This window comes from Amblyraja radiata, chromosome 1, assembly GCF_010909765.2.
Source record: "Amblyraja radiata isolate CabotCenter1 chromosome 1, sAmbRad1.1.pri, whole genome shotgun sequence".
Lineage (NCBI taxonomy): Eukaryota > Metazoa > Chordata > Chondrichthyes > Rajiformes > Rajidae > Amblyraja > Amblyraja radiata.
The window spans coordinates 48259096-48378028 of NC_045956.1; the positions used below are offsets into that span (position 1 = coordinate 48259096).

Here is a 118933-nt window from a genome sequence, read left to right on the forward strand (position 1 = left end):
GTTTAAATGGGGAAGGAATTTAAGTGGATTCAGGAAAGTTTCCCTGGGCAATATTAAGGGAGAGGAAAAAGTTAGGGAACTGGGCAAGGCACGTGATTGAAGTGTCAGTGGTTGGGGCTTTTGGACCCAGTGAACACACTTTCAGTATATTAGGTTTAAATTAGTTATGGGTATGGACAGACTGATCTGCAAGTTAAAGTTCTAAACAGAGGCAAGGCCAACTTTGGTATTGGGTGGAAGCTTGCAAAAGGTGATTGGAGTAGCTTGTTTGCAGGCAAAGGGACATCTGGCAAGTGGGATGTTTAAGTGTGATAGTTAGAGCTAAGAACAATGCAGGTAGGAGTAAAGTGCCCTGGTGATGAGAGAAAATGAGGCTAGAGGACTGTTTAAAAGATAAAACATTAACTTTTTTGACGCAGGTGGTGGAGAGAAGGAATAAGATGCATATGAAATAGTGGAGGGAGGAACAATAACATTTAAAATACATTTGGGCAGGTGCATGGATAGGAAAGGTTTAGAGAGCTATGGGCCTGGTGTGGATAAATGGGACTAGTCTGGATGGGACATCTTAGTTGGCATAGACAAGTTGGGCTGAACTTGCGGGTTGGAGCCTGAGTCTTGTGTGTCGATGAGCCTTGCAAGTCAGCGGAGCCCGTGGCTGAAGGAGCCTGGGTCAGTGGCGCGGTGGCATCAGGAGGGGACACGGTGGCGATAGTGGAGGAGGTTGGTGTGGTGATCGAAGAGGGCGCCGGCGGTCAAGGACATGCCACATGGGAGTCAGAGAATGTGCCACTGGGAACAAAGGAAGACCTGGTGAGGGAGGAGGGGGCAGAAGAATAAAGGAAGACCTGGCGAGGGGGAATGGCCAGGAGGCGGGGAGAACAAAGGAGGGCATGGTTGGGGAACTGCTGTGTGGGGGGGGGGGGGGATTTAATGATGCACTGCTGTAATCTGCATGAGATCTAGCAGAGTGTAGTGACAAATTTGTTAGAAATCGGTCAACACACTTGATACATATTTGGATTCAAATGTGCAAAAGTTTGAAGTTTCCTGATATTTATGCATTTAAATGTTGGGAGATTATTGAATTGCTAATATTGTTCAGCAGGCACTTGGCCTTTGGGAACCAAAAAAAGTTCAATGTTATCTGGAGCGTTGACTCCATTCTGACCAATCATTTGATTTACAGTAAACTGCTTAACCCGATCACCCCTCATAAGGTGGATGAGATCAATTGGAATATTTACGTGCTTCTTTGACACAAAGCAATTCAACACAGGATATCCTACGTTATCAAACATATCTATTTTCATCTCCGCAACATATTCTTTCATCTCCGCAACATCGCCAAACTCAGACCCTCTCTCACACCGCCTGCTGCTGAAAGACTCATCCATGCCTTCATCTCCTCCCGACTGGACTATTGCAACTCACTTCTCCTTGGCATCAGCTCCACCTACATCAACCGACTCCAACTGGTCCAGAACGCAGCCGCCCGACTCATCACCCACACCAAATCCTGGCATCACATCACTCCAGTCCTCAAAAAACTTCACTGGCTTCCCATCTCCCACCGGATCACCTACAAAATCCTGGTCCTCACCTACAAAGCCCTCCACCATCTGGCCCCCCCATATCTCACTGACCTCCTCTCCCCCTACCAACCCTCACGGTCCCTCAGATCCACATCAGCCGGTCTCCTCTCCATCCACAAGTCCAACCTCCGCAGTTTTGGGGACAGAGCCTTCTCCAGGGCAGCTCCCAGGCTCTGGAACTCCCTCCCCCAACTGATCCGCAATTCCGTGTCCCTCACCATCTTCCAGTCCCCCCTCAAGACCCATCTCTTCACCTCTGCCTATCCTTAGCCCCACGTCCCCGTCCCTTTTCATCTGTGCATTAATTGCCTCATACTGTGTTTTGTATTGAATTCTGTCTTTACTTTGTGTACTAGTCATGTCTCTACTATTTATTTCATTCCCCTTACATGTTTTTCCTCTACATGCTCAATTTTTGTAAGGTGTCCTTGAGACCCTTGAAAGGCGCCCATAAATAAAATGTATTATTATTATTATTTTCGCAGAGCATTGACTGAAGGCAGCTTAATCCCAGTGGTTTCTGGTAAATGCTAAGTGAAACTATTTGTAGGCATTACTTTCTCCTCACTTCTAATTCAATTTTCTGGTTTGTCTTAAAGAGTTATTATGCTTGTTAAGCCAGCAATCAGAGAATTAACTCTGCTTCCTACAGTTGTATGCTCTGTGGTATTAATGATAAAACATGAACATTAACACAAACTCTTGCTAGATTTTTATTTACAATATATCGAACTGTACATTTCTTTTCAACATATGTAGCATTCAAAGATACTTTGTGGAAAGACTCACTGTATCTTACAGTTCACTTAAATTTTCCTGAAGATGTAATTCAGTTTTGGTTTATGGTATATACATAATTTATATAAGCAGCTTATAGATTGCCAGCTACACAATGGGGTCAAAACGGAGAACATTGTGACAACTCATATACATAATGAACCATGTAATGATTCAAATATTTTTGACACAGAAATACAGGTTTCCCTGATGGATTATGTCCTGAAATACTGCAAGTCAAAATACAAAAAGATAAATAAATATAATACTATATTATGCAAAGCTTTAAATTTTGCATTATGTGGCTTTTCTTTCCATTTGCAGAATCAAGTAAAAAATAAACTGGATGGTAAACAGGAACTTGTTATTAAACTAAATAAGCGTAATTATGGAGAGCCCATAGTCAATATAATTAAGTAATTAGTAACAGGTTTGCAAATAACAAAGTGGTATCAGAGGTGCATTATTATAAAATAGCTAGTATTTTTGAGTTCAGGGTGAGCAATAATATTGCATTTGTACAATCATGGGTTCACTTTGGATAGCTGATGCGTCCGTCCATCAAGCGATCCCAGATCATTTGGAGAAACCACTGTTTTAATTTGCCCAAACTGAACACCACTATGCTAAAGGATCAATTAAAGCATTCAATTTCTTATGCCAAACAGGTTTATAGCACCTTAAATTGCCCGAATAGCAAATATAAATGACCTGGTGCACCATGAACCTATGCTCATTTAAACATTCAGCATGTCCAAACTTAAGACCACCATGCATAGACTTGTTAGTCTGATAGCAAATTTCAAAGAAGGCAGTGTGCTAATCCACAGTGCCTTCCAGTTCAGTCTATTCATACATCCAAATTTACAAATTGGAGGACTGGGGCTATTACATCCATAGTGTTGGTAGGTTACAAAACAAACAGCAGAACGTTAATAAATTATGCATTCAAGCTCAATTCATGCAAATGAATAGTCAATGCTGGAAAGTCATGCTGCAGATCATGCAATCACGTCACTGGAAACAAAGAACAAAAAGATATTAATAAAGGAAAAGGAAACTAAATCATTTAGAAATAAAATCTAAAAAAATGTAAACTGGAAGGTTCTACTGTAACCGAGTTTGCTAAACACTGTTATTAGGCATTGCTACAAAATGTCAAATAGTTAACACAATGCTGACAATAACTAAGTTATTGCAGTGCACACTATCTAGCTCATGCTTGTTATTTCATTCTTTGGTATTAATATGCTGTCTAAATAGTCATCACTATTAGTTCAAAAATTAATTGGTTCAATTAGTTGATATGAAAACTATTACTGACATTTATCAGTAATTAACATCAGTAACTTACAGAAGATAACTTTGTTTGAATTATGCATCCATTGAAGAGCATAAACATATTTTCATAATGTAAATGTTAATACATTTCAAGTTAATATTTTCTGCTAACTGAAATTAAGTAATATTGTAATACATAATTAAAAAGTATATTTGTAAAATAAAGTAATGATTTAACACAAAGCTTGAAACTTAAAATATCTTAACCGTTAAATTCTGTAAGAAAAAACAGGAAATCTTTCTACATTTAAATAGGAGTTCTTACTTGTTTACTTAAAACTAGAAAATATTTATTTGACATGGTGTCTTTTTGAACATGTCATTACATTCAAGAAACCTAAAGTTGAATTATGCAAATCTTAAATTACATATTTAACGGTCAATTTATTTTATGACAGTCAAGGATGTAATTTAAGTTTTATAATCTTAGAACATATAAAATCATTGTATGCTTGACTGACAAAATAAATTATTGAAGTCAAATATGTAGTTAAGTTTGGAATTTATATAATTCATACAAGTGATGAATTTATGCAGTTCTTGCATAATTAAACTAGGTTTCATGAAAGTAAGGTCAAATTCAAAAACAGATGAAATCAAAGAAATATTTGTAGTTTGTTTTAAGTGAGCAAGTAGGATTTGGAACACTTCACTCATGCTATGTTATGAGGCAGAAAGAATAGCTGTAAAGGAGCTGAATAGCTTCTCCTATTTACATTTTGAAAATTATTTTGCATATTTGTTTTGGATTAAGTTTACTGTTAAGTATGAAAACCCCCCTACTATCTAATGCTATTGAAATCTCTCAGACTATAATGATTTTATTTGAACATGTAATTAAAGTAGGCTTGAAGATAATCTGTATGCCTATAATTTAATTCTCTGAAACTATCAGATGAACCTTTTTGAAGATGCTACAAATTTAGCTGAAATATTTGACAAATAATTTATTTCATTTTGTGGGACCGCCTAAGATGGGGTAGAGTTCTTACTGATCCTGCACTTTTCAAACTCCATGATAGAACAAGGTTCTAGGAAGAAACTGTCCAGAAAGGAAGAGTATTGAAAGAGGTATGACATCAGATTGAGGGAAGGTGCAAGGTATAGAATTAGAGACTTGTAAATTCATCCATAAAATCAGATTACATAATAATTTGTTATGGCAATGAGTAAAAGCGATGAAAACATTACTCAAAATTTGCAAATTACCTTGTTGCAAATGTATTAGTATGAAATAACAGAAAATTAATTAACAAAAGGTTTTTCAAAATGTATCTAAGACTAATGAGTGGTATGTCAGTTCAATCTACAGATGTGACCAAACATTTAAAAGATAGATTCAAGATTATTTTGGAAGATATAAAGGTTTATAACATGCTGGTGGAATGACAATTTACACTATGGTTAAGCATGTGCAAATCACCAATGATGCTGAAAATCTGAAATCTTGTTCTCATGAAAGGATATCGACTGATATATCAATTGTATTTCTCTTTACCGATGGGCCTTGACTTGCTGAGGTCTTCAAAACAATTTCTGTCTGTGTATTTAAATTACATTAATAATCAGCAGCACAACACACAAAAAGGATGTGCTTGTGTTGGAAAGGTGCAGATGCAGGAGATAGAGGTCACATAGTATTCAAAATGGGAAACAGTGCTGAAAGGTACATTCACATTTTCACTCAGTGAACATAATACTTAGTAAATAGGTGTAGCCCCCATGTCCCTTCAAGCTTATCCAAACTAATTATTTTGCCCAGGATCAAAGCAGGAATAGTTCATGTGTAAAATGAATTGTCACAAAGAAGTGTCCACAGAGAAAAAAAGTAGATGAATACAAATGATTTTAATAGGTACAAGTAGAAGTTCTTTTAAATAATGCTAATATTCAGAACAACCAGGCATGGTAGAACATCAAAAAATGTTGCTTGTTTCAAACAGAACTGTAATGGGCCATGTAATAGATTTGATTGCTGCTGTTCCAAAGATCTTTTCTCATGATAGAAACCACAGATGATAGAAAATGCAAAAGAAAATGGTATTCAAGGGTTGATTAAAATGAGAGAGATATTTTAAACTGTAAACTTTTCCAGGAATTAGTTATCAATTGTTTGACAAAGAATCCTTTCAATGTTTAGAGCTGAACAGTAATTCGTGATCCCTGCCAACACTACATTACATTCAGGATACTTGAAATACAGATCTCTGCAAAAACATTGTTCTGATTTGATCAATTGAAAACATCAGATCAAAGATTGAAAGATTCTAACGAAAAGGCAGAGGTGAAAGGCAAGATATGGAGATGAACTGACTAAATGGCAGAACATCTTCTGGAACCAGATGGTTTATTCTGAAGTGCTGCAATGGTTTCATAATTTTTTGACAGACTGAGAATGTTATCACACCTAAAGGAAAGGCTAAATGGTGCTGTACAGCACAATAAGAAACAATTTCAATGTGGTAATTTTCACACATTGTTTATCATGAAAGTTGAGTCTGGTTTTCAATTATTCTTTTCAATAAATTAACTTTGAATAATCCATGGTTGATTAATATTATAATGAGCTAATAGATGCATCATAAATGTTAATCCTTCAGTAGAAGCATGGATTTGCTATTTAGAGCAACTTTGCCCTTCTCTGCTTCCTGGCACTTGTCATAGGTTCAAAATGGGAAAGTGATCATTGATATTTAACAAGTTAAAAATGTTAAAGACTACAGACCTTCCCATGAGGTACCAGAAAGGTACCATGACTAATTATGTGTACTTTAACATTGTCAATTTAAAAACAAGAACAATTGAACTAATACTTTAAATCTGTTAAGTCAATATCAATGCAAAATACATCAATGTTGAGAAGTATCAATAGTCTTCAGTTTTAATAAATAATAAAGTTGTTCATTTTACTCTGGAAAGGATATTTTGTCTGATAACATCCTTAGACTAGTGGAAATGTAACTATTTCCCACCCCAGCTCTTCTCAATCACACTGATGAGAACATCAGTTTACTGATGAATTGTAGGTGTGCTGATCTGTTAACACAACGTAAAAGAGCTGGGTCAAGTATGACTAACGTTTTCATTTTGGGAAGACATGGAGTCTAGAGTTGGAACGGACAACTTGCTAACCATATGAGCTAGTTAGTTATTGCATTCATTTATTGTTAAAAAATGTATTATTTGCTTCATCTCTACATAATAGGCTTACCACAACATAAACATGACAAAGTTGTAAGAATGAGAAAAGGCCATTTAATCAGTCATGCTAATAACAAGTAAAGGGTATGTATGATTCCATCACAGATCATATGTTCCCTGTCTTGACCATCCTACTTTATTTTGAATTCCTACCTTACAGAACAACAAAGTTAACAGTCTCTTCATTTTAAGGTAAATATTTCAAATGTCAATAAAAGGATGAACATTTATACTGACAAAGTCAGGTTACAAATGTGGAAATAAAGTTAAACAGAAAAGTATTCTCAATCATTTCTGAATAAATTATCCTTATGAGAACATGAAACATTCACATTATTCCATTGATCATTTTATATTACAATTGTGGCATAAAATATCACATGGATAAAATAAACAAATTTAGTACAAATATTAGCTCAAAAGTTTTATAAACTGAAAGTGAACAGAAGTTTAGAAGTAGCTGAAGATGTTGGGTTAAATGGTGCGGCATATGATTTGTGCATAAGCCATTGGTTTTACCTTCTACCTTGCTGTAGCTGGTTGAACATGTCCAGGGTATGGTCGCCGTGCGCTTGTTGCCTGTCTCTGTCTAGCTAGGAAGGACTGTCCTGAACCAGTGCTTGTAAGTCTTTCTTCTGCTGCTTTCTTGTGAAGTGCCATACCCTATTAACAAATACAAATCAACAAACTGTAAATGAAAAACAGAAAATGCTGGAAATAGTCAGCAGGTCATGCAGCATCTTTGGAAAGAGAAAGAGTTAATGTTTCACTTTCTGAGTCACTGACTGGGCTCAGGCTGTTCAGTGACTAAGCTCTGACAAAAAGACTTCAACCTGAAAAGTTAACTCTTTCCCTTTACGAAAATGCTACCTGATCTGCTGGGTGTTTCCAACATTTTATGTGAAAGGTACTGGTAGAGCTACACTGTGGAATGATGGTCCATGCACTTGAGAAAAAATAAACATGGCAGGCAAAAGATTTGAAAATTGAGGATGGAAGCATGAAATGGAATGCAATGTAAGATAGTCGTGGTTAAATTTAAGGGAAAATTAGATAAATATTTGAGAATGTAAGCAAATGAAATGCATTGGTTTTTAAGGAGCACAAAAGGGCTGCAGCTTTCTGCTTTTTCACTTTATGCTCCCTCTATCTCCCAAGATGAGAATTCATCATTCAATATATCTTTTTTTCCATTGTCTATTGTCAAAACATGTTCCATTTTGGTATTCTTACCATGTTATACCAAGCACTGACAATTAACTTCTCTTCATGTTCTCTCTGAATCTTTGTCTTCTCATATTCTTTCTAAAAACAAAATGATTTGAAAGATGATAGCATTTAGTTCAAATACACATATTTGACTCATTCTAAATGGCAAAATACTTGATTTAAAGCACTGATAAGTCACAAGCAAAGGTAAATGAGGTACCTTAACTGAAAGAATTCTGCATACAATCCGCTAGATCATTGAAAACATTAGTTTTCTAACTGAATACAATGTTAGGACACATTTAGTGAAAGGGAGGAAAGAAAGATAGAACTATTTATTTAGGTATGCCTCAAATTATGAATTGTTCTTCAAATACAATATATATATATATACAAAAATGTAGATACCATTCTGCAAAAAAGTAATACAAACAATAGTAGACAAAGGTGAACAAAACAAATAATCAAATGGCGTCCTCAGCCTCCTTCTTTACTCCTTGTACACCCACGACTGTGCAGCCAAGTACAAATCTAATTCAATTTTCAAATTCGCAGACGACACCGCCATTGTGGGCCGGATATCAAATAATGATGAGAAGGAGTATAGGAAGGAGATCAAGAACCTTGTGTCCTGGTGTCGAGAAAACAACCTCTCTCATTGTCAGCAAGACAAAGGAGATAGTGATCGACTTCAGGAAGCAAAATGGTAACATACTCCAGTTTGCATTGACAGTGCCGAAGTAGAGGCTGTTGAAAACTTCAACTTCCTAGGAGTCGGAGTCATTATCACCAACAACTTCTCCTGGACCACCCATTTTGAAGCAGCGATCAAGAAAGCACACCAACCCTTCCACTTCCTTAGACGGCTTAGGAAGTTCGGCATGTCCCCTGCAACTCTCACCAATTTCTACAGATGGACCATAAATAGCATTTTATCAGAATGCATCACGGATTGGTTTGGGAACAGTTCCATCCAAGACCGCAAGAAATCAGAGAATTGTGGACGCAGCCCAGACCATCACACAATCCAACCTCCCTCCATTTATACCTCATGCTGCCTCAGCAAGGCCAGCAGCATAGTCAAGGACGTCGCACTCTGGCCACTCCCTATTCTCCCCTACTCCATCAGGCAAAAGGTATAGAAATGTGAAAACACACACCTCCAGATTCAGGGACAGTTTCTTCCCAGTGGTTAACAGGCAACTGAATCATCCTACCACAATCAGAGAACAGTGCTGAACTACTATCGACCTCTTCGGTGACCTTTGGACTATCCTTGATCAGACTTTGCTGGCTTTACCTTGCACTAAATGTTATTCCCTTATCATGTATCTATATAATGTAAATGGCTCGATTGTAATCATCAACAAAAGCTTTTCATTGTACCCCGGTACACGAGACAATAAAATAATCAACTAGGTACACAAAAATGCTGGAGAAACTCAGCGGGTGTCGCAGCATCTATGGAGCAAAGGAAATAGGCAACGTTTCGGCCCGAAACGTTGCCTATTTCCTTCGCTCCATAGATGCTGCTGCACCCGCTGAGTTTCTCCAGCATATTTGTGTTCCTTCGATTTTCCAGCATCTGCAGTTCCTTCTTAAAAACTAATCAATTAGTTTGTTTTTGGTAGTGTTTGTAATATTTCTGAACAGAAGTCAAGTCAAATCAAGATTGAGTTTTTACATATGCACAGGTGCAGTGAGGTACAAGTACAATTAAAATCTTTCTTGCAACAGCATCTCAGTAACAGACTCAACCAACATGCAAAAAAAATTGTAATAAATGACATTATTTCTACAAAACAGTGAAAAGATAAAAAAATCTGCAAAGAGAACAGCACAATTGTGCAACAAATACATAATGAGAAAGCAAGTCCATGGAAGTGCAAGAGGTAGTCTGCAGTGCACTGCTGCTGCCGGATACGAAAATGGAAATACACTTACTGTTCAGTTAATTGATAGCATTTAGGAGAAAGTAAAGTAGCATACCGATAAGGAATGTAACATTCTTTCCTTTTCTTGCAGCTGATTTTTCAAAGACTGAACTTCCGGGGCTGCTCCTTGGTTCTGCTTAGGGTCCAACGTTCTGATAACCTAAAAAAGAGAGAATAATTTTATTAAAACATTTTCTGTTTCCTGGCGACATTAGTTCAGCGAAAGGATTTCATTTCAATGGTAAAGAAGCACCTTACTCAAGCAGAACTAGGCTAACCACAGAGGAAGCAAGTTAACGATACACATGACTATGCAAGCCAATATGTGATATTACAGTTTCTGCCACTTGCCAGTTCCTTCTGCTTATCTCATTGACCAGTGTCACAATTTTCCCTCCACATGATACTGTTCTAGCTCAACGCCTTTTAATTCTTCTCACTCAATCACATTATCATCTGCAAGTGACCAAAGGCAAGTTAATGATCACTTGCTCTCCTGATTTTAAGATTGAGAAACTTATGCCCCTGTCCCACTTAGGAAACCTGAACGGAAACCTCTGGAGACTTTGCGTGCGGTTCCCGGAGGCTGCAGGTGGTTGCCAGAGGTTGCCACAGGTAGTGGAAGCAGGTAGGGAGACTGAAAAAAACCTCCGGGAACCGCACGGAAACCTTGGGTGGGGCACAAAGTCTCCAGAGGTTTCCGTTCAGGTTTCCTAAGTGGGACAGGGGCATAAGTCTGCTGCATCAATATAACTGAAACCTGGTTATGTATTTTACAGCCGGATAATCTTATTTTATAATCCCATTAAAACAAACATTCAGAGAACAATCAAAACTGCATTAACAATCCTCTTAAATGAATAAATATTCTTTTTTAGGATTGCATATTACTTCAGGTAAATGTAGAAATGTTGCACTTACACTCTTTGCTTTTTCTAGGTACTTTTTATATCTGTCCTCCATTTGTTTCATATCTTCATCCTTCTTTCTTAGGGCTTCCTGAAGTTCTTCAATCTTTTGAGCTATACACAGCAGGGGAGTACAAACCATTAACTGAATAAATTGATTTTTAAGTCATCGCAAAATTGCAACATTTTAAAACTAAATTACTCATCAATGTCTAGAGTAGGCAGGAAATCATATCTAGCTCGCCAGTGCTGAAAGAGTACAGAGGCAACTTTAAGATTAATATGGCATACGAGAGATGGATGATGCAACAACATGTCTGGCGTTTATCTTGAGGAAGATCGTGCTTTAATAATGTTAGTATGGTCATATTTTTTTAAAGAGCAGTTTTATTTACATCTTTTAAAACTTACAGCTGTTATTGTATTTTGGTTCCAAGTCATCAATATAGGCTCGTTTCTTCTGAAGCTCCGTATGAGCTTCATGTAGCTTCTCCCTGAAACAGCCAACATATTAATTCAATACTCATACATTACACAACAAAGGTGTTGAAAAACAGACTTTTAAAATATATAAATAGACTGTGAATAGGCTTGACAATGTATTTGAAAGCGAAGCAACCACTAGGAGCTTGTACACCAGAAAAAAAACACATCTTGCACAAGTGAAAATATTACCAACAACCATTAATGTGTTTTTCATCATTTCGGTGTAAGATTTTCTTCTTCCTTGACACTGACCTTCCAGTGTCCATCTAGTCTATATTGCAAGAGTATTGCAAGAGTATTGCAATATCCAAATTGCAATTTCCCAAATTTTCAGTCACATTGGTGAGGACATCCGGTGGCGCTGTCATGGCTGCCTCCGCCTTCAGTCCGGTATCTTTTTTGTTTTTTGTTATGTTTGAAGTGCGTTTTTTTGGGGGGTTTTTTGTCTTTTATGTGGGGGGAAGAGGGTACGGTAAGGGGGATACCGTCCTTCAGTCGCTCCCTGGAGAGGATGCGACTATTGTTCGCTCCCCCCCGCCGCGGCCTACCTACTGGATTGGCGCGGCCTTTCCTGCCGGGACCGACCAGAGCTCCTGCAGCGGCGGCGCAGCGCTGGATACATCGCGGGGCGGGCGATGCCTTACCGGGGGTCGCCGTTTGGAGCTCCGGAGTGTTGGGCCTGCTGCATCGATATCGCGGAGCTGTTGATCGCGGAGCTCCCAACGCGGGCGGCGCCGACCAACATCGCGGAGACCTGCGACCCTTTGTCGGGGGTCGCCAGCGTGGGTCTCCGCCCGGCTCGGCCTGTGGACTTCGGGAGCCGCGGACTCCAGTGGGAGGTGGCTGATTTGGAGGTCCGGGCTGCTGAGGATGTTCTCCGTCGGGGTTCAATCATTCCCGGCGAGGGAGCCTGAACATCGGGCCACCCGTGGCGGCGACTACGGGGTGCTCGGGAGCCCCCGACCACGGGTGAACATCTGGGAAGATCAGCGAGGTGGCTGACTCGACTTTGGTTCCTTCCCTAACTTTGGTGCTGCTGTGGGGATGTTGTGTCATGGGCTTCTGTGTTTGTGGGGGTTTTTTATGACTGTAAGGAAAATCCATTTCGTTGTCTCTTATGAGACAATGACAATAAATTGAATCCAATCCAATCCAATATTGTTCCAAATAATATCATGTAATGTTCATTCACTGACTAGAGGTACAAACTGAATGATTTTATGTTAAACGGTATAAACCTGAATTTACAGGGATGGCTATTTATCACTCTATGTTAAAAGTTTAAAGGGGCTGTCCCACTAACGTGACATTTCAGCGACTGTCTTCAACATTCAAGCTCGAGGGCACATGCCTGAAAAACCTTGAGCTGGATCGACCGTCAGCGATGAAACCGCGAGCCAGATCGACCGTCTGCACACACACACAAACACATCGCAAAGGCGGGGGCCAGGGAAAGCGGGTGAGTGCTGCCTGAAATTCACACCCGTGATGAACACGAAGGTAAAAGACGGCTGGCACAGTAACGGTAAGTCCTTTAGAGAACGTGGAGAGGGGGTGGGGGAGGAGAGGGGGAGAGAAGGGAGAGAAGGGAGAGAAGAAGGAGTGGAGACACTTTTAAGAAGCCAGACAACTTTTAATAAAGTTTAGTGGGCATTTAACATTACCAGTCAGTTTATTTACCTTTCTTTTCTCAATGACCTTTACCTTTGATTACCTTTGATTACCTTTGATTAGCTTTGATTGCCTTTGATTACCTACAATAGCATTATGCCCTACTGTCACCTAGGTCGACTAAACCTACGAGAAAAAATCATCGATTTTTTCCATGAAGTCCTTTTTTTACTCGCGGGCATTTTCAGCATGTTGAAAAAAAACGCCGCAACCTAGCTGAGGTCTCGAGTACGCGGGGACTACACTCGAGCATGAAGGAGAGTTGCAAAGACCTCCTAGGGCCTTGTGTCGACCATACTGCGAATATGAGTTGAGGGCAAACTCTTCTAAACTCGCGAATTAGATCGCCGCAGTGGGACAGGCCCTTAACTCTGCATACTGCTCAAATTGAACAACAATCCTTCCTTGCATCTTTAAACACCATTACTGCTACCAAAACGACCTTCAATGCGCAATGATCCAGCACTCTTCTGCAGGGGTGACATACGCATGTAAAAATGATTCCTAGGCATACCAAATACCCACTGAGTCTGACTTTCAACTTCGCTGGTTCCATTTCAGAAAGCCTTTGATAAGGTCCCACATAGGAGATTAGTGGGCAAAATTAGGGCACATGGTATTGGGGGTAGAGTGCTGACATGGATAGAAAATTGGTTGGCAGACAGGAAACAAAGAGGAGGGATTAATGGGTCCCTTTCAGAATGGCAGGCAGTGACTAGTTGGGTACCGCAAGGCTCGGTGCTGGGACCGCAGCTATTTACAATATGCATCAATGATTTAGATGAAGAGATTCAAAGTAACATTAGCAAATTTGCAGATGACACAAAGCTGGGTGGCAGTGTGAACTGTGAGGAGGATGCTATGAGAATGCAGGGTGATTTGGACAGGTTGGGTGAGTGGGCAGATGCATGGCAGATGCAGTTTAATGTGGATAAATGTGAGGTTATCCACTTTGGTAGCAAAAACACGAAGGCAGATTATTATCTAAATGGCGTCAAGTTGGGAAAAGAGGAAGTACAACAGGATCTGGGGGGGTCCTTGTTCATCAGTCACTGAAAGTAAGCATGCAGGTACAGCAGGCAGTGAAGAAAGCGAATGGCATGTTGGCCTTCATAACAAGAGGAGTTGAGTATAGGAGCAAAGGGGTTCTCCTGCAGTTGTACAGGGCCCTAGTGAGACCACACCTGAAGTATTGTGTGCAGTTTTGGTCTCCAAATTTGAGGAAGTACATTCTTGCTATTGAGGGAGTGCAGCGTAGGTGCACAAGGTTAATTCCCGGGATGGCGGGACTGTCATATGCTGAGAATGGAGCGACTGGGCTTGTATACTTTGGAATTTATAAGGATGAGAGGGGATTTTATTGACACATATAAGATTATTAAGGATTTGGATACCCTAGAGGCAGGAAATATGTTCCCGATGTTGGGGTAGTCCAGAACCAGGGGCCACAGTTTAAGAATAAGGGGTAAGCGAATTAGAACGGAGATGAGGGAACACATTTTCACGCAGAAAGTTGTGAGTCTGTGGAATTTTCTGCCTCAGAGGGCGGTGGAGGCAGGTTCTCTGGATACCTTCAAGGGAGAGGTAGACAGGGCTCTTCAAGATAGCGGTCAGGGGATATGGGGAGAAGGCAGGAACGGGGTACTGATTGTGATCAGCCATGATCACATTGAATGGTGGTGCTGGCTCGAAGAGCGGAATGGCCTACTCCTGCACCTGTTGTCTATTGTCATATCCATTATCAATGCCACTTATTGCTGCTATATTTGTTACAATAGATTCCACTTCTACTCGCCAGGTGTATGCACCAAAGATTATAGAGCAGAGCAAGGTAGACCACTCCTCCGAAATCCAATGGACTGACGTGTAATACGTAACGGAACGTCACGGCCGCCATTTGTTTATGCCAAACGCGACATCTTTGGTAGCGGGGACGGACTCCACAGTTATACAATCTGCTCTTACATCAGGTCGCAGGGAAAAGAAAAGATACTAGAGGCTCCTCTAGTATCTTTGGGGGAAGAGGATGTTTCCTCCACTCCTGAGTTGATCCAGGACTGATTATCGGTCCCCCCGATACCAGATGAAGGCGGCCGGCGGGAGAGCTTCAAGCGTCTGCCCGTGGTCGGCGCTCCCGAGGCAGCGGGCAATGCTCCTCTAGTATCTTTGGTGTAATCCGTTCCAAAGATTGATCCGCTCTATCATCTTTGGTGTAATCAGTGTTGTAGGAAACAGTGTATTATGTAGCATCGATCACTTCACATATTTAGTTAATATTATTGTACATTTTATTAATATTATTGTAAATTGCAGCTCAATAAAATGGCGTCATGTCATACTACGCTTTTTTCGCAGAGTGGCGCTTCTTGCTCTGCTGTATAATCTTTGGTATGCACTGCAGGCATCCAGAGTTTACACTCATTTTCTTCTCAACCATTTCAGCTCAAAAGGTTTAATCATAATCAAAGGTTTAATTAATAAAATGAATATAACAGGGTTTGGTTCTAGGAGGCATTGAGGACTGGTGAGCCTCCATCTTCGCTTGTCCAACAATGCGCTGGGAGGGAGAGAGAGAGAGAGAGAGAGACAGAGAGAGAGACAGAGAGAAAGACAGAGAGAGAGAGAGACAGACAGAGACAGACAGAGAGAGAGAGAGACAGACAGAGAGAGAGAGAGACAGACAGAGAGAGAGAGAGACAGACAGAGAGAGAGAGAGAGAGACAGAGAGAGACAGAGAGAGACAGAGAGAGACAGAGAGAGAGAGGGGGGGAGAGAGAGGGAGGGAGAGAGGGAGAGGGGGAGAGGGACACCGTGGCTGGCTGGCGGGCCGGCAGAAGGCGCCGAGGTGGCAGCCTGAACCACTGTCCGGTCCCGGTGGCCGTTCGCAGCCACCCGAGCTACTGAGTAAGATATTATTTTTATATTTTCAGGATCTGGACATTATTGGCAAGGCCAGCATTAGTTCACCTCTGGAATTCAGCTTGTTGGTCCATTTTGAACCAAAGCTGTGATAAGGTCCATAGGCAAGTGGACCCAGTAAAACCTAAAGTGGGAATTGGTGAGCAGGTTATCGGCGAGTACGCAGCTTTATCCACAACACGTACCATCACTTTGTTGCTCATTCAGAGGATACTGATTGGACAGTGATTAACCAGATTAAATTTGTCTTGCCTTTTCTGAACATAAAGTACCTTTGGAAATATCTACATTGTTGGATAGATAGCAGCTTTGCAACTGTCCTGGAACAACATGGCTCCAGGCACAGCTAGTTTTGGAGCTTCACTGCTACAGTTGGGGTATTTTGTATGATCTGAGACACTTTCCAGTGTTCCCAGCCAGTTCCCATGTTTGAGCTACACAACTACTCTTTGGCTCCCAGATGTCCTGCCAAGGATAGAGTAAACTGTCACTAGAGACAGTATTGACAAACCAAGATTTTGTACTTTGATAGTTGAACGTGATAAAAATGATTAACAAAGAATGTTTCCACACCCCATTAAACGCATAGACAGGACAATCCAAAGACTTAAAAAAATAGCTAATAACAGTAAAATGTGTGATGCCTTATATATCCACAATAGAATACCTAGAGTCATAGAGTGATACTTCAGCCCAACTTGCCACACAGGCCAACATGTCCCAGCTACACTAGTCCTACCTGCCTGTGCTTGGGCCATATCCCTCCAAACCTGTCCTATCCATGTACCGGTCTAACTATTTCTTAAATGTTGGGATAGTTCCAGCCTCAACTACCTCCTCTGGCAGCTTGTTCCACACACCCGCCACCCTTTGAGTGAAAAAGTCACCCCTCAAATTCCTATTAAATCTTTTCCCCTTCACCTTGAATCTATGTCCTCAATTCCCCTACACAGGGCAAGATACCCTGTGCATCTACCCGATCTATTTCTCTCATGATTTTGACACCTCTAAGATCAAGACCTATTCAAAACAAATTTCTTTTTTAAAGTACTTACAAATGTTCTTCCAGTTTCTTTTTCAGAAGAATTGACTGAAAAAAAATATAAATATAAATGATAAAAAGGAAACACTAAGTTCCAAATGCAACACAGTGAACAAAGTATTTAAATACAATCTTAATTAGTGCAACGGCATATTTACTGCAAATTCAGCATTTCAATTTGATATTAGTAAATGCTGGCAGTTTGCAAGGTAAAATGTTATTTAAAAGAAGGCATACTCACAATAGCCTACAGCAGATGGCCATGGCAAGAAACAGAGATAATATGTTAGTATGAAGCAAAAACATCCAGCCAGCAGAAGAAACTCTTCAGTAACAGATGAACGAGAAAAAGTTTAAGCCTCTTAATTTGTAGCACATGAATGATTTGTCTGTCTTCGCAGCTGATATCAGTAGCAGCTCCATCATCTCTCCTGATCTGGAGAACTTTATTCATACATATCTCTTAATATCCACATTGTTTTCAAGCAAATGAGTGGCTTCCAGTTTCCACACTAAAACACAAATGATATTTACAGAAATGAAACAAATGTACAGGCTGCCATTTTTGATTATTATGTGGAGCAGCATCTGAGTTTCTGACTAAAGCTGAAACAAATGGAACACAAAGGAAAATCTAAAGGGAACGTTTTCTAATGTTGCTTCAAGATTTAACATTTCTATCAAACCATTATAGAAACTTATTTCCCTGTTTTAATTTCATAAAGCTGTTTAAGAATGCAGAAATTACTTAGTAATACCCTTTTGTTAAACTCATAAATATTTTCAAGGTGATAAGAAGGCAAATCAATTTTTTACTTCAAAGTTTTAAATTGAGAGACAAGCTCCCTCGAACGGATTATTATTGTCAGAGGAACACAAGGAGGCGGCCAGCTGGAACTAACTCACGTTTAGCCAAGGACTACAGTGATGATGCTGTAAGCATTTCTCTCAACCTGATTCCACTGCTCCCTCCAAAGTTCTGGAACCTTCTGCAAACAGTTCCCATCTTACAGAAATATTTAATAGATCAGATATTTAATACATCAGAAAATATTCTTTCTTCGAAAAGTTGTTCTTGTTTTAAAAAATGTCAGTACTCTGTACCTTTAACTATATTGTGCCCCATTTCCATTTTGCACCATTTGTTTGACATTTCCTAAAATTGACACATATAGCATTCATAATGATAGGTTACCAATGCTGCCCAATCATCATGTACTTAAAAGCAACCCAAGTTCATTACTAATTTTATAGAATTAAAACAAATGTTCCTCCTTTTCGTCAAGGGCACACAGTCATCATTCTTTATTCAGTGGTTTTTATCAATGATGTAAATAAAGCTCTATGCAAATATTTCAATTATTTTTGCTTGAATTTAAATGCAAAACTGAAAGTATAATGAATATATCTAGTTTGATAGCAAAGAGCAAGTAGAATATCAAAAATTCTACTGTACGTCACAGGTTAGTGAATAATAGTATTACTTTGCCATCATTAAGCTATCTCCTTTTACAGCAGTCAGATAGTTGTATGGAAATTTCCCTGCTTCAAACTTCAGCTCCCAGGTACACAAGTCTAATTCAAATATTTAAATGGAAGTAAATGTTTTTCTTACTCCAATGTTACCAAGCCATTCTTATAACCTATTACTAGAAAGGCAAAATGAGCAGCAAAATAAAAGGGTGATGCTGCTTTATCAACCGACATGCTGCAATGACATTGGATTCTGAAAAAGCGGAGAAAATAAACTGGAGACACAAACAAAATGGCAAAGGCAAACGTTTTTGAGCAATTTGAAAATAATTCTGTTAACTGGTTATTTAAAAAATAATTTATGCAGCTTGAGCATGATATTACACTAAGAATGTTATCAAATGTACTTTTGAACCGAGTAGGTAACTCACATCCTCAGCCCTCGAGCCCTGATCTTGTAATGCCTTCTGAAGTTCTTCAACCTGTGACTGTATTTCCAATATCCTCTGGTTGGCTAGCCTTGTAACCAAAAAGAAATTAAAGACATCAGTTACCTTTACACAGAGATGCAATTGCTTCCCTCATTCAAGGCACTATCCTTACTTACCTTTGGTGATCTTTCAGGAACCTCACGGGTTTGTGGGTAGAATTGCAGGGTGAATGAAATTAGTGTAGATATTCACAGTGCTTTGCAGCCAATTAACTATTTTTGACTTACCATTAGTTGAAATATGTATGGAAAATCTACAGTGTGCTCCTAAAAAAACTGCAGAAATATTAGCAATAATGTCTCTGCAAAATCCTTTAAATCAATTGACTTGATAAACAAAGTCAGCATCCCAATCACCGAGGTTCTAATTTCACACAAACCACTTCAATGGACAGGCTACAACTTCTATTGACCTTCACTGGACTCTTGAAGTGAGCAGTGTACGTTGAATTACTACACAGGAAGAGAGTTACAGGAAGAGTCAGAGAAACAACTTTAAGGATGTTCGCAAACTAGCACATCAGAATCTTCGGCAGCCCTAGTCTCAGCAACAGGAACACGTAGAGGTCATTTGACATCCCAAGCTACCCATCCAATGCTCCATCAAACACCACTGACCCCACCTGTGGCAGAGTATGTAGATCCTGCATGATTTGTTTCAGCCACCTCCACATCCACAGAGCTGCAATAGGAGCAAGTCATCCTTGGTCCTGAGGGACTGTCCAAGGAGTAGAAGGACAGACTTGCTGTTTGTTGAGGCATAATAGATCAGAAGTCTAACCAACATAGTAAATGTAGTTCTCTGCTCCTGTAAACTTGCCCATAACTTCCTCCCATTAACCAAACAGGCCAGAATGCTGAAGGATTTTCTAGCATGTTCATGATATTATGAACATCTGCATCTCCATTCCAAGGTATGTTGCAAGTCACATAAATAATTCTCAACAAACACATTCCAAAAGTGCTTAATGTCCTAATTATTTCCTCATAGTACATGATTAAAAATACAACATTTTAATTATTATTACAAAGTGCATGGAGAGAACTTGGCTACCATCAAAAACTAGATTTTAGAAGCTTTGCTTTATTTTCAATAAACTCTCCCCATTGCACTGCTTGCTGCTGGTTTTGCATGTGGCCTTTCCAGACCACTAGCATTCACAAGTCATTCTTCAATAACGTATGACCAGTAATTTTCTAACAGTTACAACTTATTGCTTATTTCCTTTTGAAATTGTAATTTCTAGAAAACAAAACGTATCCTTTAGAAGAAGTGAAATACCTGAATCAAACTGGAGAAAAATGTCAAACCAATAAAGCATACATTATCAATTTTTCTCATTGAACAACTCTCATTCATACATGACATCTTTTGGCTTCATTACTTTGTGCTCTATGTACAATGTCCCATTCAACTATCACCATATGATACAGTTCAATGAAATTAGCATTAATACAACTTACCTTGTATTCATTTGCTCATGCACCATGGGTTTTTGTTCACTAGGAGCAACTATACAGCTCCATCCTTATTTACTGGATTGTTATGAATAAGTTACTTTTGAGGCATGTGTCACAATAATATATTAAATCAAAGTATTCATTGTTGGATTGTGTCTCACCTGTTCTCTGTCTCTAGTTCGCTCTCCCTTCTATTGGCATCCTCCAGTAAACTTTGCAGTAAAGCTATTTTTTCATTATCTGATCCCTCTTGATTCAACTTCAGGATTTTGTTTTCATGTTGCAATCGGATAAGTTTTTCCCTACAACATGGATAGAGATTTAAGAAAATGACAAACTGAAGATTCATTTTTAAGGCAGTTATATTCTCATAAGCTATTTCCTTCTACATTATCAGCTATGCTTTTTGCACATTTTCTTTTGGTTCTTTTCATTTCCTCAATGCATTCTCTATTTTCCTCATGGTTTATCTTTGGTATTGTTAATCATAGCTCTATTATAGATCTCCACTCTGAATTTCCATTTAGTTTTCATCTATTTATTTATCCATGGAAATCTGTACTTTGATACCTACCCTTTTACTTGATATTTATCTTGTACTCGTATTATTTTGTGCAACATGTTTTTAAAGATTCTATGTAAACTTATCTAAGCTCAAAACACCTGACCTCAAGAATTCATCCAATAGACTTTCGTATAAAACCTCATCTGAGAGGGCTTAAATAGGATGCACACATCATTAATACCTTCACATCTTCAGTGACTTTTGTAAAGAGGCTGGGTAGAACAGAAGAAACTCATATCCACTTACCACAGGTTTTTGTATAAGCAGTTTTGTATACATGATTACAACTCACAAGCATGCTCATTATACAAAGAAATCTTTAGTAATCATATAATTCAAGCAATCCATGAGCCATTGTTACAAACAGGGCAAAAATGCCAAAATGGAACATAAAAGTGATTTGGAAAAGAAGATGGAGATGAAAGATTCTGAAATAAACATTACTGAACTGCTATAAGAATGATTGAAACAGCAATGCAGCAATCCTGACAGGCAGCCCAAATATAATCAAAATATTTGCCTTTGCAATAAGTTATCCTCATTATTGAAAAATTCGATAAATCTTTTAAACTTACTTGATTTCAGGGGTTATTATTTCTGCTGCTAAACTATCTGATGCCTCTTGACTGTTCATTGGAATAAGTCCTTTGGGAAACATTAAGATTATCAATGTTATAATATCAGGATTTTATTATGTATTAAATACATTAGTAACTTTGCAACCAATACAAAGCAAAATGCAAATAAAACTTTTATTACAGACCTGCAGTGAGTTGGCCTTGATGTACTTGAACACATCGCAGTTCTTCAATTGTCTCCTTTAAAGAATCTCTCTCTGTTCTTAATCTCTAGAAATATTTGTTATACAAATATTACAGAATATATTTTAGATTCAAAATATTACAATACTTTGCTACCATGTAAAGATTAAAATACATTCATATTCCCCAGATCTGAGTACTTTTCATTTTTGGAAATATGCCAAGCATGTTGATAAGTAATTTTTCAGAAATTGTTTGTTACAATTCCAGAGAGTTAGGTTAGAAAGAGAAAAACGTGCATAAAAATAATTGCAAAACTAACGTGAAGCCTGTAAAAAATCTGGTTTATCACAAATGGATTTTAGTTCCAAATATAATACAAAGGTCAGAATTTATTAGTGAAATCTCAAACAAAATGATAAAAAGAAACAAACCTCTTTTTCTTTCTGTTGGGTATCCACTTTCTCTTTCAATCTTTTATATTCAAACTCCATTTTGTCTGCTTTTTTTGACTCTTCACACAACCTACTTTGAAGCTCCACAACCTACATTAATGAAATGTTGTACAATTTGGAAATTTTATTATATTCACTGTTTTTGAAATCCAACAAATGACAATGCAAAACTGGCACAGTGATTTTATTTTGTTTGTTGTACAAATATTTGGTAAAGTCAAAAGTAAGCCAAAATACTGCACTGTCAAAATCCAAAATCCAAAATCCAAAATAAAATCACGAAACTACAGCATATACTATCAACCACTGTCGTCATCATCATCGTCATTAACAAGGTCATTACTAAGATACAAAGGATAGGAAAAGTACTCTATTTTCTCCATTTTATACACAAACTGATTCGCCACATCAGCATGGTTTATTGATGGGTAAATCTTGCTTGCTTACCAGATTTTGAGGGATACAATTAACAGGGCTGATAATGGGGAATTAGAATGTGGATTTTCACACGGCATTTCAGAAGATGACACACAAAAATAAAATGGATACAATTTGAATTGCCTTCGAGTTGCGGGTAACAGGGATAAAGAATTGCTTAAAGGACAATTTAAAAAAAGGAAATACCAGGTCATTTTCAGGTTGGAAAGGCTGTTATTGGTGACCTGACTTAAGGATTTGTAATGGGCCCTCACAATATTTGACCATAAATTACTTTCGTAAAAGTCATAAATGACTTGCATGAAAATACAGAATGCAACATATCATACGTGCTGATGATATGAAGCTGCCTGGGAAAGTGAACTGTGAAAAGGATACAAAGTCTCTGCAAAGGAACATGGAAAGATTATGCCAGTTGGAATGAAGCTGCAAAAGGGGGAACAATCGGAAAATGTGACGTTGACCACTCTGCCAGGGAGAACAAAAAAGTTGAATATTATTAATTCATAAGAAACTAGTAAAGGTTTCGGTTCAAACGAATCCAGGTGCACTGGTTCAGAGGAAGCAGAGGATAAACAAGAAGGGACAGCGAACAGTCAAGAATCAAAGTGGCACGGTGACCTTCTTCATGGGATGGAGTTCTAAATTAAGGAAATCTTGCTGACAACATGTTTGGAGTACAGATTCCTGTGGAAAGATATTCTGCCAATGGAGTAGGTGCACTGTAGTCACAGAGTCATAGAGTGATACAGTGTGGAAATGGGCCCTTTGGCTAACTTGCCCACACTGGCCAACATGTCCCAGCTACACTAGTCCCACCTGCCTGCGCTTGGTCCATATCCCTCCAAACCTGTCCAATCCAAGTACCTATCTGTTTCTTAAATGATCAGATAGTCCCAGCATCAAGTACCTCCTCTGGCAGCTTGTTCCATACACCCTCCACCCTTTGTGTGAAAAAGTTACCCCTCGGATTCTTATTAAATCTTTTCCCCTTCACCTTGAACTTATGTCCTTTGGCCCTCGATTCCCCTACTCCGGGCAACTCTATGCATCTACCCGATCTATTCCTCTCATGATCTTGTACACCTCCATAAGATCACCCCTCATCCTCCTGCGCTCCAAGGAATAGCGACCCAGCCTACTCAACCTCTCCCTATAGCTCACACCATCTAGTTTTGGCAACATCCTCGTAAATCTTTTCTGAACCTTTTCAAGCTTGACAATATCTTCCCTATAACATGGTGCCCACAAACAGAACACAATATTGTAAATGGGGTCTCACCAGTGTCTTATATAACTGGAACATGACCTCCCAAACTGCAACGTGACCTCCCAAAATGCAGATTTGTAAGTATGATTTAGAGATTAAGGGATATTCCATAAAGAGTCACTGAGGAAGCTTGAGCCATATTCACAGTAGTTTAAAAGAACACAAGGTTCTGGAATAGATGGACAGTGCCATGGTGGCAGTATACTCTTGGTGATTAGCTCAAATCTAGAAAAAAGGCCTATTTAGGAACATTTTCATTGACATTGATTTCCAGCTAAGAAAGATTTGAATGCTTTTTGTTAAACATATGCAAGTGGTTCGGGAGATATGATCATCATTTGGCAAAATACAGTGCCCTCCATAATGTTTGGGACAAAGACCCATCATTTATTTATTTGCCTCTGTACTCCACAATTTGAGATTTGTAAAATAAAAAAATCACATGTGGTTAAAGTGCACACTGTCAGATTTTAATAAAGGCCATTTTTGTACATTTTGGTTTCACCATGTAGAAATTACAGCAATGTTTATACATAGTGTGTCCCCCCCATTTCAGGGCACCATAATGTTTGGGACACAGTAATGTCATGTAAACGAAAGTAGTCATGTTTAGTATTTTGTTCCATATCCTTTATATGCAATGACTGCTTGAAATCTGCGATTCATGGACATCACCAGTTGCTGGGTGTCTTCACTGGTGATGCTCTGCCAGGCCTGTATTGCAGCCATCTTCAGCTTATGCTTGTTTTGGGGGCTAGTCCCCCTCAGGTATGCTCAATTGGGTTCAGATCGGGTGATTGACTTGACCACTCAAGAATTGATCATTTTATAGCTTTGAAAAACTCCTTTTTTGCTTCAGCAGTATGTTTGGGATCATTGTCTTGCTGTAGAATGAACCGCCGGCCAATGTGTTTTGAGGCATTTGGTTGAACTTGAGCAAATAGGATGTGTCTATACAGTTCATAATTCATTATGCTACTACCATCAGCAGTTGTATCATCAATGAAGATAAGTGAGCCAGTACCTTCAGCAGCCATACATGCCCAGGCCATAACACCCCCACCACTGTGTTTCACAGGTGAGTTGGTATGCTTTGGATTTTGGGCAGTTCCTTCTCTCCTCCATACTTTACTCTTGCCATCACTCTGATATAAGTAAATCTTCATCTCATCTGTCCACAAGACCTTTTTCCAGAACTGTGGTTGCTCTTTTTAGTACTTCTTGGCAAACTGTAACCCGGCCATTCTATTTTTGCAGTTAACCAGCGGTTTGCATCTTGCAGTGTAGCCTCTGTATTTCTGTTCATGAAGTCTTCTGCTGACAGTGGTCATTGACAAATCCACACCCGACTCCTGAAGAGTGTTTCTGATCTGTCGGACAGGTGCTTGGCTTTTTTTCTTTATTATAGAGTGAATTCTTCTGTCATGAGCTGTGGAGGTCTTCTTTGGCCTGTCATTCCCTTTGCATTTAGTAAGCTCACCAGTGCTCTCTTTCTTCTTAATGATGTTCCAAACAGTTGATTTTGGTAAGCCTAAGGTTTTCACTGATGTCTCTGACAGTTTTATTCTTGTTTCTCAGTCTCATAATGGCTTCTTTAACTTTCATTGGCACAACTTTGTTCCTCATGTTGATAAACAGCAATACAAGTTTCCAAAGGTGATGGAAAGACTGGAGGCAAAACTAGATGCAGAGAGCTCTCTTATACCTGCATTAAAGAGGCAATTACAAACGTCTGTGAAGCCATGTCCCAAACATTATGCTGCCCTGAAATGGTGAAACCAAAATGTATAAAAATACCCTTTAATAAAATCTGATACTTTAACCACATGTGATTTTTTAACCTTAACCACATGCGATTATTAACCACTTTAACCACATGTGATTTTTTCTATTACAAATCTCAAATTGTGAAGAACAGAGGCAAATAAATAAATGATAGGTCTTTGTCCCAAACATTATGGAGGGCACTGTAGATGAGGCACTGAATCAGCTATGATCTTACTGAAAACAGTGCAAGCTCAAAGGAAAATATGATCGATTCCTGCTTCTCATTCATATTTTCAACATTATTTGCAATTTCACACCTGTCTCTTGTATGTTTCCAGTTGAGCTCGTGCAGCATTTGCTTTCCGTAGCTCCTCCTCCAGACTGACTGTGTTCTGCATGTACATAGTATTCTTCTCTTCAAGGAGCTTCACCTGCCGGCGCAAGTCACCCAGATCTTCTAGCTTCTTTTTATATGATTCCACCATGCCTTCCAATTTACCCACTTTATCAGAAGAATGCCTGGAACAAAAAGTGGTTTTATTTAAATAGCACACTTTCTTGGCCTCAAAGTATACCAGGCTGCAATTAATTTTGTTGCATTGTCTAATGCATTGCCAATAGTTTCTTGGAACAATGAAATGGCAAATTGTTGTTCAAGCAGCTTGAAAATGTCTAAAAATTATGAAATCTTTGGATATATGATGCAGGTTAAGAATGACCTTCCAAAGTCAGGTATTATAATTATGCTTCCATGAACTACATCAGACGGAAACATTAATCGTATGTTTGTTGATACTCAGTTGATAAACATCTGGTGGCGTTGGTAACTATTTAGGTCTATAAAGGAATGGAGTATTATAATGTGTTAATTGGGATTTCAACTTTATAGATTGAATGAACAGCTCTGGTGTTCTTTCTAGTGTAAGCTCAATTAACAACTCTGATGTTCCATTGTGTTCAGCAACTGACCAGAGGATTCTGCTGATCACACAAGTGTATCCATCATTGTACTGCGCATAGACATAAACTACTGGAGTAACTCAGCGGGACAGGCAGCATCTCTGGATAGAAGGAATGATTGATGTTTCGGGTCGAAACCGTTCTTCAGACTGAAAGTCAGGGGAGAGGGAGACACAGAGATATGGAAAGGAAAGGTGCAAGAACAAGATATCAAAGGGGACAAAGTTCCAAAGAAAATGTTGAATAGATCATTATTAGCTAGGGGAAGGTGACAACAAAGCATACAAATATAAAATTAAATCAGGATGGGGGAGGGATGGAGAGAAAGGGAAAGTTATTTAAGGGTTACTTAAAGTTATAGGTCGATATTTGTACCACTGGGTTGTAAGCTGCCCAAGCGAAACATGAGGTGCTGTTCCTCTAATTTGCATTAGGCCTCACTCTGACAGTGGAAGAGGCCCAGGACAGAAAGGCCAGTATGGGAATGGGAGGGGGAATTAAAGTGTTTAATGACTGGAAGATCATGTAGGTTTAGGCGGATTAAGCGGAGGTGTTCAGCGAAACGATCGCTGAGCCTGCACTTGGTCCTGCCAATATATAGGAGTCCACACCTGAAACAGTGGATAGAGTAGATGAAGTTGGAAGAGGTACAGGTGCAGATTTGTTTCGCTGAACACCTCCGCTCAGTCCGCAAGTCATATCAGCTTCAAAGTAGTCTTGTTGAGTCTTATTGTTTGTTGTCGTTCTCACTTAACACACACCTAATAATGGCCTGTTTGCTGAGAACTTTGTTTAGCCAGAGGGGTGAATCTGTGGAATCAATTGCCACAGACAGCTGTGGAGCCCAAGACATTGGGTATTTTAAAAGTGGAGATTGATAGGTTCTTGATTAGGAAGGGCGTAAAAGGTTACAAGGAGAAGGCAGGGAAATGGGGTTGAGAGGAAAAAATAATCAGCCATGAATGAATGGCAGAGTAGACTCGATGGGCAGAATGTACTAATTCTACTCCTATGTCTTCCGGTCTTATGGAAAGAGAAAGGTGGATAGACAATTTTAAAAAAATGAGAATACCTCAGGACATCCATTTCATCCTTTAAAGATTGGGCTTCCTCTGCAAGGCTCGTAAGTTCTTCATTCTGCTGTCGTAGTTCTAGAAGTTCTTTCTCCAGTTCCTCACATCGAATCCTATAATCATCTTTTGCAGCTTCCAGCCTGAAATAATCATATAAATTGAACGTTAACCTTTACATCTGCACTTTAGTCTGTTTGAACTGTTTTGACTATTTTACTGTTGTAATGTTCTTTTTACAAACCATGTTCTTGGGGTATCTAAATCTAAATTTTATTAGTTATTTAAGTTATGACATCGGATGGAAGCTGCATACCAAATCTCATTGCGCTTATGTGCAATGACAATAAAAGATATTATTATTATTATTATTATTAAATATTTTAGTTAATCTTGAAGACTGCAACAAATTGACCCGATTACAAATTATGGATTAAAATTCTATATATTCAGCAATAATAAAGATTTAGTCAATAACAATAAAAATGAGTAAAAACAGTGCTGGAGGAACAGCGGGTCAGGGATCATCTGTGGAGGGATGGCGGGTTCGAGAACAGCTTTTTCCCAGCAACCATCAGGCTTTTGAATACTGCACAATGTTAACATCAGCAACTATGAGCTTCTATGGACTGTATTTTTGATCACACTTGGTTTTGCATTATTTGGTGACCTTGTATTACAGTCATTGATTTATTGATGATTCTGTATTTATTTATGTGTTATTGCGTTTACAGGCCTGTTAAGCTGCAGCAAGTAAAAATTGTTGCACAGTTGGTACATACGACAATTAAACACTCTTGACTTCAAGTTCCTCCAGCAGTTTGTATTAGTTCAAGATTCCAGCATCTGCAATCATTCATATCTCAAAGATTATGGGTTCTTGGTTCTCCAACAATAAACATATTTCCTTCAGAGTTTTCTCTCTGCTTATTAAGCTAAACTGTAATATCAAGTTTGAAGAATGGGGAAAAACACAAAGTGCTAGAGGAACTCAGCATCTATAGAAGGAAAGGACAGAGTTAGCCATTTCTGCTCCCCAGCAACAGAACCAGATATGGAGCCTATTTAAGTCTCTCTTCCAATTACTTTTTGAATATTTTTATCTGGTAATGGTCGTAAACCTCAAACTGCCCACACTCTATAGTATTAGAGTACGGGATTGCATTATTAGTGTAGGAGTCAGCAATCTTCACCTCCTCCAAGGCTGGGTAAGTGGCTGATGCGTCTGTGGGGGAACATTTATGGGACCAGTCTGCATAATTCTATTGGTTTCCAGATAGTTATGGAAAAGGATAGGAGTCATCCTCAATCTACAGCCTCAAAAAAAGGCTACTTTTTATGGCATTATGCAGGAACATACAAAGGTTAATTAGGCGAGGATATTAACAGGTAAAGGGATGTCTGGCATGTGGAAGGCTTTTAAAAGTGAGATTACAAGATTTCAGAGCCAGCATATTCCTGTTAGAGTGAAGGACAAGGCTGGTGGGGTGTGAGTGATGAGGGATTTTGTGGCTCCCTTATGGAAAAAGAAAGAGGCATATGCCAAGTATTGGCAGTTAGGATCAGGCAAATCCATGGAATATGATGGATGTAGGAGTACATACAAGAAAATTAGCAGATTGGTGCTGGGTCCTTTATTGTCCATCAAATATATTAAAAATTTGGAAGAGAATGTAGGTTGTGGCATGATTACTAAGTTTGCAAATTACACCAAACTTGATGATATAGTGGACAATTAAGGTAATGTTCTAAGGTTACATTAGTATCTAGATCAACTGGGACAGGGGGAAAGGGAGTGACTAATGGAATTTAATTCAGACAGGTATGAAGTGTTGCATTTTGTAAATTTAAGGGCCTATCCCACTTTGCCGTCATTTGCGCGCCATTTATGCGACCTCGTCATCGCGTTGAGACGCACGGGTAGCTTGTGGGCCGCGCGGGACAGTCGCATGGAGAAGTGCCGAGGGGTATGGAGTTGCACACGGTATCGTGCGGCGCTCCAGGATTTTGTAGGGCACAAAATCTTCACGCGCCTCCGGCGTGACGTATCGCGTACGCATTGCAGTCGCACGCAGGCGTCCTGACCTCGTACGTGTAGCGCGTGGTGACGCGCGCCGCCCATACGCAGTCAGCCACAATGAGAAAATAATTACACCGTAAGCATCAATGCTTTCAGAATAATGCCTTCAGAGTAACACCTTAATAAGTATTTTTGAAACATCCTTAGTTAAGGATGTTTCAAAAGTTAACATCCAGGTAAGGATTGCAGATTTTATATCCTAAAAGAACACTAGTAACCAAATTAGTTTTTTTTTAAATAACCACCAACAATTTTACTAACAATTTTAAAAAAAATTTGCAGACTAATTCTTAAGCTGGGTTCAAACCCTCAAACTGCTATAATGGAATACAATTTTGTGTTTGTTGGGAGTAATTCAGAAAGTTTAAAAGTAAATGAATTTTTCCAGCTTTGACAATAATTTTATCAATGTTTCACTTAACAAATGATGTCAATACGTTGACTAATTCTACTGGCAGAGCAGGTAAAATATTTGAAGGCGCATGATGACGGGTGACGACGCGCGCGACCGTTGTGCGTCAGTCACTGCCGGCCTGTCGCGTAATTGACGGCCGTCAAGTATTAAAATCAGGCCCCTAAACCACACACAGAGAATAGCTGGGCCCTGGGGAGTGTTATTTAATGGCAAGCCCTTGGGATACAAGTACATAGTTCCCTCTGAAAGTGCCAAAACAGTGTAGTTAGTAATGAAGAAATCCCATAGTCACTCCATATTGCAATGCAACCCTCTTAAAGCATCAAACTAAATCTATTTGATTTATCCATTCAATAATTCTGTAAACAAGCAGAATCATTTGCTGCATCAGTATTGTCTGTGCCAGACTCAACTAAAATCACCTTATTACAACAATTTCTTGCATTTTACTTTGTGGAATATTGTACCGTCAGAGGTGTGACTGAAAATCTGCTGACCCAATTCAATCATTACCTGCAAAATCCAATCATGTGACGAATCGGTGTTATAGAAACAATAGAATAGTTTTAAATCTCAGTTTTGCACCCAAATTCATCTTTGCGGACCCCTTTGCAAAAACAAAATCCAAAGAACTCACTGGGTAATCGTGTCAATGTGAAAAGAATCTCTAAATAAATTTTTGTGAATGCCTTTTGGTTTCAAGTGTCGGCTCCAACACTGTTTGCTGGGCAATTTGGCAATGTTCTCCCTAACACTAAAGATGCTGTTGTGAACTACAATGTTGACATTTTCTGGTAATGGGGATTATAGCAAGTGAAGATCAGCATGTTTCACCACTGTCGCTAAACATGCATGGGAAATAACAGGAAGTTCAATAACTCCCTCAACCCTGATCTACAGACCCATTTGTCCTTCTGGTAGATCCTGACATTTGAAAGCCTTTACACTATTTCCAAACGTCTCTGATGTTTTGAAAGTCAGAATAACTAAATACAAGAATACCAAAATGAACTTTTTAAAAACAAATTTAAAAAAAACCCACCAAGTATTAAAAACATAAATATCCATAATAATAAAGAAATGAATTTAAAAATCCTGTGCAATGCAGGTTAAATGAATAGGGCCATGCTATATGTAACATCTACTGGAACAACACTGGTGGAGCAGGAACAAATTGTAACAAGTCATTTAGTTCATCAATTTATCAATCTAGCTGAACTCAATGATGTGTCCAGAAATGGGCCAGAGATCTGCTGTACATGCATCTGACCTCCAATACATACTCAATTTCTGTGCTGTGGTGTACGGTACGAAAGTCCAGAGTACGCGGTTGCATGTTGCGGCTAGTTGGAGATTCTCTAGGGACAGACTAGCTAGCTTTAAGACCAACAACATTTTTTGACATGTACCTGAAAGTCTCTTCCTGAAGTTGTTCCAACTGCGATTGCAGTTGGAGGTGTCTACGTCCTGCTGGGCTGTTGGGATCTTCAATAGAATCAGACTGATTGAGTCGCTCCATAAGGGTCTGATTTTCTACTAATAAACTACCTTTTTCTTCTTGCAGAGCTGCAACCTGCATAAATTGACAGAAATAAATATAATTTTTTTTTGATCGTCTACAGAAATGTAAATTACGCAATATATTTTAAACAATTTATTTTTTCTTAAAATAGCAAAAACTTCACTTTGGAAAATCGCCCAAGACTTTTCATCAGTGTGACGAGACAAAAACTGAAATATTATGATGTTCCAAGACGGTGGTTGAGGATCTGATTTAAAGCCATGCCTTAATGGAAAAAAAGTTGAGAGATTGAAACACGTGAATGCTTAGGGAAGGAAGTTTAGAGTCTATGCTTGGAGATACACCAACTAATTGATAATACTAAAGTATTTTAATGTAAATTGCGTCTACATTCCCATTATATTTTTAATTGACAGAGTCAACTATAAATGACCTCCTCAATAGGAATTTCCAGTTTAGACTCACACCAACTTGATATTTAATAATTTTAAAGTGATGGATTTGAGTTTGCTTGCTCTACCATACTACCTGATTCATCAGCAATTCTGCTACCTAAAGTGTCCATAAGAGCTATTTTGTTAAAAAAAAAAAGGGCATGAATGTTTGTATATTTCATTTCTTTTGTGGGCTAAGAAAGGTTTTTTTTTTAAATTTAATTTTAATGTTTTAAATAGGCAATTGCCAAACCAAATTAATCTTGCAGTACATCCAAATCATACTCTCCCACAAGCCTTTTACCCTTGATAATTAAATTCCTGTTTTATCTGTCAACAGCTTTATCTGCATTGGGAGGAATGGAAAACCATGGCTCCCAGGGTAAACCCACACTGTCAAAATGTCTTTGTCTTTGCAATGTGGGAGGAAAGGTGGAACCACTGTGGTCATGGTGGTGCAGCGGTAGAGTTGCTGCCTTAGAGCAAATGCAGCGCCGGAGACCCGGGTTCGATGCCGACTACGGGTGTTGTCTGTACGGAGTTTGTACGTTCTCTCCGTGACCTGCATGAGTTTTCTCCGATATCTTCGGTTTACTCCCACATTCCAAAAATGTACAGGTTTGTAGGTTAATTGGCTTGGTAAATGTAAAAATTCACCCTAGTGGGTGTAGGATAGTGTTAATGTGCGGGGATCACTGGTCGGCGCGGAACCGGTGGGCCGAAGGGCCTGTTTATGCGCTGTATCTCTAAACTAAACTCTGCACTAGCTTTTTGAGAGGAAAGATAGAAGCACTTCAGTAATTCTATTCTACACACTGTGAATTGTCCCTGGTGTGCAGGATATGGGTGATTGCTGGTCGGCACGTACTCAATGTTTCCACACTGAATCTCTAAACTAAACTAAGTTAAAATGGTTCAAAAACATAATTTGCTCCATGCACCTAGTGGTCATTCCGTGAAACAACAAACTCGGTCTACAACAGATTCAGTTCGTTATAACCGAATTCCGGTATAAAGAGTTCTGTTAAAACAAGAGTTTATTGTGTTTGGTAACCCAGGGTAAATTAGATGTTCTTGGAACTACTTGCCTTATAATGTTCAACCACTAATGTGTACTATCTAATCTGGAAGTCCTTATAATCTAGTTCACAGGTAAGTATATACATATTATTAGTAAGTGTGCGTCACTCTCTACACACTTACTAAGCCGGTTTTCATCAACTTCAGGATAGTTTTGCAAAACTAACCATTCGTTTTGCTCTTGCTGAAGTATACCTTGATTCTCCCCATCTCCACATCCTCAACCTTGCAAAATTGCGTATCCCCAAATCCGACTTCTTGTACCTCTTTTGAGCTGCCATTGATGGCTTTGCTTTAGGGTAAATCCTAAACTGTGGAATAAAATTTCGAGAGTTCTCTACATCTCCGTTATAAAGATGCACTTGGAATACCAATTGGCACCCATTTTTCCACCTGAATGTGCTCCTATGAAACACATGGAGATACTGTACGTCACCATGTTAAAAATGCTGTGTAAATGTGAAATTCAGTTTCCTCATGCTCAGCCAGATTCCCTGTGACTCTAACCCAGTTTTAGTAAGATCTTTAAAATAATGTCAGTGACAGAAAATGATCTTTTGCCTAACTGCAGATTTTGCATTTCTCTAAAGTTTCACAGGTTTTATTCTAGATGGAGATCTGTGATCATCAGTGCTCCCAGGGATCTGCTAGGCTCTGTTGTTTGTGAAATGGTTAAACGACCTGGATGTAAATATGGATGGGTTGATTATTAAGTGTCTACATGACACTAAAATCAGTAGAGTTACGGACAGTGAGGGAGGCTGCTGACGGATACAGCGGGATATAAATCAGTTATAGATATGGGTGGAGAAATGGTGGATGGTATTTATTCTGAGCAAATTCGGATACGATAGAACTTTATTATCCCAGGAGGGTAATTGATCTGTCAACAGTCATAAAACACATATTACATGAAATTAAAGTGACGAGTGGAAAGCATTGGGTATGTGCATAGATTGGGAGGGGGGGCGGGGAAGGGGGAGGGGAGTTAGTCTATCCCACGACAGAAGCAGGAGGAGTTGTACAGTTTGATAGCCACAGGGAAGAAGGATCTCCTGTGGCGTTCTGTACTGCATGTCGGTCGAACCAGTCTGTTGCTGAAGGTACTCCTTGGGTTGACCAGTGTTTCATGGAGGGGACAAGCTCTCTTGTCCAAGATGCTCCACAGTTTGAGGAGCATCCTCCCCTCCAAGACCACCTCCCATGAATCCAACTATAGCCCCAGGACGGAGCCTGCATTCCTGATGAATTTGTCAAACCTATTGGCGTCAGCGGGCTTCGCCCTGCTGCCCCAGCATACGACAGCGAAGAAGATGGCACTGGCTACCACCGATTGGTAGAATGCAAGGTGTTATACTTTGGAAGGTCAAATGTAAGGGGAAAGTATACGATAATGGCAAGACCCTTAACAGCGCTGATGTGCAAGGAACTTGAGGTCCAAGTCCATAGCTCCCTTTGGACAGAGTTCAGAAGCTCACCAGAAGGCTGCCTGGATTAGATTCATTCCCAGGCTAGAAGGCATAGCTTTAAGGTTGGAGGAGAAAGTTTAAAAGAAATGTGCTGAAAACGTTATTTAAAATATATATATTTACAGAGTGGTGGGTACATGAAACACGCCGCCATGGATAGCAGTGGTGGAAGCAGATATGATAGTTGCATTTATAGAAGCTTTTAGATAGGCACATAGATATGCAAAGAATGGAAGGATATGGTTCACATGCAGACACAAGTGTAGATTAACGACATCATGTTTGGCACAGACATTGTAGGCCAAAGCGTCTGTTCCTATGCTATACTTTTTTTCTATAATATTCTATTGCATCTCCACCTCATCTCACATTTCTCTCCCATGAACTATTATTTTAATCAAATCGATCAATATAAAGTTAGAAACACTGTTCCCATTACATGTGGGTGGAATTGCTTGACCTAGAAACTCAGTTAAAAAGGCCACCTCAAATGAACTAGTCATGTGTATTAGCAAGGAAATGTGTGCTAAATGCAAGGTGACTCACAGAAACAAGCTATTGAAAGGTTATCACATCTTTTCCTTCCCCTCTCTCACAATTTTTTTCTTCTATTGTACCTCCTGTCTTTTTTTTAAATAATTGTTCAAATACTGGTCAGTGTTTTTTTTAAATCTACAAATAGGACAGAAACATGATCTGCAGAGGTGAACAATCTTTGCTGAGTTTGTTTCAGAAAGAGGCCACCTATATTTTACTACTTCTAAGTTCCCGCTACAACAATGGAATGCCTGTTCTTGTTTTTATCTATACAAAAGCAAACAAATATTGTACTGAAAGCATTAAGATGAATTATTCATACTCCTGCCCAACCAAAGAATCTTGATGTTATTTACTGATGCTTTAGATAAATGAGAAGAGTGCTGTCTTAATATCACAGGCACTGAATTTGAAAAATGGACCACTGTGTGGCGAGCAGAGAAGGCTCAATGGTCTAGAATGCTACCCTCTAGAATCAACAGTTCATCAATTCGACAAGCTGTCAGATGAGGGGGGAAAACAGTAAGAATAAAATCCTAATGTTACATCTGGCAGGACCTCTGAATCCAACCTCCGCACTATCCTGCGCTCCTTCTGTCTCCTTACATTATCAAGGTGTATTGTTAAATGCAGCTGGTTTTCTTTTGAGCTACAGCCATTATTAAAAGCAACATCCAATAAGTTTTCAGAAAGATAAAATGCAAACACCACAGGCAACCAAAGCATTATTAGTTAGCGATCTCATAAGAATGGTGTGAATACATTGCTTCAGCTGCATGCTACAATTTGAAAATATAAAGAATAGATTTACCCTTTCTTCTAGTTCAATGCACTCTAATCTCAGTCTAGTAATCACATCTTGAGAAAGGCATGCCTTCAAAGTAAGGCAAATGTGAAAGAGATTAAAATGTATTATCAAACAGGAGACAGCAGAGAGGAAAATGAGCAGTACAAGTAAAACCATACAGTGCCCTCCATAATGTTTGGGACAAAGACCCATAATTTATTTATTTGCCTCTGTTCTCCACAATTTGAGATTTGCAATAGAAAAAAAATCACATGTGGCTAAAGTGCACATTGTCAAATTTTATTAAAGGGTATTTTTATACATTTTGGTTTCACCATGTAGAAATTACATCTGTGTTTATACACAGTCCCCCCATTTCAGGGCATCATAATGTTTGGGACACATGGCTTCACAGGTGTTTGGAATTGCTCAGGTATGTTTAATGCCTCCTTCATGCAAGTATAAGAGAGCTCTTAGCACCTAGTCTTTCCTCCAGTCTTTGCATCACATTTGGAAACTTTTATTGCTGTTTCTGAACATGAGGACCTAAGTTGTGCCAATGAAAGTCAAAGAAGCCATTATGAGACTGAGAAACAAGAATAAAACTGTTAGAGACATCAGCCAAACTTTAGGCTTACCAAAATCAACTGTTTGGAACATCATTAAGAAGAAAGAGAGCACTGGTGAGCTTACTAATCGCAAAGGAACTGGCAGGCCAAGGAACATCTCCACAGCTGATGACAGAAGAATTCTCTCTATAATAAAGAAAAATCCCCAAACACCTGTCCGACAGATCAGATACACTCTTCAGGAGTCAGGTGTGGCTTTGTCAATGACTACTGTCCGCAGAAGACTTCATGAACAGAAATACAGGTGTGGCAACATGCAACCACTGGTTAGCCGCAAAAATAGATGGCCAGGTTCAAGAACGGAACTCACTATCAAAACATGGAGGGGACGGGGGACACAATTTTTTGGCGGCCGCGCGCGCATGCGCACTCACACACGTGCGCGCGAGGCTTCGGAGGCTCAATCCAGCGCTAAATGCAGCTCAACTGCCTGTCTCACCGGGTTAACTACAGCCCTGTCTGGACTGACGGGACACCAGCGCTGCTTCTCCGCGCTGGCCATATTTCCCGCAAGCCCAGGCAGGTTAACCTGGCGGGGATGTCGCCCACCTCTCAAAACATGGGGGGGGACGTGTCCATTCTGCCCCCCCCCCCGGGTTTTCCGCCCCTGGCCAGGTTATAGTTTGCCAAGAAGTACTTAAAAGAGCAACCACAGTTCTGGAAAAAAGGTCTTGTGGACAGATGAGACGAAGATTAACTTATATCAGAGCGATGGCAAGAGCAAAGTATGGAGGAGATAAGGAACTGCCCAAGATCCAAAGCATACCACCTCATCTGTGAAACACGGTGGTGGGGGTATTATGGCCTGGGCATGTATGGATGCTGAAGGTACTGGCTCTCTTATCTTCATTGATGATACAACTGCTGATGGTAGTAGCATAATGAATTCTGAAGTGTATTGATACATCCTATCTGCTCAAGTTCAAACAAATGCCTCAAAACTCATTGGCCAGAGGTTCATTCTACAGCGAGACAATGATCCCAAACATGCTGCTAAAGTTTTTCAAAGCTAAAAAATTGTCAATTTTTGAGTGGCCGTCAATCGCCTGATCTGAACCCAATTGAGCATGCCTTTTATATGCTGAAGAGAAAACTGAAGGGGACTAGCCCCCAAAACAAGCATAAGCTAAAGATGGCTGCATTACAAGCCTGGCAGAGCACCACCAGAGAAGACAACCAGCAACTGGTGATGTCCATGAATCGCAGACTTCAAGCAGTCATTGCATGTAAAGGATATGCAGCAAAATACTATACATGACTACATTATTTTATATGACATTGCTGTGACCCAAACATTATGGTGCCCTGAAATGGGGGGCCATTGTATAAACACTGATGTCATTTCTACGTAGCGAAACCAAAATGTATAAAAATAGCCTTTATTAAAATCTGACAATGTGCTCTTTAACAACATGTGATTTTTTTTCTATTACAAATCTCAAATTGTGGAGTACAGAGGCAAATAAATAAATGATGGGTCTTTGTCCCAAATATTATGGAGGGCGTTGTACACCATAGATAATTAAAAGACATAGCATCCCAACTTTGCCGAAACCAAGGAAAATTAGGGTTATATGAAAGTACCCTTTGTCATGATGCACTTGAACTAGAATGCATCATTGTATCTGCAGATCTGCTGTTATAGGGAGAAATAAAAGGATGAAGCTCAGTTTATGACAAATAAACTTGCATAATAAACTGCTGACCTTAACCCTCATATCCATTCACTATGCTTTCAAAAGATCTATAATCAGGAAATCTAATTTGAAACCGTGATGTTTTAAAATGTAACTGGCGTAGTTAACCTTGCAATGTATAGTATATTCAAGGTGACTAAATAAAGTTCCATTGAATCATTCATACTAAAAGTAATCTTGAGACAAGATACAACAATGATAGTGAGAATTTCATTCCAAGAAGATTAGAGAAAATTTCATTACGAGCAGAGTGAATGTTAGTAAACTGGGGATTTTTTGGGACGCAACTAATAGTCATAGTTATATAGTACGGAAATAGACTCATCGACCCAATTCTTTCATGCCAATCAAGATGCCACATCGAAGCCAGTCCCATTTGCCCACGCCTGGACAGTATCGCTCGAAACCTTTCTTATCCATTTACTTGTTCAAGTGCCTTTTAAATGTTGTTATTGTAGCTGCCTCAGCTATTTCCTCTTGCAACACCTTCCATATATCCACCACCCACTTTGTGGAAAAAGTTGTCCCTCAGATTCCAATTAAATCTTTCTCCTCTCTAAATCTTGATTGGAAAATACTCTGTGCATTCACCCTCTCTATTCCCCATGATTTTTAAACACCTTAACCTAATCATCCCTCAGTCTTTTGCACTATAAGGTATGAAGTACTAGCCTTTCCATCCTCTCCCCTGGGCTCAGGCCCTCAAGTCATGGCACAGCCTCTTAAATCCCGGCATTCTTTCCAGCTTAATGGCATCTTTCCTACTGCTGTTCCAACTTCTACCCGAGATGCCACTTTCAGGAAATTATCAGTTCAGTATAGTTTATTGCCACATGTACCGAGGTACAGTGAAAAGCTTTTGATGCGTGCCAACCAGCTAGCTGAAAGACAATATATTACAATTGAGCCATTCACAGTGTACAGGTACATGATATGGGAATAATGTTTAGTGCAAGGTAAAGGCAGTAAAGTCTGATCAAAGATCGTCCAAGGGTCCTTGATGAGGTAGATAGTAGTTCGGGACTCCTCTCTCGTTGCGATAGGATGGTTCAGTTCCCTGATAACAGCTGGGAAGAAACTGTCCCTGAATCTCAAGGTGTGCGTTTGCACACTTCTACTGTATACCTTTTCCCCGACGGGCGAGGGGAGGAGGCAGTGGCCAGGGTGCGACTCATCCTTGGTTATGCTGCTGGCCTTGCCAAGGTAGAATAAGGTATAAATGGAGTCAAAGGAAGGGAGGTTGGTTTGTGTGATAGTCTGGGATGTGTCCACAATTTGCTGCAATTTCTCGCGGTCTTGGGTGGAGCTGTTCCCAAACCAAGCTGTTATGCATCCAGATAAAATGGTTTCTACGATGCATCTGTAGAAGTTGGCGAGGGTTGTTGGGGATGTGCCAAACTTCCTAAGCCTTCTTAGGAAGTAGAGTCAATGGTATGCTTTCTTAGTCTTTGCTTCAATATGGGTGGTCCAGGGGAAGTGATATTTATTGGTGATATTTACTCATAGGATTTTGAAGTTTTCAACCATCTCTACTTCAGCTCCGTCAATGCAACCTGGGGTAGGTGTACTGCTACGCTTCCTGAAGTCCCTCTGTACTACAACACTCTCAGGGCTCCACCATTCACTATGAAGAACTGTTCTGGTTTGACTTCCCAAAATGCAGCACCTCACACTTGTATAAATTAAACTGCATTTGTCATTCCTCGGCCCAGTTGCCCAACCGAACAAGATACCACCCTAATTCTTGAATGATGAATCGTGATTGATGATCACCGTCAGCTCCAACATAATTTGCCTCAAAAGATACCATGCATTTTTTTTTTTTAATTTGTAAAACCTTTCCTAATAGTTTGCAGGTTTATGAAATTCCATGAACACCCAACTACTGGGTCATATCCTCCAGGAATTCTATTGGGTTTCTCAAGTCAAACTTTCCTTCTAAACTGAGACTATATCTGATTATTTTTTTCTTCATCTACATGTGTTATCAATTTAAACAATTCCCTTACTAGATATATTAAATACATTAAGGTGTGATTTTCCAGTTGGCTATGACTGTTTATTTAAAATAAACATTTTATGGGCTAATCTTCAGAGGTTGCATCTGATTGCTTCATCTTGATGTTTTAAGCAATTTCACTATTTTCCTGACTTGATATATTACATCAAGTAAGATGTATTGCCCAGTTGGCTGTGACTTCTTGAAAAGAAATACTTTACAGTCTGAAGAAGGGTTTCGGCCCGAAACGTCGCCTATTTCCTTCGCTCCATAGATGCTGCTGCACCCGCTGAGTTTCCCCAGCAATTTTGTGTACCTTCGATATTCCAGCATCTGCAGTTCCCTTTTGAATACTTTATAGGCCAATCTTCAGTCTTTACGACCGTGCCTTAAGGCATACAACGCCATTTATTTCATTAGATAACTGGAAACTGAAAGATACATCTATTCAATTCCTTTTAATTTCAGTCTCTATCCTGTTACCTCATGTGTTAAATCATCTCTTCAACTGAACAAGTGTAAAAAAACCTTTAATTTTCCTTCCCCTTTCCCACTAACAATACTGGTCTATCAAACTTTGATTGTTTTCGTTCGAGTATCAGAAGCTGAGGGGAAATGTGATGCACGTTTATAAAATTATGAGGGGCACAGATAGGGTAGATGGTTAGGCGCTTTTTTCCGCATGGGCAGAACATTGAAGGCATAGGTGAAAGGGGCCAAATTTAAAGGAGACGTGCATGGGAACTTTTTTTTAATCCACAGAGAGGTGTAGATGCCTGGAATGCACTGTCAGGTGTTTAGTGTGGGGGGGGGGGGGAAGAGATGAAGGTTGAAGCAGGCAGGATAATGATGTTTAAGAGGCATTTAGACAGGCACATGAACAAGAGAATGGAGGGATATGGATCATGAGCAGCAAAGGACGTTTGCTTGTTTAATTTGGCAAGTTAAAGGGGAGAATCCAGAATAGCAAAATATAGCTTTCCCCACCCATAACACCAAAATGATTTAATGGTTATAAATGATATCATCTCCATAGCTTTAACAGAGGAATGTGATCCACTAATGCCCCAGCTCAACATCACTTTGCTCAAGGAAGTTTCTAGTGATGCAGTTGTACTTCATCTGAATGCTTGACATGGTCAGAATTCTCACACAAATGATACTTGTATCTAGCTCCTAATCTTGCAACACTATGATCCGATATACAACTTTGGGTGCAATCAGGTTTGAGGTGGAATTTCTTTAGCCAAAGGGTAACTACTGCTGTGTCACCTTATCTCAGTACACGTGACAATAAAAAGCCAATACCAAAATTATTAATGTTGGTCTGGGTACACATTATGAAAAGTGTGTTTTAAAAACTTATTCCCAGGAAGCTGATGTGAACTGGGCCACTTTAAGTATCCATCCTTGCTCTTGAAAATAGTGGCAAGGGACCTGCCTGAGTTGTTGCAGTTTTAGGAACAATGGACTTACTGAAATATGATGTTAAACCAGGTCTCATATGTGCCAATTGAAGATACTATCAATTCCAGAGCAGTTATACAAATAGGCTAATTGAATGTTTCAGACGTACCTGCATATCCAGTTCATGGCATCTTTGTGAAATCTCCTCCTTTGCTGCCAATGCTTCATTGAGCTCTTCAGTTGTTTTCTTTAACTGAAAGTAGTAATGGCAAAAGACTTATTTACATTCCTAGATATAGTAAACCAATAGCTATTTCTGCATGGGTAATCCAATGATGAACCTTGTAACCCAGCAAAATAGTATATATGCCACAAAGAACTTCTCCATGTACGAACATTTCTAGTTTTCTGTGTCAGACTCAAACCCTTAGAGCTGAGGTGATGATAATAGACAAATAATTTGTTTTGGCATGTAGTTAAGCTAAATATCACTCAAGACACTTCAGACAGCACAGTTTTACTATGCCAAGAATAGCATGGTGATCTGCCTCAATGACTACCATTCAGCATGAGGTGCATCAAGAGATTGATTATGCGGTGAATCAACTACTGCCTGAGAAATAATCTGGATCTGCTTCAATTTGCCAATCGCCATAACAGTCAACAGCAGATGCTATTCCACTGGTTCTCCACTCTGCTCTGAACCATCTGGGTGAAAGGAACACATACAGTTTGACTACTGGTGTTCGACTATTGTTTGGTGTTTAAAATTATCACTCCTCCAAACTCATCTGCAAACTCCAAGATCAGGGTCTCTGTACTTTCCTATGTATAGGGCATAGGTATTGGTACAGCAACAATTCATGTTGGCTGTGATGTGGCAATTAAATAATCTATTCCAGAGATCACATTCATGTTTTCAATAGCTAGAAGAGCAGTTGGCTGATGCTCATGGGAGCTATTTTGAAACATTAACAATTTTGCCATATCTCTGACAGAAACGGTGACTTGATCACCTTGGGACTAGTGATGAAAGTAGAGCAAGTAGCATTATTATTTTTACAGGGACTGCCACCACACTGTGATTGTCAACAATCATATGTTACTGGGCAAATAGAGCTAAGGAGCAGCATACAGCATCTGTGGATAGCTGCAGCTAGAGGAACAAGAACTGGCATCTACAAAAGCCAAGAGATAACCAGCCAAGGCACAAATCTTCTACACGCCTGGAAATCTTACACAGGACCTTGTGCCACCTAAAACAGCAGCCCTAATCATAGTTGAGCTTTGATTCTAATGATGAAGATGCTTTATCTTTAGTATATTACAAAGTATATTTAGTACATTGAGCAAACTGCTCTTATGGAGCTTGCCTAGGACATAGACATGGCATCAGCATCTGCCATGGGAGATCAGGCAACCAATCATTTTGATACAACTCAGAGCACTAACAAAGAACTTATAAAGACCCCAACAATGGACAATGACAGTAGAAAAGGAGGCAAAAGGGAGATCTGATTAATTATGCCATAAGGTCATTAAATACAGGGATGTCATCGGTAAGTTGTCTGGATTCAGCTGACCTAGATGAGAAGCAGGGGATTTAATGCTCTGCCTAAAATAGATAGTGAAGCAGAACAATAAGAACCTTAGGGAGAATCAATAATGACCACTTATCTTCATTAAATCATTACTTTATTAAATCATTAGAGATATATGCTAGGACCACAAATATAGGACCAGTAAATGTGGCTAGAAATTTCATGTGTCATCATGGTTCCCAGTTGGTAGAGCAAGCTAGAGAAGATGTGCAATTCCACATTAAGAATCAGGATATATAGTGAAGAACTGGGTGCATTAGCACAATACCAAAACAACATATCTAGGTATTAATTTGGGGGCATAAAATAATCTTATATCTTCTTACAGATTAGACTGAGTAAAGTTTAACCCATGTGTAAGCAATGTTTCTTAGTCACTCCGCATTTAGAGATCAAACCCATGTGTAGAATAGAACATATTGATATAATATGGGGTGAAACATATATGCAATATTATAATAATTCACCCTTTGCAGTGAATTTAGATTCTTAATGCCTCCATGACATAATCCATGAAACCCATTCATCTTGCCAATAAGGATCATTGGAAATATTGTGTCAATCCCAAACAAGCAAGTCATCAACATTGTGTGAAAGAGTGACCAATCACCACAAGTACTTTTGTTTCACACCCCTATGAATGTTCAGAGTGAGATCAAATAAATTATGAATATTTACAATCGAGGTGGCGACTCTGATTAGTGAGGTGATTTGAAGGAGAACTAAGATAATGCATTCACCAACTTGGTTAGGATATTTTACCTCCACCTAAACATCCAACCAATCAAGAAAGTACTTATTTACCCTCTGATGTAGAACTATAAAAAGGCAGAGAGAAACTGATGATATCCAGAGTCTAAATGGTGGGATATTAGCACAGAAAATGAAGTACATACTTTATCAGGATTACCTCCCAGGTATTAGCAGACATATAGTTATTGTTAATGATCAGCCTTCTGATATTCATGTTCCCCTACGTGATCTATTTGAAAACTGCATATGAAATTAATGGTCGTTGATGCCTTTGTCTATCCATACCAAAATTTTGAAATGATTTACTGTAGTGATAATGTTAAGTGAAAAGGAACTATGTTAATTTTGTCTGAATTAACTGCCTTGTGGCCTACAAATAGCACATCTACTAATAGACTAAAAAGGTGAAGATTTTGTATTATAATACTTGAACTTTGAGGTGGGGCGGTGGTACTAAATAAATCATTCTTAATCTTTTATTTATAAATATAGTAAAATTATAATCATAAGATACGATGGAAAGTTTGGCAAAGTGACTTAAGGGTTAAAGAATTATGTAGCTAATACACAAGTCTTAAGAACGTTTGGTCTTGCAATTGCATTAGGAGCTGCTGCAAAATTGAGACGTGTAAATATTTGTAAAATCTTTGTAAAATGGCCTATCTACATAGCAATAATTAACGCGCATCAGTTCAGTTCCCTGGTTGTTGTTGAAAAAGGCTGTAAAGAGAAACCGGACCAAAGTCATTGTGTTGGTAGAGTCAAGAGGCTATGAGCAATTGTCACAAGATCGAAGAATGCAATAGGAAAGGAGTGCAAAACGGCACTGGGGAAACAGAAACAACTAAACAGACACAGAGGACAACAGAGTAATATAATTGTGACTTGTTACACAAATTATTTTTTATATAATGCAGACCCAGTAACCAAATGAGATAGAGTGGAATCAATACATCTTCAGACTAATTAGAGAAGACAAACTATGGTCGAGAGGACACAGAATAAACAACAGAATCAATTACCTGGTAGAATTTGAATGCATAGATATTTGTGCGAAGCTTTGGTGATATCCCAATCCATAGTTAAGTATTTGATTTGTGCACTTAAGAGGAACTTATCAAACCTCATCTGAATGTTACAAAACCTATGTACTTAGATGTATCTCACAATATTTTTTATTTCCCTACATACAGCTTCTGAAAGCTTTGTCTGGTAAATGCTTTAACTGTGAAAAAGGGATGATGAAAAGGATGTAGGCTCTTTAGAATATTTGCATTTAAATTCACCCAGTCTTTTCTCCAATATGCAATTTTAGTTTCTGCAATTTATGATTCAAAAAGCTAATTGGTTGGGCTTTAGAACTTGATCATTTCCGAGATTTTTGCTTTCTCCTTCTGACGAGAGAACCCTAAATTTTATTCAATTTTTCTTCCACCAGACATTTTCTCTAGCTGCCACGAATAGTTTATGTTAGCACAGTTCACCTCATCTGAGGAAATGGAATATGTCCTCATGAAATTGTTATGGAACCTATCTAGTTCCAACTATATTTAACTTTAATTTCATTACAAAAATCACAACCAGTTTCCTTAATTAAACTCTAATTAATTAAAATTAGAGGTTGTTTTTACAGTGAAAGGCAGATGGATATTTTCTTCATATTGGGGAACTGTGAAGAGCAAAGGGATTAAGTATGGGTGCACAGAAATACTAACAAGTTAGTTCATGATGTACTGGAATGATGCCTACTGGAATGTTGGCCAAAAATTATGAATAACTAATTTACACAAAGAGGAAGAAGTCTTAAGCCATCTTATAAAATATAGTGTGTACTGGGGCAATTGCAGATGTTGTTGTAATAGGTATAATGCAATATGGAACAAAAACTGATAAAATGAGTTGAGGCACAGAATTAGTAACGATCTAATTGCAAGGTTTATTGGACAAGAAGATGACTGGCTAATCCTATTTCTGTGCTCCTACCTGGCGATCAAGATCCAGGTATGCATCATTCCCAATTGATGCTGGTGTTTCTTTACTCATGAGCTGTAAACAAAATGCAAATGAACTGTTAAAAATTAAGTAAATTAATCAATCAATTGCAAGTAAAACAAAAAGCTCAAACTGTTCCCATTTAAAAGGGTTAAAGTAAATAGACAATTTAACTTCACAGAGCCTTTTTGAGGACCTTCTTGAGCTCTAGAAATCAAGAGCAGGATGAAAATTCAGACTTCACCCTACTCATAGGAAATCGTTTCTTTTCAATTGCTTGATTTTTCATTGGTTAGATTGCATAGCACACAAAAATAGGGAGCTATTTAACGCAACTTATAGGCATCAGATTTCATAAAATACTAGACCAGTGGGACCCGTTGGATTCCGTCCACTCAACGCGCGATTGCGGGGGGGGAGGGGGGGAGATGGCATGCGGCATCACACACACTGACCACCCCCACACACTCACTACCCCCCGCACACAACTAACTAAACTACCCCCCGCCCACACACACACTAACTACCCCCCGCACACACACACTAACCACCACCCTTGATATTATATTAATATTATTAATTTGCTCCTTTTACCCAATACCCGCCCTATCCACTGACGCATAGCCCCTCTAGAGAGGGAGGGGGGGGTAGAGAGTGAGGGCAGAGAGAGACGGGGCAGAGACAGAGAGGGGAGGGGAGGGGAGGGGAGGGGAGGGGAGGGGAGGGGAGGGGAGGGGAGGGGAGGGGAGGGGAGGGGAGGGGAGAGGGAGGGAGAGGAGAGGAGAGGAGAGGAGAGGAGAGGGGGGAGGGGGGGGAGGGAGAGAGAGAGGGGAGAGGAGAGAGGGGAGAGGAGAGAGAGGGAGAGGAGAGAGGGGAGCGGAGAGAGAGAGGGGGTGAGGAGAGGGGAGAGAGGGGAGAGAGGGGAGAGGGGAGGGGGAGAGAGAGAGAGAGGGGGAGAGAGAGGGGAGATGGGGAGAGAGGGGGGAGAGAGAGAGAGGAGGGAGAGAGAGAGAGGGGAGAGAGAGAGAGGGGGGAGAGAGAGAGAGGGGGGGAGAGAGGAGAGAGGGGGGAGGCGTAGAGAGAGGAGGGGAGCGGGGTGGCAGCTCACGGGGGGCGGCAGCCTCCCCACCAGGCGCCGGGCCCGAGTGAGGCTGTGGCCAGCGTGGACCAGAGCGAGGCCCGGAGCGATCTGAGGACTGTCAAAAACAGCGGAGGGCCGGCCTATTGTGGCTTCCGTGAGGGGAAACCCATCCACCCGCGTGACAGACGATCGGGCGGGCGAGACGGAGAGGAGGTTGTCCCCCGTGACACACACACACACACATCCAAGATCAGAGTTTTATAGGTATAAGGATAGGAAATACTTGTGTGTGGGAACAATAATGTCAGTGGACCAATTATTCCCTGTTACAGGTTTTGCTTTTGCTTTGGAATTTTCCACATAATTCTTAGTCTTTGGAACACTTAATAGTATCATTGCTTTTGCACCATGGCAACTAATTTCAACATGTAAAGCACCACAGAAGCCAATGAAGCAAATGATAAGCTATGAAACTGAGAGCTTATCATTTGCTGCATTTCTATTTGCAAAATTTGGGAAGAACTCTTCTCTTTTCCAAATTAAAGTGGGAGCTCTTTAACATTCCCCTTGGGTTGATAAATGTTTGATTTATAAAATTTAAACAATTACTCAACTCACAGGAAGTTGCCAGCTTGAGGTTCAAGTCATGGAAATGAGGCTCCCATTTCTGATTCCAAAATGCATTCAACCACGCTGGAAATTATTTAATTATAGATTTTTTTAAATGTAAAACTTCAGACTACATTTTGCACTGTATCTTTCCCTTTGTACTACCTATTGTAGATGAACTTGGCTTGATTGTAATTATGTATAATATTATCAGATTTGATTTGACAGCATGTAAAAAAAAAAAAGAGCTTTGCAATGTATAAGCAATGAACTGCAGGAGCTGATTTATTTTTAAAAATAGACAAAGCGCAGGAGTAACTCAGCGGTCAGGCAGCATCTCTGGAGAATATGGATAGGTGATGTTTTGGGTTGGGACACTTCCTCAGACCCTGTCGGATGGAGGGTCCCGACCAAAACATCACTTCCATGTTCTCTAGAGATGCAGCGTGACCCACCGAGTTACTCCAGAACTGTGCGGGTTTTCAAAGTATTTTGGTGCACGTGACAATAATAAACTTAAACGTAACCTGCAGTATTTTGTATTTGTTATGATATAATCAAGTCTGGTGGGACAATGACATCTAAGATAAATGTAGTCAAAGATGAAGGAGAAAATAAATGCAAAGGAGGACAAAGTAGGCAATCTTTGTAATAGAAATATATAACTGAAAGCTAAATGGCTGTAGATGATGTGCAAAGCCTGTCTCAGTCTTATGGCTCTGATGCTTGTATGGAAAGTGGTCCTGAGCAAATGGATGGTGTTGTCAAAGGGCACACAAGAAAATGCCATGGAGAAGAAAGGAAAAGACAAAGCTAGAAATTATATTGCCACGATGGAATTAATAACAAGGGCAATGAGTAACACATTCCATCTGGTCAATAAATGGGTAGCTTCAGAGGAAAATACTGTGGTAGACTGCATTAAAGGTTGAGAAGGTACTGAGAAATTGTGTACTAGACCAAAAGTTTTGCTCATCATGTTGGTGACATGAAAAGTGATTTAAATAGTAAGTTACATTAGAGATGAGCTTGGATTTACAGGGTGCTGATGTCTTCAAGAGTAGGAGATTTGTAGACTAGAAAGAAATATAAAGTTTGCAAGGACAGAATAATCTGGGGAGGTGTTTTTATAATATTGGCAGCTTTAAAAGTCAGGAAATAATACCCAAGAGGCGATAACAATTTGTAATCAGTATAGCAGTCAAGAAAGTAAAATCCTTTCAAACCATCATTTGAAATTGCATTTTCAGCTGTGTGAGAACAGCAGTGTGCCAAAGCTAAAAACTGCCTTAAATAGCATTTAAATTAACCAACTTTCAACAGGGCAAAAGGAATGCAGCATGGCAGCAAGAAGCACTTGATAATTTAAATGCAAGAGACATACACGGAAAACATACCTCCTGAATGGCTGCCATGACAACGTGCTGAACAGATTCTTCCATCACCATGATTGTTTGTATTTGTTCTGTAAAAAAAATGTCCTTCTTAACTGATTATAAATGTAACACACAATTATGTGTAATAAATAAACAGGCTTTCTGTCATGTAGTTGAACCAAATCTTCTATCTGGCTCCTGAACATATTTTTGATGTTGTATAAAAAAAATGGAAAAGCTGAAGAGAAGCTGAAGACACTTCTTTAGATTTTACCATTTTTTCCAATCTTAAGACAACTTTCCACCAGACGACATGGCAATAGCACAAACTGAAGGAAAATATTTTCAATATTGTGTGTTAAATAATTCTTGAAAACATAAACTGAAAACAATGCTTTCAAGCAGCATGGAAATAAAAAACTTTATCTTCTATCTATCTATCTTCTATATTATTAAAAGTCTGTTCTTGACCGGTTTTGGCCATCTGTGTTGCGATTTTCGAGAGAACGCCGCTACCTACGGCCGTCATTTTTGGCCACCTCGCTCAGAGCCCCCCCCCCCCACCGCATGTGTGCCGAGGATTTTTCCCGTCGATTAAAAATGACAGAGATATTAATGTTTTTACAAAATTCCCCATTCTCTCTGCTGCCCCCGCTGGCGGCAGGGAGGAAGGACTATAAAACCAGGAAGTGGTGTGCCACACATTCTCTTCAAGATGGAGGAAGGCAGAGGGTCACGTATCTCTGAGCTGTGAATAACACTGAACACATATCTACTCAAATGTAAGTGCCCTTAGTGGTTCTAAAATGCTTGCAGAATGTGTCTATTGGTTCTAAAGCTTGCAAAAAAATGTCTATTGGTTCTAAAGCTTGCAAAAAGTGTCTCTATTGGTTCTAAAGCTTGCAAAAAAATGTCTATTGGTTCTAAAGCTTGCAAAAAAATGTCCATTGGTTCTAAAGCTTGCAAAAAAATGTCTCTATTGGTTCTAACGCTTGCAAAAATATGTCTATTGGTGCTAAACTTGCAAAAATATGTCTATTGGTGCTAAAGCTTGCAAAAATATGTCTATTAGTTCTAAAGCTTGCAAAAATATATCTATTGGTTCTAAAGCTTGCAAAAATATGTCTCTATTGGTTTTAAAGCTGGCAAAAATATGTCTATAGGTTCTAAAGCTTGCAAAAAAAAAAAAGTCTATTGGTTCTAAAATGGTTCATACTAGCGCTCCAGAAAGCCCGCAAAGGTGGCTTGGGTGTATCTTGGGTGTGGCTTGAAGTTGAAAGACACCACTTACTGCAAATGAAGGTGAAAGGCACTATTTACTGCAAATGGTGGATTGGTTGCTTTGACTTGAAGTTGAAAGGCACTATTACTGCGAATGGTGGCTTGGTTGCTTTGGCTTGAAGTTGAAAGGCACTACTTCATGCAAATGATGGCTTGGGTGTGGCTTGAAGTTGAAAGGCACTACTTACTGCAAATGGGGGGAGTGGGTGCATTGGCTTGAAGTTGAAAGGCACTACTTACTGCAAATGGGGGGGCGTGGGTGCATTGGCTTGAAGTTGAAAGGTACTACTTACTGCAAATGGTGGCATGAGTTGAAAGCCACCGCTTACTGCAAATGGTGGCTTGGGTGCTTTGGCTTGCAGTTGAAAGGCAGTACTTACTGCAAAGGGTGGCTTGGGTGCAATGGCTTGAAGTTGAAAGGCATTACTTACTGCAAATGGTGGCATGAAGTTGAAAGGCACTACTTACTGCAAGTGGTGGCTTGGGAGCTTTGGTTTGAAGTTGAAAGCCACTACTTACTGCAAATGGTGTCGGTTGCTTTGGCTTGAAGTTGAAAGACACCACTTACTGCAAATGGTGGCTTGGGAGCTTTGAAGTTGAAAGGCACTACTTACTGCAAATGATGGCTTGGGTGTGGCTTGAAGTTGAAAGACACCACTTACTGCAAATGATGGCTTGGGTGTGGCTTGAAGTTGAAAGGCACTACTTACTGCAAATGATGGCTTGGGTGTGGCTTGGGTGCAATGGCTTGAAGTTGAAAGACACCACTTACTGCAAATGGTGGCATGAAGTTGAAAGGCACTACTTACTGCAAATGGTGGCTTGGGAGCTTTGACGAAATTGAAAGGCACTACTTGCTGCAGATGGAGGCTTGGGAGCTTTGGCTTGAAGTTGAAAGGCACTACTTACTGCAAATGGTGGCTTGGGTGTGGCTTGAAGTTAAAAGGCACTACTGTAAATGCACTTACTTCCTGTTTGCACTGTATATTGATTTTAGATAAAACGCTACCACTTACGGCTGTGATTTTTGGCCATCTTACTCAGTCCCCCTCCGCTAAGCAGATGCAGAGAATTCTTCCCATCAATGAAAAATAAAAGTGTTATTAGTTTTTTTTTTAATGTTGAGAATCTCTCCTGTCAATCACTCCATGAAAGCCACACCTTTTCCGGTGGGGGGGGAGAGGGGTTATAAAACCCGGAAATGTGGGTGTGGCTCAGTCTCTGCAAGATGGAGGAGGGAGAGGTCACGACTCGCTGTCTTTAGTGGCTTTGCACCCTACTTCAAATGGTATGAAACTGCACTTGAATTTGGTAGCCTTGCAGCCTGCTAGAAGTGGTAAGAAACTGCACTTGAATTTGGTGGCCTTATACCCTGCTTGAAATAGAATTTCAAGGATTAGCCGTGAGTCAACTATCAGCCCACCAGCCGTGAGTGAGTGAGTTGCCAGCACAACAGGCTTGATTGACTGAGACGCCAGCCCAAGAATCCATTTGGCGCACAATTTGCATACTAGCCCTCTGGAAACCAGTCCCTTCAGCCCACAACGCCATACTAGCGCTCCAGAAAGCCCCCCCAATTGGCCACTAATATTAGAATTGGTGGAGAGGTGGAATATTGCGTTGGATGACCAGCCCTCCTGTGTGATGCTGGGACCCAACGGGTCCCACTTAGTCTAGTTTATAATAAATACATAATAAAAATAGAAAATGCTGGAAGTACTCAGTAGGTTAGGTCAAATCTATGGGAAGATTTTCCCATTGGCAGCATATTCTTTTGCTATGCACAAACATTAAGTAAACCAAGGACCTCCTCAGGAGATTCTGTTAGTTAAAATTTGCAGGTTAAATACCTAAGAATTAGGCTGAAGATAGTCACAAAAAGCTGGAGTAACTTAGCGGGACAGGCAGCATCTCTGGAGAGAAGGAATGGGTGGTGTTTCGGGTCGAGATCCTTCTTCAGAGTCTGAAACATTACCCATTCATTCTCTCCAGAGATGCTGCCTGTCCCTCTGAGTTACTCCAGCTTTATGTGACTATCTTCAGTTTAAACCAACATCTGCAGTTCTTTCCTACATATACTAAGAATTAGTCTGATGTCTTTAAGCTGTAACTGAGAGAACATAAGGGATCATTTGGAATAAATAGTGGGACGCAGCACCAGGAAGTCCAGATCAATCATGACTTCCATTAATATCTATGTGCAGTTTGCATATTCTTCTTGTGACCACATGGGTTTTATCCTCTGTTCTGGTGCTCTGGTTCCTTTCTACATCCTATGGATGTGCTGATGGGTTCGTTGGCTCCTGTAAATTGCTCCTAATGTGGGCAAACAGCAGGGGAGAGAATTGATTAGAGAGAAAATAAGGGGGTATTGGGACTGATGGGAATACACTGACAGCCAACAAAACTTATCGGCTGAATAGGTTCCTTCTATGTCATAAGAAAAAATTATAATATGAAAACTCTTTGTTTACTTTTGATTAGCAACTAGCAGTAGTTAATTCAATATTCTAATACTTCCCTCTCTAATATCTTCCCTCAGTTAACACCAGGAATAGATCATTAGGCATGTACCTTTATTACTGTGAAAATTACTATATCCACATGACATTTGAAGCCAATCAACTCCAGCAGCACTGGGAATGTGAGTTGAGAATAGTAACTGTTGCTTAAAAGTAGCTTGTTGAGAAAACACGGTAATTTTACATGCAGAGGTTATTCACCCATTTTGCCTGCTCTCTTCAAACAATCAACATGCCTCATTCCCCTGCTTTCTTCGTGTATGCTTTAATTTTTTTGGGAGAATCTAAATTTACCAATTTTAAATTCGTATCTACCAGAAAATGAGTGGATTAAATTCAAATCTACTAGCTGAAGGTAGGTGAGAAAAGTTCGGGAGGTTTGAAAAAAGCACCAAGAGTCAGCCCGGGGCAATTACCTTGAAGGTCGCAGAGAAGCGGGAACCAGACCAGCGAGTGAGTAGATTGGCTGAGACATCCTAATTAGTTGTGTAGATAGTTGACTTGATTAGATAACATTTAGGTCTAGTGGAGCGGCCTGTTGGGTCTAGTGGAGCGGCCTGTTGGGCGTGGAAGTGTTGTGGGGAAGTGCCTTGGTGAGGTGAAGTGGGAGTCTTTGGCTCAAGAGTCTTCAGCGAGGATGCGGAGGCAAGGAGGCTACACTTGAATTGGTTGAGTGTTTAATTTAATTTAAATATTTAAACTTGTGATGGCAGGAATGTTATTGCAGTGCATTGTTGCAGGATGTGGGAAGTCATGGGCATTGCTGATGTCACTGACCACTGTCACTACACCTGTGGGAACTGTGTCACTTTGCAGATGCAGCTGCTCAAGGACCGAGTTAGGGAACTGGAGCTGCAGCTGGATGACCTGTGGTTCATCCAGGACAACAAAAGCTTCCTGGACAGGACATAGTCAGGTCATCAAGAGTGCAGGAGGTGCGACGGGTAGAGACGAAAAGAAAGGGGATGAAGCGAATACAGGACACCTCGGCGGAAGTACATCATGCAGATAAGGTACACCCTCTTGGGAGCTGTCGGGACAGACGATGCTTCCAGTCCGAGCGGCGGACAGACCTGTGACTCGAATCCTAACGCTGAGACTTGACCGGCGAGTCTGACGTCAGACAGAACTCTAGTGATGGGTGACTCCATTATCAGAGTTGCGGACAGGAGATTCTGTGGTGACAGGCGAGACTTAAGAATGGTGTGTTGCCTCCCTGGTGCCAGGGTCCAAAACGTCTCAGACCGACTTCAGAACATCCTCGAGAGGGAAGGCGAGCAGCAGGAAGTAGTTGTGCATGTAGGCACAAATGACGTGGGTATGAAGAGGAAGGAGGATCTGCAACATGAATATAGAGAACCAGGTAGGAGGCTGATAAGCAGAACTTCTCGGGTGGTTATCTCTGGGTTGCTTCCAGTACCTCGTGCTAGTGAGAGTGTGAATATGCAGGGATTTGGGTACTTTGGGAAATGGCAGGTGTCTGAGAATGACTGGGCTTCACTGATGGTGGATATAGGAGATCATCGTGCTGATCAAGAAGCTAAAGAAATGTCCCGGGAGCGCAGGGTGGTTGTACCTAAAATGATGAGACAGACTAAAAGACAGATAAAGACAAGTCTCCCTCAGAAAAGCCAATGCAGGATTTCAAATATGTCCGAAATGTTACATCTTGAAGATATGAGATTCGTCCTATCAGGCAAATCAGACCAATTCTTCAAGATTTGGTCTCCCTTTGTCGACTTATTACAAGCATATGGTGCAACACAACTGTTTCAGAACCGGGTGAGGGGTGGGTAAAGATACGAAGGAGGCATATCCCTTTCAATTTTTCTTTTTTTTCTTTTTTTCTTCTCTATTTTTTTTCTTGTTTCACCTCTCCTTTTTGTTTTCTCTCTTGGGCTTTACAGCTTTATGGGCTATTTTTTCCATGAACTAACACATATCACTACTTTATATAATATTCTCTTTCTCTCTATTTCTTGCTTTTCTTACTTTTTTCTTACTATTAAATTTAAAATAAGTTGTACATGAAATGTAATATGCTATTCATGTCTTATATTATTGTACATTGCTTCTAATTAAAATATTAAAAAAAAAAAAGAAAAGCCAATGCCAGCTATCCAAGATGTCATTAGGTTACAGAAGGACGTTCCTGAAAAAGATGTAGAAATGTGGAAGCAACTCGGTTGTACGGTTGATTGTCTGTTGGGATTGTGGGTTACCCGGGCAGGACAAACAGATGAACTCGCAATGTGGGTTATTGAATGTGTACACTTTGCAACTCATTGTGGTGCCCAAGCAACTGGCGATACACTATTAGCTACATGGTGGCATCCGAGGTTTCCAGGAAAGGCGTGAATTGTGGAAGTCGGAAAACACCCTTACCCATAGGTCCTTTTGAAACCCTCCAGATTGTCTACATTGAGTTGGAAAGATGTCAGGGATATAAATATGTGTTAGTGATTGTAGATGTGTATAGCTAGAGGATTGAAGCCTACCCTACAATGGACAACAAAGTCTCTACAGTTGTGAAGGTACTCATGAGAGAGATTATTCTGAGATATGGAATTCCAATTTGGCCAAGTTCAGATAATGGTCCTCATTTTGTAGGACAGGTAAATAAAGAATTTTGGGAACAAATGGTCATCCGGCAGCAGTGCCTATCGACCACAGGCTGCTGGACTTGTTGAACGAGCTAATCAGACATTAAAAACTAAACTTGCTAAATAAAAAGCTGAAACAGGGGTTAACTGGTTTAAATTCCTTCCTGTAGCATTATTCCAGTTGCGCACTACACCAGCAGGAAGAGCACGATTGAGCCCAGCAGAAATTGTGTATGGTCATCCACTCACAACCCCATGGAACCCCTTGAGTACCCCAAGAGTTGTTCACTTTCATCATATGACAACAGAAATGACTGTTTTATCATTGACCAGAGTATAAAAAGATTTGCATTCCAGGGTATGAGCGGCATATATTCAACTACCACCTTTAACTACCTCATCTAAAGTTGAGCCTGGTAATTTTGTCATGGTTAAGAATTAGGTAAAAAAGGTTCTGGATGCTCAGTGGGAAGGACCATATCAGGTCCTTCTCAAAACCCCGACTGCTGCCAAGGTAGAAGGGAGAAATGCATGGGTCCACCTTCACCATTGTAAAATTATCAGTCGTAAAACTTAACTTGCTAACTTATTTTCTTTAAGTGATTTCTTTTTAGTATAGATGAGTTGAGTTACCCTAGACACTGGTCGTGAGGATGAAGTATGCTAACAAGATGGGCCCAAGAGAATCCACGCCCATGAAAGGTCGGGAGGTGGAAACTCATTGGTCAGATGTCTTAGAATCCACACCCATGAAAAGTCCGGAAGTGGAGACTTACTCCTAACACAACTTCACCATCATCACTGTTGGACTACTGAATTATGGACTGTTGTCATTTCACCCTGCTTGTAAAGATCACTTACGGAAAGAGTTGGTTATCATGAAATGATAGAATGGGGGGAATGTGAATATGCAGGGATTTGGGTACTTTGGGAAATGGCAGGTGTCTGTGAAAGACCGGGCTTAACTGATGGTGACACTACATTGCAAGGTACTGAAGACACATGTGACCCAGCTGTCGCCACTAAGTCTGGACCTCTGAAGAAGCTCCAAGAAGCTTCTGCCCATGTGACCCACCTGTTGCCACTAAGTCTGGGTTCCTAAAGAGGTTTTTGTTATGTTTCAATATACTGACGCTTGTTCCGTTCTGTTATTGGTTAGGGGAGTTATGTTTCTACTTTGTTTCTGGATCTTCCCGCCGGTACCCGTGATTGGTCCAAAGGGGTTGCCTTCCTCTGTATGTTTCTACTTTGTTTCTGTATACTGGATAGGTGTCGAGATTGGTCTAAAGGGGTTGCCTCCCCCTGTAGTTTTGCGCCGTTAGTTTCCCGTCACTGTACAAGGATAAAAAAAAGGGTGATCGTTTCGTTGGAGTGGGTCGGTTGTCTTTCCTTCTGTTCTGTTTACGCGAGGCTGCTGAGGGCTCGGGTGAGTGGATCCGAGGCCGGCCCCGCGGTGTTGTATACAAATAAAGAAGGGTTTGGACACCAGTGTTCGACTCAGTGGCTTACTGAACCAGACTAGGGAGAGTATTAGATCTGGAATTAACAAGGGTAGGAACAGGTGGATAGCAGGGCTCGAAATTAACGGTTGCCCGGGTGCCAATGACCACCCAAAGTGCTGCCGGGCAACCTAAACGGCGACTCATTTTGCCCGGCTTGGCACTGCAGATACTGGTTTATACCGATAGACACAAAAAACTGGAGTAACTCAGCGGGTCAGGCAGCATCTCTGGATAAAAGGAACGTGACGTTTCGTGTCGGCAGCGGCTGTATTGCGGGGCAAAGACACTAGGAGCGGGGCGACGAAGGGTCGGAGTAAATGATGGGCCCCGAACAGTAGCAGTAGCGGCCGTGACAGTGGCTCCATCTCCTCCTCCTCTCGCACCCCGCCAGCCCTGATAGCGGCCGCTGCTTGCAAATCCGCTAACGGCGCTTTCAAAACAAACCCTCCCGCACACCGAGACCGAGAGGAGGGAGGGAGGGAGGGGGAGGCCTTCCGCCATCTGAAGCAGCTGCACCAAAGATTCTATAGCTATAGGATCTTTGAGATGTACCGCTCGGCACCGCACCTTGCTGTTGGCTGGCGGAGGAGGGGAGGCGGTGGCGAGGGGATCCCAACCGCCTCCCCCTTTGTCGGCGGCACTTGGCGGTGCACAGGGACGGCCAAGGCTGCGGGGCAATGTTATCCGAGGAGCGCTGACCTTCCTTCCTCCCCACCTCTTCTGCCCCTTCCCCCCCCTCTCTCTCTCTCTTGTATGCCCCCTCCACCCCTTATCCTGGGACCCCTCCTCTCCATCCCGCACTGATCCCCATTCCCGCCTCTATTCAGTCCTCAGACATCCCCTGTGCTCCCCTCCCCATCTACCCCCCCCCCCCCCCCCCCAATCTATTCATCCTGCGCTGATCACCCTATCCACCTCGCATTGATTCTCCTGCCACCCCCCCATCCATCCTACACTGGTCCCCCAATTCATCCTGTACTGACCTCCCTTCCCATTCATCCTGCACTGATCCCCCATCCATCCTGCACTGATCCCCCATCCATCCTGCACTGCCCCCCCCATTCATCCTGCACTGATCCACCCATTCATCCCATACTGACCCAGCCTCCATTTACCATGCACCGATCCCTCCATCCATCCTGTAGTGATCTCCTCATTCATCCTGTACTGATTACCCATTCATCCTATACTGATCCCCTCATTCATCCTGTACTGATCCCTCATTCATCTTTTACTGAACCCCCATTCATCCTGTACTGATCCTCATTCATCCTGTAGTGATCCCCCATTCATCCTGCACAGACCCTCCGATCCACACTGTACTGACCCCCCCCCCCATTTATCCTGTACTGATCCCCCCCAATTCAAGAAGAAGGGGAACAGTCTGAAAAAGGGTCTCGACCCGAAACGTTGCCCATTTCCTTCGCTCCATAGATTCTGCCCAACCCCCTGAGTTTCTCCAGCACTTTTGTCTACTCCCATTCATCCTGTACTGATCAACCCCCCCCCATCCATCCCATACTGATCCCCCCCCATTCAACACCACTGACATCCCCCGTGCTCTCCCCTCACAATTTTACATACTCCAACCAACATGTACTAATTCACCTGCCTCAATCCATCCATTCCACACCGATTGCCTTCTCAACCCCCCCCCCCCCCCCCCACGCCATCTATCCACCCCGCATTGATTCACACACCCCCTGACCCTATTGTACTGGAAATGTCTTCAGAGCGAACATTGACTATGTTTGATAACGGAATGCAATCAAATGTGTTTTAATTCCTAATGTTATTATTTGTTTTAGTCCATAAAGATGGATTAATTAAATTGTGAACACGTGAAACATTAAAACCGATGTTCGATTGTCACTGCTACCGTAGACACATTATTAAGAATTCATTTTAACGGCAAATCAATGCTCTTAATATGGAGTATCAGTACTGTAGTTATTTAATGAGCAGCATTCACAACTATTTGGGTTTATCCAGGTTTTACTTCTACAGTCGGTCATATACATCACAAATTTGGTCAGGAGATATTTCAGTTGAAATCTTAACGTTAATTCTGAAGTGGGAATGATTGAAACAGCGTTTATCAATAAAAAAATTTAAATCTGGTGTGTACAAACTGGGTATCTTCATTGCTGTTCACAACACGTACTTCTAATCTTAATGTCCGGTAACGTGCCGTTTTGACACCTTTAAGCATATTACCAAAACATTTGCTGCAGTTATGTCCTTTGGCCATCTCTTGTCAGTTAGTGTAATGTTTAACCTGTCAGATGGGTATAGTCGGCTTTAACAGCTATTATCATAAAATGCCGTAAAAAAAATTATTGCAACCTGTATATTTTGTTATGGATAAATTATGTGGGAAGCGAGTGTTTCTGTACGAATAGCAATAACGACCCATGCTATGGCCATGTATGGTCATTTTCGGTCCTTCACAGAAAACATGCTTGCATCAATCTGTAGTGTGCATGGTTAAGTATATATGTTACCATGGTCCAGGATTTATTGACACAGGTTGATCATACGCTGAATAAAGCGACCACATTTTTGTTTGGAAGTGGACAGAACTAATGGAAATTGCATTAATTGCAATGTGTAAAAAGAGTTGAGATATTTTATTATAATTTTGATTGGTGAATATGTTTAGTTTGTGACTTATTTGAAGCAGAAATAACATGTGAATATAGACAAAAATGCTGGGGAAAGTCAGCGGATGCGGCAGCATCTAAGGAGCGAAGGAAATAGGCAATGTTTCAAGCCGAAACCCATCCTCAGACTGATGGGTTTCAGCCCGAAACGTTGCTTATTTCCTTTGTTCCATAGATGCTGCCGCACCCGCTGAGTTTCTCCAGCACTTTTGTCTACCTTCGATTTTCCAGCATCTGCAGTTCCTTGATGAACATAATATGTGAATGCTTCATTGAGCATAATTCCGACTGGTAACTACGCACTTCATCCAAGCACATTATCGCACACGTCATGCAAACCATCTTAAATGATCACCTAAACTGTCATTTGGCAACCTAATAAGCTGTCAAAGTAACCCGGCTGGCAACAGGGAAAAAAAGTTAAGTGAGCGCCTTGGATAGGGGATCTGAATGTGTGGCTGAGGAGTTGGTGCAGGGGGCAGGGATTTAGATTTCTAGATCACTGGAATTACCTCTGGGACAGGGGTGACTATTACAAAAGGGACGGGTTGCACCTTAATTGGAAGGGGACCGACATTCTGGCAGGCAGGTTTGCAAGTGCAACATGGGCGGGTTTTAAATAAAAAATGAGGGGGGGGGGGGGGGTGGAGTCAACTACGTGGAAGCGTATCCGTGCAGCTAACGTGCAGGAAAGGTCACGTTTAAACTAACAGGGCAGGGGAATGGGACCCAATGCAAGGAGACAGAGGGCCATCAAAGGAGGACAAAAGCAAAAGGCAAAAGGGAGATAAGAAAAACAAACCTGAAAGCTTTGTGCCTTAATGCGAGTAGCATTCAAAATAAGGTGCATGAATTAAATGCGCAGTTAGTAGTTAAGGGATATGATATAGTTGGAATTACGGAGATATGGCTCCAGGGTGACCAAGGCTGGGAGCTAAACATGTAGAGGTATTCGATATACAGGAAGGATAGACAGAAAAGAAGAGGAGGTGGGGTGGCATTGCTGGCTAAGGAGGAGATTAATGCAATAGCAAGCAGAGACATTAGCTTGGATGCTGTAGAATCGGTATGGGTAGAACTGCAAAATAGCCAAGGGCAGAAAACGCTTGTATGGAGTTGTATACAGACCACCAAACAGCAGTAGAGAAGTTGGGGATAGCATCAAGCAGGGAATTAGTGATGTGTGTAGCAAAGGTACAGCGGTTATCATGGGTGACTTTAATCTACATATAGATTGGGCCAACCAAATTGGTAACAGTGCTGAGGATGATTTCCTGGAATGTATACGGCATGGGTTTTTAAACCAATATGTAGAGGAATCGACTAGAGGGCAGGCCATCCTAGGCTGAGTATTGTGTAATGAGGAAGGATTAGTTAGTGATCTTGCTGTGCAAGGCCCTTTGGGCAACAGTGACCATAATATGATGGAATTCTGCATTAAGATGGAGAGTGACACGGTTAATTCAGATAAGGGACCTGAACTTGAATAAAGGAGACAGAAGGTACGAGACAGGAATTGGCTAGGATAGACGGGCAAATTATACTTAAAGGGTTGACAGTGGAGATGCAATGGCAAAGATTTGAAGACCACATGGCTAAACTTCAGAAATTGTTCATCCCTGTCTGGCAAAAAAATAAAATTAGGAAGGCGGCACAACCGTGACCAACGAGGGAAGTCAAGGATAGTTCCTTAAATCCAAGGAAGAGGCACATAAATTTGCCAGAAGAAGCGGCAAACCAGAAAACTGGGAGTAATTTAGAACTCAACAGAGGAGGACAAAGGGGTTAGGGGGGGGGGGGGGGGGTAGCATGAAACAAAGCTTGTGGGGAATATAAAAACTGACTGCAAAGGTTTCCTTAGGTATGTAAAAAGGAAAAGATTAGTGACAACGAATGTAGGTCCCTTACAGTCAGAGACAGGTGAATTTATAATGGGAAACAAGGAAATGGCAGAACAGTTAAGCGAGTACTTTGGTTCCGTCTTCACTAAGGAGGACACAAACAATCTCCCGGAAACACTAGGAGACCGAGGATCTAGTGGGAGTGAGGAACTGAAGGGAATCCACATTAGTCAGAAAATGATTGGGGCTGAAAGCAGATAAATCCCCAGGGCCTGATGGTCTGCATCCCAGAGTACTGTCATGGATGCAATGGCGATCATTTTCCAATGTTCTCTCGACTTTGGATCAGTTCCTGTGGACTGGAGGGTAGCCTATATAACTCCACTTTTTAAAGAAAAGAGGGCGAGAGAAAACAGGGAATTATAGACCAGTTAGCCATACATCGGTAGAGGGGAAGATGCTTGTGTCTATTATTAAAGATGTTAAAGCAGCGCATTTGGAAAGCAGTGACAGGATCGGTCAAAGTCACATTGGATTTATGAAGGGGAAATTATGCTTGACTAATCTTCTGGAATTTGTTGAGGATGTAACAAGTAGAATGGATAAGGGAGAGCCAGTGGATGTGGTGTATCAGGACTTTCAAAAAGCCTTTGACAAGGCCCACACAAGAGATTAGTGTGCAAAATTAGAGCACATGGTATTGGGGGTAGGGTATTGACATGGATAGACAACTGGTAGACTGACAGGAAGCAAAGAGTAGGATTAACAGTTCCTTTTCAGAATGGCAGGTAATGACGATTGGGGTGCCGCAAGGCTCGGTGCTGGGAACCCAGTTGTTTACAATATATATTAACGATTTAGGCGAGGGAATTAAATGCGGATGACACAAAACTGGGTGGCAGTGTGAGCTGTGAGGAGGATGCTATGGGGCTGCAGGATGACTTGGATAGGTTGGGTGAGTGGGCAGGAGCATGGCAGATGAAGTATAATGTGGATAAATGTGAGGTTATCGACTTTGGTGGCAAGAACAGGAAGGCAGATTATTATCTGAATGGTGTCAGATTAGGAGAAGGGGAGGTGCAACGAGACCTGGGTGTGCTTGTACATCAGTCACTGAAAGTAAGCATGCAGGTACAGCAGGCAGTGAAGAAAGCTAATGGCATGTTGGCCTTCATTGGGAGGGGATTTGAGTTTAGGAGCAAGGAGGTCCTACTGCAGTACTGTACAAGGGCCTGGTGAGACCGCACCTGGAATATTGTGCGCAATTTTGGTCTCCTAGTTTGAAGAAGGATATTATTGCTATTGAGGGAGTGCAGCGTAGGTTCACCAGGTTAATTCCTGATATGGCAGCACTGACATATGATGAAAGAATGGGTCGAATGGGCTTGTATTCGCTGGAATTTAGAAGGATGAGAGGATATCTTATAGAGACATATACAATTGTTTGGACAGGGTAGATGCAGGATAAATGTTCCTGTTGTTGGGGGAGTCCAGGACCAGGGGTCACAGTTTAAGAATAAGGGGCAGGTCATTTAGGACTGAGATGAGGAAAAACTTTTCCACCCAGAGAGTTGTGGATCTGTGGAATTCACTGCCCCAGAAGGCAGTGGAGGCCAATTCACTGGATGTTTTCAAGAGAGAGTTAGATTTACCTCTTTGGGCTAAGGGAATCAAGAGATACGGGGAAAAAGCTAGAACGGGGCATTGATTTTGGATGATCAGCCATGATCATATTGAATGGCAGTGCTGGCTTGAAGGGCCGAATGACCTACAGCTGCACCTTTTTTCTATGTTCTATGTTTCTCCACGTTCTTCCTTTTGATTCTCATCAGATTTAGCTTAATTTACTGATAAATCCCATTTTTCTGATTTTAATCTGTTTAACTTTAATGATGACAGCTCTCTATCATAATCAATGATATATCAACAGAAAGTGCAGCGTGTTTTGAATATATCATTCCCAGCGAATAAAAGGAGACATGTTGTTTAAGGTGCTTTATGGTTAGTGCATTTTTAACAGCTGGGGATAGCACATACATAGACCAGAGATGTAATGGCAGTGTGAACTGTGAAGACGATACTATGAGGATGTAAGGTGACTTGAACAGGTTGGGTGAGTGGGCAGATGCAGTTTAATGTGGATAAATGTGAGGTTATCCACTTTGGTGGCAAAAACAGGAAGGCAGATTATTATCTAAATGGCGTCAAGTTGGGAAAAGGGGAAGTACAACGGGATCTGGGGGGGTCCTTGTTCATCAGTCACTGAAAGTAAGCATGCAGGTACAGCAGGCAGTGAAGAAAGCGAATGGCATAACATAACAAGAGGAGTTGAGTATAGGATCAAAGAGGTCCTTCTGTAATTGTACAGGGCCCTAGTGAGACCACACCTGGAGTATTGTGTGCAGTTTTGGTCTTAAAATTTGAGGAAGGACATTCTTGCTATTGAGGGAGTGCAGCACATGTTGCCAAGGTTAATTCCATGGATGGCGGGACTGTCATATGTTGATAGAATGCAGCGATTTGGCTTGTATACTCTGGAATTTAGAAGGATGAGAGGATATTTTATAGAAACATATAAAATTATTAAGGGATTGGACGAGCTAGATGCAGGAAACATGTTCACGATCTTGGGAGTCCAGAACCAGGGGCCACAGTTTAAGAATAAGGGGTAGCCATAAGGGGTGCACCTATTTTCTATGACATCATATCCTCCGATATTCCAATATATTTCATAAACAAAATTTGCTCTTTGCTGAACAATCATTGTAGCTGCTTTTGTATTGTAACTGTACCTTATTGTCCTTGTAAATATGATGATAACATAGTACATAGAACAGAACAGTACAGCACAGGAACAATGTGTGCACATAGTCCAGATCCTTCCATATTGTGCTCTCTAAATGTCTCTAAAATGCCACCATCATATTTGCCTCCACCACTACCACCACCATACTTGGCAGCACATTCCAGACACTCACCATCCTCTATGTAAAAAAACTTGCCCCAACATCTCCTTTATACATAGAACTATTCAGCTATGCCTTGTATTTGATATTTCCATCCTGGGAAAACGATTCTGACTAACTACCCCATCTATGCCTCTCATAATGCTATGTACTTCTATCAGTTGTCCCCTTAACCTCCGGCGTTCCAGAGAAAGTAATCAAAGTCTGTCCAACCTCGCTCTGTGACTAAAATCCCTTAATCCAGGCATCATTCTGTAAATCTCCTCTAAACCCTCTCCAAAACATCCATGTCCTTCTTATAATGGGATGACAACTGCATGCAGTACTCCAAATGCGACCTAACCAAAGTCTTATGCACGCCTTTTATACTCAATGTTCCAAGTAATGAAGGCAAGCATACCATTATCCTTTTTTATCACTCTATCCATGTGTTGCCACTTTTAGGGAGTTATGGATTTGCACCTCAAGACCCCTCTGTATATCAATGCTGTTAAGGGTCTTGCCATTAACCGTATATTTTGCCTTATATCCAACCTCCCAAAGTGCACATCACAATTGCTCAAATTAAACTCCAGCTACCATTTCTCCACCCATTTTTGTGACCTATCTGCATTCCGCTGTATAATTTGACCACCTTCCTCACAGTTCACAGCCCCAGCAATCTAGAAATCATCTGCAAAGTTACTAACAAACCCATCAACATTGGAGTTCACGTCATTAATATATTTTTATGGTTACGGACATCCAGCCTGAATATTGTCCTTCCACCACAATCCTGTCTTCTACAGGTCAGGCAGTTCTCAATCTACACGACTAAATCACTGTTAATCCCTCGCATTTTAATCTACTGGATTAGCCTACCATCAAATGCTTTACTAAGGTCCACGTGGATAACATCCACCACCTTAATCTCATCAATCACCTTTGTTACCTCTCGGCTGTGGGCCGAGGAGCTTTATTCCAATGTTTCGTGACCCAAGTCACCAAACTACATGAAATGTTCACATATTGTGTAAAACAATTATATAAATCACCCCTGAAACTCGTCATGAACAAGACTTCCACATTTTTTATTACATTAGAGAAAAAACGGAAACATTTCGGGTATTTTTAGTCCAATCAAAGCACGTTTAACATTGAGTTGTATGCCAGTTGGCCAATCACGCTAGCACACATGGCTAAGAGGACTTCACTGATGCCTGTTTTACTGGAGACTCTGATGAAAGTTCTGTGGAATACATGTCATGGAAACTTGTAGCAGGGTAATTAAATTTAGTGAGAAAAGCATTAAGAAGTCTGAAGAATGTGCAGCTAAGTGGATAGAAGCGGAAGAAAGTCTTGAAAGCAAAGTCGCTGCTGAGGTGCTGCTTTGTGAAACTTTGTGAATCAACTCAAACTGAAAGGTAAGATCTAAAGTCTGAATTTATGAAAATTAATCTGTATGGACTTTAATTAATTTAATTGCACCCTTTATAATGTGAAAAAATGAGATTTGGAGGCTGTACATTCACTCATTCACTCACTCATTCATTCACTCATTCATTCACTCACTCATTCCACCCACTCATTCCACCCACTCATTCATTCACCCATTCATTCACCCATTCATGAAGTTGAGGGCTTAAACTATATGTATCAACTAGACTAAGTGGGACCCGTTGGGTCCCAGCATCACACAGGAGGGCTGGTCATCCAACGCAATATTCCACCTCTCCACCAATTCTAATATTGGTGGCCAGTTGGGGGGGGGGGGCTTTCTGGAGCGCTAGTATGGGTGTTGTGCGCTGAAGGGACTGGTTTCCAGAGGGCTAGTATGCAAATTGTGCGCCAAATGGATTCTTGGGCTGGCGTCTCAGTCAATCAAGCCTGTTGTGCTGGCAACTCACTCACTCACCGCTGGTGGGCTGGTAGTTGACTCACGGCTAATCCTTGAAATTCTATTTCAAGCAGGGTATAAGGCCACCAAATTCAAGTGCAGTTTCTTACCACTTCTAGCAGGCTGCAAGGCCACCAAATTCAAGTGCAGTTTCATACCATTTGAAGTAGGGTGCAAAGCCACTAAAGACAGCGAGTCGTGACCTCTCCCTCCTCCATCTTGCAGAGACTGAGCCACACCCACATTTCCAGGTTTTATAACCCCTCCCCCCCCCCACCGGAAAAGATGTGGCTTTCATGGAGTGATTGACAGGAGAGAGATTCTCAACACTTTAAAAACTAATAACACTTTTATTTTTCATTGATGGGAAGAATTCTCTGCATCTGCTCTGCGGAGGGGGACTGAGTAAGATGGCCAAAAATCACAGCCGTAAGTGGTAGCGTTTTATCCAAAATCAATATACAGTGCAAACAGAAAGTAAGTGCATTTATAGTAGTGCCTTTTAACTTCAAGCCAATGCACCCAAGCCACCATTTGCAGTAATAGTGCCTTTCAACTTCAAGTCAAAGCAACCAATCCACCATTCTTCAGTAAGAGGTGCCTTTCAACTTCAAGCCAAAGCAACCAATCCACCATTAGCAGTAAGAGGTGCCTTTCAACTTCAAGCCAAAGCACCCAAGCCACACCCAAGCCACCATTTGCAGTAAGTAGTGCCTTTCAACTTCAAGCCACCATTGGCAGTAAGTAGTGCCTTTCAACTTCAAGCCAAAGCAACCAAGCCACCATTTGCAGTAATAGTGCCTTTCAACTTCAAGCCACCATTAGCAGTAAGTAGTGCCTTTCAACTTCAAGCCAAAGCAACCAAGCCACCATTTGCAGTAATAGTGCCTTTCAACTTCAGGCCAAACCACACCCAAGCCACCATTAGCAGTAAGAGGTGCCTTTCAACTTCAAGCCAAAGCACCCAAGCCACACCCAAGCCACCATTTGCAGTAAGTAGTGCCTTTCAACTTCAAGCCACCATTGGCAGTAAGTAGTGCCTTTCAACTTCAAGCCAAAGCAACCAAGCCACCATTTGCAGTAATAGTGCCTTTCAACTTCAAGCCAAAGCTCCCAAGCCTCCATTTGCAGTAAGTAGTGCCTTTCAACTTTAAGCCAATGCACCCACTCCCCCCATTTGCAGTAAGTAGTGCCTTTCAACTTCAAGCCACACCCAAGCCATCATTTGCATGAAGTAGTGCCTTTCAACTTCAAGCCAAAGCAACCAAGCCACCATTTGCAGTAATAGTGCCTTTCAACTTCAAGTCAAAGCAACCAATCCACCATTTGCAGTAAGTAGTGCCTTTCACCTTCATGCCACCATTTGCAGTAAGTGGTGTCTTTCAACTTCAAGCCACACCCAAGCCACCATTGCGGGCTTTCTGGAGCGCTAGTATGAACCATTTTAGAACCAATAGACTTTTTTTTTGCCAGCTTAGAACCAATAGAGACATATCTTTGCAAGCTTTAGAACCAATAGACATATTTTTGCAAGCTTAGAACCAATAGACATATTTTTGCAAGCTTAGAACCAATAGAGGCATTTGTTTTGCAAGCTTTAGAACCAATAGACACGTTTTGCAAGCTTTAGAACCATAGAGACACTTTTTGCAAGCTTTAGAACCAATAGAGACACTTTTTGCAAGCTTTAGAACCAATGGACATTTTTTTGCAAGCTTTAGAACCAATGGACATTTTTTTTGCAAGCTTTAGAACCAATGGACATTTTTTTGCAAGCTTTAGAACCAATAGACATTTTTTTGCAAGCTTTAGAACCAATAGACATTTTTTGCAAGCTTTAGAACCAATAGACACTTTTTTGCAAGCTTTAGAACCAATAGACTTATTTTTGCAAGCTTTAGAACCAATAGACATTTTTTGCAAGCTTTAGAACCAATAGAAGGTACACAAAATTGCTGGAGAAACTCAGCGGTTTCTCAATAGACACTTTATTTGCAAGCTTTAGAACCAATAGACACATTCTGCAAGCTTTTGAGAACCACTAAGGGCACTTACATTTGAGTAGATATGTGTTCAGTGTTATTCACAGCTCAGAGACGTGACCCTCTGCCTTCCTCCATCTTGAAGAGAATGTGTGGCACACCACTTCCTGGTTTTATAGTCCCTCCCACCTGCCGCCACCGAGGGCAGCAGAGAGAATGGGGAATTTTGTAAAAACATTAATATCTCTGTCATTTTTAATCGACGGGAAAAATCCTCGGCACACATGCGGTGGAGGGGGGCTCTGAGCGAGGTGGCCAAAAATGACGGCTGTAGGTGGCCGCGTTCTCTCGAAAATTGCAGCACAGATGGCCAAAACCGGTCAAGACAGACTTTTAGTAATATAGATAGAAGATAGAAGATAGATAACAAGGTAAATTAAACATTTTCACTAATGCCAGCTTGTTGTAGAGTAATAAGACTTAACCATCTAATCTCGGAGCTGCCTGCGATAACTTACCGGGAAAAAGTGCTCCGATCGCCGGGCCTATGTATTTATCATAGTGAAGCCGTGGTCTCAATTAAGAAGCGGACGATTCGCGAATGCGGAGCCGCGGTTCAACTCAGCGGGCGGAGGGGGGGGGGGAATGCTGTACATAGTGCCGTCTGTAGCGGCCGTTTCCAGGCCCCGACCACGGGAGAAAAACGGAGGAATATTCATTGCACTTTATAGGCTGCCATTGGAGTGAGAAATGGTAGGAAATGGCTGATGTTTATGTAGAAATGAATTGGCGTATGTGAAACATAGAACTTGAACTAATTTATCTATGGTAGTAAGTGTTATTCTCATTAACATTAGGAAGAGGTTGAAATGTTATGAATTGAAGTCATGCAGACAATGACTCTGAGATGTTTTTTTTTGTAGCCTCTGCCGGACCCTCCACAGGGGATGGTCTCCCCTGCCATTAATATATATATATAAATATATATATATATATATATATATATATATATATATATATATATATAGTTTAAATGGACTGCAACACGGAAATAGGCTGCCCATCGTGTAATATGGACATTGGCCACTAGATGGCGCTTACTTCCCCGATCTTATTTTCTAATTAGTTTAATTAATTAATGTGCAACTTTCGGCAATGACGAGTTATGACTTCCTTCTCAATTATATTTCATCTAAATCTGTGGAAAATTTCATGTAGTTTGGTGACGGGTCACGAAAACTGATTTCTGGACACATTTTTGATGCTCGGCCCACAGCCTATACTCAAGCAACTCGATTAAGTTAGTGAGGCACGGCCTGCTGCAAATAAAGCCATGTTGACTCTCCCTAACTAATCCATTCTCTTCCAAATGAGAGTAGATCCTATCACATATAATCCCCTGCAATAGCACCAGCCTATAATTCCTTGGATTCTCGCTACTTCTATTTTAAGCAAAGGAACAACATTAACTACTCTCCAGTCTCCAGAACCTAACCTTGAATTGACTTGAACTAAACACAATGACCAATCTATGCACACCCTCAAGCATGTAATCTAATCTAACATTACCTTGTTTCTGCTCACAGTTGACAGCACAGCCAAGAATAAGTTGTAACATTCGTCCAAGTTCTGCTGCATCTGAGTGTTCTCCTATCAAATTAACATCTGGCAATGGGAAATCAGTAATTTGCTGCCCCAGCACCTGTAAACAGATTAAAATAAAACACATCATTTATGTGTGCTGTATCAATTTTTTTATCTGCGCTTTGTAATTGTAAGACTGTATTTTGCACTCTGGTTCATTATCTATTGTTCTCATGTATGGTAAATTTGTATTCATGTACATTATGATTTATCTGGATAGCATATAAAATAAAGGTCACCCCCCCCCCCCCACAGTATCTCGGTACTTATGACAAAAAATCATTACCATTATCAACTTCCAGAACAGAAATATACTGGAAAATAAAACATTATCTTATTTCATTCTGGGAATAAGTGTAGTATAGTTGAAATTTGTCAGTACATTATTAAGATGCTCAATGTCACTTGTCTTCTATATATTACTAAAAGTCTGTTCTTGACCTGTTTTGGCCATCTGTGCTGCGATTTCCGTGAGAACGCCGCCACCTACAGCCGTCATTTTTGGCCACCTTGCTCAGAGCCCCCCTTCGCCATATGTGTGCCGAGGATTTTTCCCGTCGATGAAAAATGACAGAGATATTAATGTTTTTACAAAATTCCCCATTCTCTCTGCTGCCCCTGCTGGCGGCAGGGGGGAGGGACTATAAAACCAGGAAGTGGTGTGCCTCACTCATTCTTCAAGATGGAGGAAGGCAGAGGGTCACGTTTCTCTGAGCTGTGAATAACACTGAACACATGTCTACTCAAATGTAAGTGTCCTTAGTGGTTCTAAAACGCTTGCAGAATGTGTCTATTGGTTCTAAAATGTTTGCAAAAAGTGTCTATTGGTTCTAAAATGTTTGCAAAAAGTGTCTCTTTTGGTTCTACAATGCTTGGAGAATGTGTCTTTTTTGGTTCTAAAATGTTTTTTAGGTTCTCCCCCCCCCCCTCTTTCCTCCCTCACCCCCACCCCCTCTCCTCTCCCCCCCCCTCTCCTCTCCCCCCTCTCCTCTCCTCCCTCTCCTCCCTCTCCCCCCTCTCCTCTCACCCCTCTCCTCTCCTCTCCACCTCTCCTCACCTCTCCCCCCTCTCCTCTCCCCTCTCCTCTCCTCTCCCCCCTCTCCTCTCCTCTCCCCCCTCTCCTCTCCTCTCCCCCTCTCCTCTCCTCTCCCCCCCTCTCCTCTCCTCTCCCCCCTCTCCTCTCCTCTCCCCCCTCTCCTCTCCTCTCCTCCTCTCCTCTCCTCCTCTCCTCTCCCCCTCTCCTCTCCTCTCCCCTCCTCCTCTCCTCTCCTCTCCTCTCCTCTCCCCCCTCTCCTCTCCCCCTCTCTCCTCTCCCCCTCTCTCCTCTCTCCCCCCTCTCCTCTCCCCCTCTCTCCTCCTCTCCCCCCTCTCCTCTCCTCTCCCCCCTCTCCTCTCCTCTCCCCTCCTCTCCTCTCCCCACCTCCCTCTCCTCTCCTCCCTCTACTCTCCTCTCCCCCTCTACTCTCCTCTCCCCCCTCTCCTCCCATCTCCTCTCCCTCCTCTCCTCTCCCCCTCTCCTCTCCTCTCCCCCTCTCCTCTCCTCTCCCCCTCTCCTCTCCTCTCCCCCCTCTCCTCTCCTCTCCCCTCCCTCTCCCTCCTCTCCCCCTCTCGTCTCCTCACCCCCCTCTCCTCCTCTCCTCTCCTCTGCCCCTCTCCTCTCCTCTCCCCCCTCTCCTCTCCTCTCCCCCCTCTCCTCTCCTCTCCCCCCTCTCCTCTCTCTCTCCCCCCTCTCCTCTCCTCTCCCCTCTTCTCCTCTCCTCCCCTCTCCTCTCCTCCTCTCTCCTTCTCTTCTCTCTCTTCTCCTCCTCTCTTCTATCCCCCTGTCCCCTCTCCTCTACCACCTCTCTTCTCTCCTCTCTCCCCCTCCTCTCCTCTCCCCCCTCCCCTCTCCTCTCCCCCCCTCCTCTCCCCCCTCTCCTCCCTCTCCCCCCTCTCCCTCCTCTCCCCCCTCTCTCTCCTCTTCCTCTCCCTTTCTCCTCCTCTCCCCCCTCCTCTCCTCCCCCTCCTCTCCTCCCCCTCCTCTCCCCCTCCTCTCTCCCCCTCTCCTCTCTCTCTCCCCTCCCCCCTCGTCTCCTCTCCTCTCCCCCCTCTCCTCTCCTCTCCCTCCCCCCCTCTCCTCTCCTCTCCCCCCTCTCCTCTCCTCTCCCCTCTCCCCCCTCTCTCCTCCTCTTCCCCCTCTCCTCTCCTCTCCCCCCCTCTCCTCTCCCCCCTCCTCTCTTCCCCCCTCTCCTCTCCCCCCTCTCCTCTCCCCCCCTCTCCTCTCCCCCCTCTCCTCCCCCCCTCTCCCTCCTCCTCTCCCCTCTCCCCTCTCTCTCCCCCCTCTCCTCTCCCCCTCTCCCCTCCCCCTCTCCCCCCCTCTCTCTCCCCTCTCCTCTCTCCTCTCCTCTCCTCTCCTCTCCTCTCCTCTCCTCTCCTCTCCTCTCCCCCTCTCCTTGTCCTCTCCCCCTCTCCTCCTCCTCTCCCCCCTCTCCTCTCCTCTCCCCTCGCTCTCCCCTCTCCTCTCTCGCCCCCTCTCCTCTCCTCTCCCCCTCTCCTCTCCGCTCCTCCCCTCTCCCCCCTCTCCTCTCCCTCTCCCCCCTCTCCTCTCCTCTCCCCCCCCCACGATTCCTCCCCTAAACCCCCCTCCCCTCCACACACCCCTAGCCCCTTCCCTCCACCTTCCTGCTCCCCACCTCTCCCCCTCCCCTCTCAGCACACCCTCTCTCCCCTTCTTTCCCCTCTCCTCCCCCTCTCTCCTCCCCCTCTCTCCTCCCCCTCTCTCTCCTCCCCCTCTCTCTCCTCCCCCCCCCCTCTCTCTCTCTCCCCTCCTCCCCTCCATCCCCTCCCCCCCCTAAACCCCCTCCCCTCCACACCCCCTACCCTCTTCCCGCCACCCTACCTCCCCCTCCCTGCTCCCCCCCTCCCCCCCCCCCGCACCCCCTCTCTCCCCCCCTCACTCTCACCCTCTCTCTCTCCTCCCCCACATTTCCCCCCTCACCCACCCTCCCTCTTCTCCTCCTCTCCACCCCCCTCTCCCTCTTGCCCCTCTCTCTGTGTTTCTGTCTCTCTCTCTCTGTCTCTGCCCCATCTCTCTCTGCCCTCACTCTCTACACCCCCCCCCCCCTCTCTAGATGTGACTGCAAGTTGGGGGCTATGCGTCAGTAGATAGGGTGGTTATGGGGTAAAAGGAGCAAATTAATAATATTAATATAATATCAAGGGGGGTAATTAGCGTGAGTGCGGGGGTGGGGGGGGGATAGTTAGTGTGTGTGATGCTGCATGTCGCCTCCCCCCCCCCACAACCGCACGTTGGGGGAACAGACCCAACGGGTCTGCACTTGGTCTAGTTATAAGATATTTCCTGAATTTATCCCAAAGGGAAAAAAATAGCTAATTTTGCAAAATTTGTATTTTTATTTGCAACTATTACAATTCTAATTCATGTTCTTCAGGTACAATATTTCTTCAAACTTTCCAACATTGAGCTGCCTTTGGGTCATGGTCTGCTTTACAAGACAGATGTATAATACAAGTATAAATGGTTCAATCTGATCATTTTTTTTAATACTTAAAGGAATATTTATGATTTAAAATTTAAAGAAAACACTGAGCAGTTATCTTAAAACCAAAATAAATGCTTGGCAACAAATCTGAATTCAATTATCAAGGTAATATGAGAAAGGTTTATCGAAAATTTAATTCTGTGCTTTGTTTTCATTCATTTATGAATTATGGGCATCATTCTCAAAACTAGCATTTGCTGCCCCTCCTGAATTCCCCAAGAGTAACAGATGGAGATGGAGCGAGGCAGACAGATTACAAATAGTAATAATGGACTTTGTTTCATAAACTGCAGTAGTTTAAGAAAAAGACCACCTATTTTCCCCAATCGAAAAATATGTATGGGAGCTTTGGGTGTTCAAATACACACAAGGAACTCATATCACATAGAAAATCTAATAATAAAATACGTCAGAGTGTACACAAGGGCATTTAACTGAAACATACAGGATTTATAACATTTTAACATAATGTGGGATTACTTAGGTTTTCGTTTATACTTGATTATTTAACAATAAACAAGTGAATTTTACAGCAACTAACTACTTGCCTATTGACAGTGAACTGAAAAAATAGCAACTGTTGCTATGGTAAAAGGGAAGATTCAGTTCACAAAAGCTTCACCAGTAACCTCACAGATGACTGGAAGAAAATTACATAGAAGAGGTCACAATGGCATTCTGATCGTAGAAAACCAGAGAACAGCATAAACAGAGTAGCTATAAACTGTGATAATCTTTGCAAAACTCTCACTGGATTTATGAATCACCAAAGCACATACTAAAGGATATTTTAAATTTTAGATAATCAGTTACATTATTGCTGTCCATTTTCTTGATTAAAGAAACTCAAAATTCAAACTATATTTGTGGTGATCATTGCTAAACTTATTACAATTAAATCATCTTACCTCATGATAGTAATCCAGTATGCCTTTTAAAATTTTCTTCAAATTGCTAACCTGTAAAGAAAAGTTTACATTTGGTATAACAAGGAAGACTGCCAATGTTGCACTTCAAGTCTCAAAAACAATTGTCTTCAGGTATGGGTGGAGGCCACGAAGATGATGGGACAAATCAGGACCAGGCAACAAACCTTTAGTCGCCAGTTATCCCCGACTTCTGACTTGATACGATTTATCCAGGTATCATCAAACCATGCCTGATCTCTGAAAATGTAAAATAATTATTATTCACATGCTAAACATTTGAAAAATGCAAAATAGTACATTTCCATTCTGACTAATAGCTACAAACATCGCCTGTGATCAAGTACACTATAATTTTTTCAACAGTTAAAATTAAATCAAAATAAATTATGACAGTATAATTGTAAAATGTCTCACAGTACAAGAAAAGCAAATCAAGGTACAGTGTGGACTCCATTACACTAAGTGAATGAAGATGTATCATGGTTCTATTGAGTTAGATTTGAAATTCAGTTACAGAAAAAAAGACTACTTCAGAACAAATAAAATTCTTACCTTTACCGTAGGATTTCTCATTATACAGTTTAATACATCGTGAAAAAATTGCAATAGCTTTATGCAACAAATCCCCTTTTTACATACATTTGGTTATAGTTTTGGTAGGTCTGGTACAAATTTTAACGTATAGATTACATTTTTAACTTACATTTTCTGTAGAACCTGTGCCATCACAACGCCACTTGTCAAATCGTCTATTTTCTTGCATGGCACCTGCAGACCAAATGTCTGAATCTAAAAGGCAAAGAATAGAAATCCTTAAAGACAATGTGTTTTTCCTCTACTTTTAATTTAAAAAATAAACCAATTCCCATATTTTGGTATTTTCTAACCTACTGACACATTACTTCTAATGTAGACAAATAAACACTCTACAATTATAATTTGGTTATCCTTTGTGAAATTGACATTGCTTACCAAATACTTCAGCCCATGGAGAGGGTTTCAGTACTTTGTGTCCTTTTGTAGAAACTATCATCTGCAGTTCTTTGTTTCCACCAATTATAACTTTGTTTCTTTCTTCCAAGCAGTTACCCCTTGTGTTCTACAAGGATCCATCCCCAGTCCTTTATCAACTACACCCTTGTCAATTTCATTTCCATCTCCATGACATTCAGCTCTAACTCAAACGTGAATGCTCTGTTATCTCCAAATTATCTTCCTTTATCAAAATTCTAGTAATTATCAAATATTTCTCCTTAACTGAATAGTGGGAAACCAAAGTCATTGTATTTGGTAGGCATCATAAACCCTATGGCACTGACCTCATTGCTTTTTGGCTACTGGAGATGGAACTGAATAATTTGCTTCCTTAAAGTTACAAGATTCAGATGAGTCATAACATAAAGGAGTATTGTAACAAGTATGTGATCTCACTCAAAAAGCCTTTCTCCACCTCTTGTAACATTATTAGGCTCCACAATTACCTCAGCTCAAAAAGCGAGTTTGGTATTCCGGAAAACGCAAGCAATCATGGGATTTGTCAAAGGTCACTCACTATAAAGAAAAAGCGAACAAAGTGCTGGCTGCATAAACTGGATGTAAATTCTTATCTTTATTCATGATATATGTGTAAAAATGTGTTAAATGTATTTATGTGTAAAAATATATCTAATCTGAGGAACGGGGGTGCCATGTAGCGGGAGGGCGGGGGCAGATGCGAGTGGGAGATAGGGGGAGAGACTGGAGCAGCGGCGGCCCACAGCCAGCGCGGAGAAGAAGCGCCACCCCGCCGGGCCACCCGACAGCCCCGGACAGCAGAACTCTCCTGCAGACACCCGCCCAATAAAAGCCCCTCTCCCGTTCCCCAGTTCCTGCCTCCTCTCTCCTGCCATCTATCCCTTTGACTGCCGCTCCTTTGCGGGAACCACTGCTCAGCAATTCCCGTCACTGCACTGACCGAGGCTGGAGGGAGGTCTGACCGAGGTCTGGGGAGAATCGCACCTGCCCTCCCCCAGTGAGTGGGACCCAATCCCTCGGCATCGTCACAGGTCACAGAGCGACCTCGGCGGGCCGGTGACCGTTGGCTGCGCCTCTCGCCTTTTCCAGTGGATGTCGGTTGGCCCCCTCGTTGCCGGAGCAGGCGCGGAGGAGGGCAGGTGGGATTCTCCCCAGACCTGGGGCTTCGGCCTCAGTGGGTGCAGCGACGGGAATCGCTGAGCAACCGGGAGATCAGGTAGGCTAAGACAGACTGAGCGGAGGTGTTCAGCGAAACAATCACCGAGCCTGCGCTAGGTCTCGCAGATATACAAGTCACATCTGGAACAGCAGATACAGTAGGTGAGGTTGGAGGAGGTGCAAGTGAACCTCTGCCTCACCTGAAAAGACTGTCAGGATCCTTGTACAGAGTTGAGGGGGAGGTATAGGGACAGGTGTTGCATCTCCTGTGGTTGCAGGGGATATTACCTGGGGAGGGGGTGGTTTGGGTGGGAAGGGACGAGTTGACCAGGGAGTTGTGGAGGGAGCAGTCTCTGTGGAAAATAGAAAGGGGTGGAGATGGCTAGTGGTGGGATCCCGTTGGAGGTGGCAAAAATGTCAGAGGAAGCAAAGAGTAGGAGTAAACGGGTCCTTTTCACAATGGCAGGCAGTGACTAGTGGGGTACCGCAAGGCTCAGTTCTGGGACCCCAGCTATTTACGATATATATTAATGATTTGGACGAGGGAATTGAATGCAACATCTCCAAGTTTGCGGATGACACGAAGCTGGGGGGCAGTGTTAGCTGTGAGGAGGATGCTAGGAGGCTGCAAGGTGACTTGGATAGGCTGGGTGAGTGGGCAAATGCATGGCAGATGCAGTATAATGTGGATAAATGTGAGGTTATCCACTTTGGTGGCAAAAACAGGAAAGTAGATTATTATCTGAATGGTGGCCGATTAGGAAAGGGGGAGATGCAACGAGACCTGGGTGTCATGGTACACCAGTCATTAAAAGTAGGCATGCAGGTGCAGCAGGCAGTGAAGAAGGCGAATGGCATGTTAGCATTCATAGCAAAAGGATTTGAGTATAGGAGCAGGGAGGTTCTACTGCAGTTGTACAGGGTCTTGGTGAGACCACACCTGGAGTATTGCGTACAGTTTTGGTCTCCTAATCTGAGGAAAGACATTCTTGCCATAGAGGGAGTACAGAGAAGGTTCACCAGACTGATTCCTGGGATGTCAGGACTTTCATATGAAGAACGACTGGATAGACTCGGTTTGTACTCGCTAGAATTTAGAAGATTGAAGGGGGGATCTTATAGAAACTTACAAAATTCTTAAGGGGTTGGACAGGCTAGATGCAGGAAGATTGTTCCCGATGTTGGGGACGTCCAGAACAAGGGGTCACAGTTTAAGGATTAATCTTTTAGGACCGAGATGAGGAAAACTTCTTTCACACAGAGGGTGGTGAATCTCTGGAATTATCTCCCGCAGAAGGTAGTTGAGGCCAGTTCATTGGCTATATTTAAGAGGGAGTTAGATGTGGCCCTTGTGGCTAAAGGGATCAGGGGGTATGGAGAGAAGGCAGGTACAGGATACTGAGTTGGATGATCAGCCATGATCATATTGAATGGCGGTGCAGGCTCGAAGGGCCGAATGGCCTACTCCTGCACCTATTTTCTATGTTTCTATAATGTGCTGTCTGTGACGGATGATGGGGTAGAAGGTGAGGATGAGGGGGACTCTGTCCCTGTTGAGACGGGGGAGGGGGAGCAAGAGCGGAGCTGTGGGATATTGAGGAGACCCCAGTGAGGGCCTCATCTACGATCCAAGAAGAGAACCCATATTCCATAAAGAATGAGGGAATACCTCATCTTGGCCCAAATGCGACGTAGACGGAGGAATTGCGAGTAGGGGATAGTCTTTACTGGAAGCAGGGTGGGAAGAAGTGTAGTCTAGATAGCTGTAGGAGTCAGTGGGTTTATAATAGATGTCAGTCAATAGTTTGTCTCCTGTGATGGAGACGGTGAGATCAAGAAACAGTGGGGAGATGTCGGAGATGGTCCGTGAATTTGAGTGCAGGATGGAAATTAGTAGTGAAGTTAATGAAGTCTGAGTTCAGCATGAGTGCAGGAAGTAGCGCACATGCAGTCGTCAATGTTATGACGATGTTATAACAATGTTATGTTTGCACTCATCAAAATTCTCATGATCATTTATAAATCCTTTCAAACCTTTACCCATCATGATTTACAATTAACACATCTCTGCACCTCTCAAATTTTCTCAACTTACTGGTCCTCCAGCAATTCCTAGAACTCTCTATCTACTCCTACAAAGTCCTCCTAAGGCCTACCTCTTTAACCAAGTATTTTGCTTTTCAATCCTGATATTTGTGTTTATGGTCAATAACACAAATTCTGTTGATAATTCTTTACCTGATTAAGAGTTAAAAGGAAGATTCTGGTGTTATTCTTTAGATAATTTGCAGATTTACAATCTAGAGCAGAATGGTGAAATTCAAGGATGAAGAGGTAAACACCCTAAAATATAGGAGCATCAATATTTTGGAGATCTGAAGATTACAGCTACAGAGGACTGAGATCATGGAGGAATTTGAAAACAAATGAGAATCTTAAAATTGAAAGATTGCTTAATCAAAGTTAATGTAAACCAACAAGCACCAGGTTGAAATGGAGGGAAAGAGAGAAGAGGAGGATTCTTACCAACACATTTATTGATGTAAAGAGGTGAAGCAGCATTGCAGTTTAGAGTTATTAAAAAGGGTTAGAAAAGTGCAAGAGCTTATTTCTAGATTGCATGTCATTGGATCTGAACAACTTCCAACATTAGCGGTATTATTGTCAACCAATTCAAAGGAGATCACGATTGATCAGAAACTTAACTGAATCAACTACATAATAGCAGTAATTACAAGAATTGGTCAAATGATAGATATTCCGCAGCAAGCATTTTCACACTGCATAGCAGTGTAACACCCCTTGGCTGGAAGAGCACAGCACCAAAAACATCCAACAAAATCAATAATGCTCAATGCAAAGTAGAGCCCTTGATGCACCCCTCCCATTACTTTAAAAGAGGGGTCAGCAACCTATGGCCCCCGGACCGAATGTGGCCCGTAACCCGAAATCATCCGGCCCGCAGGGGTATTTTTTCCCCGTATTTATCCGGCCTGCTAACTTCCTTAATCTCCGGTACCTCCCGGGCTCGAGGCCGCGGCGCCCAGGCGCAGTGACACAAAGAGGCCTGCATTGGCGGCTGCAATGGCAGAGCTGTGAGCTGCCGAGGAACGCCGAGCTCTGGCTACCGCATCCTGCGCATAGCCGCCGACACGGCCGCGCACATTCTGTGTCTGGGCTTCACTGTCGGGATCGGAGGTAGACAAAAAAGCTGGAGAAATTCAGCGGGTGAGGCAGCATCTATGGAGCGAAGGATTCGGCGATGTTTGGGGTCGAGACCCTTCTTCAGAAGCGGCTGACGCTGCTCTGAGACCAGTCTGAAGAAGGGTCTCGACCCGAAACGTCGCCTATTCCTTCGCTCCATAGATGCTGCCTCACCCGCTGAGTTTCTCAAGCATTTTTGTCTACCTTCGATTTTTCCAACATCTACAGTTCTTTCTTAAACACAATGTCAGGATCGGGGTTGTCAATAGGCCGGGGGTGAGTGAGTGTGAGTATTTGAGCCACCGCCTTCAGGACAGAGCCAAGGCAATGGTCCGTGGGTGCGCCATGTTCGTGAGCGCCTGTAACCACCTTTGCCCGTAACTAGGGGCCAGTGCTCGAAGGGGCAGGATCTATGTGAACACGTGATATAATGCCTGTCATCCGCTTGCAGGCATGCGTCCCGGCCCCTATGCAGAACAAGGTGCCGACCCCTGCGTTAAAAGTTCAAATAGCCATTTCTAGTGAAATGTGGCTGCAGTCTGTAATGCAACAAATCACCAAGGCTTCCTCGATTTCTCCTCCAAACCCACATCCCAATCGCATAAAAGAACAAAGGCAGCAGGCATAAAGAAACACCAGCACCTACAGTTAACACCATCTTGACTTGGAAACATATCAAATTCGGAGACCTACCATCTCAAACAGAACAGTAGGAGTACTTTCACCAGCAGACTGCAGTGGTTCCAATTGGCAGTGTACCATCAGCTTCACAAGGAGAAAAATTGCTGCCCATGCCCCAATCTTTTTTAAAAAACAGATTACCATTATTATATCTGTTTAGAATCTGGTCAGTCCACACTTTATTGTACCATGCCCATTTCAGATCACTACAATATAGAAAGGACAGGGTTCAGAGAAGATTTACGAGGATGTTGCCAGGACTAGAGGGTGTGAGCTTTAGGGAGAGGTTGCGTAGGCTGGATCTCTATTCCTTGGAGCGCAAGGCAGATGAGGGGTGATCCTCCTATACAGGTGTATAAAATCATGAGGAATAGATCGGGTAGATGCACAGAGTCTCTTGCCCAGAGTAGGGGAATCGATGACCAGAGGACATAGGTTCAAGGTGAAGGGGAAAAGATTTGATAGGAATCTGAGAGGTAACTTTTTCACACATAAGGTGATGGGTGTATGGAACAAGCTGCCAGGTGCGGATGGGTCTATCCCAACATTTAAGAAACAGTTAGACAGGTACATGGATAGTACACAAAAAAACTGGAGAAACTCAGCGGGTGCAGCAGCATCTATGGAGCGAAGGAAATAGGCAACGTTTCGGGCCGCAAGGTACATGGATAGGACTGGTTTGGAGGGATATAGACCAAGCACAGGCAGGTGGGACTAGTGTAGCTGGGACATGTTGGCTGGTGTGGGCAAGTTGGGCCGAAAGGCCTTTTCCCACACTCTATCACTCTATGACAAAGGCAATAAGGAAATTAAAGACTCAAGGATGGTAGAAAAATTTACAGATTGAAGCCAAAAGAAACATTGTACAGAATGTTTATTTTTTAATTTTTTAAAGGGGATAGCTGAAAGAGATTGTTTTAAAATAATTAATGGGCCAGACAGGAATACAGCATGCCTGTGGTAAAAGCCAGATGTAAATAACTTTTACAAATAAACATAGTAGAAAATCTAGAAGATAAAAAAATTCTCAGACTGCTTAGACAATGAAATTTAAAACAACCCCAGTGGTTGTGGTGCATAAATTAAAAGCTTACAAAAGGAAATCAGTCAAGTAGCTTTAAAAATTCACCACCAGTGAATGAGAACAACTGATATGCACTGAATGCCCACCCCTACTTGTCCTTGAAGTGATGAAATGCTGCTGCGCATGAAAGAAAGGAGAATATTCTGAAAGTGGTATGTAAGATCATATGAAGTATTAATATCAAAAGTTGGGCTGAATGATAAGCTTCTATATTTATATGGTATCTTCTAATGCAAGAATAAATAAAAGGAAATGAGGGGGAAAAGATAATGTGAATACATATGAATAAGTTTAGCAAAAACCTACCACGAAAGAGTGACAACAATGGATCGCAAAACTGCGTTAAACAACAGCAAAGGAGGTTGTACATGCGTGCTGTCAGCTGACACATCCCAACTCATAACGGCAAAGCCGGTGCCCACTCGGGCCCAAGACTACTGTCAACAGTACCGGCTCCAGTTAAATGGGCTTCGCACACTCAAGACTGGCGCAAACACACACACACGGGGCAGTCGCTGTTCCGCCGCACTCATAACGGGGAGGGGGGGGTGTCATTCACCACAAAGGTCCAGCTCGGTCACCCGTGGGGGTCGGATTACAAGGAGTACCGAGCCCCTACCACGGTGATGATCACTCCTCTTGGCTGGATTACCCGCTGCCGCCGGGGCGTCACCCACTCACCCATGTCAGCAGACTGTCGCACAGCTCGATCCGGTCCACGTTCATCTCGCGCGCTCCCTCTTCACCCGCTCGCGTCGCCGCCGTTACCGACAACAAAGGAACCGCCGCCAACTGTCCGAGCTTCCACAACGTCACCACATTCCACCTTCGGCCGGCGACTGCGCCTGCGCCCGCCCTTACTCCCTACCCACCCAGTCAGCTCAGCCGCCTCATTCGCCTGCGCGGTTGGACTCAGACGTGGGGCATGTCTTAAAGTCGGCCGTCGGGTGGAATTACCCCTCCCCAGCGCGGCATGACTTGATCATACAGGAAGGAAAAGGGCGTTTGCGGCAGTTAACGCAGCCGAAAGCAACAACCTCAGTATTTATTGAGCAAATCGGCGAAGTTTGTGGCTGCTGCAAGGGAACAGGTAATGACGGACGGCCTGCTTGTGCCGAGCCTGACACCCTGGACATTTGCGTTAGCGTGCACTCGCCTTGTGCGTTTGAAATATGGTTGTGTTAAAGTGCATCCGTCCCTAAAATTGTTAAGTAACTACGTAGAGGGGAGGTAATGGAAATCCGAAATAAATTAAAAGGGGAAAAAAATCAGGAAATACACAGCAGATCGGGTAACATCTGTGGAGACGGTAACAGAGTTATTAACGTTTTAGGTCGGAAGGTCATCGGCTGAAACTTTGACTCAATTATGCTCACCACAGTTGTTGCCTGACCAGAATATGTACAGGGTTTTTTTTTTTTGGGGGGTAGGGATTAATTAATTGGTGTTCAAAATAGGCTGCTGTGAAAAGGGGAGGGGGGAGGCAATCAAATGTCTGCAAACAGCTATAATTCAAAAGGACGTTACAACTGCTGAACCAAGCTGGTAGTGAAATTGACTCTTGCCTAACCTTTTCCTTTTGCTTTTGGTTAGCTGTCAATCTGAAAAATAGTTTGTTCCATTCTAGTGGCAATTTATTCATTCAACATTTTCAGTATTCTTGTGAAGGAGTGCAATCAATTTGACAGAGTCATTGTCCAGTTTATTTTAAAATTTTACTTACCGATACTGACTTTTATTACTTTAATTTTATATTGTCAAAACCTGGAGATTTTTATTTATTTCCAACAACAGTAACTAACTGAAGTTAAATATAACAAACTGTTGGTTGTTCTAACTTTGTAATAAACAATTTTAATGTTTTGTAATGAAATTATTGGACAGAAAGAGAGCATTTGCAGTTTTTAGGCCAGTGTAAACATATTCTTGTTATATTTCCACTTTTTATCCAATTAAATAATTTATCCTTCAGTGTTCTCATTGGCAATCTATTTAAGTTTGTCAAATTTTACTAATGGGTAGTTTCATGTTGTAATGGGGCTGGGCTTTGAAGCTGACCACTAATAACTGTAGGGACAGATCTCTTCCATTCATTAATATTAGACATTACTTTTCTGTAGAGAAACCTTTAATCTCACGATGGGATGAACAAAAGTGGGGACAGGGATAGTCCATTTCACTCGAGTTTACTACATCATACAGTAAGATTGTGGCTGATCCAATCTTTGCCTTGGCATCATTTTTCTGCTCTCTTCCCATATCACATAAATCTCAAGTACTTTAAATATCTGTCAGTATTAGTTACTCCATCTCCATTGCACTCTAAGGCAGAAAGAATTGGCAACCCTCCAAGGAGAAATTGATCCTCATCTCCATGTTAAAAGAGTGAGCACTTACTCTGGAACTATGTCCTGTTCTAGATACACTGTACCACAATTAAGTGAAACATCCAGTAAACATCTACCTCGTTAATCTCCCTCTGAACTTTATATATATATTACCGAACTCGCTTATTACATTCTGCTTGTAACACATCCCAATTCTTAGGTATACCATTCTTCAATTATTTTCTTCCATTTCGTGCCTACCTCTCTTTCCCATAGCCGCTGCTTCGACTTCTTAATGGTTTCTACGTTCCATGTTCCCCCCCCCACCGGCTAAGCTTTGTCTTCTAGTCTCTTGGTCAATGAGGCTGACAATTGTCGGTCCCGGCCAGACCACAGCCACTTAGTCGTCGGAGATGGTCTCCGCGAGATCATACCGACTACGCCATTGTTAATGGAAGAGGGGAAACCCCGTTTCCTAAAGAATGAGGACACCTCTGATGCCCTGGTATGGAACACCTCATCCTGGGTGCAGATCAGGCACGTGCTGTCTGGGTAGGCAAGGTAGGCAGTGCATACCCTGATGAAAATTATAAAAAGATAATTATTAAATATAAATAGTAAAGATTTCCAATTCATTTACTAAATTCATTATTTATTATTAAATGGTTATTATTTTAAAAATCGATCTTAGGTAGGCATAATTCTCTCGTGCCAGTACACGTAATGCGCGTAACTATGTTTAACTCACGTGCCATGGACGCTGTTTCAAACCACTTACAATCGGCAATAAAGGCAGCTGAAATTCTGCCTTTGCACCGTGGAATGTGCGCAAGGTGCTGCGCATACCTACAGGAGAGACCAATCTGCCCATGCGCGGTTTTTAAGATTTTTTAAAAAGTTGACTGACTGCCTAAAGTACCGATCTGAGCACGTGCGGTTTTCACGATTCTCTGCTCATGCGCAGATTTTTACGATTTTTAAAAGTCGACCGACTGCCTAGTGCCTACGCTGAGTAATTACTCATACCACGTGCCTGGTGCGGATGCTGCGTAGATGAACGAATTGAGAGTAGGGGATATAGCGTCTTTGCAGGAAGCAGTGTGGAAGAAATGTAGTCAAGATAGCTATGGCAGTCAGTAGGTTTGTAGTTGATGTCGATCAATAGTCTGTTTCCTGTGATGGAGACGGTGAGATCTAGAAACGGTAGGGAGAAGTCTGAGATGGTCCAAGTGAATAGTTAAGTCAGTGCAACCACTGTGTGAGCAGCACTTTGTGTTTTTTACATTTTAATAGCTAGTGATGGATTATGATTAGCAATTGTACCTTCTAGGGGTGTATATGTTTGTTTTGGTTAGTTATTATTTTGCATACTTCTACAAATCAGCACCATAGACAAAGACAATAGGTGCAGGAGTAGGCCATTCGGCCCTTCGAGCCAGCACCGCCATTCAATGTGATCATGGCTGATCATCCACAATCAGTACCCCGTTCCTGCCTGCTCCCCATATCCCCTGACTCCGCTATCATTAAGAGCTCAATCTAGCTCTCTTGAAAGTATCCAGAGAACCAGCCCCCACTGCCCTCTGAGGCAGAGAATTCCACAGACTCGCAACTCTCTGTGTGAAAAAGTGTTTCCTCATCTCTGTTCTAAATGGCATACCCCTTATTCTTAAACTGTGGCCCCTGGTTCTGGACTCCCCCAACATCGGGAACATGTTTCCTGCCTCTAGCGTGTCCTTGTAATTGTAATTCTTACAATTACGATTCACAGCAAGACCCTGTGAAAATGGATCACTTCCCATGTCTTGGTGATCACCTCTTTGTTAAGTGAAAGGTGACTTTGATTTAAAGATGCTTTTAGTGTGTAACCACAACTTTTGGATGACTGAGGATAAGAGTGTTTAAAAATGAGAATGTATATTCTAATTCTTTTTGGGAGTTTACATTGTTTTGCTCCCACCATTTATGCAAGGAGTACATATCAGATTCGCTCCATAGATGCTGCCTCACCCACTGAGTTTCTTCAGCATTTTTGTCTACCTTTGATTTTTCCAGCATCTGCAGTTCTTTCTTAAACATATCAGATTGATGTAACTTACCAAGTACAAAAGCTTTTTTCATCTTCCCCATGGTTCCTTTATTGATTATCTTAAATTTATGTTATCCGTTTACCAATTCTTCAGTCAGCATTACCAATTTCTCCCTATCTACATTATCAAACCATTTCAGGATTTTTGTTTACATCTGTTAAAACATGTCTGCCCTGCTCTTAAGCAAACAGTCCTAGCTTCTCATGTTTCCGCATAACTCAGCCTCTTTCGTGTAAACCTCGTATGCACTCTCCACTTGGCTGCAATGTATTCCTAAAATGTGGTGCCCAGCTGTGTGGACTTAATCCTTCAACTACATCAAAACTAGTAATCAATAAAGGTCTAACACGACATCCTTTATTTTAGTATTCTATCCATCTATTTATAAATCTGCAGAATATGTATCTTATTTAAGGCAGTATAAATTTAACTAGTGTACCGTTTTGCCATAGTTCCAGGATCACATGGCCAAACACGCAAAGATAGATAGATAGAAACAAGACGAGTTTTAGTAATATATATATATATACTAAGCCAACTGGAACCCGTTGGGTCCCTGTCACACGGGAGGGGGCCTGGTCACCCAATGCAACCCGTTCCCTAACGCAATATTGCACCAGTAATCCGTAGCCCCCATGGGAGGCGTGGTCCCCCAACTCAACCCGTTGCCGAATGTAAGATTCCAGCACTCCCCTGCCTCCCCCAGCACTGGACTTTAAAAAAAATTGCAATTGCACTTCCCCAATTGCAATACCAATTTACCCTCCTGTCCTGCCAGGAGCTTGAGTAAGTGTTGTATGATGGCAACATTGTTGCAAATGTCAGATGTGATATCCCATTCAGGTGAAAAGTTGGTGGAAGCACAAAGTGTTCCTGTATTGCAACTTTGTATCGAAGTTTGTTGGTAGCCGGCAGGAAGGACTTTAACAGTAAAAATCTTGTTAAACTTGGCTTTTTTAAACCTTGAAATATCAATAATGTGAAATATAACATCAAATGTGCAGAAACTTGATACGAATGACCACGGGAAAAAGCTAAGTAAGATTCTGCAAAAATATTTGCGCTACCATGTACCGTTTTGGCGTTGCTCCTGAGATCACAGACAGACAGAAAGACAAACAAGTCGAGACTTTTAATTGTGGGGTTGGGGGTGGCCTGTGGAGTCACACACACACACTAACCACCCCCCACACACACACTAACCACCCCCCACACACACTAACCACCCCCCACACACACTAACCACCCCCCACACACACTAACCACCCCCACACACACTAACCACCCCCCTTGATATATTAATATTATTCATTTGCTCCTCTTACCCCATCCCTGCCCTATCTACTCACGCATAGCCCCCAACTCGCAGGTGCGTCTAGAGAGGGCGAGGGGGTAGAGAGAGAGGGCAGAGAGAGAGGGGGAAGAGGAGGTGGGGAGAGGGGGGAAGGAGGGGAGAGAGAGGGCCGAGGCACGAGTGAGCGTCGACCAACAGACCTTGGGCCACCGCAGTCTTCAGCTATGATCTTTGGTCTTCAGTCGACAGGCCGACTTTTGAATAACGGGGGGAGGTGGGGGAGTGACGTCACTCGCAGTGCGAGCATACGGCAGGCAGGCAGATCCATTGTGACGTCATCCGCGAAAGACGGGCTTTTTGGTTTCAAAGTTTTATCTGGTTTGTGAACATTTTTTATTAATAACTGGAGAAATAACGGACAAAATTTTCAGATGGTGATTTCGGACTCCAGGGGATAAATCTCAAACGGAATATGTAAACACTCACACCCCCCCCCTCATCTATGATCAGAGGTTTAATAGTTAATAGATAGATATGGATACAGAAGACAGACAGACAGACGATGCATAGTTGTGGAGTTGAAATACACTGATGTTTCAAATACACTGTGGGCACATCAGGATTATGTTCTATAATCAAAATAACAATTTTATAATCACAATGAAAGATTACAACTGCCCTAGACATGGTAAATCATAAAATATTTCATAATTCAGGATAAATGTATACCTGTTTGGGAACATGATACATACATAGTAATCTAGAAGAGTTATGGAAACTATTGGATTTACGTAAGGAAACTGCACTATTTAGAAAATCAGATTTTATAAATAAGTAAAAGATGATCAAAAAATTGAAAATATTGGGTAAACTATTATAGATAAATTTTGTATGTTAAAATACATAAACAGAAATAGAAAATGAAAGCAAGAGAGTTAGGGATTGGAAAACACTTTTAACACTCCTGCATCTTTTATTTTCCTGTTCATCAACTATTGTGTTTGTGTTTTTGGTAGTTCTGGTCAAGTTAGGAACAGACTGATTGGAGTGGCTTAATGGTGTGGTTATATTGATAGTTGAAATAAACAATATTTTGTGAATATCTTGAACCCTTTCTTTGCTAGAAATAAAATATTTATTATAAAGTAAGCATTTTTATTTTAATAACAGAACTCCTTTTCAATTAATGTAAATTCCTTTAGGTGTCCCAAAGCTTTAAATTTAAATGTACTGAGCACAAAATATCATTTGCTTCAGGGGCTGATTGTTCATTTTCTTCCTTAGGGATCTGTCATCTGTTATGGAACAGCATCCAGAGCACTTACTTGGAACAAGAATTGATGACGTGTCACTGATTGAAGGGATAAGCAATCAGGTTCTTCTGACTGTAGTAATCACCATTATAATGTTAGGTGGTTTGGTAACATTCCTCTATAGGTGAGAATGTATATATTGCAAGCAATTTTGTTTTATTTATTGGAGATATTTTTAGTTCAATTTTAAATGCTGTACGCCATCTTTTATCGTACATTACATTTGACTATGTATTTGACAAACCATTACTGATTCTAGTGTTACAAGATCTAATCAATCTTCTTCTTGTGTATGGCGTGCACAGCCTAAAGTTGTAGGACAACTTGTTCTATTTGATCTTATTTGATTGTGCACGCCAGTATGATTGCATTCGTCAAAACAGGGCGGACCATGTGAAGGTTACAATCTCCCACCCCTCTAATTAATGAAAGAACAGGAGTTAAATCTCATTTACAAATGGATTTATACTGGTTAAAGCACATAAAAGTGTCTTGTAAGTAATAGAGTGGGGGAAAAAAGGCAAAAAAATTATTTTTCAAAAGAGACTGCCCCGAGTCCTAGGACAATGCTTGAATCAGAAAAAAAAAATAGAGTGCTGGAAGAACTCAGCCAGTGAAGCAGCATGAATGGAGACAAAATGTGCAAGTCGACTTTCTGCGTTGAGACCATGCATCCGGATTTGCATCCTACCCTGCATCATAACTTTTTCCTAATATTGATTTATTTACTTTGTGGAAAAATTCCACCCAGAAATCAAATGTTGCACTCAGTTCTCCATTATCTTTATGAGTATGCAAATTCATGATGGGCTATTTGTTTCAAATGTATTCTATTTGGGAAAATATTTAAACGAGGAAAGCTGGACAAAATAGATGATTTTTTTTAAATGTGGGATGAAGAAAGAAGAGCTAAAGGATTTCAAAAACGACATTGCAAAAGAGGTAATCACAGAATTCCGGCATGCCACTGTCGTATCCCAACAGCAGGCCTGGCTCACTTGCCGTAGAACTGGTATCCCAACCGGAGAGGGAAGCCCTGCGAGTCGCGGCTGCGTTTCAACTACAGGCCTGGCTTGCCTGCCATGGAGCCATGGAGAGGTGGATGGAGGGCGGTGGACGCTGGATTAAGGGCCCGATAAGAAGAACCAGGGGATGTTGCCTTCTGCGTCCTCAAGGTCAGCTGCAGGAAGCGGTTCCTAGGGAACAAGGGCAATGCAAGGAGAGGGACAATGGGTCACACGGCAACTGGAATGGAGGCAACGGCTGCAACTGACTTGCAGCCAGCTGCAGCTGGGATTTTAAAATGCCGCCTCGTGCTTATTGTCTCAGTGGGCAGTTCTGTACATTCTATACTAATCAGTGGATTGTGCTTATGTATGGTGATAGTCTTGTTGGGCTGTATGCAAAAAAAGTATTTTATTGTAGGTTGGTATATGTGATTTAAAACAAAGCAACCATTGAACCATTGAAATTACTAAAATTGGATAATTTTTAAAGACGGTTGAACTGAAATGAAGATAAAGAAAGCATAAATTCAGTGTGAAAGATACATCTTCTAGATGTGCTGGGATGCATCCTCAGTGATGTGACCTGGGGTCATCGGGTGTTTCAGGTCTCACAACATCAGACACCCTCACCCAGGCGACCCAGCCGGGGTTGATCAAGCCCCGACTTGCGTCCCAGCAGCAACCGCCCACGGATCAATCCTCTTATTCCAAAGCCACCTAGTGGCTTTCTCTGCGGCTTCGCTTGCGGATTGAATGGCCCTCTTCTTTGCCAGCCCCGTAATGCCCAACTGGTTGAGTACTTTGCAGAGTGAGCGTCTTGCAAAGCCTCTACAGGCCCATCTCTATGGGCTCATAGTATGTCTTCCAGCCTCTGTCCTGGCACATCTCCACGTGTTCCTGGTACTTTGCGCTTTTCCTCTCGTTAGCCTCTTCAATACGCTCTTCCCAGGGCATTGTCAGCTCCAGAATGATCAGCTGTTTTGTCACTTCGGAGGTGATGATCATGTCTGGCCGGAGTGATGTTGCTGTGATGTGCTGTGGAAATTTCAGCTGTTTTCCCAGATCGACTTGCAGCTGCCAGTCAGTGGCTGTGTAGAGGAGGCCTGTCCTTGTTTTTGGTTGTGGTCGAGGCTTCTCTCCAGCCTTGACAAAAGTGATTGATTTCTTTGGGGTGTGGTGGTGTTTGCTGTTACCGATGGCAGTGGCTATGCTCTCAGCAACCACCTTGAGCACCTAGTCATGGCGCCACCGATAGCGACCTTCCCCAAGGGACTTTGGGCAGCTGCTGAGGAGATGTTCTAATGATCCTCTTCCAGAGCAAAGTGGGCAGGAAGGTGCCTCGCTCTTGCCCCAGATTTGGAGGTTTGCTGGGCTTGGTCAGGCATCGTGGACTGCTTGGACAAGGAACCGGATGCGCTGGAAGTCTGCCTGCATGATGTTTGACCAGGTAATCCTGCGCTGTGGTGTGCTCTCCCACCTTGTCCACGCTCCCTGCTGCCTGAGCCCCACTGTCCTGCTCACACGCTCTTCCTCCACACCAGCTCGGACCTCTTCCTGGATTAGATGGTGTCTCTCCTTGCCCCGGGCCTTGCCAACCGGTGTCTTAGGGAAGTATCCCAAACCTGCTCTGCCAGTTGCCATGACTCCCACCAATGCCTTTTGCCTTTGGCGTGACTCTGCCACCTCCAGTGCTTTCTCCGCCCTCCATTTCCTCCCTGTTCTCACCTTGATGCCAACCGATGACACCTTCTGGTCCCTGGAGTCCCTGTACTGCAGAGCTTCTCTTGTTCGCGCCACCATAAACTCTTCCGTGAGGCCACTGAATGGGAGCCTCACGGAGTCCCATACAGTGCTGCACTGTTGAGGCTCTGGGGAAGGCCAAGCCACCTGCGAAGAAAGCCGTTGATCTTCCTTTCGAGGGACTCGACTGTGGTCAATGGAACAGCGTAGGCCACAGGACTCGGGGCAGGATGGAATGCTGATAGATCCAGGCCTTGAATCTGCCTGGCAGACCCGACTTGTCGACTTTGGTGAGCCAGGTTTCAAGGTCTTTGATGGACTTTTGAATGGCGGCAGAGTCTTTCAGAGTTTCGTCAAAAACCTTCTCTAAACTCTTGACAGGTTGCTCAGTGATGGAGGGAATGGCAGTTCCGGATAGTAAGAAGTGGAATCTGTCAGTCACCTTCCCCTTCTTCAGCACCATGGACCTTGACTTTGTTGGCTTGAAACTCATCCTTGCCCAGGTGATAAGTTTCTCAAGACCTTGTAGGATCCACCTACTTCCTGGGACCGATGTTGTGGTGATGGTAAGGTCGTCCATAAAAGCTCTTATTGGGGCTGTCGTACACCAGACTTGGTTAGGGGGCCTCTGCATTCCACCTCGGCTTACTTGGCCACCATGTTCATGGCAAGAGCAAAAAGAATAACAGAAATGGTGCAGCCCCGTTATTATTCCTTTTCCAATCCGATGCCACTCTGATGTTTCTGACCCAGAAGTCACCCTCAGCCTGAAATTGTGGTAATAATCCAGGATCAGGACCTTGATCTTGCTGGGAACATGGTGTTGGTGTAGTGCAAAGATAACCAACATAAGGCTAATTCAATTTTGATGGTGTATGGATGTAGTGATTATATTTTCAAGATGTGTGCAATTATTACTATCTTTCATTTCCCTTTTGCAGGTAATTGTGCCACTGCTTTGATATGCCGCTACTTTAACATTCTACACGCATATTGACCAAGCAATGATCAAAGAATAGTGATGTATTTCAAAGTAAAGACAGTATATGACTTTGAGGGCAACCAGCGGGTTGCCAAATTCCCAAATGTCTACTGCTCCTGTGCTGTGGATTTAGGTGTGCTACTGAGTACCCTACACTTTTTTTTTTTTTTAAACACAGTGAAGGATTGTAAAATTATTCAATTGATCGTCTTATATGTGGACCCTAACTGGGAGATAAAGAACCCATTGTACTTTCTAATTCTATTAAATATTAAAAGAGCCCTGCACTTTATTTCCACTTTCTTTGCAATCACACTATATTATACACTATGTTTCTTTTTCTTTCTAGCTCTACTTTCATATACTATGTATTGTAAGATTTTATTGGATAACAGGCAAAAAGCTTTTCACTATATTTCGGTACACATGATAAGTATATAATAATGTCGTGTGCCTTGCAGGAATATGTCAAATCTATTTTTGTGCTATTTAATAGAGCTATTATTTGATATGCTTTCTTGTAGAACTGAGCAGCAAAACATCCACCCTGAGAACCAGGAGCGTGTGAGGGAGCTCCGACAACATCTCCAAGCTGAGGCTTTAAATTCCCAGGTAAGATTTTCATTCATTAATCACTTCACTATATTATCTGGTATATTTTGACATTTAATTGCAGAAAAATCTATTGTAGCTAAATCAATAATCAAATCATGTTGTTGAAAATTGTTAATGCAACATGGAATTACTGTACATTTGGAGGTGTATTAAACTGAAGCTCATCTGTTTATTTAAGTACATAAGCAGATCTCATTCTAATTTAAACAGTTTTTCTTTTCAAAAACTGCGTGCCATAATTAGATCTACCTGTGTGCAAATTCATTGTTGATTTTAAGTATATCATTGAGTTTACTTCCCTAATTAATTAATTCATTGTGCAGCAGGTGGTGATGAGCCATCCTGTTAAGATTATTGCATAATACCTACTCTTCATCCAGTCCTGATGCCCGACTGAGGATAGAGGCATTCAGGCTCAAGTGGTGTGGACATTAAAGTTTGTAGATAATGGAGAGCCTATAGCTAGAACTTTGGAGGAAATTCAGAGGTTTTCACTTGTGTATGAGCTGCTGAAAGGAAGGACATCATGGGAGATGTAAAAAGCAATTGTTAGCGTCCAGGAGGTGTAATATATAACTAACCAAGAACGTTAATGAGCGCATAACCATACACTTAATCTAAATGGACCTCAACATAGCCTTTGATATGGTTCTACATGATGGGCTGCTCTGGAAGGTTAGATCATATGGGATCAAGGGAGTGCTAGCTATCTGGATGAAGAGTTGGCTTATTGATAGATAACAGAATGTGATGGTGGAATGTTATTTTTTTTTTCTGGAGGCCTGTGACTAGCGGTGTACTTCAGGGATCAGTGCTGGGTCCATTGCTGCTTGTCATCAGTATGAGTGATTTGGATGAGAATACAAGGCATGATGAGTAACTTTGCAGATGACGGTTAAATAGATGTTATCGTAGACATTGAAGATGGTTATCAAGAATTACAGTGGGATCTTGATCAGCTGGTCGTGGGCCGAGGACTCGCAAATGCAGTTTAATTGAAATAAGTTACATCCATGTCAAACCAGGGCAAGACCTACACAGTGAATGGTAGGGTCCTTGGAATGTTATAGAGCAGAAGGGTCTAAGAGTACATTGTTCCCAAAAAGTATCGTTTTGGTTAAATATGGTGGTGAAGAAGGCTTTTGGTACGCTGGACCATCAGTCAGGGAATTGAGTTGGACGTCGGGACATTATATTACAGTTGTACAAGACGCTTGTGAGGCTACACTTGAAATATTGTGTCGAGTTTTGGTCACCCTGCTATAGGAAAAATGCGTTAAGCTGGAAAGAGCGCAGAGAAAATTTACAAAGACATTGCCAGATCTCGAGGTCCTGAGCCATTATAGGGAGTGGATGGGAAGGCTAGGACTTTATTTCTTGGAGTAAAAAAAGGCTGCAGGGTGATCTTATAAAATCATGAGTGGAATAAATAGTGTGAATGTAGTTTTTTTTTCTCATGGTAGTATTCACTGTATTCCCACTATATTCACTATTAGAAGATATGCGTTTTACACTTTTTCACACGGAGTTGTGAGTGTGCGGAATTCTCTGCCTCAGAGGGCGGTGGAGGCTGGTTCTCTGGATGCTTTCAAGAGAAAGTTAGATAGAGCTCTTACGGATAGCGGAGTTAAGGGATATGGAGAGAAGGCAGGAACGGGTTACTGATTGTGGATGATCAGCCATTGAATGGCGGTGCTGGCTTGAAGGGCCGAATGGCCTACTCCTGCACCTATTGTCTATTGCAAACAATAATTTGTTTATTTTTAGAGAAAGAACAATGTAGAATGAAGCAATTAGATTATTTTTAACATATGAACAAAATATTACATTATGTGAAAATCACGTCTTTGACAGCAAATCTACTAATTGTGCATTATTTAATATTACAGGATGCATTTGAAAGCGATCGCCATCAATTCTACACTGACATGTCCTGTCCAGTCTGCTTACAGCTGGCTGCATTCCCTGTTGAAACCAACTGTGGCCACCTTTTTTGTGGTATGTGATTATTTAATTAAAATAGACATGAGGAAAGGTTTTCAAGTACTTGAGTTAGATTATTTGGTTTAAACTACAGCCTCTTGAGACGATCTCAAACAATTAGATTTACATCAGAAGGAAGACATTTAGCCCATTGTGTCAGCATTGGTTGTAGAGACCATACAACCTAATCCTATCTTTCACCACAAGGTGCGTGACCCAACACTTCACAGCTTTTTGTGTACACCAAGTACTTTTTAAATGTGATGGGGACTATTGCCGCAACTACTGTTTTAGATGCTGATTCCCTACCACCATCTGAGTCTTTTTTCCCCTTTTTTCCTTGAATCTTTGCCCTCATTTTTTGAATGAATGCTGAAGGGAGATAATTCCACCCTATTGAGTCTATAATTGTATACGCCTCAATTAATAATAATAATAAACTTTATTACGGACTTGAGGTCCAGACAAGGGTCAACATTACATAAAAATATCATAAAATACATATAAAATCTTAGTATATCACATAAAAGCATCATAAATTATATATTTTTTAAAACACAATACATGAGTTAAAAATCCAGATTAAAAGAATGATCAATGTCCTACAACGATACCAGTGTCTCCACAGCTGGGATTCGTAGCATGTAGTGCTAACCCTTATGTTTGACAAGGCCACAATAATTACATTTTTAAGAGTCATTTATCCTGCAAATGAATTTATACATGTGATTTCTTAGGATAGCTTCTAAAGTACTGACTCCTGCAGCCACAAACATATTACTGGCACTAAACCATCTAGGTTTCCTTAGCAGTGTTCTCATGGCATCGTTATATGCCACCTTTAGTCTCTGCAAACTTGTCTTTCCATAGTTCGACCACAGGTGCGCAGTGTAGAGTGGTGTGCAGTATGCTCTAAATAGCGACATCTTCACCGCATCTGCACACGCAACAAATTTACGCAAGTGAATATTCGCCTGTACATACAGCATGCGTCATTGCCTATAAATATCCTCATCATCTGTCATTTGTTCTGTAATAAAATGCCCTAGATATTTTACCTTATTACGGACACTAAGATTATTGTCAGACAATTTAAAATCAGGACATTTTAGACATTTATCCTCTTTGGTTCTACAGATCATAACAGGACTCTTACTAGCATAATTAAGCCTCCTGTTCCATAAAAATCTATCTTGTTTACACATTAACTTTCGTGATCCAGCACTGTAATTTTCCCCTCAAAAGTATGTCCCTATCACCAATACACTAAATCTCGTTGCACTGGCGTGCAATGACAATAAAATATATATTATTATTATTATTAAAAACACAAATCATGCAGGTGTTCACGTTGTTGACTTTGTGGGTCAGTGTGACCAGACATGTTAACCTAGCACAGAAGAGAAACTTCACTGGAGTAAAGTTCAATTCCCATAGAATGAGGAGCTGCCATGTTCATGACAAGAAAGAAGAACAACTCAATTCTTTCCATAACTCCCACAATACGCCCCTTAATCATTTTACTCATCTAGAGCACTCAATATGTACGACAGTCAAGAGAGTTTAAATATTATATACACTGGGAATGAAACAAATCAAATTTTTACTTGCTGCAATGTTACATGGCAATTAATGTAATAACACAATAAATAAATATACAATAATTTATAGTAGAATAAGCTAATAATCAGTGATACTGGGTAGCCAGGCCATAATAGTGCAAAATTGAAGTACGAAGTTCATTCAGAAACAGTGTCATTGCTGATGTAGGGGTGTGATTAGGGTTGTGTAATATGGTTCTCGGGTCTCGTGCTCCAGTACCATCTTCCTGATGGCAGCATTGTGGTGAGAGCATTGCCATGGTGGTGTGGGTTTTTGATGACATTAGTTGCCTTTTTGAGGCTGCGCCTCCTGTAGATCCCTTTGATGATGAGGAGACCAATACTCATGCTGGACAGAACAACATCTGCCACTTCCTGCAGCTTCCTGCATTCCTGGGTGTTTGAGTTATCGAACCAGGCAGTGATGCTACTGAACACCTTTGGAAGTTTGAGACAGCATTAGACGATGTACTAAATCTCTTCAATCTGCTAAGGAAGTAGTGGCATTGGTGAGCTTTCTTTGTAATTGTATATTCCCTTGCCCTTTTTCATTCCCCCTGATGAATACCTCCCATTTCTCCAGATTTAAATTCCATTTGTCTTTTTTTTATGTCCAGCCAATCAAACCATATTTTTTCTTCCTGCATTTGAAAACTTTCCTTCTTACTATTAATAGCATATCAACTTTTGTATAATCTACAAACTACTTTATCATCCAAACTATTTTATATTGCTAATACTCTCTAATCAGGAAGGTTAGTATACAGTGCCTTCCACAATGTTTGGGACAAAGACCCATCATTTATTTATTTGCCTTTATACTCCACAATTTGAGATTTGTAATAGAAAAAATCACATGTGGTTAAAGTGCACATTATCAGATTTTAATAAAGGCCATTTTTTCACATTTTGGTTTCACCATGTAGAAATTACAGCAGTGTTTATACAGAGTCCCCCCCCCCCCCCCTCCCATTTCAGGGCACCATAATGTTTGGGACACAGCAATGCCATGTAAATGAAAGTAGACATATTTAGTATTTTGTTGCATATCCTTTACATGCAATGACTGTTTGAAGTCTGCAATTCATGGACATCACCAGTTGCTGGGTGTCTTTTCTGGTGATGCTCTTCTAGGCCTGTATTGCAGCCATCTTTAGTTTATGATTGTTTTGGGGGCTAGTCCCCTTCAGTTTTTTCTTCAGCATATAAAATACATGCTCAATTGTGTTCAGATGGAGTGATTGACTTGGCCACTCAAGAATTAACAATGTTTTAGCTTTGAAAAACTCCTTTGTTGCTTTAGCAGTATGTTTGGGATCATTGTCTTGCTGTAGAATGAACTGCCGGTCAATAGGTTTTGAGGCATTTGTTTGAACTTGAGCAGATAGGATATGTCTATACACTTCAGAATTCATTGTGCTACTACCATCAGCAGTTGTATCATCAATGAAGATAAGTGAGCCAGTACCTTCGGCAGCCATACATGCCCAGGCCATGACATCTCTGCCACCGTGTTTGACAGATGAGGTGGTATGCTTTAGATCTTGGGCAGTTCCTTCTGTCCTCCATACTTTGCTCTTGCCATCACTCTAATATAAGTTAATCTTCGTCTCATCTGTCCACAAGAACCTTTTCCAGAACTGTGGTTGCTCTTTTAAGTACCTCTTGGCAAACTAACCAGGCCATCCTATTTTTGCAACTAACCAGTGGTTTGCATCTTGCAGTGTAGCCTCTGTATTTCTGTTCATGAAGTCTTCAGCAGGCTGTGGTCATTGACAAATCCACACCTGACTCTTGAAGAGTGTTTCTGATTTGTCGGACAGGTGTTTGGGGATTTTTCTTTATTATAGAGATAATTCTTCTGTCATCAGCTGTAGAGATGTTCCTTGGCCTGCCAGTCCCTTTGTGATTAGTAAGCTCACCAGTGCTCTCTTTCTTCTTAATGATGTTCCAAACAGTTGATTTTGGTAAGCCTAATGTTTGGCTGATGTCTCTAACAGTTTTATTCTTATTTCTCAGTCTCATAATGGCTTCTTTGACTTTCATTGGCACAACTTTGGTCCTCATGTTGATAAAACAGCAATTAAAGTTTCCAAAGGTGATGGAAAGACTGGAGGAAAGACTAGGTGCTGAGAGCTCTCTTATACCTGCATTGAGGAGGCAATTAAACACACCTGAGCAATTACAAACACCTCTGAAGCCATGTGTCCCTAACAGTATGGTGTCTTGAAATGGGGGGACTATATATAAACACAGCTGTAATTTCTACATGGTGAACCCAAAATGTATAAAAAGGGCCTTTAATAAAATCTGACAATGTGCACTCTAACCACGTGTGATTTTTTTTTTTCTATTACATATCTCAAATTATGGAGTTCAGAGGCAAATAAATAAATGACGAGTCTTTGTCCCAAACATTATGGAGGACACTGTATAAATCAACAAGGGTAGTAATACAGGTAGAAACTGATATAAAGCTGCAAATTGGGAATTTTTATGTAGAAGTAGCTGACTGTGTGATCGGATTACTGGGTCATGATGAAAAGCAAGACAATTTTGTGATGAAATAATAAAAGTACATGAAAACAGAACGTATATAAATTGAACATACTTGTGATCTAGGATTTGTTAATACAAGTAATCAGGGCTATTGCTCAATCAAGAAAGTTGAAATAGTACATGTTGTGATGTAATAGGATTAATCATGACCCACATTATATGCAGAAATCTAATTGTGGTCTCTCTAAGGAGACTGCTACCACGTGTTCATCAAGTTCAGTTTGATCTGGGATTTAGAAGAGTTGAAGAGGAGGAGTCTAGGTTATAATTTTAAAAGGGTCAGTAGGGCATTACGGGGATTAAACAAATTGATGGCTGGAATATTTCATTCATCAGGTAGTTCTACATACTTTTAATGCTATACATCTAAGCATGTAGGATAAATATGTAACTAGAACCAGGAAACACAGATCTAATAAATATACTGTATGGATCAATGATTACATTGAAAATTATTAAGAGGAACAAATCATTAAAAATGGAGAAAGATGGGATGAAAATTTGTACACAAATATATGAGAGTGATTAGAGAGAAGAGGAATTTGCAAATTGGCATAGCCTCAGACCAAATTATTTCAATGTTTTGTGGCAATTGGGAAAACAGGTACAAACAGGTCCAATTGATGCACCATTCCTTGAAGAATCCATTAAGGAATGAACAATGCAAATTCATCCTGCATCATCTTCTCACTTCCCCGGTGTATTAATTTTAAAATGGTTGTATTTATATTCATACAGGGCTCTCACTTAACTTTTTTTCCCTGTTGCCAGCCGGGCAACTCTGGCAGCTTTTTAGGTTACCAAATGACAGTTTAGGTGGTCAATTTAAGACGGCTTGCATGATGCGTGCGATAATGTGCTCGGTCGGAATTATGTTCAATGAAGCATTCACATATTATTTCTGCTTCAAATAAAGTCACAAACTAAATATATTCACCAATCAAGACAAGATATATACCACAATGACATGCAGCAAAGTTACAATACAGTATCTCAACTCTTTTTACACATTGCAATTAATGCAATTCTATTATTTCTTTCCACTTCACAACAAAAATGTGGTTGGATTGTTCAGCGTATGATCAACCTGCGTCAATAAATCCTGGACCATGGTAACATATATGCTTAACCATGCACACTACAGATTGATGCAAGCATGTTTTCTGTGAAGGACTGAAAATTATCATGACATGGCCATAGCATGGGTCGTTATTGCTATTGGTTCAGAAACACTCGCTTCCCACATAATTTATCCACAACAAAATATACAGGTTGCAAGGAAATTTCTAAAGGCATTTTATGATAGCTGTTAAAACTGACTATACCCATCTGACATGTTAAACATTACACTAACTGACAAGAGATGGCCAAAGGACATAACTGCAGCAAATGTTCTTTTGGTAATATGTTTAAAGGTGTCAAAACGCCACATTACCGGACATTCAGATTAAATGTATGTGTTGTGAACAGCAATGAAGATACCCAGTTTGTATGCACCAGATTAAAACATTTTTTTTGATAAATGCGGTTTCCATCATTCCCACTTCAGAATTAACGTTAAAATTTCAACTGAAATATTTCCTGACCAAATTTGTGATGTATATGACCGACTAGAAGTAAAACCTGGATAAATCCAACGTATAGTTGTGAATGTTGCTTATTAAATAACAGTACTGATACTCCATATTAAGAGCATTGATTTGCCGTTAAAATGAATTCTGTAATAACGTGTCATCGGTAGCAGTGACAATCGAACACTGCGGTTTTAATGTTTCACATGTTCACAATTTAATTAATCCATCTTTATGGATTGTGGGGGGGGGGGGGGGGGAATTAGTGCGTGTTGGTTGCAATAGGTAAAATTGTGAGGGGATAGCGCGAGGGATGTCAGTGCGGTTGAATGGGGTGGATCAGTACGGGATTGACGGCATCAGTACTGGATGAATGGTGAGTTCAGTACAGGATAAATGAGGGGATCAGTAAAAGATGGATTATGTGAGGGAAGTTCCCTGTGAGAAAAGTGGGAGTCTTTGGCTCGAGAGTCTTCGGAGAGGAGACCACGCAATACGCTTGAGAGGTAGAGACGAAAGAAGGAGATGTCAGGCAAGCTGCTTGCAGTATGTGGGAGGTCAAGGACACCGCTGGTGCCTCTGGCTGCTACAAATGCGAGAAGTGCATCCAGGTAGAGCTCCTGAAGGGCCGTGTTGGGGAACTGGAGAAGCAAGTGGATGACCTCCGGTTCGTCCAAGAAACGGAGTCGTTCCTTGACAAGTCCTACAGTACGATTGTTACACCTAAGGTACTGGAAGAGAGAAGGTGGGAGACAGTGAGAAAGGGAGGGAAGCATGGAATGCCAATGTCCCCGGGTGTTGTACCTCTTGTGAACAGGTTCACCCACTTAGAAGCTGTCGGGACAGAAGACGTGTTTACACTGAGCGGCGGACTGGCTTGCGATGCGAATAGGGCTGTTGAGCCAGAACCAAAAAGGCCTAAGGCAGGCAACGCCATTGTAGTGGGAGACTCCATTGTGAGAGGTACGGACAGGGGTTTCTGCGGCAACAGGCGGGATGCGAGGATGGTGTGCTGCCTTCCTGGTGCCAGGATCCAGGATGTCACGGACAGAGTGCAGAAAAGGGCGAAGGTGAACATCCGGAAGTGGTAGTGCATGTCGGCACAAACGATGTCGGAAAGAAGGGGATGAATATTCTGCAGCGTGACTTTAGAGAACTCGGGAAAATGCTGAAAAGCAGGACCTCCAGGGTTGTTATCTCCGGTTTGCTTCCAGTTCCTCATGCTGGCGAGAGCAGGAACAGGGAGATACTGGACCTGAACGTGTGGCTGAGGAACTGGTGCACGGGGCAGGGATTTAGATTCTTAGATCACTGGGATTTGTTTTGGGGTAAGGGGGAACTGTACAAAAGGGATGGATTGCATCTTAACAGGTGTGGGACCAGCATTCTGGCAGGCAGGTTTGCCACTGCTACACGGGTGGTTTTAAACTGAATAAGGGGGGTGGGGTGTCGAATGGGATAGTGGAGGATGGAGTTAAAGGGAAAGGGTTTCTTAAATGTGAGCGTAGAGACAGAGGGGTGTAAAATGAGGGTAGAAGCAATAGGTAGCAAGGTGAAAAGTAAAAGTGGCAGGCAGACAAAACCAGGGCAAAAATCAAAAAGGGCCGCTTTTCAACATAATTGTATAAGGGGTAAAAGTGTTGTAAAAACAAGCCTGAAGGCTTTGTGTCTCAATGCAAGGAGCATTCGTAATAAGGTGGATGAGTTGAATGTGCAGATAGCTATTAATGACTATGATATAGTTGGGATCACGGAGACATGGCTCCAGGGTGACCAAGGCTGGGAGCTGAACATCCAGGGATATTCAATATTCAGGAGGGATAGAGAGAAAGGAAAAGGAAGTGGGGTAGCGTTGCTGATTAGAGAGGAGATTAACGCAATGGAAAGGAAGGACATTAGTTTGGAGGATGTGGAATCGGTATGGGTAGAGCTGCGAAACACTAAGGGGCAGAAAACGCTGGTGGGTGTTGTGTACAGGCCACCTAACAGTAGTAGTGAAGTTGGAGATGGTATCAAACAGGAAATTAGAAATGCGTGCGACAAAGGCAAAACCGTTACAATGGGTGACTTCAATCTACATATAGATTGGGTGAATCAAATTGGGAAGGGTGCTGAGGAAGAGGATTTCTTGGAATGTATGCAGAATAGTTATCTAAATCAACATGTAGAGGAACCAACGAGAGAGCAGGCTATTTTAGACTGGGTATTGAGTAATGAGGAAGGATTAGTTAGCAGTCTTGTTGTACGTGCCCCCTTGGGCAAGAGTGACCATAATATGGTTGAGTTCTTCATTAGGATGGAGAGTGACATTGTTAATTCAGAAACAATGGTTCTGAACTTAAAGAAAGGTAACTTTGAGGGTATGAGACGTGATTTGGCCAAGATTGACTGGCAATTAATTCTAAAAGGGTTGACGGTGGATATGCAATGGAAGACATTTAAAGACTGCATGGATGAACTACAAAAATTGTTCATCCCAGTTTGGCAAAAGAATAAATCAGGGAAGGTAGTACATCCGTGGATAACAAGGGAAATCAGGGATAGTATCAAAGCGAAGGATGATGCGTACAAATTAGCCAGAAAAAGCAGCATACCGGAGGACTGGGAGAAATTCAGAGACCAGCAGAGGAGGACAAAGGGCTTAATTAGGAAAGGGAAAATAGATTATGAAAGAAAACTGGCAGGGAACATAAAAACTGACTGCAAATGTTTTTATAGATATGTGAAAAGAAAGAGATTAGTTAAAACAAATGTAGGTCCCTTGCAGTCAGAAACAGGTGAGTTGATCATGGGGAACAAGGATATGGCGGACCAATTGAATAACTACTTTGGTTCCGTCTTCACTAAGGAAGACATAAATAATCTGCCGGAAATAGCAGGGGACCGCGGGTCAAAGGAGTTGGAGGAATTGAGTGAAATCCAGGTTAGCCGGGAAGTGGTGTTGGGTAAATTGAATGGATTAAAGGCCGATAAATCCCCAGGGCCAGATAGGCTGCATCCCAGAGTACTTAAGGAAGTAGCTCCAGAAATAGTGGATGCATTAGTAATAATCTTTCAAAACTCTTTAGATTCTGGAGTAGTTCCTGAGGATTGGCGGGTAGCAAACGTAACCCCACTTTTTAAGAAGGGAGGGAGAGAGAAAACGGGGAATTACAGACCAGTTAGTCTAACATCAGTAGTGGGGAAACTGCTAGAGTCAGTTATTAAAGATGGGATAGCAGCACATTTGGAAAGTGGTGAAATCATTGGACAAGGTCAGCATGGATTTACAAAAGGTAAATCATGTCTGACGAATCTTATAGAATTTTTCGAGGATGTAACTAGTAGCGTGGATATGGGAGAACCAGTGGATGTGGTGTATCTGGACTTCCAGAAGGCTTTCGACAAGGTCCCACATAAGAGATTAGTAAACAAACTTAAAGCACACGGCATTGGGGGTTCAGTATTGATGTGGATAGAGAACTGGCTGGCAAACAGGAAGCAAAGAGTAGGAGTAAACGGGTCCTTTTCACAATGGCAGGCAGTGACTAGTGGGGTACCGCAAGGCTCAGTGCCCAGCTATTTACAATATATATTAATGATCTGGATGAGGGAATTGAAGGCAATATCTCCAAGTTTGCGGATGACACTAAGCTGGGGGGCAGTGTTAGCTGTGAGGAGGATGCTAGGAGACTGCAAGGTGACTTGGATAGGCTGGGTGAGTGGGCAAATGTTTGGCAGATGCAGTATAATGTGGATAAATGTGAGGTTATCCATTTTGGTGGCAAAAAGAGGAAAGCAGACTATTATCTAAATGGTGGCCGACTAGGAAAAGGGGAAATGCAGCGAGACCTGGGTGTCATGGTACACCAGTCATTGAAAGTAGGCATGCAGGTGCAGCAGGCAGTGAAGAAAGCGAATGGTATGTTAGCTTTCATAGCAAAAGGATTTGAGTATAGGAGCAGGGAGGTTCTACTGCAGTTGTACAGGGTCTTGGTGAGACCACACCTGGAGTATTGCGTACAGTTTTGGTCTCCAAATCTGAGGAAGGACATTATTGCCATGGAGGGAGTGCAGAGAAGGGTCACCAGACTGATTCCTGGGATGTCAGGACTGTACTTGCTAGAATTTAGGAGATTGAGAGGGGATCTTATAGAAACTTATAAAATTCTTAAGGGGTTGGACAGGCTAGATGCAGGAAGATTGCTCCCGGTGTTGGGGAAGTCCAGAAGAACTTTTTTCACACAGAGAGTGGTGAATCTCAGGAACTCTCTGCCACAGAGGGTAGTCGAGGCCAGTTCATTGGCTATATTTAAGAGGGAGTTAGATGTGGCCCTTGTGGCTAAGGGGATCAGAGGGTATGGAGAGAAGGCAGGTACAGGATACTGAGTTGGATGATCAGCCATGATCATATTGAATGGCGGTGCAGGCTCGAAGGGCCGAATGGCCGACTCCTGCACCTAATTTCTATGTTTCTATGGGGAGGGGAGCTCAGGAATGTCAGTGAGGACTGAATAGTGGCAGGAATGGGGATCAGTGAAGAGGAGGGGTGCCAGGATAAGGGGGCGTACAAGAGAGAGAGAGAGAGAGGGGGGGTGGTGGCGAGGAAGGTAGGTCAGCGCTCATCGGACACGGACGGTATCATCGCCCCGTTGCCTTGGCCGTCCCTGTCCATCGCCAAGTGCCGCCACCAAAGGGGGAGGCGGTTGGGATCTCCTCGCCACCGCCTCCCCTCCTCCCCCAGCCAACAGAAGGTGTGGGGCCAAGCGGTGCAGCCGCTTCAGACGGCGGAAGGGGGCCTCCCCATTTCTCCCTCCCTCCTCCCGGCCTCGGCGTGCGGGAGGGTTTGTTTTGAAAGCGGTTATCGCCGTTAGCAGATTGGCAAGCAGCGGCCGCTATCAGGGCGGGTGGGGTGCTGGAGGAGGAGCCGCAATAGCTGTCGCCGCTGCTGTATGGTGCCCGTCATTTGCTCCGACCTTTCATCACCCCACACCCCGTATCTTTGCTTCGCACTACATTGTCGCTGCCGACACGATACGTCACGTTCCTTTTCTCCAGAGATGCTGCCTGACCCACTGACTTACTCCAGTTTTTCGTGTCTATCTTCGGTATAAACCAGTATCTGCAGTGCCAAGCCGGGCATATTTTCTCATGTCTACACTCTGTTGCTCTGCAGCCTTGTCTAGCTGTGCTGCTCCCTATTTTTCCTTTGATCTTCAAATTCTGGCATCTATTCTTCCATTATCCCCAAATTATTGCCCAGAACTGCATGCTGTGACTTTTTCTCTAAACCTTTCTTATAATGAGTCTTTTTTTAATTCATCTTTTCAATGCCTCAAGTTTCCAGTTGCCTCTTAACTCCCACAATGGGTTGATATTCATATTTTAGCCTTTCTTTAAGTTTGGAAAACATCACAGAAAAAAATAAACTGATTGCTTATTATTCAAAAAATGATTAAATGGATGTGATTCTTAACATTTGGATACAGCCTATAAACCTATACAGTGTAATAACTCAATATGGTTGTACAATACAATATTGTGCATAATACAATATTGCATTATTCAGTATTGACATGTGATTGTGTGTTAATTTGAAAATAACTTTTGGATTATTAAAATTATACTGTTAAACATTCTGTACATGTGTATTGTATATCCAACAATTTTCACTACAAAACAGAAAATCTTGTTATCTCCGAAGAAGAGCATTTACTGTGGAATAAATGGAATTTGAATAACTTTAAATTTACGAGGAAAACAAGATGGATCTCAAATTTCTCCACAGATTTCAATGTCCAGTATATGAAAATCTAAGAAACACACAGTAAAATAAATTTCAGTGAGACAACTAACTTTGAACATGTTCTTTTGGATTATCATGTTTCAAATTTGGTTATATTATTCAGGTACACAATAAATTCCTTGACCCTCCAATAGCCATTTTGTGTAGTGGATGTGAATTATTTGCAGGGTTTACCTTTTCCTGTATAATTTCAAACCGTGTCATGTTGTTAAATATTAATTTGGGATGTTATTATCAGTTATTTAGTTGGGCTAGATTGCCAAAGATTTGGCTTATTACCTTGTCCTGCTGCCTGTGATCCCGTATTTTATTTTCCAAATGAGGAAGGACATACAAGCCAAACCACCCAACTCCTTGTACCCTTCAAACGGGGTATCTGGCAAAGCAGAACAGACACTGAATAATGAATAAGACTGATCCAGGAATTTGCTAACTACCTTTGATAGTGTGTTGCGTGTCAACGTTTTAAAATGTCCCTTATAGCCTGAGGCTTTTAATTATTATTTAATAAATCAATAGATCACATGATATCCAAGGAGAGCTTGCCAACTGGATAGAAAATTGGCTTAATGGAAGGCAGCATTGGATGGTAGAAGGTTGTTTCTCGGATTGGAGGTCTGTGACTAGTGATGTGCCACAGGGTGTTGGGACCATTGCTGTTTGTCGAAAATATCAAGGATTTGGATGAGAGCATTAGTAAGGTTGCAGATGACACTAATGTGGGTTGTATTGTAGGTAACGAAGATGATTGTTAAAAATTGCAGCAGGATCTTGATCAGGTGGGCTGAGGAATGGTTGATGGAGTTTATTACTCCAGAGAAGTGCCAGGTGTTACATTTTGTGAAATCTAAGCAGGGCAGAAGCTACACGGTGAACGGCAAGGCTCGGGAGTGTTGTGGAGCAGGGGAAGTAGGAGTGCAGATCCATAGTTCCTTGAAATTGGCGCTACAGTTAGATAGGGTGGTTAAGAAGGCTTTCGGCACATTGGCCTTCATTAGTCAGAATATTGAGTATATAAGTTCATTGAGAGTATTGTGTTCCATATTGATCACTCTGTTATAAGAAAGATGTTGTTAAGCTCGAAAGGGTGCAGAGAAGATTTATGAGATGTTGCCCGGACTTGAGGGCCTGAGCTATTGGGAGAGGTTGAGCAGGCTAGGACTTTATTACTTGCAGGGGGATGAGGGGTGATCTTGTAGAGGTGTATAAGATCATGAGAGGATTAGATAGGACAAATACACAGAGCCTTTTTCCCAGAGTAAGGGAATCGAGGGGGGGGGGGGGAGGATATGGGCCAAACACAGGCAGATGGGGCATGTGGGTCGGCATGGGTGTTGGGCCACGCTGTATGATTATGACTTTATACTGGTCTTGGAAAAGAATAATTAAAACATTTAAAAGTTCTAGAGTATACTGAAACATGAAACCATTGGCAGTTGGCCCTCCAAGGCCAGAATTCAAGCTATTAAACTTTACAATGGGAAGAGGAAAACATTTCTAGGACTAATTTTATGCGGCTTTTATTTTTGTGCTAAAATGTTCAGAGGCATGAGAATTGGTAAAATGCTCCTAAAACAATTCACATGTTTTTTTTTGTTTTTTTTAGGTTCCTGCATTGTTGCATATTGGACATATGGAACTTGGTTGGGAGCAGTAAGTTGCCCCATTTGTAGGCAAATGGTAAGATAAAAGAAGACATGGATTTTTTAAAAGATTTATTCATGGGGTGAAAATGTCGTGTGCGGACATGGCGCCGACGGACTAGAAGCCGAAGCAAAGAAGTGGAAGCCAAATAACCGAATGGAAATGAAGCCAAAACACCAAATAACCGAATGGAAACAAAGCCGAAACGCCAACTAACCGAAAGGGTCTAGACGCATAAAAGTCAACTAACCGAAAGGGCAGGACGTCAAAAAGCCAACTAACCGAAAGGCTGCGTCGCCTAAAAGCAAACTCACCGAATGGCCGCTCTGCCGAAACGCCACCTACCTGAAAGGCGTCGTCGCCTACAAGCCAACGAACCGAATGCCGCTCAACAGAAAAGTCAAACAACGGACATGATGTTGCCGTGGGGGGGGGGGGGGTGGCCTGTCAGCGACTGGTCCAGACCCCCGCGTCCATCACATCACTGTGGAGGGATGAACATTGTCCCACAGCTCCGCTCCACCCGACCCACGGCCCGCGGAGTTGGCCGTGAGAGAGTGGGAAAATGACCCCCACCCTCCCGCTGGTGGAGATGGGACTGGGCAATCTGAACCCATGCACCAAGTTGTAAGCGGCCGAAGGAGCGCAACCCTCGGGACAGCCCCCACTCTCCCACGGCCACCCTCCGCCTCATCTCCCCCGTGCGGCTGCACTGCCGGGTGGAGCAGAGATGTGGGACAGGCTGGTCCCTCCGCCCACCCAGAGTCACTGACTGCGATGCACCGCCATCGGACCCCAACCCCAAGGCGATTTCTCCCCCCCCCCCCCCCCCCCCGGCCGCAGGGACAGACAGCTCGGGGCATTGTAAATCGCTTTTAAAATATGGGGACTGGGCAATCTGAACCCGAGCACCAAGTTGTAAGCGGCCTAAGGAGCGCAACCCTCGGGGGGGGGAGATAAAATTGTTCGTTGTCATGCACACTTGTCATCGTCCCGCCGGGGAATGTGTGTGTGTGTGTCCCCATGTTTTAAAAGCGATTTACTATGCCACGAGTCTTCTATCCACGCGGCCGGGGTGGGGGTGAATCCCCAGGTGTGAGTGTCAGGGGTCGGGGGGAAATCGCCCTGGTGTGGGGGTTGGGGTCCGATGGAGGTGCATTGTCTCCACCGGTGGGAGGTTGGGAGTCATTTTCCCCACACAAGCCATAGGTGACTGGGCAACCTGAACCCAAGCACCAAGTTGTAACTGGCCGAATCTGCGCATCCCTCGGGGCAGCCCCCTCTCTCGCACGGCCACCCTCTGCGGGCTGTGGGTCGGGTGGAGTGGAGGTGTGGGACAATGTTCATCCCTCCACAGTGATGTGATGGACGTGGGGGTCTGGACCAATCGCTGACAAGTCCCGCCCACCGGCAACGTCATGTCCGTTATTTGACTTTTCAGTTGAGCGGCATTCGGTTCGTTGGCTTGTAGGCGACGCCGCCTTTCGGGTAGGTGGCATTTCAGCAGAGCGGCCATTCGGTGAGTTTGCTTTTAGGCGGCGCAGCCTTTCGATTAGTTGGCTTTTAGGCGTCCCGCCCTTTCGGTTAGTTTTCATTTAGGCGTCCCACCCTTTCGGTTAGTTGGCGTTTCGGCTTTGTTTCCATTTGGTTATTTGGCGTTTCGGCTTTGTTTCCATTCGGTTATTTGGGTTCTTTGCTTCGGCTTCTCGTCCGTCGGCGCCACGTCCGGGTACCGAAAATGTCATTGCCAAGATAAGCATTTATTTCTATCTGTAAATGATTTTGAGAAAATGCTGGTGAGCAGCCTTATTGAACCATAACAGCCTGTGTTTGCTGGAGAGTACTGAGATTTTTGTAATCCCAACTCTGAATGTTGCCCAGATCTTGCTGTATGTTGTCACAGACTTTCTTGTTATCTGAGTAGTTGCAGATTGATGAAAACACGGTGATCATCAGTACATGTAGATGAACTTTGAAGAGAAGGTGATTGATGAAATGGCAAAATTTATTTATGGGTATCTTTTATTTATAGTGTCAGAGTGTTAAAATCAAGATTATTGTCATTCTAAAGGATGATAGGGATAGACACCCTTGTGCTAGTCAATGAAGTCCTTAAGTTTTAATAGGAGTTGTAAGGAATTGGATGCAGAGATGAATCTTGCATTACCCGTGGCCTACTAAGGTATTTAATTTTCCTCGTAACTGTCTGTTCTTTTTCAAACTGTTAACATTCCACTGTCTACTAATCTGTAAAGGAAATTTACAGGACTTGCTCCCATTAAAATTGTGTTACATTGAACAGTACAGCACAGGAATAGGTCCTTTGACGCACAATATCTGTGTTGAACACAATGCCAAATTAAAGTTAACTCTTCTGCCTGCTCATGATCCATATAATCCTCGAATCACTGCATATTCATATACCTGCTAAAATCTCTGTTAAACTCCACTATTGTATATACTTCCACCACACACCAGTGTTGAACTAGTTATGTTAATTCAACTGAATTTTGTTTATTTTTAAATAACTCAGATTGTCATTTCATTTTATTCAACCAATGTGTTCCAAAGCTAAAAGCAACACATAAAGCATCTCTGAAAATATCAGTTATAAAGTGACGTCTTGATTGAATTAGAAGTTTTGGATCTTTCTCCCATGCAACATGACTTGCTGAACTTCATTGGAGACAGAAGGAACTGCAAATGCTGATTTGCAAGAAAAGACAAAGTGCTGAAGTAACTCAGTGGGTCAGGATATTGTATTCTCCAATTTTAGCCCATCAACGTCACCATATTCCTTCACCCTGCGGTGAATAACCCAAAGGCTTTTTATAGCGTTGATGTTTTCCAACAAATGAATGAATTAACGATACTTTATTATCACATGTGACATGTCACAGTAAGATTCTTTGTTTTGTATACACAAGTTTGCAAAGAGTCGCTACATGGAAGGTGCTGATGGTTATTGGGGAAAATAATAAATTAGTAAATGGCCTGCATGCATGTTAAGTTGTGTTGAACAATTTGAATATTTATAAATTGTACATGTACTTGGGAAGTTAAAATTTATTTCATTAAAGTTTTCATTGCACCCGATTCAGCTTTGAGGTGAAGTGCTTAATAAAGCAACTGAGTCACTGTGGGTGGGAATTGGACTTGAACTCAAATATTTGGCTAAATTGGAATATGTTCCATTTTCTGACGGGCAAACTTCATTTGTCTTTTTGAGACAAAACTTTGTTAATCAGTGTCTGAAAAGTGTTTATTCAACGGCCAATTTTGTACAGCCAATGGCAAAGTTAAGCTGCTTACTTCTGACCTCAAAGAAAACCGATCCATCTGGTTGCAATGAAGAATTATCATAGATAAGAAACAAGAAAGCATTTTTCATTCTATTTCAAACATTAGATTAGTACAAATTAGAAATGGGAGTAAGTCTCTTGACCCCTCCAGTTTGTACTCTATGAATGAACTGGTTGTAACCTCAATTGCACATTCCCTACAATTTCAATAACCTTTCAATCCATTGAATATCAAGAATTTACCCATTTCTGCCTTAAAAATATTCAAAACTATTTTCACTATTCTTTGAAGTACCCTTTCATAACTCTCGGAGGGGAAAAAACTCGGAGAGCAATGTGATAATAGACTTTGAACTTTCCTAATAGTGTTGTATGTGCATGCTATCCTTGTGTAAATCATGCATCAGGACAACCAGATCTCACTGCATGTCAGACTGTGTAATCCTCAATATTTTGATCATTATTATTTTACCTGACAAAATGGACATTTTCATAATTCCCACATTAGGCGCTATTTTCCAGATCTTTTGCCACTCGTAACCCCCAGATCCATGTTTAGCCAGAGTCAATCAAATGGCCCCTTGGAAGTTCTGAACTTTGTCTGCTTGGTTAGCAGTACACGTATGACCAGGGTTTTGTTTTATTTGAAACATTGATAATTTAAAATGCCCCTCCACAGTCAATGTAGTTAATTCATATGATTGTGAACACTATAACTTGGGAATTTCAAAACATTGTGTCGCAAGGGCAAAATTTGAGTTTTAAATAAATGTTAATGACAAATTAATAGATTGATTGCAATGTATGCTTTAATTATGTACAAGGAAAATGTCACTCTTTATTTTAATTATCTTGTAAACAGATTACCTTGTTGTTTCCATTGTTCACACTGAATGAGCAACACCCAGAGTCTATACAAGTTATTCAAGATGTAAATGATTATAACAGAAGATTTTCTGGCCAGCCCAGATCTGTAAGTATGCCTGTGATGTAAAGCATAATGAGAAACTAATGCATGTCAACATAATTAGGAAAGAAATGTTTGTTAGCAATATTTCAAACTTTAATTTTGGATGAATATTTTACACTCAAGACTTTTTCCATGTCTTAAGTAACATAGTTAATTCAAATAGTTGTTAATCTCCCCTCTTCTGAAGTCTAGCTTTGCCTTCCAAAGCTAATGGAAAGTTGGCCTTCATAACGAGAGGATTTGAGTATAGGAGTAAACATAGAAACATAGAAAATAGGTGCAGGAGTAGGCCATTCGGCCCTTCGAGCCTGCACCGCCATTCAATATGGTCATGGCTGATCATCCACTCAGTATCCTGTACTTGCCTTCTCTCCATAACCCCTGATCCCTTTAGCCACAAGGCCCACATCTAAATCCCTCTTAAATATAGCCAATGAACTGGCCTCAACTACCTTCTGTGGCAGAGAATTCCAGAGATTCACCACTCTCTGTGTGAAAAATGTTTTTCTCATCTCGGTCCTAAAAGATTTCCCCCTTATCCTTAAACTGTGACCCCTTGTTCTGGACTTCCCCAACATCGGGAACAATCTTCCTGCATTTAGCCTGTCCAACCCCTTAAGAATTTTGTAAGTTTCTATAAGATCCCCCCTCAATCTTCTAAATTCTAGCAAGTACAAGCTGAGTCTATCCAGTTGTTCTTCATATGAAAGTCCTGACATCCCAGGAATCAGTCTGGTGAACCTTCTCTGTACTCCCTCTATGGCAAGAATGTCTTTACTCAGATTAGGAGACCAAAACTGTACGCAATACTCCAGGTGTGGTCTCACCAAGACCCTGTACAACTGCAGTAGAACCTCCCTGCTCCTATACTCAAATCCTTTTGCTATGAATGCTAACATACCATTCGCTTTCTTCACTGCCTGCTGCACCTGCATGCCTTCTTTCAATGACTGGTGTGCCATGACACCCAGGTCTCGTTGCATCTCCCCTTTTGCTAATCGGCCACCTTTCAGATAATAGTCGACTTTTCTGTTTTTGCCACCAAAGTGGATAACGTCACATTTATCCACATTATACTGCATCTGCAATGCATTTGCCCACTCACCCAGCCTATCCAAGTCACCTTGCAGCCTCCTAGCATCCTCCTCACAGCTAACACTGCCCCGCAGCTTTGTGTCATCCGCAAACTTGGAGATGTTGCATACAATTCCCTCGTCCAAATCATCAATATATATTGTAAATAGCTGGGGTCCCAGCACTGAGCCTTGCGGTACCCCACTAGTCACTGCCTGCCATTCTGAAAAGGACCCGTTTACTCCTACTCTTTGCTTCCTGTCTGCCAGCCAGTTCTCTATCCACATCAATACTGAACCCCCAATACCGTGTGCTTTAAGTTTGTATACTAATCTCTTATGTGGGACCTTGTCGAAAGCCTTCTGAAAGTCCAGATATAACACATCCACTGGTTCTCCCTTATCCACTCTACTAGTTACCTCCTCGAAAAATTCTATAAGATTCGTCAGACATGATTTACCTTTCATAAATCCATAAACAGGTCCTTCTGCAGTTGTACAGGGCCCTGGTGAGACCACACCTGGAGTATTGTGTGCAGTACTTTGCACCTTTCATCAGACAAAGTCTCCTACTTTGAGGAAGGACATTCTTGCTATTGAGGGAGTACAGCATAGGTTCACGAGGTTAATTCCCGGGATGGCGTGACTGTCATGATGAAAGAATGGAACGACTGGGCTTGTATTCACTGGAATTTAGAAGGATGAGGGAATCTTATAAAAACATATTAAATTATTCAGGGATTGGATAAGCTGGATGCAGGAAACATGTTCACGATGTTGAGGGAGTCCAGAACCAGGGGCGGGCCATTTAGAACTGAGATGAAATACTTTTTCACCCAGAGAGTTGTGAATTTGTGGAATTCAATGCCGCAGTAGGCATTGGAGGCCGATTCACTGGATGCATTCAAAAGGAAGTTTGATAGAGCTCTTAGGGCTAGCGGAATAATGGGATATGGGGAGAAGACTGGAACGGGGTACTGATTGTGGATGATCAGCCATGATCACATTGAATGGCGGTGCTGGCTAGAAGGGCCGAATGGCCTATTCCAGCCCCAATTTTCTATGTATCTATGAGCAAACATTGGAACTTTTATAATATTTTCTCTTCATATTTAAGGGTCTTCAGTTATTCTGAGTTCTAAAATGATTTCTTCTATTTTGAATTTTCCTGGGCATTCTTGGCTTTGCAATTTTTCCACAAATCAATTCAATCGGTTTTGCCTGTATTATCATATAGATTATTCACTGGTTGGCATGAACAGCTGATATTGTTTTTAATAATTATCCCACTCTAACCCTTGCTCGGATAAAGTTCCTGTTTCCGTACTCTATGACTCTAACTCTGTTTCTGATCAGAGACCTTTCATCAGACAAAGGATGTGTGACCTAAAACATTGTTTATCTTTCCCCCACATACAACATGCTGAGTATTTCCATCATTTTCTGTTATTTAAAATTTACAGTTCACGCAGTTTATTTTTATTTCCATATATACAGCTGTTTTTTTTTCATCCATGTGAATGAACACAATATGCTTCATGGAAGTTGATGTATTCAAGAATGAGTTAGCTATAGCTCTTAGGGCTAACAAAGTCAAGGGATATGGGGAGAAAGCAGGAACAGAGTACTGATTCTGGATGATCAGCCATGATCATATTGAATGGTGGTGCTGGCTCGAAGGGCTGAATATCCTACTCCTGCACCTATTTTCTATGTTTATAAGATTTCGATTTTTTTTCTACTACTTCAATCGATGTGAAATTTGCTGAATCCCTATTTCACTTTACAAGGTGGTGTCCCTGAACAGACTGACAAAAAAACCTTCTGCCTCAAATGTGAAAGATTTTTTTGTTGAAAAGATTGAAATGAGACTTCCACCAACCACCATTCTGGTTTTTGCACGTCACCTTAACCAAACTTGATCTTTCCGAGCATTTTGAGTCACCAGTGATCACTCCATTCTCTTGGTGCCTCAAAATGGGTATTAATTAGTGTTGTTACAAAATTATGTGGGGAGTGATAATGAGGCCCCTGTTCCATTATCCCAAAATAATTGAGCTATATATTAAGGATTTGACCCAAAATAATTTTCCATGTTCTCTCCTCTCATTCTACTTTGGTAAAATCCATTGAACTTTGTAACAAACCTTACACTCAAAAGCATGCTTCAACTCTGTGAATGTTTCCTAGGTCATTCGAAACCTATTTTAAAATTAAATCTTTCATCCAAATAGATTAAAAAATAGAGTTGATTTACACAACCAGTTTTAAACAGGTCATTTCATTCCATTCAATGGTGTAATATTTACAAACGAAAAATTGTCTCCTTACATTTAGACTTTCAAGTAAGTCCTCATTCATTTTGCTGTTTTTGAGCTGTTATAATGTCATTTTTTTTAACAATTGTGGACTTGTACATATTCTTGTAAATCAATCATTATTGCATGGTACTAAGTAATCACATTTGTCCTGCAGCTTATGGATCGAATAATGGATTTGCCCACACTACTTCGTCATGCCTTCACAGAATTGTTTTCCATCAGCGGGCTTTTCTGGATGTTTCGAATACGAATTTTCCTCTGCCTGGCTGGTGCCTTGTTCTATTTAGCATCACCACTGGACTTTATTCCCGAGGCTTTCTTTGGAATTCTAGGATTTCTGGATGACCTTTTTGTTATTTTTCTACTTCTCATCTATATTTCTATAATGTATCGAGAGGCAGTTACTCAAAGATTAAATAGGTGAATCAATGTTTCAATAACAAAAAAACCCAATTGCAACTAAGTTTAAATGCATGTTTTCCTCTAAAGGACTGTTGTTACCTCTGAGCAGATTACAGTAGTCTGTTGCAAACCAAGAGCTCCATTAACATTTGATGACTAACAATAAAGTGCGCAAGTTAGCAATTACAACATTTAGCTTGCAAACGAATGCAAGTCAAATTGAAACATACAAGGAAATACTGAGCTGCTTTGTTCCACAAAACTGGTTTTCATTCATTTAGAGAACATTTGAATTATTGAGAACTGGAGAACATTTGGGGTGTAATTGAGGTCATCAACTTGGGGATTTTTTTTGTCAACATGAGATTTATATGAATAATAACTGAATTGGTCATAAATCATGTAGCTAGATTTCTCCAGATTCCTGCTCTGTACGTTTAAAAAAGGCAAATTGAAGATATATATTGTATGTTTAGTTAGATTTAAATATTAAAGCAATAGCCTTTATTGTAAATAGTACAGTGGTTTTTGTACCTATATTTTCTACAAAGTTCTATTTTTATTTGATACTATTGGAATCATTTTGGATTCCAGGCATGTAACAGACTGTGAACAAATTGATCTTTATTAAAAATTTGATTGATTTGTTTGTAATTAAATCACTTATTTCTCTCGAGGCACTCCTATCTTCATAATACAATTCTCAAGAATAAAGAGAACAGCATTGGAGATGATTGTCTCAAAACAAATATGACAGGGCTTATAGAGGTTGAAATGAGAGAAAGTGGACATAGTGTGCTGAATTGGGATACGATTTGATTCATAATGGCTTTTAGATTGAAAGATAACTTTTCAATATAGAGGTGGGAATTTATTACTATTATTATAGCAATTGGGGAAAGTTGATGTCGCATCAGTTTATAAAATCATGAGAATAGATCGGGTAGACGCACAGAGTGCCTTGCCCAAAGTAGGTGAATCGAGGACCAGAGGACATCGGTTTAAGGTGAAGGGGAAAAGATTTAATAGGAATCTGAGGGGTAACTTTTTCACACAAAGGGTCATGGGCGTATGGAAAAAGCTGCCAGAGGAGGTTGTTGAGGCAGGGACTATCCCAGCATTTATGAAAGTTAGACAGGTACATGGATACAACAGGTTTGGAGGGATATGGACCAAATGCAGGCCATATCCCTTGTGCAGCTGGGACGTTTGCTGGTGTTAGCAAGTTGGGTCGAAGGGCCTATTTCCACACTCTTTCACTCTATGACTTTAGGAAGCAATTTCATCAACTGCTATGAGCTATTCAGAATGATGAAGGAAAGGCTGAACATTACTATTCAAATATTTCAATTTCCTCATCAACTAAACCAATCTCTAAGTCAGCCTCCCCAAATTCAAAACACTAATGCCTATCTCTTAACTTCAAGTTCTAGTTCACTTTAGTTGTGACTTTTACCTCCTAAATATTATAAATACACAGCAGATCAAACAGTAGTTCTGCATCGGCTGCCTATCCTGCATTTATAGTTTTTATAAATCTGGCATTACCATCCATGCCTTCAACTGCCCTGGCCTTGAGCTCTTAGAAACATAGAAATTAGGTGCAGGAGTAGGCCATTGGGCCCTTCGAGCCTGCACCGCCATTCAATATGATCATGGCTGATCATCCAACTCAGTATCCCGTACCTGCCTTCTCTCCATACCCTCTGATCCCCTTAGCCACAAGGGCCACATCTAACTCCCTCTTAAATATAGCCAATGAACTGGCCTCGACTACCCTCTGTGGCAGGGAGTTCCAGAGATTCACCACTCTCTGTGTGAAAAAAGTTCTTCTCATCTCGGTTTTAAAGGATTTCCCCCTTATCCTTAAGCTGTGACCCCTTGTCCTGGACTTCCCCAACATCGGGAGTACTCTTCATAAATATTTACACCTCTGTCTTTCTCCACGACCTTGGATAAATCCAAGCTTTATGATCAAACATTTGACCACTTATCTTATTGATGGGGCTAGCAAATTTTGTTTGATAGCAGTTGTATATAACACTTCAAGGTCCATAATAAAGCTTTGACGGCTTGTAATTGTAAATTAAGTTGATACCTTTGTTACAGATAACAGGATCCATGCAAGGACAGAACTATGTAGGGAGACAGAGGAAGAAGGAAACACTTGATGACTTGTCAAGGTTAATGTTAGCACAACATGAATCCAGAATGCTTGTAATTTTGAACTATCAGACCAGGGCAAATGGATCTTGGAGATAAATAAAGACAACAGAGGCCTCAAATGGAAAGAGTTTAGGGAGAAAATTTTAAAATATCTCAAAAGAAAATAATTGACAATTTCCAAACATTGTTAATTAACTAAGTTAATTCATGACTACGATACGATAGAACTTTATCGCAGGAGGGAAATTGGTCTGCCAACAATCATAAAACAGAAGATACATGAAATTAAAGTGATGAGTGGAAAGTCCAGGATTGGGGATGTGCAAAGATTGGGGTGGGGGGGGGAAAGGGGAGTCAGTCTATCCCACGACAAAAGGGGGAGGGGTTGTACAATTTGATAGCCACAGGGAAAAAGAATCTCCTATGGTGTTCTGT

At 41.7% G+C, this 118933-nt stretch overlaps 2 protein-coding genes across 4 annotated transcripts; one reads left to right on the top strand and one right to left on the bottom strand.

Annotated features, from left to right (window-relative positions):
• Window positions 1-2294: 2294 nt before the first annotated feature.
• On the bottom strand, window positions 2295-82588 carry hook3 (hook microtubule tethering protein 3). 3 transcript variants are annotated; one of them, XM_033021396.1, is made up of 24 exons: window positions 82435-82588; window positions 75316-75401; window positions 74777-74849; window positions 74592-74642; window positions 70067-70199; window positions 49283-49350; window positions 46187-46249; window positions 42019-42102; window positions 31698-31861; window positions 27796-27936; window positions 26081-26282; window positions 22268-22378; window positions 21836-21920; window positions 21648-21717; window positions 20669-20809; window positions 18988-19075; window positions 17325-17330; window positions 17097-17131; window positions 11377-11459; window positions 10979-11079; window positions 10113-10217; window positions 8148-8219; window positions 7434-7577; window positions 2295-3389 (listed from the first exon to the last, which is right to left on the bottom strand). In XM_033021396.1, exons 1-23 carry the CDS (start codon window positions 82477-82479, stop codon window positions 7437-7439), a joined length of 2148 nt encoding a protein of 715 aa, XP_032877287.1. In that variant the 5' UTR covers window positions 82480-82588; the 3' UTR covers window positions 2295-3389; window positions 7434-7436. The 3 variants fall into 3 exon arrangements, with proteins under 3 accessions (XP_032877287.1, XP_032877279.1, XP_032877294.1); XM_033021388.1 differs by lacking the exon at window positions 2295-3389 and having other exon boundaries at window positions 5543-7577; XM_033021403.1 differs by lacking the exons at window positions 2295-3389; window positions 17325-17330 and having other exon boundaries at window positions 5543-7577.
• A 46-nt stretch (window positions 82589-82634) lies between these two features.
• On the top strand, window positions 82635-116986 carry rnf170 (ring finger protein 170). The gene is made up of 7 exons (XM_033021445.1): window positions 82635-82843; window positions 88749-88901; window positions 93031-93118; window positions 95011-95119; window positions 108227-108300; window positions 112429-112539; window positions 116085-116986. Exons 2-7 carry the CDS (start codon window positions 88765-88767, stop codon window positions 116352-116354), a joined length of 789 nt encoding a protein of 262 aa, XP_032877336.1. The 5' UTR covers window positions 82635-82843; window positions 88749-88764; the 3' UTR covers window positions 116355-116986.
• Window positions 116987-118933: the final 1947 nt, after the last annotated feature.

Coding starts and splice junctions, on each gene's coding strand:
- rnf170 (XM_033021445.1), top strand. CDS start 88,765: ATGGAACAGCATCCAGAGCACTTACTTGGAACAAGAATTGATGACGTG. Junction 88,902..93,030: donor TTGGTAACATTCCTCTATAG/GTGAGAATGTAT, acceptor GCTTTCTTGTAG/AACTGAGCAGCAAAACATCC. Junction 112,540..116,084: donor TTTCTGGCCAGCCCAGATCT/GTAAGTATGCCT, acceptor TTTGTCCTGCAG/CTTATGGATCGAATAATGGA.
- hook3 (XM_033021396.1), bottom strand. CDS start 82,479: ATGAACGTGGACCGGATCGAGCTGTGCGACAGTCTGCTGACATGG. Junction 70,200..74,591: donor TACTGGATTACTATCATGAG/GTAAGATGATTT, acceptor ATCTGTTTACAG/GTGCTGGGGCAGCAAATTAC. Junction 7,578..8,147: donor TCAGTGCTTGGTATAACATG/GTAAGAATACCA, acceptor ATTTGTTAATAG/GGTATGGCACTTCACAAGAA.